This window comes from Lingula anatina, chromosome 10 (assembly GCF_051362555.1).
Source record: "Lingula anatina isolate TDL-2025a chromosome 10, LinAna3.0, whole genome shotgun sequence".
NCBI lineage: Eukaryota > Metazoa > Brachiopoda > Lingulata > Lingulida > Lingulidae > Lingula > Lingula anatina.
Genome location: NC_141776.1, coordinates 13,646,702 through 13,768,597, shown reverse-complemented (window position 1 = coordinate 13,768,597; position 121,896 = coordinate 13,646,702). Strand labels below are relative to the sequence as shown.

Below are 121,896 nucleotides of genomic sequence, written 5' to 3'. Positions count from 1 at the left end.
TCCCCCATCTGCCCTTGCTGAACCAATGTCCCAATTTTCACACACCTATCTGGCCCTAAGCTTTGCTTTTTGCAGCACACTTGAAACTCTGGAAACGGGCCACAACGGGCCTGGACCTTGCTTTCCAGAAGGGATTTGTACAGGTAAAAGTATCCCGATGTGGAGAGGTGAAGACCATCCTCCTCAAAAAACGAAATGTTGGGCCTCTTCAGTCGCGTGTGACTCCAAAAGCGTACACCCTCTTCATGCATTAAAGCGTCTCTGACAATTGTATTAGTTTTCTTGACGGCTTCCATAACCTTGTCATTCCTCCCGGGAGATAGTCCCGGAAGGATTTCTCCAACGATGACATGACTCTCTTGGCCAGGTGAAGGAGGACCTGAGTCAGGTCTTCAGGTGCCAGAGTTTTCCTCTTGGAGCTCTTTCGCCGTGTTGGCAGGAGATCATTCACCCCCAAGTGAATATAGACAATGTCAGCTTAAGTTCTTCATATGATGTCGAAGTGTTGACCCTCTGACACCATACAAGGTAACTTTTGCCGCGTGAAGACAGAATAGAGGATGCATATGTCGTCTAAATACACCTGTGGCTCGCAAATGGTCGTCCCGCCCGCAACTGCCTGATGTGAGAGTCTCCTAAGGTGAGAATGCTCGGTCCATCTTGCTTTCCATACATGGTTAGAGTGATGGATAATCTACGGAGGACACTTGCCTTTTATATATTCAGCACACTTGGCTCCAAACGGCATTGGCTCGTGACCGGGGAACCGAGGTTATGACTACTGTTCTTCCTGTGCCCCTCAAATATGTGGTGTCAAAAAAGTCCAAAAAGCTTGCTATTTCAATGTCTTTATCGCTTTCTAGTACCACAGTCCGTGTCCCTGTGTATTTATAAGTCTTTTTGTTTTATATCACTCTAAACCTTACAATAACAACTTCAAAAACATCAGAAAATAGACACAGACGAGACACAGATATCCTACTCGACCTCTGACCTTGACCTTGAACGGACTAAACACCGACACATCCTGTGATTTTCTTTCCTCCACCATCTTCCCTTTTCAGGTAATTTTTTTGTGACTTGAAATATGTCATACATGCACCTAGAATTGAGAATGGGTTTTGGTCAGTAGGGAAAAGTAGTGGATATGTTCTCTTTAACCCGGCCATTGGCATCCCACTCTGTGCTTTTCTATCTGGAAACAGTTCCTTTTGTCTATGCCCAACTTGTCCTGTTTTCCATTTTCCAGTCTTGATTGATCTTTTAACCATTCAAAGTGTTTCTGTATTTGTCATATGAAATGAGATTTTTTGGCATACCAAATGAAACGGTAAACATACCTTTATAGAAGTCTCGTCCTCAGACTTATTACGCTTGGGAGCAAAGTTGGCCAGCCCCCACTTGTTACTGTTGCGTTTTTCCTCAAGCATAGTTTAGTCCACCATTTTCACCGTCAACTTTTCTTTTACTTGTTGGTGCTGCCTCGTGTCTCTTGCGTTGGTTTTTGAAATAATCTCTAATTCTTTTTTTTTCCACAAAATCTATAAATAATAGGCAAAGTTGCTGGAATTCAAACCAGTATACGTGCAAGGAAACAAGACATTAAAGATATACTCGAGTCAAAAAAAGGGTGCCAAAACTTAGAAAATGAATTTTCCTCCAGTAAATTGCAATTGTAGATATTGTAGTATTACGGCTTTCATTCTGGGTTTTTGTATTAGATAACACTGTAATAGAAGTGTGTGTTTTATTTATACTGTAATAATACTACTTGGTGTCAAGGTATACAGTCTAGCACTTTCTGTCCAAGTATATTTTAAATCGTTTGACGGCAGTAGCGTCAACCCAAAGTTTGTGCAAGCACATTATGTTGCATGACATGGCAATGTAACGTACAAACTAATGTTTAATACTGTAATTTATCTTCTATTAGACGATTTTTACTACTTTTGTTTAACAAAATCTGATAACTTGTCTACTAAGGCGTCAGTTTTAATATTTTCAAGTGTTTTTAGCCTGTCATTCAATATTGTATTTTATAACATTTAGTGGTTTAAGTGTACTATTTTTTTATGAGAAATAAACGTGAATAAGAAAACTGAACGTTGTTTGAAGTCTGTGAATATACAGGTACTTAATGAAAACTTGGTTTAGTAATGCATACCCCGAGTTTCAGAGCATTGCAATTGCTCTCTCCCCAGGTTATTGATAACGGCAGTCGTGTGCTGAACATGGAAGGCCATCGGGTGTTCTGTGAAACCCCGGGTACCAGTCGTTGCACAAAAAGGTGGACATTTGAGTTTTGTCAGTGACGCACACACCGGGTTTAGTTTCCACAACTATTTTATGTAACTTTTTAATTACCTTTAACATTTTTTCGTATTGCTAGGTACTATGATATAGAGAAGAAAATGACAGAGAAAGCCAGAATTACGAAAAAAAATTGCAAAAAATTTATACGTAATTTGATGTGACTGAAATTTCACTTTTCCTAAGAAGGCCCGCACCACTGTGCAAACTTTATGCCAACCGCGTTTCCATGGCATGGGTTAAGTTATATGGAAAATTGTATGCACTGTGATTGTCACCCCCACCCCCCTTTTTTCTACGGCGAAACAGCGGGTCCCGTCCCAATTCTCTTGATAAAAAAAGATGCATTGAGAAAAATACGGGAAAATATAGGAGTATTTCAGTTAAGAATAAGTCTGCAGTAAACCATTAGAAGGGAAGTGCTATTGGCTGCATTTACGAAAAGTGTGGCAGTAGCGGATTCAGGGGGAGGGGGGTCCTGACCCCCCCCCCCCTTCGATTTCTGAAAAAATCACACCAATGGTCCTCTCTTGAAATTAGAATTTAGACTAGCTGAATCTTAGTTCTAAACCGTACCTAAGGCACTGTTCGCCCTCTAAAATACCATATTTTTAGGGGCCATTCAGCGGGCCCCGACCCCTACACCAAAAGGGGGAGGGAAGGGTCGGCTTCGCATCCGCGGACCCCCTCTTCAAATAATCCTGGACACGTCCCTGGTGCAGTATCTCATCTGAGTGAAGTACAACCGATTTACTGGGAAATTTAAGGGTGCATTCCCAGAGATTTAGATCGATCCAGAGATTAAGATTTAGATCGACCTAACTCCCTGGGGGTTCACGCTAAACTGCAGTCAGCCGAGCGCGCACCATAGTAAATTACCCCCTTACAGCTTTTAGTAGGCGGGACAGACGCTTAAGCCGGCTAAGCTGACAGTAATCTAGTGAGACTCCCCACAGGAATAGATCGATCTAAAATCTATGGGAATGGGGTCTAAGGCTGAGCGAATAAATTTCAGACCCAAATTCTGACGAAAGTTACCCTGTGAAATCAGTCCCCAGTCTATCATCTGTCATATCTGCCTTGTCTCCACCAGCGTGGGAATCGATCAGCCGGACGACTGATTACGAAGCCAAGATAGCAGCAGCGGGGCTATTTCAATATATTTAGGAGTGTTCACGTAAAACGCGACAAAACCAGTCCACGTCCATTCTAAATGACGAGAATGCAGACGGACGGTACCAGTACAGCGGTGGTCCATCTGTTTTGCTCAGCAGTACTAACAACAAATCTCTCATCATTTAAACAGACCACTGCTGCACTGGTGTATTTTAGATATATATGGAGTTGATGCAACTGGTAAATATTCGTATGTGAACACACCATATGTAAAATAAAACAGATATGTAGACGTGTGTTTGAACTGTTTTGGCAACGTCCAACAACACGCTCGTCTCGTCCGATAAGGGTGATATTCGTGACTGCATTAGACTACAAGGCCACCGCTTAAGGAAGTTCAATTTGAGGAAATGGACCCTGTCTTTAAAACAGATGGTCAGTGTTTTTTCAAAATAATGATTCATTTTGAGGAAATGGGGACCCGGTCTTTAAAACAGGTGATCAGTGTTATTTCATCATAATGATAACTCAACAAAGTATATTGATTAATAAATGAGTAAATAATGAATGGAGACATATTATACGTCTCTTCTAAAAACATATAACGTACCAATTGTTTTTATACACTAAAATAAAGAGAACTGCAGTCAAATCAGGCTGCTTTTTCCCTAACCACCCTTTCCATGCGAACAATGCATATCATCCGAGAAAACATGAAAAAGACTGACGGCAGCTTAACGCCGAACGAGACTTGAATAAAATAAGAGTGAGAATTAATCCGCGCGAAATGGAGATGGGCCTTCAGACGATTAGGGAGAAATATATGCGCTGGGGTCATTACTTTTCAAACAGTTAAAACTGACGAATGTTGAACTCGTTCCGTTTTAAAAAAGGCATTATACAGAAGTTAAAAAAAGAACATCTAGAAATTATCAGTGGATGAATTGTTTAGCTTTATTCGGCGCTGCACTGCAGTAGCTTGTCTGACATCACCTCTGACCCCATTCTCCTACAAATCCCGCTAAAACTCGCATCATTTTGCGTCAATCGCGAGACTTTGGCGTATCTCGGTTGATGCCCATGCTCAATATAAAAACCCTCTCCGCTACTGGGGACCTCCATTGTAAGCCCCAAGTCTGTTTGTCACGACGCTAAGGGCACACGTTACATCAATGTTACCAATACAGATAGTCAGGATGGCGTTGAACCGGTACACCGCCTTGGTTGTGGCGATATGTAAGTGTCATTTTTATTAATAATTTGATTAGACAAGAAAGTTTGCCAACCTAACGCGCTGTTAACGGGAAGATCTATTGTTCAACATATCTGATGTAATAGTATAGGGTGCCACAAAACGATAAAAAACGATCTTAAAAATGCCTTGCATGCGCACAGTTGTAGGAATTCTCTACTTGGTGAAAGTATAGTCTCGATTTGGGGGACAAATTTTGTCTATAATGGTAACCTTTGCTAAGTGCCACTAAAATATCGCAGAGACTGGCGTATTACTGGTAGCTGAAAATCAATGGAAATTTTACAATTTTACACAGTGCGAATTTCACGAACTTCCAATATTTAGTATAGAAAAAAAAACTGCAGTGACAAAGTTAGTAACTACAACCAATTAGAGACTACTTCATTGAGAGAAGTAATAGCTATTGAGCACAATAGCAAATAGATGCTTTTATTAGTTTAGCTATAACATTGGCCGGCTCTTTTAGAGCAAAGCCGATGGCGTCTGGAGGCAGAAAGATTCGTACCTGGCGCATATATTTTTTCAGCCTGGGTAGATAATGGGAATTATAATAAAAAATTAAAAATAATAATAAAATATTATAATAAAAAACACATTGAATTGTAATGTTTAAGCGTTGTTTACTTTCACTTGGATCATTGTGAATATATTTGATATGCACCCAGTGGGCAAAATATTATCAAATAAATTGATCTCCATAGGGTGCTCAGTCGAAGTTTACGCAGACCCGTGCAAAAGTTACATGACTCTGCAAGACCCTGAACGGAGTACCAATTACCATCCGGGGCCTTTGGACCCCTTACTCTGTGACCGGACATTGAAAACAGGATGGTACCGGATGATTGATGCAAACGGAACCCCACTGCGCATGCCTGAGAAGTGCCCGGATCATTTTAGTTGCGGCACCCATGTTCCAGTGTGGTTCAAAGGTCAGGTGTATTTTAAGAAAGTGATAATGCGATTTGAGCCAACATCTTAAAATAAAATCAACTGATTTTTTTTTCATTATTATGTTTTTGAACATATCGACAAAAAAAATCCTCGGGTTGTACGACATGCTGATAAGAAATATGATAGGGCATCGGTCTTGGACAGCAGAAAATAAGATAACATTGTTTTCTTCTATTATTTCATTTTTAAGAGCTTCGACAGTGTCCAAATTTTGATGGATATTTTACGTAGTAATTTTAGGCGAATAAATCATAATTATTATCATAAACGATTATAAGAAGATAAGGAAATTTAAATATGTAAAAAATTGTCTTTTTTTCATCAATTCAGGGCGGCACCCGACCGTTGCCGATGGAGTAGTATCAGCCGAGGCGTGCGGTAATGTTCCTGTGCCAGACCAAAACCAGAAATGCTGTCTCTTCAAGATACCAATAGCTGTGAAGAACTGTGGCTCGTTCTACGTTTACAATCTAACATCAACTGCTTCTTGTTCTGTAGCGTACTGCACAGGTGATTGTTTTAATATTGTTTTTTACATGCTACGTTTATTTAGGATATCTCCTCTCTCTCTCTCTCTCTCTCTCTCTCTCTCTCTCTCATCGTACCAACTGGATCGAGGCAACTCTCGCTAAAGTGCATTTAGTGTACTCAGCTTAATTGCCCGAAACGCCTTCTTGAGTAGCTAGTTAATTATTAATTATCCCCTAGCAACTCGAGGAGGCGTGTCAGGCATTTAAGCCGATTACAGTGATTGCACTTAGGCAGAATCTCCCGCTGAGTTGGATCGATCCAACTAGTACGATGGGTTTATCTGAACGCTCTCATAGACCACCACTGACTTTTCACTAGATATTCAGTGATGTGTGTGTCCCTTGCGGCCCTGAAGGGGGTAAAACACCACCTAATGAAGATATGCCACTTGATAATCGCTTCACAGGTCATTATCCTTAAAGTTTGCTGTATAGACAACCATGATACCCATGGTTTATCGGAGGATGAAACTGATATGCGAGCACGGCGAACTTATCTTTCATGACGTTCAGTGGTTGTATGTAGTTCATGTTGTACAGTACACTCGACCAAAAAAGTTCGGAAACATCGTTATTTTGAATAATTTGAAAACAACCACATGAACTAAAGTAAATAATTTAACCAAATATTGATGGATAATGCACCAACCGTTCGTTACTTTTTAATATACTCTGAAGATTTCCCACAACATTACACAGTTTTTTTAATTATCGAAAAACAATTTCACGTTTCTAAACTTTGTGGTCGAGTGTATATAACCCGGTTTCCAGTTGAGAGTAATCGGCTTTTTTTAGAAAGACAGAAAGGCCATTAAAGCTGCATTCAGAACAGTGGACTCACTAGTCCGCGGGTCAAATATGGCCGACCAACTTAAATACTTCCCCATGGAGAATCTATTCAGTGTCTATTAGCAGATAAGCGGCAAGAATTTTAGTGGGTCGCCATATTTGATCCGCGGACTAGTTAGTCCACTGTTCGAAATGCAGCCTAAGAAGGATGTCTCTTTATAATAAACTCAACACAATTCCGAATCTGTAGTGAATCCTGTTGAATATTTTAACCTTTCCCTTTTAGATGACAGTCAAGGTTGTCCAGTGGGTATGTACTCCCCTACAGGAAAGCCACCTTGTCAACGTACGTATATTGCTCTGTATTTGAACACATCATTTATGCCCTGTCGCTTTATTTATGCCCTGCTCTAGTTTTTACGCCCTGACCCCCAATTTTGCCCTGCTTAATTAATCGTTTAAGAACTATGAAATTTACTATGAAATTTTTACTTTAAAATTTAGTTTAAGCCAGTATTGAATCTTTTTACACAGTTTATGGACATCTAAGAATGATGTGTAATTGTATACACATGAATATATATATCGAGAATATGTCTTCGTTTTTTTTATTTATAAAAACAATTGTTCCACTATTATCCGTTTCTTATTTCGACAGCTGCCTATCCCTCTCTTAAAACTGCTCCCACGCTCAGCGGCCCGGAGATCGTGAAGAATGCCCAGGGAGTGGAGGAATTCCGCTTTGGATGCAACATACCTTACACAACCACTGACAAAAATGTAGGATTCGAGATTGAGTGGTGCGTATTACGTGCGCGTGTCACGTGAACATAGAATAGACTATTTGACGTCACAAGAGAATGTGACTTTTGAAGTTAGACTCAGTGCTGGCATTATTTTGTCTTTTGCCCTATGCTTAGTTTGTGCCTTAAAGTTATATAAACAAATGTCATTGCTTCATATGGTTTCGTTAACTATATCTGGTTTAAATATATAACTATATATATATATATATATATATATATATATATATATATATATAACTATACTGGTTTAAAATTTAACAAAAACGCCGTTGGGTCTAAATAAATCCTCAGGTTATTTGACCACAAGCCGTCTCCCGTGTCCCCTATGTCCAGACCCCAGCAGGTGACCGGAACCACTCGTGTCCACTACATGAAAGACATCCACATGTTACCCGCCTCACATCATTTGAACAAGGTGGTAAGTGTCCCCGATGTCGCGTTTTTTTGTTGAATACTTCATAGTGAAAACTTCTATGGATTATATATATATTGGTTCTCATTGTAGTTATTAACCACCCTTACAACACATATATGTATGAACAGGTTCATTGTCGAAACAAATAGATAAACCAAAAAAACTACTTACGTCCTACAAACACGCGCATAAAATAAAACAAACAATGAAATAATCATTTGTAAATACGTTAGACTGCCTTATGTTGCATTACAGGTGAGCTGCCGAGTGAAGGCGTACTTCCTGAATGCTCCAAACCGTAAGAGTCCTGCCATAGAGAGTAACCACTACTTTGCTGGCATAAAGGTAAGATATGGGTGTGATGTCACACACACACACACACACAGAGAGAGAGAGAGAGAGTGAGAGATGATCGTGGTCGAAACTCTTGGATGCGTCACTGTTCGACTCCATATTCTAACAGTTGCTACCTTTTTAAATGTGACCACTGCTGGAAATGCAGGTATAATAGTACACATTTGTTGTTTTTTAGGTAATACATGTATATTTACGGCAAGCAAACGAGCTAATCTTACATATGGAATGGTTTGGGTGTAAGTGCGAATTTGGAGGGAGCGGGGATCAACCTTCCCTCGTAAAACCTTCGTTTGCTTTAGAAATAATGAAGCCGTTTTTTTATACCCTTACCACTTTTACCTGATGACCATGGGTTAAAGATCCACACAGTTCGGGCTCCTCAGTTACATCTAAGACGTATCTTAAAGTGGTTAATCACACGCGTCAAGAGGATTTCTTTATTCCGAATAGCTGGACATGAGTGACATCTATTGTTGAGAATGAAAAGCTTATACAGAAGTATCAATGTATTTATTACTTGAAATGTTCTGTTGCAGACGGACCCGTCGAAGGTTCAGGTGAACGAAAGGAGTAAAGAAGTGGAAGTCAAACTGATCTCAACGATTCCCATTCTTTGTAAAACCCCGAATGCCCACCCCGACAAGTGCCTCGTTGACTTCAATCTGGATTTAGGGAAAGGTACTGATTCTGTTGCATCTTTGAAATACACACATTTAGGTGCACATACAAGCATGCACTCGCAAACATACACACACAGACATCTCCTTTGTCGTATGATATATTTCCTGTATTTAAAATATAATATATACCGATACCAAATGTTAATGGCCATTCATAACCCAAACCATAACGGCGCCCTCCTCGTTTTCAGCTAGCGAAATAGTCACTGAGAAATGCGCTCTTTTGTATTTTGAATATAACGTATACCGGTACCAAATGCTAATAACCGTCTATAACCCAAAACATAACGATCCCCTCCTTATACACAGCTAACGAAGTGGTCGCCGAGGAATGCTCTCTTCAATTGAAGCGATCCCACTGGGATCCCAAAGCCAAGCAGGCCGCGGTGTCAACCAAACTACTGGCAGTCAGGGACTTTGTCACCGACGGCACCAAGCAGGTGTCTGCCGTATTCCAGAAACTCTCCGCCTTCCAGACCCCCCTGTTTCACCAGTACCAGCCACCCAGTATCCAGGTGAGGGGCGTGGCTTCTGTTTCTTTTCTTGACGTCACCAATCAAACTGAACGGGAAATTACGTAAGTGATGTCACATTTTAAAAAGTAGGACAGGGAAGCGCCCAAAACCGTGCAACAAACATCACTAGACAGCTAGTTATATGAACCATAGGGACCCTCGCATTGCCTTAGAACTTTGAATCCAATTCTACGCTGTCAGGTCTTCTGTTTCAGGTCGACAGTTACAGTTGTTTTTCCTTGTAAACTGAGAATATATCCCACGTAACAAAACCTAGTTTGTTGACTTGTCGAGGTATGAACTGAAGTTTTTGCCTCTCTCTTACCGCTCAGATCACAAGCATCAACACGGACACTGACAGCTGCAAGTGCACTGGAGACCCTCACTGCACTGCCTTCGATAGAAAAAAGTAAGCTCGCTGAAAATAAGATTTTGCATAAAAGTAACGTTCGTGAAATGTTTTACCTGACATTTGTTAATTAAATTATTCAAAATGCTTAGTATGCATTTAATTAGACAATGCGAAGTTTATGATTCTGACTGTACAATTATAGATACTGAACATGCTATTATTAAATTACCGGTGTGACAGAAAGGTAGTCCATGGAATAGAAGTCCGGGGTCTCATATGATCAGTTCAGGTTACGGTAAGTCGGAGTATTGAGTTAGTGTGTTGAACGAATGTCACCTGTACACAGTAATCAAAGGCGGACTACGGTTCCTAGCGGACTATCTTTCCTGTCACACAGCGTTCTTGCTTTGGACTTCCGTTGGACGCGCTGGGCTCCGTAACTCGAAAGCATCGCGTATTGCGAATCACCTTTTAAATCGAGGCCCATATGGGGCGGGTAAATCTCGAGTTATGGAATCGAGACGCTTGCGCTCAGTCATCATATATTCGAACAGTTTTACAAGCATCTATCCATTTCAGATACTTCCATTTTTACGAGGCTGGCGAGTATGTTATGGCCAAAAGTAATGTGAGGCCCTTTGAGGTATGTTTATTGTTTTTTTTTATTCAGTTCTTACTGATAATGATAATATCTGTTATTAATATTTTATTATTTTCTACGTTGCTTTTAACCATAATGTCTTTCAATATCTTTATATGCCTTGCTGCTACTTGAGTTCATCGAGAAATATGAGTTACAATAATATAATATAATAGTAATGGTTACTTGAGTGCCGTATTGCATGAAGCACCGCATACCACTACGTTCAGAAAATTAAAAAAAAAATGCGTGCACATTGTTAGTTATTTACGGTAATTCCGCCAGGGTGTTCTGCTAGTATCTGTAAACCGGGTTTAAATCAAGTCGATGCGTGGTATTTTGGGTAATATGTTCTTTTGCCTCCCCCTCGTTCCCCGATTCTCTCTCTTCTTATTCGCACTTTGTCTCTCTTTTCAAATTATTAATACACATCAGTTTAAGCAGGCTTCAGCTATTGTGTAAGAGGCAAATGTCATTCCTGCTGTAATAATTTTGATTCAGACTAATTACTTCAAGACTCATCGTATCAATATCATTATATCAGTAACAGCGATATTCCTTTTATTAAGGTTCACATACGAACGTGGTACTGTAACGGCCGTGCAAGCTGTATCTGCGGCTTGTCAGCAAGGGAGGGCAATGACGTCATAGTGGTTGACGCCTGCCACAGTAACGTTAATCACATGCGTGTGAAGCATTATGTTAAGTCCCCGTACCAGCTGGCTAATGGGACTCTGATAAAGCGTGACAGCAGTGGAAAACTGATCGAGGTGCTAACTTAGCTATCTAATATTTTAATCGATGTCCTTTTTGCCAACCTTGGTGTATTACTTTTGCACAAGAACGGGTGTTTAAAGAGATAAAGACTTCCGCATATCTAATAAGCAGTGAATCAATGAAAAAGTACCAGTAAATAAATGACTTAATATAATTATCAAATAAAAACCACCTTTTATCATATGTATATTAGTGTTGCTAAAGTTGACAATCGATTTATTCGCCAAACCAGATATTCTTTCCGTCGGGGACTGCTATCAAGGTTGATGTGAAATCCAAATATCTGGACGCCACAATGACGGTACCCAGCGACGACTATGCTCACACCAGCGGTTTATGCGGCATTTTTAACAAATACTCCGGCGACGATTTCACCTCTCCTAACGGACTGACGTACTCACAGTACATCTCGGTGCCAAGACAGTTCACGGAAAGCTGGAGGTTCGATTATCTCCATTAAGAATATTTTAATCGACCAAAGCAATAAAACAACAGCATAAACGGTTTTATTTTCTTTTTATTTGTTATATAATTATTTGCTGCCATTAAGTCTCCGGTCCATCTTTCTCTTTCATTGAGCATATTCAGAACAGATAATCCGCGAACCAAATATGACCTACCGAACCTAAAAGCAACGCCGTTTCATGCCGTGATGGTCTTCTCGTCTCCACAGGTGCCATTAAACAGATTAAATCTCAGCTCCAAGAATTGGTTTAGTCAGTAAGGGAACTGGTTTAGTCAGTAAGAGAATTGGTTTAGTCAGCAAGAGAATTGGTTTAGTCAGTAAGAGAACTGGTTTAGTCAGTAAGAGGATTGGTTTAGTCAGTAAGAGAATTGATTTAGTCAGTAAGAGAACTGGTTTAGTCAGTAAGAGGATTGGTTTAGTCAGTAAGATAATTGGTTTAGTCAGTAAGAGAATTGATTTAGTCAGTAAGAGCATTGATTTAGTCAGTAAGAGAACTGGTTTAGTCAATAAGAGCATTGATTTAGTCAGTAAGTCCGCGGATCATCTGTTCTGAATGTGCATACATATACGTGTTTTATATTGACATGAATATGTTGCAAAACGTCAATATTTTGCTTGCTTCCAAGTTTCTTTTTCAATAATATGTGCACTGCAATGGAAATATGAAAATGATGAAGCCGGGTCTCCTCGTTTCTGAAACTCACTCAACTGGGCTCATTCATAAGTGTATCTCATTCTTCAGGGTTCCACGAGGGCAGAGCCTGTTCGACCGACTGCCTCCCAAAGACCCTGAACCTCCCAAGAAGCCTATGTACTGTCAGTGTAATAGACAGGAGAATAAAATTGACTGTCGCCCTGAGAACAGACAGAACAATCCCATCAGACGTGTAAGTTGCTATTATACTTTTCTTGTCAAATGCGATGCTAAATATCCATTTATGTTGTATTCATGCAAATGTTTCCACATCTTCACTTTGCTATCAGTATGCGCAATGGAATGTTCCTCTGACAATGGGACATTTTAAGAAAACTTCCTAACTTATTGCAGCTTTCCTCTACAGTCGACTACAAAAGCTTAATGTACAAAGTTTCGCATGTGATATCCCGTAAGTAGATGTTGAATGTGATATTCCGTAAGTAGATGTTGAATGTGATATTCCGTAAGTGAATGTTGAGTGTGATCTCCCGAAGTAGATGTTGAATGTGATATTCCGTAAAGATGTTGAATGTGATATCCCGTAAGCAGATGTTTAATGTAATCTCCCGAAGTAGAGGTTGGATGTGATATCCCGTAAGTAGATGTTGGATATGATATCCCGTAAGTATACATGTTGAATGTGAAATCCCATAAGGAGATGTTGGATGTGATATCCCGTAAGTAGATGTTGGATGTGATATCCCGTAAATAGATGTTGAATGTGATATCCCGTAAGTAGATGTTGCAACTCACGGCAGCAATGGCAGACTGCATACCAGCCACATGTAATGAAAGCAGATGTACGCCCATCATTGCAATGTTTGCTTACAGTGTTTGCAAGCAGTAATTTCAGTTCCCATGTTTTATCAACATAACCCACGATTACCTCATTACCATGATGATAAATCATTGGTTTACTTATACACATACAGGCTAGCAGGACTATCGACATCACCAGTTTTTTGAACCGAGGATCGCGCTTGCGCAGAACCACCACGTTTGTAGACACAGACACTGACGGCGACCTCCAGTACAACTTCGACTACGGAGACCCAAGTGAGTGTCGATATTCAGAAAACGATTGGCAGGAAATTTATGTTCTTTGACATTGTGAACGAATGAATGCTTTGTACAGACGCATTTGCATTCTATTTTGCATGTTTACTTTGAATGGATTTCGTCAAGTATGTGTGGTTTAATAATAATAATAATAATAATAATCGTAAAACTTGATAAAATGAACAGAAAACGATAAAAGACATGCATTTCTCATTTTCTCTTGATTTCCTTAAGGCCTCTTGTCCGACCGATCGGAGAAAATTTTTGACATAAGAGTATAAAAATAATGTGATCATTTTGCTTAGAATCATAAAAGGGTGAAATGCAATTTTATAAAAAACAAAACAAATGTTTAAATGTATTCTCTATTTGCTCTAGATTCCCCAACGCTCACCGCTACGTGGCCCACAAAGAGCGGTCTCACAGAAGCTGTCGCGCTGAAGATGTGTACAGACGCTGCTAAGTCGTCTAGCGCGTACACCCAATGCCTAGCCACAGGGAAAATAGACGTCAACGAAATCGTAGGAGGATGCGTGGACGACATGAAGGTAGTCATATTCATTAAAGTTTATCTTATTAACACGTATTATCATGCCGAACTTTAGTCAAGGTTTCGGTTTATTCACGAGGCCTGGATTATCACACTAGGTGTCACTGCGAACACTAGCTAGAAAACTGAAAGATTAATATGATAATATTACCAGTATATCAATAATTTGAAAATAACGTCAGATTCATATGCGTAAAAGTATTTTCTCGATATACTAAAATAAGATGAGATAAAGATTTATCTAGCAATAGATATATAAAATATACAATACCAGTAGTAGATTGCCATATAAAAGCTTCATTGTGTTTACCTTCTAAAAGGAGTAAGAATAAAATTGGTCTGAGACATTTAATTAAAAAGTGATGCAGCTGAAGGATTTAAAATATAGAAGCCTTGTGTTGCTAGAGTGCTGTACACTTGGGAGTCATATACATATGCAGGTTACCGGCACGTTCGAAACGGTCAAACTGATATATTTTTCAGATATCTGATGGAGACACGGAGTTTCTGTCCTCTGTTGTCACTGCCTTCGAAAACACGTGCCAGGAAAAGGTGCTCAAGGACCCAAATTCTTATACCAAAAACGCCACAGACGGTAGCGTTTCGTTTAGTTTGATTATATTTCTATCGCATTTTAATATTCTTGGTAATGTCTCTCGCTTTTATCAGCACTTTTCCTTTATTTATTGATCGTATATGCCTTTACAATATTTTACATTATCGAAACGAACATAGTGAAAACCAGTGTAAGCCGCATGGCAAAAAGGCATCACGTATGGATATGCCATCACAAGGTCTTCAGATAAAATACCTCATCTAAGCAGTTTTGAATATCGATTTCATTTTTTTAATACATGTATTTAGTACATGTATATTATTGTCACGAAAAAATAAGCGATGGGTATTTGCAAACCGAGAACAATAATAAAAGCAACATTGCACGTGTATTTCATGTCAGAACTTTCCTGTAACGCCATGTTGCAAAGCACTATGTACATTTGACTCATTCAACGTGCACACTGCTATGTATACTAGCAGATATAAACACGTAAAAACAGCTTATCTCACGTATACCCTGCTATTCCAGGAACACTGATAATGCCCGCCTTTGTGACTGCTGATTTGTGCACCACGCCTTGTCAGCACGGCAGGTGCTCTAACGGCGCATGCGTGTGCAACAATAACTGGGTCGGTGAGGACTGTTCTGTTGACGCGACCAAACCACCACAAGCATTAGGTTTAACCAGGTAAAATATTAACCTGCTGGATTTCTTTTTAAAGTCCTCAAATATAAATTAACAGGGCAATGTCATTAGCAATGGGTGATTGGAAGAGTGTCGATTTCAATTTGTGTACCATTGATATTCTGGAAGCGTTTGTAGTAAACTGTCGTTTGCAAAGCTAGATTTCGCTTGCTGCTCTCACACTTGTCCAGAAATTTCACGTGACTAAATGTAAAACAATGAGGCGGCGTTGTAACCCCATGGCCAGAATGCGTTGTGTTGCTACGGTATAATTATAGAAGACTTATTTCTCTGACTTTGGGAATTATTGCATCATTATCTCTATCCCCAGACCTGAAGCATGTGATATAAGGAAGCGCCCTTGTCGCCTGACGTTCCTGGATATAGAAAACATTGCTGATACGTCCAAGTTAAAATGTCGCCTTAAAGATCTCACGGTATTTTAAAGTTTCATTTTTTTCTTTGCTTACTTTATATTTGTTCATTGTACGTGTGTTAATACTTTTGATAACCGAAAACAAGTGTCTTAGAAACACACGCAGATGACATTGTACAGCAGAAATATTTTCAAATAACTAGAATTAACTGTTCAGAGACTTAATTCTGATAAGCATGTGATCTTACATTTTCAAATCAGATCAAAATAAGTCTGCGTCTAGATTGAATTTAATGAAACTTAAACCACTAGAGGTTTATTGGCAAAATTACGTATCGCAGATTGTGAACGGAAAAGTGAACACTATCGGAGGAAACGTAGCGTACTCCAAGGCAGACTTCCAGAACTATGCCGAGGTCTCCTGTGAGATCCCAGAGTCACCAGCACATAAAGGTATATTTTAAAAACAATCAGGACCAAAAGGTAGAGATTTTAAACATTTTAGAAAAACATCGGCTTTTGTCGTTGCGAACGATACAGTGGTTGCATGAATATTAACTCCAACGTGACTAATCAGTTGGCATATCTTAGATGGCAAAATTTTCAATCCATTTCTGCACTTATATTATCACCACCTTTTGCAATATAATACAATAATACAATTGGCGCATTACCATTCTGTAATTGTTATTTGCACCAGTACGTAAATGAACATATACCTGTATCTCTCTATATGACAATGAAGGTGAACTGTCTCTAGCTTACTCACTTCTCCATTTCCCTATTTCCAGGCACAGTGGCTAGCCACGCCTACCATGTGTCAGTCACGTTTGACAACAATCGCTGGAGCAATGACGTCATGTTTGTAATCTACGACTCCCTATGCCAGAATTGTACGGAGAAGGGAGTGTGCACGATCAATGTAATACACAGTTACATCCCATTCAATTACACAGTTATATTCAATGGAGGATATCCGTGCCTCTTTTATTTTAACTGACAATTGAATTCAATGTCATGCTTAAATTAATGTACCGGGAAAAGAGCTGTATGTATTTTCATCAATTACATTTCCTAGTTAAAGAACTCAAATTTAATGAAAGCTATCATACATGGACTAAATATGACCCCATTCAGAATGGATGATCCGAGTGTTTACTGACCCGCCGACTTAATATGACCGACCACAGTTCAAAAGCGATGCCGCTGATTCCTGATGGTCTCCCCGCCTCCACACGGATTATAATTACTCGGGTCATCCAGTCTGAATGGGGCCTATGTTGGGCCTATTATGCGTGATGTAAATGTGCCTTCGCGGGGGAGTAGTTTGTTCCCCGAATATCTTAGCAATGGTCATTGCAGGGACGCATTTCACTTATATCTCTTATTCATCGTAAATGAAGCATTAACCACTCAGATATAATTTAACATTTTAGGCAAACTCTTGTCACATCAACGGTAAATGTTACAGTGCTGGAGACCATGACCCGACTGACACAAACAATGTGTGCCTTCCGGCCATCAGCGCCACCAAGTGGACACAAGGTAAGGTAGTGGGCAGTTTGTGGGAGTCCCAAGGGTAAATGACATTCTCTCATTTATTTTGACCCTCGCATACCGTTTATTCTGTTTAACTGTAGGGGCCTATTCACCTACATACATTAACGTGGGGTTTGTGAATGATTTTTGTTACCTTGGTAACAGAAGATTGACATTTGTCACGCGGCTGCTGTCGTGAATTAAAGGACAATGTTCATGTAAAAATCCATTTCTCGAATTTTGAAGATACAGCACTCAATCTATACACTAGAGGTATGTTTTAATCGATCCCCGCCATTTAAAAATTATAAAAACAATCTATTAGTAGAAAAAAAAGCGTTTTAGTAAACCTCACCTCAATATGCAAAAATGAAGCAACAGATCTGGGTCACGTGGTACTGTGACGACAATCACGATAAAGGTCTATGAGACTCAACTGAGCTGCAGGTGCATACAGACGGAGAAGTTAAGGAAAGTTGTGTTGAACGGAGTTGAGGAATTTTCGTTATGCCTCGGTGTGTTGCCGTGGGATTCACCAAAATTGCAGCTCTCGTTGACAATCTTTCTTTGTCTGTGACGGTCTTCCGTGACTTATTACTAACTTCGGTGACAATAGTTGCGATGCTCTAGATCATGGTCACCTCAGGTGGTTTAGATCATATCAAGAGCTGGTAGTCTTTCAGATTAACTGTCATCAGTTGGCAAACTTACTGATTGCTGATGCATTTTAAATGCATTGTAGTTGACCAAAAGCTCGTTTACAACAAACCTGTTAATTATGCACCGCTGCAATTCCCAAGCCAGGTAATAACAGGTATGAAACTCGTCTTGGTGGGCTTTCATATTTTTCAGTATATCTCATTTATTTCATGGGGTTATTTTATTGGTATTTGTAAATGACGTTAAATATCAATACTTAAACAATGAAGTTCAAACACGGTCGCGAACATTAATAAAAGAAATTGCTCTCAGGGTATCTTGAAGCTTCCGTGGAAGAAAACGTGTTGAGGAAAACCGGGAAAAAGAGCGTTATATTAAAGAAAAAATGGGAACTGCTATAATAAAATGGTTCGTTATCCTAATTCGTTTATGCTTTGAGGATTTGTTTCTGAAGATTATTTCATCTGAAATATTAAATAATTTAAAAGATTGATTATTTTATAACTTGAAACGCAAATTCTGCGTCAGTACGCAATTTTTTTTTTTTTTTGCAAATTTGTAAGCTTATAACAACGTGCTATAAAGATCTACTCAAGAAAAAAATTTGCTTGGGTAAAATTGAGTACGGAATGAACTGGAGACACTTGGCTTGTCATTAAGTTTACACGAAAATATGTCAGGTAACTTTATACTGTCTTTGAAAGAGTAAAGATTGAAAGATAATTTTAGACAAACTTTGACGGGGGAAATACCTACAAAGAGTAATGGGCTATTTCGCCAACATCTTGTTGAAAATTTTACACTGCAATTCTATTCAAATAAGCTAAGGAACTAATTGCCAAATTAATACTCTCATCACATAACAGGGGGGTAACCAGACCTGCAAAAATTGTACGCACATATTTAAAAAGATTACAAGCACATACAGCAAAATGTAGACTTACGCAAAACATGAAGGACAGCGTTATCACAGCAAATGTACCTCATATAGTAGCTTAATTTCCATTAATAATAAAATCATCATTTAAGTCAAAAATATTCTTGCGATTTAATAACTATTTTAATTTACCCAGAACGGTATATTTATTTTAAAGGCGGTTAACTGAAATATAGTTTTATGATTTGTTTGTGAAAATTGCTCATGTCACCCTGTTAGTTTGGAGGTCTAAGCTGGATCAAGTCCGTGTTAAAATTCCTATGAAGTTGTGCAGGAAAAGTTCTTCCTTTCTTTCTATAGCTCCTCGATAAACCTGGTGTTCAGATTTTATCTAGTACCCCCAGGTCTACGGGAGCTGCGCTTTGTAACTAACGCACAGGTAGATTTTTACCTGAGATAACTGGAGTAAAGCTTAGATAGAGAGTGCGTTCGATACAAGCAAGACAAATTGAATGCCATTTAACCCTCTAATTAAGAGGTAAAGGAAGTTCCAGGTAGATGGATGATTAAGATAGGACTTGTAAAGGTAACGGGCATTGTTTACCTCAGTTTAATAAAAGTATGCAAGACGGAGTATCAGCGGTTTAATAAAATAAATTGAATTTCACAAATAACATGGACCTCATATGGAATAATCAACATTTCCCTTAACTCATTCAAATGCAGTGTTTTATACAACTTGGGATAACCATAATGAAATGCTTGTTAAAGAAATGACTAGACGGGAAATGGTTTTACAAAGCTTCACGAGGATTTAGACCCCTCGGGTAAGAGATTTGAATGAGTATAAACTTTTATCAGAAGCCAGAGAAGTCATCTTACAGGTAGACAATGCAGCTCAGTTTGACAGCTAAGCACGCTCTGTTCTCCAGTGGCTCGATTGTCGTCATTGGACCACGTGACCACGTAGCTCATTAACTCCCAGGCCGAGCAAATAGGACGTTTTTTAAAGCCAAAAATTTACAAAATGAGCTTTTAATTTGTGTATTTGGATAAAGATATCGTTAGTTGGGCATGTTTTCTGAAGAATATGTTCCGTTCAGGCCATTCTGACGGCATGAAGCAAACCCTTTAAAGATGGAATAGAACGCATAGGTCAAACTGAAAAATAATTAATGATAAACATGCATTTATTTTTCCTTTATCCACTGTATATTTTTAGCTAAACACAGACCACTCTCACATAGGTATTAACCATCGATGGTTGATCAGTTTCAGTACCCACCCAGCCACCCCCGAAAACTACGAATTTCACCACCACTCCCCGGCCTATCATCACCACCGCCCCCAAGGCCACGCCCTTCCCCCTCCACTGGGCCAAGTACGGGGGTGAAAATAAGATGAGATGGGACATCTGGACGAAGTGAGTACCGCGGGCACATAGGAGTATATAAAGTGTAATATGGTACTGCTGGTACCACACGGATTAAACACATACTGACAGAACCTGCTTCACTTCACTTTGGAGCAAGGACATTTGTTCGACTTACTCAAAAGTTGGAGTTAGCACTATGTTCATATAAGTTATAGTCAAGATCAAAGGAGGAAAATATGTTCCAAAAGATGTACAAGATATTTGTAATTTTGCTTATTAGTTAGTTATAAACACGTATGGTATGTACGGACTGAGGAAGGGTAGGCGATTGAAAAAAAAAAAGCTGCAGATAATTGGGATTTAAGTCTCTCTCAAGATGACTAATAGAATATTAACACTCCGTGATTTTTCTCTTCATTAAAAAAGGGCTGAGACGGGCTGCAGTTGCTACTTTGACCAAAGTAAGAGAGACTGCGCGTGCTGTGAGCTGGGAGGATGCCAGTGTCCCACGAGTTCCAAGTATCACTGTGTTAAATGTGGGGAAGAATTCACCTGTGGAACAGGTATGAGACCTTCACAGGAAGCGTTTATTTATTTATTCATTATTTATTTTCCTACATGTACTTACTTAGTTACTTATGCATCTATATTATTTAATTTCTTAAGTTATGTCTGTTGCACTTTGCAGGCACTTTAAATTTGTTATGTATTGCAGGACCGCTGAAGAAAATGATGATGGAGTATTAGAGTATTCGTAATCTCAATTTTGCCTAAATAGCAATAATAATTTTCAATATGGATAGGCCTACAAATCATATTATCATAACTGTATCACGTGCCATAATATTAAATCGGGGAAGGGGGTCAAATTAAATGACAAGTCAGAGCATTTGATTTCGTATTGGAAGGATAAGTTGTAAGTAATCATAAGACTTATTTTATACCCCATGCAGTTAAACCCTCTACCGACTACGGCATAGACGGTTGGACCGCCACATTCACCGGCTGCCCCTGCGTCTGGGACACCAAACGCGCTGACTGCGCCTGCTGCCAGAACCTAGGCTGCCCCTGCGGTAAGACACACCGCAACCAATGCACACAGTGTGGACATCCAGCTGCCTGCGGAACGAAGCCGGAGATATTCGGTCCTCCTCTCAACGACGCGATTATCGGTTGATAATGAACGATAGATGGCAGCAGAGGTCGGGTGCATGCAACCTCTGTGCTCCTGTGCGCATTCGTAACATTATTATTTTTTTTTTGCTCTGTTGTTTTATTTAGTAATGAGTTGTGAAAGTAATATTACTGATGAAATTGCACAAAGGAAACAACTTTACTTTGAGTATAAGTCAGCGTCTATAAATTCTAAATTTAGATTCTTCTCTGCCTTGAACTTGTTTCTCAATGATAGAGTTTTAAGGAGAAATGCTTTATTTTCTAAATGACAGAAAGTCCATAACTTTGGAAATAAAGGCAGTTTCATTAACAGTAGAGTTTTTGTGATATATAAGTGGTTAGATATTAAGTAATGATGAAGATGGAAGCTTTCTTTTCTAAATAAATATTTTTATTCCGTTGGTGCTCACGCAAAAGTACAGGTGATGCCAGATTTCGGTTGATTCAGAACAATAAAAGTTCCGATGTATCTTTCGAATCTTGCAGTTGTGAATCAGTAAACCAGTGTATATTGATTAAAATGTAAATTTACTGTAAAAAAGATTAATGAAGACATTCTGTTCACAATCAATATTTTAAGAAAAAAAAAAACATTTTCGCCTTGATCTCGATCAAATATGCATGTGACTGATAGGTGACAGCAACATAGTCACGTGCCAAGACAAACTATTTGAAATTGTCCTGAGAAACATGACTCTATTTCAAAACGACTAAGAACTTAAACAAATGAAACAAGTTTTGCTGTGAAACTTATTTAAGGAAAAAAAAAACTCTACCTTTTTCCGATATTTAATCTGAAAATTCAAACACGTATATATCTAGACTAAAACAAAATCCTACACAAAAGTTAAGAAATTCATACACATGTTGTCATGAATACACATATCATGGACCATAAAATGAGCACCACACTTTGAGCATCACATGGCAACTTTGTATCACAATTAGTCATTAGTCATGGACATGGCACATATATTGACGTATACACGTACGCCTGTACTACAAAGGCCTTGTAACAGCCGCACGGCATATATTTTCAACCCATCTGCAGCGGTATGTTTTGAGATACAAACCTTTTCCTCGGAAAGCGTTCTACAGTTACAAAATCGCTTCAATTATCGTCTTGTAAATGCTGGAACAGCTACAATGGCCCCTTATTTTAGTGAGGAGGACTTAGCTCGCTTTTAGCGGTTTGCTTCCTATTATTTGCAACATGAAGCATACTCTTAGAAATCAGGCCTAGTATGTACATGTATACCAACAAAAATTAATGCCGTGGCGAGCGTAGGGTTCAGCGTAGGTGGTATTGTAATATAGTAGGGCTGTTTTAACAATAATTTAAAAGCTGTCAGTTTCTTAAAACATAGCGCTACAGATAGAACGATACGATTTAACAATGTGAAAAGTTATTATAGACATTTCTAACGACGCACACAACCTAAGATAGACAAATATCTGTGTTAAACTGATATACTATACATGTGAAAACAACACACTTGTGACAAAATATAGTCTGATATCCGGACGGAGTCAGTGTATAAAACATTTCTTAGAAAATACACTTCTATATATTTTATGTATATTCAGTGCAAGTTTAGTCATTTGTATGATACAAATGTATAAATATAAAGCTTTATATATTTTAGCATACAGCAGCAAAAGCTTCTTACAGTTAAATATGTACATCTATAATTACGGCACCGTCTTCCCGGGTATTTTTGTGTATTTTTATACGCACGATTCATTTCCATGCGACCGGGTTCCATAGGTGTTGGCCTTAGCTTTGTGACCGATAATTCGGTCAGTTGCAATTGTGAATAAATCACGATACGGATTATAAAATTTGATGGTCAGAAGACTGGTAAATGATGAAAAATGTCCATCGACCATGTTCAGATCAAAATGAAATACGCGTCAGTCATAGCAAATAATAAACAAATAGCCACACCTTTTCTTAGAACCTCTTTTTCCTAGTGACTCCCCCCGTTAGAAGTTGGTGCTGAGGTATACTGAGGTTCACAACGTTTGCACTGTTGGGCGAGAGAGGTTTTCCTGACGGCCGCATGATGGCGCCCTTGGAAGTCGAAGACTTCATAGCCAGAGTCTCGACGCGGTTGTGCCTTGGGGATATCCCGTGGGGACTGCCCTGGGAACTGTCCCCGTGAGGCAGCGGCGTGAGGAATTTGGGTGGCTTGGTGAGGGGGTGGTCATCGTGCATGTCTATCAGGCCGTTGTTGGTGGGTGTCTTTCCCCAAGGGGTGAGGGAGGTCTGGTGGTGCGGGTCCTCGTAGCTGTCCGCGCGCTGGCGGTGCCCGCTGGGGACGTACCCCGGCTCAATGGTTCTTGGAGAGGTATTCTTTGCCGACTTCCCCGTGAGAGAGTGGGAGCGGAGGACCTGTATCTCCTTCTTCAGGTCCCGGATCTGCTTGTCTCTTTCTGCAAGTTGGGCGTTCAGGTCTTCGATCGTCTTCTCCAGGTCGGCTTTCTCTTCCTGCACCTTGGCCACCTCGTCTTGCACTTCTGAGATCCTCGTCTCGCGGTGCTCCAGCTCCTTGAAGAGTCGCGCCAGACGGTCGGAATTGCTGTCATGGAAGTTACGCATGTGTGCATAGAACGGTTTTGAGTCTGCCTCGATGGCGAAAAGCTTCAGCACGTCTTGTCTCTCCTGGAGAGCGTCCTCGTACTTCCGACTGATCAGGTAAAGGCGGTCAAAGTGGTCTAAGAACGATTTGACCCTCTTCTCCCTCACCTGTTTGTTGTCCAGGTGCTGGATGTCAAGAGGAGCCTCTTCAGTCGGTGGCTCCACCTTTCGGAGTTTTTCCTCCATGTAAGCGTCCATGTCGTTGAGAGCGGTCTCCATCTCCGTGATCCGCTCCTGCAGACGACGCAGCGTGCTGTCATTGGCGGAGTTAAAGTTCATTTGAGTGTCCAGTTGGAGTTTATGCTTCTCCTTTGCTTCTTCTGCGTTCCTTAGAAGCTTCATGTACTCCGCTGTTTTATCTTGGAGTGCTTCTTGCGCCTTCTGACACTCGTCTTCAAGGCGGTGGATCAGCACGTCTTTCTTCTGCATCACCTCCATGTGTTCCCAGGATTCCTCCATTTGCTTCTGTTTCGCATCTAACGCAATCTGTTTCTCGCGGCTTTGACCCTTCCATAGTGCTGTCAGGGCGGCTTCACGTTCCTGTAACAAGGATGAACAAGGTCAGTATTTCTTTGGAAAATTATTTATTAAAACTTGGCTTAAAAATAATTATATTGAAATTATATCACCTGATACCCAATTTCTAGCGGTATTAGTTCCGCATGGTTTTTATTTTATTTATTATATTTTTTTATTACATTATTATTATTATTTCGTTATGTACAATCCAATAGGCCTGGCATGCATGTACGATATCACCGGGCACTCGCCTACTAAGAACTGAAACTCCCGGCGCTGTCTAACAAACATATCATTTTAAGCTAGTTCTACTGTATATTGCCCACCCTTTTAACACATTCAGTACATATAATTTTGGTGCGCTTTTATGTTGCTGATATCACTGTTCAAGCACGACCTAATACAGACCTAATACAACCTGCGGCGGATATTGCTATCTAGAAGAAGCAGAAGAAAGAAAAGAAGAGTAAATGTACGCTTCTCAATGAGTCCTCAGACTTGCTTGGCTGTGAAAAATACTGAATTGATATTGTGTGTGAACCTTACCCTCTCTTTGATATAGCCGTCAAGAACCTGCTTCTCTACATCTGAAAGCGCCTTATTCAAGGAAGGAAATCTACGGAAGACGTCGGGTTCAGGTGTCTCACCTCCCGGGAAGTCCTTGCTTTCACTGGCACTTAAAGCCTCTGGAAAATCACGACAGTTTTAAAATTGATATATCTCGAGTCGATTGTAAAGCTGGTGTATCTAGACTCTCTCTGAGACTCCCTCTCTCAAGCAAATAAAATATTTTGAATAAAAAATAATGGTCTATAAATTACAACCAAATATTATATTATTTTTCGCCCAACAATATTTGGTCAATATGAAATGAAATCTGATAATTCTTTAAAAATTACAAATGAGAAGGTACTAATCTCTCTCTCTCTCTCTCTCTCTCTCTCTCCACAAACTCACCATTTCGCAGGTGGTCAGCCAACAGGTGGTGACCGGTCACTTGCAGGACATCACAGAATTTATGGAAGGCGGCGGTCACTCTGACCAGCAACATGTCTATCATGGAGTTAATCTGCGCATCCCTGTTGACCACATTCTGAAATATCATTGAATATAATGAAAATGGCATTATGTATACATCGATAAACTAACAAACAGATATACATGAATTAATTTTTGTCTGTACATTTCAATACTTCACAGCTTGTTACTCAGCCACGATCATCCCGAATGACATTGTCCTGAAAAAAATAAATAAATAAAAAAAATAAATAAAAAAAGGGGCACGTCATAGTTTCAAATACCCGGTACCGCAGGCGGAATCTTAGAGGAAAAGTGTAATTAATTTCTTTCATCCATCTTTAGCAATTAATACTTCATAGAACAGTTTACGTCATACTGTAAGCAAAGAATGCATCTTGGTAATTATGAGGTGTTTTTCCCTACCGTAGTATCGATTATGCAAGCAGACGGGAGGTAGTAATGAAACCTTAAGGCCAATGCAAGAAAAGCAACATTCCCTCGTATCGCTAATGAACTATCAAAGACCGTTGGCATTCTGAAGAGGCTATACACTGAAGAAAGCGGTAACTAATCGGTCGGCAAACATATCAATAGACTCGTTAATGGACGATCCTGATTTATGAGAATCGACGTGATAACACACTACATCGAGCTGAACTGGTGTGTTGCGAGACCGAAATCGACACCCTAGCAACCGTGACGCCATGGTAAAGAAATCGACGTTTTTTAACCTGCAGATTTCAACGTTTGTATCAAGCTCATAGTTTATTGTTGGACTTTGCCCTGAAAGATAAGAAAGGTTACGAAGATTGACATTTGGGTTATAAAGCCACCAGTTTCAAATTCATCATTCTAGGTTATGTATTGTTGCTTTCTTTAAGCGCAGGGCCTATAATAAGTAAATGTATACTTTTTCGGGAGAGAAAACAGCTGGCGAATAAACATAAATCTTGTCGCAGTTCTTGGAAGACGTTCTGTATGTATTTTTGTATTTCTGGAAAAGCTTTGAACAAATGTGATCGTGAAAAATTACTGCTTTGCAGCCTGACAGAAAATCACTTATTTTAGAATGATAAATGCCGTTACTTTCATCTGCGTATTGGCCTCTGGAAAGTGAACAATAACTTGAACTAATTTGATAAAAAATTAATACAGCCTGAGCAATTTATGCGACGTACGTACACCCCCACCCCTAGTCTCTCTCTCTCTCTCACACACACACACACACACACACAAACACACACACACACACACACAATGACACAAACACACATACACACACACACACACACACACTTTCTCTCTCTCTCACTCTCTCACTCACTCTCATCCCCCCTCTCTCTCAAAAGAAATAAAGCACTTGTAATATAAAATTTTCTGCGGCCACCAAATTCTCAAATGACTTTCCCAGAATCTAGAACCTAAATAATGTACACTAACAAAATATCTTAAACGATTTCACTGATGTGATCGGTGTTTATATGTCCTAACACAAAGCCCAAACACTATTCACACGTGCCTCAAAAGGTTGTTAAATGTATTAGCGAAACTTCAGAATGTTAACCAGTCATGTCAGATTTAGTGGGTCAAATGCACTGATGAAATTGAATCCGAAAAGTTACCCGCTAACGACCTAAATGGTATGCGTTTTACACATAAAAAGCACAAGGTTATTCTTTCAATTTTTTTTTCTTCCAGGCATCAAGGTCCTCATTTGCGTCACTGCATCGCCTGACGACATCAAACATTGCCCACGTGTTTTTTTCGAATCGTTCCCTCTTCAATATTTCCTTATTATTTGTTTAAAGTTAATTTTCAATTGTTAGTGGTTCGACCATGTTTTTTAGGTCTGTTAAATTCCATTTCGAAGTCATGACAGTATTTGAATACTTTTCAGTGACTCATACAGGAAAGCCGTTGCAATTCATTAAAGCATGGACGAAAGGAGGCATTTTTTAAAAATCGCTTTCTCTAACAGATTCTTACAAACTCTTCATTCTGATATCATTGCATAAGACAACATTTGCTTCACTGAAAGTGACCTTGTCGGCAAGAGAACTAAAACTCCAAAAATGGCTTTTAGTCTCTCAAACAGCGCGAAGCATTAGCGTCAATTACAAGCGGAAACAAGCCGTAAAAGTGGATTTTCCTCTTCAATTAAGACACGCCTAATAATAACGCAGCCTACAAGTTTTCCTAAACTATTAAACCTCGCGCTCTAGCTACTCTCACAACTTTTGTGATCGGCCACCGTATACACACACTGTGACCAATGGCTATGTGAATTCAGTTAATTTACGGGGATCACGTGTCAAATGGGTCCACCAGGGCCGAGGTCAGACGGTCACCAATTATAGAGCCACGCAGGGGACAAAAACGATACCGCGGACTTGGTTTTTCACTTCCGAGGAATGTTAACACGCGTCCAGTTATCCGAGTGATTTATGATGCATGCACATTGCTTTAATTATTATTGTTCGTTAACGACAGGATATCGTACATATTATGTCTTCCAAAGTAGTTTTTTTTTTTGCTTTTTGGTAGATACTTTGGCTATCTTTCACGATAACCTTACCAGTTAAGTTAATTTAAATCGCTAAAAAAGTTAAACGGGGGAAATGCACTCACGGCACCTAAAAACGCCTAGCATTTCTCTGTTTACTGTCTGCGTGGGCTGTTTAAATAATTTCTCGAAATAAGTGTTTTTCTTTTTATAAACACGCAAGTATACGTAATGCTTTTTGCACCATAATATAACATTCCAATGATGTGTGGTCCGTCAAAATTTATTGATTCGTTTATATTGTAAAACCACAATTCTGCACGGAATTTCACAAGATAAATACTTGTTTCACTACTTATTACAAACAAGTATGGTCAGTGTCAGGGGTGCAGATTAATTGATATTGTCAATAAGATAAAAGTGAACGTACAGATTAAGACTGAACTGCTACAGAAGATTATAAATAAAACAAAACACCACACATAAATGCATACACTCACAGGCTCATACACGTAAAAATCACACGCGAGCGTGCGCGTAAACCAAACTTGCAAGCGTACAGACATCACGCTACACTTAATGCGTAAGGAGCTGCATTCACTCACAAGACACCCTCAGGTCCATTTAAGTATACATAAGCTCTATCATAATATAAGACATTTATTTTCAATATTAAAGCACGATAGGCCAGTGCCCGAACTCAGCATGGGGCCGCATATAGCCGAATATCAACACAACTATTGCGTTACACTACGCGAGCTGCGAACAATAATTCCATCCACACAGTAGAACATAAAGAACTGAAACTCGGTATGCTTGGACACTGTATAAACCCCATTCATCTCAGGCACTTGACATTTGACTGAACCTGGAAGAAAGTAACTAAAGAGATCTTGTTACTGACTTGGGGTAAAATACAATAGTAACACCGGGCATCTATAAAGTTCACGTTAAGTCAAACTGCTATTTCTCTGTAAATGCACTGTATATTTTAATATACTGTATATTTTAAAAAGAGCAGCTTTACTTTGGTTGTGTAATTTTATATCGCTTGCGGTATTTGATGAAAGTTTTACAATCGTTAAAATAACAATACTAAGACAAAAAATACGTATGACATTGTCATGTCATGTCACTTCACGTCAAAGCATCAAAGCTTCAGTATTCATATGACATAACATCACTCTGTAATGTCATGTCAGGTCGTGACGCACCATGTCGCGGCAAACCATATGTGGCATCATATAGCATATCATGTATCAACAATGCTTCAACAAAATAACATAAAACAGTAACAACAACATGAATTTCACAAATAAAAAATCCATCTTAGCACTAGAATTGTAAACATGGAAGACAATAAGCTGCTAAAGAAGAAAATATGAGGCAGAATCGATCATTGTTTATGGCAAATGATCTATTAATTATCTAAGTTCAGATTTATTAAAAAGTTGAATTCTTGCAATTATGACAAAATTTAGACTAAGATCAAATGAAGCTACGAATCATATTGCAGGGAGAAACGCAATCAGCAGGAAGCCAGGAACATCATGTTTACACAGTTGCTGTAGTCATCAATATAATCAACTGATCGCGGATGATTGAGCGAAATGAAAATGAATAGATAGACGAAAAATGATTATAACAATTAAAAATAAAAAAACGAGGAATTAGGTTGAAACAACATCGAAAAATCACATACTTGATTAATATCGATAGCTGCTTAAAAGTAGACACAGGCTGTATTGTACCCTCTACCAGTTCACAGTTCACAGAACTGAGTTGAGCTTTAAATGACCATCTATCTAGCTAGAGACATATCTGTGAATATCTGTAAAAAATCTATCACTCGCCCTGGTAGAGGGTAGCTGTATTGTAGGATAGATGAATAAGTTAAGTTTTTAAAAATTGGAGAATAAGAACATTTGACAGTGTCTAATCTATGAATAAATTAGGCTTTTAACATCAAAAATGGTTGATCGAGATTTTGCTTATGCTATATAGTGAACCAAATGTTCGACCAAAAGCACAGTTTAATCAGTTTGTAAAACATAAGAGAGGAAATCTAGGGTTTACTCGGACTGTTCTAGCCCTAGCTGTTCTACTCGATTTATAACATTTGTAGATTGTATCGATCTTGATTGATTAGCATGAGATCGAGTAGGACATGTAGGTATACAGTGAAGGCAGTTGAAGAAAAAACAACAGAAAGGAATAGAAAAGCCGTCGTATCTAATCAGCGGTTTGATGATTACAGAAGACAATAAAGCCAGGGCCTACAGTGTACTAATTATCCATGTTTCAGTTCTCCCATTCGATTAACGTCGTATTGTAATCACGATGTATTGTATTTACACTTGTTGAATCGAGTAGGAGAACGTGAATAGGAAGCTCACCGTTGGCAGATGCGCCCGTCTTAACGGACTGGAGTCTTTATCAGTTTTACTCTGCAAATCAGAAAGAATAAAACAATGCATTCTATGGTAACGATTTTTTACACGGGAATCGATCCTGTGGGATTAACCTTTGTCGTCCGGAAACTTTTCCTAAAAGCTCGTTATTGACAGGTAAATATTGTTCCTTTTACGCAATATAATTCAACGCACAGAGTAATCAGTGCGATGAAACGAAGTAAACATAGGAGATTGATGATATTCGAGAAAGTTGAGGAACTCCATTATGTCCTGTGTGATTCTGCATTGTAGAAAACGTCCAAAGGTTGGGTCTATTACAAACATGGACGCACAAAAGCTTGGACTGTTGCGGGAATGGATAATATCAATGTCTGTGCCTGTTTAGGCATGATATTGTCCAAAGTGACTTTTATACCAAACACTTACTTATCTTTTATGCACGGTTAACTAAAGTAACCTGATTGAGGACAAACGTTATTTTAAATTATTCGAGTTGAACCGAAATCGTTTATGGGTTCCGACTACACGTGTCTTAAGAAATATCACCTTCATTGGTACCCGCATTGATAATAAAAAGATGTTGGTTTGTCACACATGGTATTGAGTTGCATCTTTAGCTAGAAAAACTTCCAGTAACAACGTTTTTTCTTTCCTTTTGTACAATTCACATAAAAGTATTTCGGAGCCATTGTATGTGAACGAATCCCATTACCTATCCAATCGGGAAAAAAAGGGATTCATAGTGATGAATTATGCGCTTTAGTATTTTCTCACTGTACAAGGAACGGAATATCGAAGTACTTCAAGGCCCTGTTAGAGCAAGCATGTTGGTACCCTCTACCACAGATTCTCTACCGACAGATTGATTTTCCACAGATATTCACAGATGTGTATATTTATGTAGAGACATATCTATGAATATCTGTCGCCCTGGTAGAGGGTAGCATGTTGGTACATTCCAGTCAATCTGAAGAAGTCAAACGTGTAGTTTCACCACCTCAATACTAATGCCCCTCTGAAATACCTCCTATATTAATGTACAACTTTGTACGTGTTACTGAATGAATTGTTTGCACTTAGAAATAAATGTGTACACAATTCAATACACTGATGTTGTAATTAGAGTCCAGAATATACTAGCGTGTGAGAAATGTAGCAAATCGAAAAGTCTATGACAACCATGATGGCAACACTGTGGATAGGGGAAGATAGAAAGGACTGGAGGCAACACCGCCCTCTGTTTAACCATAAATACTAGCAGGCCAAAGATGGTGGGGGGGAGGGAGTATAAAAATGCCGCTTAAAGTGAAGTTAATATCACAAAGTAGACAAGGTCAATCTTATTGCCATACGTAGGGCCATGGAAGTGAAATTAAAGCTGGCAGGGGGGGGGGGGCACTTTTCAACCCAGCCGATCCCAAGCCGAAGCCTTCCGATCCCAAACCGATGCAGGCCGATCCCCAACGCAAACTAGCCGATCCCTGGCCGATCCCTGGGTCGCCAAGGTTGATTTAGTCAGTACAATCGAGTGATCACACGCAACATTGGTTCCATTGTTTAGAGGTGTAATAAAACGCCAAGGTAAACTAATCTGTATTACATAATACTATGTCTGGAGAAGGTGAGATTTCATAATATATACAAACATTACACGTAAATGAAGGCTTTTATAAGATTGTAATAGAAATAACACATTTTAAAGGGGCTTAATTTCAATAATAAATTATGGAAGTGCATGAATTGCCATTCCCTCTTACTTCTACTTCAATGCTTTGGTGGAAGCCAATTTGAAGGAAGCCAATAGTAGTGCATGCAATATGAAGTACGTCAAATTAAACATTTCGTAAATCTTATTGCTACTTGTAAAGAGGTGTTCAAGTGTAGCGTACTTATTAAGTATAAACCATTTTAAGAAACTTTCAATTACACACAAGGAGAAACGGATGTTTTTAATGGCACAACTTGTTAAATAACGTGCCATAGTGTCGCTTATTCAAATACTATCAGTATGGCCATATTGTTGGACAGTTTAATAGGATGGATAAATGCCCTACATTTGTTAATAAGAAAGCGTTCACTGTACTCGAATTTGGTCTATTTAGTTAAAAGTTAGTAAAAAATCCAAAGATCGTGGGTGTTTCCCGGCAATTTGACAACAAAATCTGGTACGACTAGTTGGAAAAAAAATTTTGACAGATGTTAGTGATTAAATTTTTTAGAGTTTAAATGTCGGCATTACTGAGACGCCCACCTTGGTTTAACCTCATTACATGAGTAATCAAGTTCGACTTAAGTCCAAAATGCCACATCCTAACATTAAACGTTCCTATAAGGACTTCACAGAGGTATTTACATGTAGGTATTTGTAACTAAGACGTCAACAGATTGCACAGGGCACATTAAGCTACAGTAGAGGATAAGGTCTCTCTTTTGGCAAAAAATAAGTGTCTGTTTGTCCACAGAACAACAATAATATTTTTCCATTTTTATAAATTGTGTTGCGTCCTGTGTGTACAACATTCATGAACGTTGTGTCTATGTGCTTTTAAAATCACCAACTACAGTACGAGAATCGAATAATTGTGACGTCTGGTTATGAATATTGGTACTGCTTGTCAATGGGAAATACCGTTCTTATTCGCGTGCTAGCAAAACCGAAATAAACAGAAACCTCTAAGTGGTAAATGATGGAATCTATGAGATGAGTAGGCCTATTCAACACTGGTAACTTACCGCTATATTGGAGAGCATGGACTCAGTGAGGACATTCTGTTTTTGCAGTCTGTCGTAGAACTCCTTTGTCGGAATTATGTTTCTGGCCAACAACACTCGATTTTCGTCCAGAATCTTTTTGTATTTAGGATCCATGGTGCATTTGAAGTCTGTCGTCTGTTTTACTGGATTTGTTGACAATGTGGAAGCATTTGAAAATCTTTCGGTGACCAATGGATTACGAAGGTATCTTTTTATTTCGTAGTCCTTCTTTTCTAATTGAGCGCAGAAAACTATTGTTTTAATTATGTTCTTACATGCTTACACTATGACTACAAAAATCCAATCAAATTCTTGCAGCCTGACGATAACTGCCCCGCAGTAAATTCGACGTCCTCTCGTACTTCAACGTTCCGTTTTATCAAGAGAAGAAGGCGATCTTTAAAGTGTCCACTAGCGTCCAACCTTGACCACTTCTCTAACTCCTTGTCCAGTTTTGGCAGCGTTCGACTTGTTTATGCCTTGGAGGTCGCCTTCGCTGCGGCACCTGTTTAACATACAAGTACGGCGTTAAATGTGCATAATACGACAATTCACATGTTGAAACATTGGGTAAACATAAATCATTGAAATTGCTAGCAACAGAACAATAACGGGCCACGTTCTTTAAGTTCAGAGGCTCTCTGTTCACAGGTGACGAGGCAGCCAAAGAAGTTAGGCCGCCTGTTGTTATACTTAAAGAGCAAACTTAAAAGGAATATTTGTTCAGACAATTTGGGAAATCTATGCGTCATAACGGGATTTGACGGAACGGGCACTTTATTAAGAGGATAAATCATTTCAAATGATTAACCTGGAGAGGTGAATTCAACCGCGTTGACAGAAGGAGACCATGATTTTGAAAGTTTAATAGGTCCGGGGACACAGAATGTTTTTTTTTAGGTGGGGGGGGGGGGGGGGTGAAAGTCTGTCCATCACCCATTGCGCACGAACGACATTTTTTCACGATCGCTCAAACAGGCATTATCACACACGGGCACGCGCAAACTTAGATAAGCTCACACAAACAAACAAACAAACAAACAAAAATCTGGGGAAAGGGTTCCTAAACGTGACAAGTCCTGTAGTATGATAACCAAGTCCTTCTTCTTTTGTCTTATGTTATGCACACAGTCATGTTTTACACTTAACTTCGGGGTTATCATTATAAATCGTGTTGACGAAAACAAGCAACGTAACACGTACCATAAAGACCTTATTTGTAATTCGAGAGAGGGCACTGTCAGCGGTCACCTACTAAAAACATCGCGTCCCCGAGCGAAACTCACTGACCGGAAAAAAACAGCTCCCTGTTTACATATCAACTATACTTACTGCATTTACACTCAGTAAATGCATTTGATTTAATTAATCACGCCACGAATAACGCTCAAAATAAAATGAAAGGAAATTTCGTTTATTCTTAACATGAAGCATGTTATACCTATAAGACATTAGTATATATAAGAAGTAATTCATTTAGCTTGATTAAGGTGTTGGACTGTGGTAATAGAACGATAAAGCAGAGATTGCCTTGACTTATAGACTGTGTATAACTAGGAAGGCTCTGAAGAGAAGAGGGGTACTATCATCAAAGTTTGTACAATTACATCTTTATGTCTTTTTTAATATTTGGATTTTAAATTCATAATGGGGATCACCTTATAAAAATAACTTCAGTCCCACCTCAGATCGTGCATGCTATGTAATTTTCCTACTAGTATTTTAACTGAAAATGCATCTTACACTGTGCCAAAATATGTTACACTCCTACTGTTCCTGCACTTGAATATTATTATTATTATTATTATTATTATTATTATTATTATTATTACTATTAATTATTATTATTAATAATTATTATTCTTATTCTTCTTATTATTATATTTTATTTGTGGGGTGGGGAGGGGGATGTCAGGTACCCTTTGCCCATTTATCGCTCAACAATCACCATGTACCCGTACAACAGCAATGCAATGCGAGCCCATTAGCAGACGTACTGAACCACCTTGAGAATTTGAGAAATTTTGACACGGAGATTGAATTATTTAATTGAACCGAAATACACCGTGTGTTCGAGCGAATAGAGTTTGTATTTTATTCTGTGTTTACATACACTTAAATTCATAAAGGCCTCGCTTCTGTGGTTTGAGCTTTGTGTAAACGCCAGTGAGCGTTAAATGAGTTCAAAAAGAAGTCAAATTTACATCTGGGTCCCAACTGTCGAAGTAATTAAATCATGTCACATTGACATGGTATAAAAGTATGACATGGAAAACACCCCACAAAGCAAGTGATTTGGAGTGGAGAGTGGGCGAGGGCGAGGGCGGGCGGGGCTGTCAGGGATGTGGGGGCTGGAACTGAGGAATCATTGTAGCAGTCCACCTTGTCTAATGTCATTGTTGGAAGTGAACACGGTTGGACATTTCTCAGCGCAATTCCTCCCCGTCACCTGTGTAGTTACGCATCACATGTTATTTTATACCTCATATCCCTTGTGTAGAGAGGATCACAGACATCATAACAAGGGTCTTCCACTTGTCTCAGTTCGTAGCGGAGAACACGAGTTTAACACTGGTAGATGCTTATGCCAAGCCAATATAGGACTACATGTACAAAATCTGTCTAGCTGTCTATCTTAACCAGAGTCCTTATGCAAAATAAACCCCTCAGGATGGCAGCAAAAGGAAGAAAAGTAGCTCAACATGATAGAGAGCAGATCCAACAATCACGCCGCTAACTCAAACACGCAGAATAAGTAATATGTAAATATACATTCCGATCGTTGTTTTGTCCTCAATATAAGCGCGTTCCTAGCGTTATGATTTGAGACAAGCTTCTACCATAAAGAGGACGTATACAAATGAAGAAGCTTTTCAAAAGCTAATATCAATATTTAATAGAAGTCTCTGCACACTTCTTCATTGTTGTATACCTTATAATAAATACGCCCATAAATATTGAATCAGCTTATTAATACTGGATCATTCAATAATTATTATTGTATCTTATATATAATTTTGAGAGAAAGAGAGAGAGCAGCAACAATTCAACAGTTCTCCGCCGTAATCCCTACGAAACTCGTACACGTACAAGTGCTTAACGAAATATTTAGATACCCTTTATAAGATGCAATTTATCAAACCAAATAATGTTGACAAATCTACTCACCCGACGCTGTTCTAGTAGTAGACTCCTTTTTTCAACTGCATGAAGATCTCAATAAACAACCAGACCCATGGTTACATATACCCCATAGGACGAGCAATATACACTCACAATTGTCGTTATAAAGTATTTGATCCGTCTCCATATAAAAGCGACAACCCCCTCACAGAGTATTATTTATGTCAAGTCCACCGGTAGCTTACTTCAGCAAAGTTTACACAAGTTATTTCTATGGTTCGAATTCAGGTCATCCAGGCAGGTAAAGCACGTTGAATTTGACTTAACATGCTCACAGTATATTATTAAACGTTTATGCATTTGAAGTGAAAGATAACTGATTTACTTAATTGTCTTGTCTAGATCTATGTGATCTTGGCGCGGTTTAAGTCCGCCGGGTGTAAACGGGCCTCCGGTTTCATGCTCGGTTCTTCATTTCCGACTTCCGTGTAAATCGATAAAGTTGTCTTTAGTCAAGGAGCGCGGCTAATAGATTTGCTTTCAGGAACAAATGTGTCATGCATGTACACCCTGGTTATCGCAAAGTTAACGGTAACGCACTTTCCATTTTCCATCGCACATTCCTCGAATATGCGGTAGGTAGAAGAAGCTAGGGGAGGGGTTTCAGTCGGGGATAAGATAAAGGATACACAGAGAGATAGGATACAGTTAGTGTTTAAGCCCCCCTCAGGGGCGGATTTAGGCCGTCTTCTGGGTCTTCCCCAAGACGGTCAGATTTTTAAGTTTACATTGACGGGTATCTAATATTTTCTGTCAGAAGACGGTCAAAAATTGAGGACGAATTAACAAAGATAATTTGGAAGACTGTCAGAAAATATCTCTGGATCCGACCCTGGCCCCTCCCTTCATTTACCCTCCACAGTGGTGCTAACAGTACACAGAACCCATCACGCGGTTTCATGGGGCTTAAGTTTTGCAAACGTTTGACTGTGAATTCCTTTTCTTTTATGTGTATCCAGCTCGTTGATGGCATGTCAAACAATACAGCTACTGTATCCACTATTAAATCACTGGAATAATCCCTTTTAACTTTTTAACTTTTAAAGAGTGTCCGCACCCCCCCCCCCCCCCTTCCCGGAAAAAAATGGCGGATCTCATTTATTTCAAAATTTGGGTTATTTTTAATGATGGCGGTTTTATTGTGAAAAGAAAGAGCCATCAGCCTCGTCCGTGGTATCAGGGAAACAGAAAAGTTTGACAAAAACATTATAACGTTAACATCTTCCCGAGGACACGGCGGAAAACGTATTCCTCCTTGTCTTAAGTGTCAGTCACAGTGAGATCTGTCATAATTAATTACGTATATCACCATTTAATGTGCCTATTGACAATGGCTGTTGATATAAGACTCATTCCAATGGAGTGAGTTCTCATTGAGAAATGAGAAAAAATGCGAAAAATCGATGAGTGCATAGCGATAACGAAACACAATATCATAACATGTGTGTCTCTATAACTAATAGTGCATAGATCTTAATACATTCAATAGGCGTATAATTAGGTTTTAAGGACCTTAATTTATAGCTGTAAAGACAGTTTCATTTTTACTTCATTTATTAAGAGTTTCCTGCTTTCTATTAACTCTTGTTTGATTTTATATTCTGTCATGTGTTTCTTTTCACACTAGTATAAATATTACTCTTAAGTCATTTATCTCTTTACAAATATAAGAAGCATTTCTTTGCAAGATTCTCTTTACCTAAATGGAAAAGCGAGCAAGAAAAAAGTGAGATTCAAACTAAAAAATTATTTTCATTTTCCGTTGCTATCACCCGTCAGTTAAAACTTTGAAATTAGTTTATCAGAAAATTCCTTCTACGGAATTGCGCGGGGCACTACTCTGCTACTTTAAATTGTCATATTAAGTGCACCATTTAAAAACATCCTGAACTTCCTTTTTTAATAGATATGATACACGTGTTGAGATTACTTACGCCACAAAATCATGCAGAGTTATGGCACGTTTTGGCAGTCGCATAGATTCGGTTGAACTAAAGAATAAAGCCACTGCAATTTATTAATTTATTTCATTTTTATCTCTTTCTGTTTCTCCCTCCTCTCTCTCTCTCCTCGCACTATGTGACACTACGGTTAAGTAACGTAACTTTCTACTCAACAAAAATCCCCAGCAACGCTCTTTATCAGTTGCCTCAGTCAGTACGGTAACATTAGACATCATCTACTTATATGATTAATACACTTTGCCAGTTTCTATTAACTCCCAAACCCGGTTCCCGTTGTTATGGAACTTAGCGTCGTGTTTGATTCTCAGTCTGATTCTTTTCCCGTCGTCTTCTAGCTAGCTGTTTTAGTAGTTACAAAGTCAGCCTTATAGGTGCTTAAACCAATTTTGTAGCAGCTACATGTAAAAAGGCCTCTGGTGGAGCATAGCGAATTCGTACGTTATCAGGACTTTACGCAAACACGTACTGCAGTGACATCCTTAAAGAATACACATAATTCTTTAAACAAGCGTTTGTTTTTGTTATTACGCCACGTGGTTCTTGGGTCGCCTAGACTGCGTGATCTTGCTGCTGATTTACGACATTAAAAACTAAACAGTTTCTCGTAAAAAAAAAACAAAAAACGGAACATTTGGGTGGCATTTTGATATTTTATTTCCTCGGTGCGACTGCACCGTTTATAAACTCAACGGTTTATATTATTATAATTTATGAAATTAAATTAAGTCGTGGTGCGAAAATGTGACCAGGATAATATTTTCGGGCAGTTTTCCAATGAAAATGAGTTCCCTCTTTAAACGTGCCGTTTTCTGCAGGTTCTCAGATAAAAAAGGCTTGAGAAGACACGTCGTCTAGACTGCCCTAACTATTAAACTGCGGCTGGTGTTCGCTTTTTAAGGATACGTTTTTTACACTCATTGTTGACATTTAAATTGCGGTTAATTTTTTGGGTAACTTAAATCCAAACTGTGACAGCTGTCAATGAACCGTGTATAATAAGCGGCGCACATTTTATCACATAATGTTTGTTTTTTATTATGTCATTTTACGATCCTTGGACCCACTATTTTGGGGATCTCAGACATTAATATGACGTTAATCATCAGCAGAGCACAGGAATAAGTGATGACCCGGTTTAGACTTTCAAACTATGGCAGGGTTGTATGCAAAAGGGGGCGGGGGGGGGGGGGCTGGTGGAGTTTACAAAAGAACTACGTTTTTGGGCTGGAAAAGTTCCGCTATGACACAATTAAATTATGATCTAGGTTTAATGCCAGGTTGGGTCAACTGGGGTGGGTGGGTGGGGTAGAAAGGGTCACTTTTTCAGAAAAATAACCTCCTTTTGAACTCTCCTGCTAGGATCGAACCTGGTTCGCTCTGCTGAACGACATCTGATATCCTGTGTCTAATCTTTTAACATGGCCATATACATATATATAGGCCCTACCCTTGAAACTAGGGAATTGACTAGGTCTGATACTGTTTTAGTTCAGAGGCCAAAACATAGGAAAGTCCAGGGATACATGTACAAGGTCAGGGCCTATTCCCTCGCCTCACACTTTTGAACTACCGATTACAACGACGTGAAAATGCTACATGTATCGACCCCTTCCATAAACAAAAAGTTAACACTGTCAGTATTTGATAACAAAGGTTACGTCCGTTTTCCAAAAGAACATTAATATGCCACAAACTCTACGATCAATGACACAATTGACTACGAATTTCACGCTTACCTCTCTTTCTTTTTCTTGCGTATTTCTTTTCTTAAGAAGAACAACACAGAATCGATGTTTCTCCGAGCAGGGAGTTCGGCCGGGTGAATCCCTGAAATGAGGCTATCAGCGATATGAAGCGGTATCGGCAGCGCAAACACTGTCTACTGAGATACCGTGTCCTCTGATAGTTGCTACATGAACATTAAGACGACACAGACGCAAGCTGGATTATTAACTGAAGTCGACACTGGCATAAGAGGATTGGGTGATTCAGGAGATTTCGTGGCACCCTTTGTGATAGGTCAAGCCCAGACGTCATTGCCGTTGCTCAGATTTAGACCGGGGAGGAGTTTGTGATCGCGACGAGCCTCGTAGTGACAAAAACTCCCATGGTATTGATGTCAACAGTCTTGTGAGTTGAAGCGAAAACGAGGCTCTATGCGGCAAAGAGGGTGGAGCTTTCTTCACGTGAACCCGTGTTGTCATGTGCTAACTGATGCAGTGTCGCTTAATGGTTCCGAATTTTTAGGGACAGGGATATGAAAAAAGTGCAATTATTCACCAAATGATTAAACATATTGACTTATATTTCTGTTGCTTAGCTTATCGCTTGTTCAAATGAGGAGAAAGTCGATTCATCTGTGACGCGGGAGCACGAATAAATAACGCTATCAGGAATTGGTTTTAATCACATTCCGCTGTCTCCCCCTAGTAACACATCAGCGGTCCTCGCATAGCTTCAGCGAGTAGTGCTTATTTTTAAAACTTTTTCAGCGCATCTGGGTGACACAGCGTTACAGGCAATCTGCGTCATTGTTGAAACTATTTTTCAGTCTTGAATAACAACAACAATTGCCCTCAAATCCTTTCAGAAATTTCTTTTTATTTGCGATAAACTTCGAAACAAAGAGTTAACCCCGAGTAAACGCACGGGCCCTTAACTAAAACTGTTCAGTGTTCTACTACAAAGCCGCTTAATGTTTGTCGTGTTTACTAAAAAATGATTCTCGACTTTTTGCAATACGACAATGAATATTTACAACGGGTATAATGCTACTGCGGTTGTTTATTCAGAATCGAATGTTTATGTACGTGGGTTTATGAAAGTGGCCAAAGCACTGCCGTGACCCCGTGAACGCGGGCCCCAGGTTGAGTAAGAGCGCACGACGTTACATAGACAATAGTTTACAGTTTAAAGTCAAAACTTTTAATGAAAAAAATAAGATTTATCTTCAATTGCAACTTTGTCCCGAGAAATGAATACCTATACTGTGTAAAACAAGTACGTGTAACTTTGAAAGAAATGCCAACTTATCCGTCATGTTCATTTCAAAAACCGCTCTTTGTTTTTACGGACAGTCGTGACGTCATTACGTACATATCGTGATTACGTCGTGAGAGCCCAATATTTGTTTGTGCCTCTTGCTTAGTAAGCCTGAAGGTTATCCGTGTTTATTTATGCGATTATTTCGTCAATCCAAGGGTAAATGACTAGCGATTGTTTATCACTACAGTTTTTCCTCATTTGGTTCCAGTCGGCTTATTCGAATTCTACATTGGTGAACATTTAAGACTGGAAATTGTCAAAAGATCAGTTGAAAGATACGTTTTTCCCTTTAAAGTTACAATAATCATGCACGTATAAGCACGGTACGGTATCCGGCGTCAACGAACGACTTCTGACCTTCTCGCATTTTATTTATGTTAAATGGTAAACAACATGGTAACCGAATCTTGTCAGTAATTATGAAGCGCCTCCTCCCCAATATCTATTCTAGGACACCTCCATTTATAAGAAATTTCGGTAGCACAAGAATTAAAGGGCCATATTTTTGTTAGAATAAGCCAAATTTGTGGATGTTAGAATTAAATGAATTATTTCACCTATTTTATAACGACATAGGCATTGTTCATATTTGATCCCAATGGTGTCTTCATCTCAGTCGACTGCTGCTGATTTATTCTTCGTCGAAATAGACTAAAATTGTGGTCTTAAATTTTTGACTGATTTCAGTCTAATGTTCTTCTTTGAAAAGGCCCCAGGTCTCGGCAAAGTCATCGTCAGATGCCCCGGGACTATCCACGCTTCATTCGTCACCAATACCTTGGACGATTAGGGTCACGGGCGGGGTCGTCCTATTCAAGGCAAAACGTGAAAGAAGTGCCGCTATTGTGCCGTTAGCGATAGCTGCTTGTTATTCAGTCAAATAATGCGCATAATAGCGGACTGTTGTGATTTTTGCTATGGCATCTTTTTACCTCGGAGATTTAAAGGGCGTTAACAAACGCGGGACATAATGAGAAGCTATAAATCATTTGTCGCCGAGTCCAGGGTTTCGCGGTTTCAAATGGGGTAACTATTTCACGTTTTGTTCCGAGTCTCTGGGGCTGGGTTAAGTCGTTTTTGTTCCCTTCCCGTGATTAGTTCGGGCGACAAGAGCCACTGTGTGTCGTAAACACATCTGTGTTGTCGTATTACAGTGAAGTTGACCGGTGTCACTGATCTGTCAGTGTTTGTCAACAAGGTGACAAATGTGAAGTCAGGGGGACAATCGTAAGGGTCAGCAAAGGTCGCGAGGGAGGCTCGCGCAGCGACTTGTCCTTTCGCGAGCGATTTAACATTAGCACACACAGCTGTGAAAATCAAGTCCGACTTTTCTTCTCGTTCAGAATTTTTGAAAAAGTTAGGAATGTGATGAACACCTCATTAAAGCTTTTATGCAAGAATTTCAGTAAATTCGGTTCATGAAGTCCGCGAGTAGTAAATATATACCTATGGATGGGTAGCGTGGCATGTAATTTAAACCAACGCCTTGTGCTCATACGTTTTGGCTCATCAAAGTATAATTTTATTATTTCAAAGCAAATATTTATTCCTTTTTTCGAGATTTAGATTGATAATGGGCTTCAAGATTTATTGACTCAACAGAGAGTACTTGGCCTATTTCAAACACAAAACAATGAACATTGATTCCACAAAATAAAAGCCTTGTCTTGTCTGCTGCATCCCTGCCATGGGAAACCGGACATTATATGTTAAATATCGTGCTATCGCCTGGTGTTATCTCAGTTTTTCAACTACTAAATTAAAACATCGGAACACATTAGGCGCTTTTCTACATTCTCAACACAAGAGAGCTAACATCACAGATATATTATAACCCGGAAGATGGAATTTCATGTACAATTTTACTTGTTTTCCATCTGCTACATGCTTTATCCACAGGCCGAAACTGCGTTTCAAGCAAGATACTTTAAGATACAGCGTAGCTTCAGATTGGCAAATGGCGTTTCTAACGGGGAGATACCTGCGGCTTATCAGGTGCTTTGTGTGGCAGATTGCGCTCTTCTCTGCCTTCGTCTAACTCCTGCCACTTGTAGATCTGTCAGCTACCGCAGGGACAGTAGGACGTGTCACATAAATACCAAGGCAGCCGGCGACTCAGATGGTGTAGAAGTCGTTGCAGATGAAAATTGGGATTATCTGTTTGATAAAATAGGTGCGTCTAAATAAGCACATAACGTTTCTAGGTAGTTTTTTCAACTTTTTTCAAATTATTTTCTATTTATATTTTTTATCAGAACTGTCCCTGTGACATCACTTGAAGAACGGATTCTTGTTGAAGCTCATCTATTTTAAGTTGGCAATATTTGATAGAGTCAACATCAAATTAATACATCAGTGTTAAAATAACTTTAATTTTAGATATTAAAAAAAAAAAATTAAAAATAAAAAAAACATATTTTCAGTCTTTTCTTTTGTTACATCTGTGAGAAAGGACCAGAATTTCGTTTTTCAAGCGATCGAATATAACAGGAGCTTTGATATCTCAGTCACATTGTCTAGGTCGATCCGTGTTTTATTCTTTTTCTTTGGCCAATCAATGGTTTTCATAAATTATTCAACAGTCCGTACAAGAGAGGTCTTTAAATAATAAGAAAAGGTACTCTATATTTGTCTTCTTAGCTGCATCATGTTCGGATTGGAAGAAGTTAACCGACACTAGCGGCCTCTATTGGGTTGACCCGGATGGCGCCGGTGGCGTGAGCGCTTTTGAGGTGTACTGTGACATGTCAACCACTCCCCCCACTGTGTCCTTCCATCATGATCATGAAGAGAGAACCCGGGTGAAGGACTACGACCCACCACTGTCTTATTCAGTCACGCTGGCATATGGGGGTAATTACTACTACTGGGCGGAGCACGTTGTAGAGGCAACCCTTTTGTTGCCCTACGTTTTTTTCACGCATTACATGAAAGGGATAACGTATGAGATTCATATTTCACGATAAAACATTGCAAACAACCTATTTAAGTACAATATATTCCATTTTCCACTAAAACAGCCAAAGCCAAAACGAAGAGCTTTTGTCCCTTTAATATTCTCTTTTGTACACGTGTAAGGTCAGAACTCATTTTCTGGACAGTGAAAATCCCCAACTCTTGTATTTCCATGGTGCTATTTGAACGTGTAATGCTTGCAGAATCTCAAAAACTTATATTGCAAAGAACATTATCGTTTAGTGAGCGTGCAACAAATATGACCACCTATATTTTGAAAGAAGAAATTAAAGGTTAATATACCTAGTATTTAGAAAATTCTGCAATTGGAAATATTACCTATAATTCGTTGTGCCTGTACGTGAAAAAAAAAAACAAAAACACAGCATAATATCAAGAGTTACATTTTTTAAAACTATTTTAGATTTTATATATTCTGCTAGCTGTATTTTTTTTAAATAAAAGTGATTGTCGCTTTAATGTAAAGTGTAATGAACAATATTAATTGATGTTAGACTTTATGTTGTTTACTGCATGTTGCTATTCTTCTTCTTCTCCTTATTAGACATGAGACAAGTTGCGCGCAAAAAGAAAATTCCGAAAAATGACCAAACAAACACACAAACATTGTAAACAATTTATTTTGCAGTAAATTTGGAGCAAATAGCAGCATATGTGGACAGGGACGAGACCAGCTGCTCACAGTACATGAAATACGAATGCTTTAACTCAGTCCTCTACTCTGGTATGGGTATTCTATACGGTGCATGGTATGACCGCCACGGCCAAGTGGCGCCATTTTGGGCTGGTGGTGACCCCAACGGCACCATGGCGAACTGCGCATGCTCAAGAAATGATTCTTGCGCAGGCGTAGGTAAGTAGAGTGCTTCTTCAAGACGCATGTGTCACTTACTATCAAGTCAATATTTTCAGACATTTTGAGAATTATACAATGATTTTATGAAATGTTTAGAGGTAAGATGATATTTTGTAGTGGTGTTAACTGATCATGACGTCAAGTACATTGTACTGCATTGAGTTAAACTGGATTATCATAGGCTTTCGCTGCTAATTGAAAAATGATCGAGCATGGCACTCGGATTAAGATATATAGTAAAAGAAAGGGATATTTGTGAGAAAGTACCACATTCTTCACGCGGTCCGAAGCTTGAAGAACAAAATTTTGGTCCTTTCTCACAAATATACAAGGGTATTTAATTTCCTTTAACACTGATGTATTAATTTGATGTTGTTAACAATCAGGCTGCAACTGTAACAAAAACGACCTCATCTGGCGATCGGACGAGGGGGTCATCACTGAGTCCAATTACCTACCCATCTCTGTCGTCAAGTTCGGAGACACAGGGGGAACTGAAGAAGGCTATCATACAGTTGGTCCAGTGATCTGCCGTGGATAAGAGACGGGCCATTAGGAACACTAATGAGGATTGAGCGAGAAAATTAAATGTGGATTGGTTGATCTTAGCCAGCAATTTCAAATCGGGGGGGGGGGGGGGGGGGGGGGGGGGGGGGGGGGGGGTCGTTTTCTAAAAAAGTGGACCTTTTACCATAAAATCAACTTGTACCTTGATCAAATTTTATCCAGAGTGGACCTTTTCCCAGTAAAAAGGGCGGTTCTTTCGAACCCCCTGAACCCCCTGGCTTCGGGTCTGCACTCGCACATGTATATAAAAGTGGACGATGTTCTTTCATTGTTAGTTATTAAATGTACGTGCCCTGAATTGCATATGCAGGACACACCAAGCATCTTCTCTTTGCAATTAATACTAATTAAATTTCGACCAATTGTTGTCAAGTGCTGATATATCGGCTTGCTAAATGTAAGTTCCGGTATCTCTGCAGAGTTATTTATATTTCTCATTCGTAGTTCATTGTTAATGGACTTTAGAAATCGCACACCTCCATTTTGTTATATGCATATGTATTTGTGAGAGGGGGGCATCATTGTTAATGGACTTTAGAAATCGCACACCTCCATATGCATTTTGTTATATATATATGCATATGTATTTGTGAGAGGGGAGGGGCAAAATCCGTTAGCTAAGAGGTCGCAAAACGAAGCTGTTAAATAAATATGAACATCAATTTGACATTGCGTCCCCAGAAATGCACTGCATGACGTCACGCCTAGCCCACTGCGCATGCGTGCATTTTTAATGAGTTGCTTGATTGCCATAGGAAAATGAATGGGTTCGCGATTCATGGGTAATTCGTGATAATTGACAAACTAACGGCCTAATGCCGATAGACAGCAACGCTGTGCTATGATTCAAGCAACTCCTGACCAAATATCGCTAGGGTTTAAAAAAAATTATGTTGTACACACGTACTGAGAAGTTTGCCGTGTATGGCCTAGCCTACCCTCAGCAAAACGCAAATATTTTCAGTAATAGTGATTTTAGACGGTAGATTCACTCAGAAACAAAGGCAAATTAATTCGCACCAGCAGATAGCAGCACCATATAGAGTCTGATTAAAAACTTTCATGGCAATTGAAGAACTTTTACCACTGTACAATGGAGTCCAAAAAAAGCACTTGGCACAAATGTAAAACTGCCCAGTGCAAGGCCAAGAATTCAATCAGTATTTTCAATCATATTATCAGATTCTACATAAATTGACTGACAATATCACTACTCAGTTTTTAACTAATCTCTTAATCCGAAATTTCTATCATCATTTAATAATTATGCAAAATTCTTCTTTCAGAATGCTATTTATTTTAATTTTTAATGCTGCAACTGTTCCAAAATAATCTTGTAGTAAAGAAAAAATGCAAATAAGAAGTGGAAGACCAATTTCACCCACATTATTCAATTATTTGAATATAAAAAGAATAAGATCACGATTTAACAAATTAAAATAATCTTTCATGAACTCTTTCATGAATAACATATTAAACAAAAATAAAAGTTATAAATCAGTGGTAATGGCTTATTCTGGAATATATGACCTCTGCGCATCATCAGTACCTGACTTGGTACAGTATAGTTACTACTTGGATACAGAGTTAGATTTATTAATGTAACGATAAGAACAATATATATTATAATAAACTTCTCTGCACATATCAGACGCTTGTTACCATGAACTAACACTACTTAACAATGTGCTGAGCACTTATCACAGAGTCTGTTGTGCTGTGATTGGCTAGTTGAGTCACGTGTAGCCCTACTGTTGCGCCCTCGCGTATCGCGTGAATGCTGCGCATTTCTGGCCATGGTGAAAAGTAGTGTATTGTAAAAGAAGAAAATAATGCTTTAGATAGAACCAGCATGAGGTAGAACCGTGGGTAAAGTTCAAAAATCGATACACACGTAACATATCCTTAGGCCTATTATAAAAGAGAAAAACTATTTTGGAATAAAACATAACTGTTGCGGATCCCATGCCAAACGAACACAAACAACGGGGAAATGTTCACACCTTTATTCACGCACATACACTGACATGGACATGGTGAAACTAAAATAACAAAACAATGAAATATAAACACCAAACTGATAATATAAAAATACACAAATATAATATAAACTGAATACAAATATAAAAAGAAATAATGAATTAATTATAAGAAACGGGAAATGTTGTGCATATTATAAATTTGGCTAGACAAAACGACCTATGCTTTTACATATACATTGTGCAAATAGTTAACAATATACGTACAGAGAAATGTGGCTTTTCCCGTCCGATGGTAATCCACAGATTTTGCCGAAGTAACTACACAAAATCTTGATACTTGGCGACCTGAGCCTTCTGCTCGTCAAATACAAACGTGGCTGCGCCCAGAACTACTGCTGACCGTATATGTACTGACCAAATCATTTGCATAACAAAACAAAGATGACTAGTAATACGACCGTAATCGCAACTTGTTGTCGTAAGCGACAACAATAACATTTATAACAAAAGGGAACACTTGGCCTAGTTTTTTGTCTACAAACAGCAGCACTTCTTTTAATGCAAGCGATTTTGCTACCTTGTTATTATATAAGAGATATATACTCCAGTGATTCCAAAGCCCTGTCGCCCACAGGCGCAAATTTTCCTGTCTAGTTCACCTGTGCCATGGGCGGAGCATATGAGCGAATTTAGGTGGATGACATAGGTACTTTTACTGTCTTTTGGATTTTCTCAACTTTATTTTGGTAACCGGACAGGGATACTGCCCAACCAAGAACCATATGGCAATTTTCAGTCTTACTTAGTGGAAGCATATAAAGATTTTTCTGAGTATTTTTGACCGATTTCTGAAAACCGTGTGAACCTTCTTGGACCCATAACTAGGAACCTGGACATATTGGAGAGCAATGGTATTCTCTGGTCTGTACAGGGGTTGGGTCGTGCTTGGAATATCTATTCCATTATTCGTGCTCTCTGCGGGGATTGAAACATCTTTGGGGACAATGATCTTGTGCTTTCAGGATGAAGATTTCCCGGCGGCGTCTCTTGCAGAGATAGGTTAGAATCTTCTTGAAATCGTGTGTACCTAAAGACTGCCTTTCATACATATTCAAACATGATGTATGCTTTTCTAAAGATAATATCACAACCAGTTTCTTACATAGCTGAAATAAAATCAACATGCCAGAAAATAACGAATATTATTCTCTCGATCAGCCAAAAAAGTTTTAAAACTGCACTTTCTCCCAATTTCTTGTCGTAAATTTGACCTATTTATACATCCCTATATTTTGTAATGAAATGAAATAAAGAAACGAATGGAAATAAAGAACGAAACCCTGTAGTATTTCTTTTGAAAATGCTATTTGAAATTGTATGCAGGCATCTGTTCGGGTTAGATTGCAATAATTTGACATATCTACTCGCTTCATTCGTATTTTCAACCTAATACAAACTGGCACAGCAACATGTGGAAGTTAACATCTTACGAGGGTTGATTGATAAGTAGTGAGCCTCGTGTGGAAGGCGTTAAGCAGGGATATCCCTTTTCAGCCCTTCTATTCCCTGACTATTTAAAGGTGTGTAGCCGAAGTTTGGTGTCATTTGGTTAGTTTATGTCGACGAGGTAGCACTCTCAAATAAGCAAGGCAAGTGACTTTTGCAAAATGCCCCTGCTCACAAGTCTGTCATTGCCATGGCTGCAATCAACGAGTGTGGCTTTGAACTGATAGAACCTCCACCTTATTCGCCTGATCTTGCTCCCTCTGACTATTATCTATTTCCCAAATTGAAAAAGGCCATTTCAGGTACTCACTTTGTGGCAGATGATGACGTCATACGTGAAGTGGAGGGGTTTCTGAACGGCCAAGAGAAGGGCTTCTATAAAAGTGGCATAGAGGCTCTCAAAACTCGCTGGCAAAAGTGTATAGATACTCAAGGAGACTATGTTGAAAAATAAAGAAAAATACTTATAAAATGTGTACCCCTTCTATATGAGGCTCACTACTTATCAATCAACCCTCGTACAACATTTAACTTTGTCATTTTCTTTATCATTGTTGAAGTTGGTAAAGTTGATTTCGGTACGAAAAAAATAGTGAAGCCCTTTACTGTTTATAATTTTGAAACTTCGTCGTAAAGCTTTGCTCATCTTCAACATGACATCTCTACAGATTTTATTTTACAAATTCTAAGCCACGTGTTTGTAAAATTCACTGTCATATGTCATACTACAGAAACCGGTTCTACCTGAAAGTACATGAACTTTACTCATAAGAATCCGCTCATTTCAAGGTTTAATTGCTATATGTGTATATTCTGATAATTTGCGCTAGAGGAAGAAATCACAGAATTCTGTGAATATTGTAGCATTTGCGATACTATAGAGCTCGTCATTGTACTATTGTCTTAAGTCGAAACGTAGCTAACTTCAAACACTGGACGGTAGCTCAACAGTCATTAGTAATCAGTGTATACATCTAGTTGAGCCAAAATTCACATAGACATTATTATTATCATTATTATTATTGTTATTATTATCATTATAGAATAAAGTAATCAAATAGTTAAAGTGCAAAAGAAAATGAATAAATGAATGAATATTAAGAAATGTATAAACAAATATCAATACAAATAAAATGTGATATACCCCAGTATAAGTCAAATATACCGTGTATGTTCTTTCTTACTACTTTCTTTTCAGCCAAAACACATGACCGACCTTGGATATAAAGAATCAGAAGCAGAATACGTCATAACATGCATATCCCGCAAGAAAATGCAGTAGTATCGAAGTAGCAAAGAAGCAGTAACGCAGTAGTGGTGTGGAGCATATTTGCAGTAGAAATGCAGTATAGCCTACTGCAATTCTACTTCAAAAATTACATAGGGTTGTACAGAGGAGGAGCATAAATGCAGTAGATTAGCAGCATGATAGAAGCATGTTTCAAATATGCTAATTAGCTCCCACATCGAAGCAGATTTGAAGCATGTTTGCAGTATGATTGTAGTAGTCTATACTGCGCTGGAGTATCTACTTCGTTTTCGTGCAGTCCTAGGAATCATGGGCATGGTTGGACAATTGTTTTTCTCCTGGGTCGGAGACCATCTGAAAGGGAAGTTACTGATGGTGAACTTGGTGGCAGCAGCTTTGCTCGCAATTAATAATATCATGGCGGCATATTCGACATCATTAACTGGTGCGTTTATATACAGTGCCGGCAAGTATTCTTGTATTTTAAAACGAGCTTTATGAACGGGTTGGTCCACCACGTTCTTTTCTTTCTTATCTTTGTGGGTTGTGTCACTTTATCTGTAATAATTTAATACTTTATTTATCGAAATGTTAATTTGGAAACAAACAGTAATTCATATTAATGTATGTATGTATACACAGCAGGGTTTTGTTCAAATTATTACTACTGTTAATAAAATTTCAAAATTAAGAAGAAATTTTAATAGGGTTCTAGCTGGTAAAGTTTTTATCAATGTCTTTTGGATTTTACAGTATGATTTGAAAATCTGTTACCTTAATTTCATTATGATTCTAGGACAATTCCCCCCGGACAATCCCCCCGGTCGCTCTCTCTCCCCCCCCCCCCCCCCCCCCCCAAGAAAGATATATTTATATACAAATGTAAATTATTGTTAAGTTCAAAACATTTCATCAAATTTGTTAATGTTTTTAGTGTGATAGTACAACTTCATCATTAAACAAATTACTTTATAACAAATTCATTTTCGTTGAGTAAAAGTACAGAAATCTAACCACCTATCCTCCAGGTAAAGGTGGGGAAAACAAATGAGCAGGTAAACTGATATTCTAAGAATATTTTCACTGTGCAGTAATGGGTAGTGGGTATGTAGGTAGTAGTCAAGCAATAAAAAGTGACAGATAGTCAAAGGGATACCTAGATAAGCGGGAATCTGTTTACCCCACCTCTCCCGAGAGATGCACCTTGATTCAAGGCTTACTAAATCAAGGAGGGAGTAACGAAGCAATTAAAGGTAACAGATAATTCATCAAGGGGTTACCTGAGAGTGAGATCATCTATTTACCCCACCTTTACCTGGAGATTTGTTTTGATCAGATTTAAAATAATTTGTTAAATGAAATTAGCATTCTCTATCCTCGAGTTGCATCATCACACGAAGAAATATTAATAAAATGGATGAAAAGATTTTAACATTATACTCTTTCCTTTATATTTGTATATAAATATATATTTGGGGGGTGGGTGGGGGGTGGAAGGAATTATCCTATGGGGGATTTTCCTGTTACCTTATCTATCAAATATCGAAACAATGTTTAGTCTCAGGTTTGGCTTTTGGTCCATATAATGCCGGCTACTATGCTGTCGTCAACGAAATCATGGACGGAGAGAACGTAGATGCGTTATTCCTTACTATCCGGTTCAGTACAGGCGTTGGAGCCACTACAGGGCCGTATTTGGCAGGTAGTTTAAGGCCGTCCTGGGCCTGTATCTGAATACAACTTAATCCGTTTGCTCACTTCTACATGTACTTCCGTCCTTTGCAACATACCATGTATCCTTTACACTATTTGTACGTTGCAGAGTCTCATTAACGGTAAAACATCCTTTCATACCGAACTCGCGCAGGCTGTACATGATGTCTGTTGTAATTATAAGATATACTGTATATATATATACACGTGTTTATATATGCAGGCTGGTATTTCCAGCAATATTATTATTATTATTGTTATTATTATTATTATTAATTTTTCATATGTGCTACATGTTGTCAGGGTGCGTTATAAGAGCTGTCTCACTTTTAATCAAACGAATTTCCAGTTTTCCTATTCTATTCAATTTGATTTCCAAATGTTTATAATAAGGATGTTTTACGCTACTACATGTAGAGTGTGTCAATATTGAAAAAAAGTGTAATTAATATATTATTTACTGTGGTCCCTGACAATGTACATCGTTTGTTTTTGCAAGTGTGTTTTTATTGAACACCCTATTATACTTCAGGTTATATTCGTGACGTCACAGGAAGTTACTTCGCAGTGTTTCTGTCTATTGCGTCATGCTTCGGTGTGTTCGTCCTAGCATCGGGTGCTATTATATTCATCAACAAATGGAGGAACTTGCGAAGTTTAGAAGTTATGAGGAACAGTATCAATCCTGAGTAAATACTACACAATCAAACGCATTATTATTGTCTTGGTATTCGGACTGAGGCAATCAAAAAAAAAAAAAAAAAAGAACGATGACAGAAATGAACATGCAGACAACCGCTACAGTTTTACATAAATATGAACAGTAATTTGATAGAAATTTAAAAGAGAGTGTCTTGTAATAGAGGAACATATTTCATTAAAAAAAACCAACAAGTACGAATACAAACTTGAAATTAACATTGAGGGATGTGAACAACATAAAACCGTCACTTAAGTTTCAAAATATTCATGCGATTTAGTACAGTTCAAGTATATTATTTCACCCAGAACAGCATATTTATTTAGCTAGGGGCTTACAGAAACATAAACTTTGGGTAATGTATACGAAGTGCAGGTTATGCCTGTTGTATCGAGCTGAATTGGATTGCGCTATATATGCTTATCCATAGCAATTACGGTGGATCTTCCATTATGCTAAAGGGGGTTACTATAATTCTTAAGGCATATGGGTAACACTGACCGCCTTTGTCTCGTTCTTTTAGTCATACAGTTTAATGGGAGTGGGAGGGAGGGGGGGAGGGAGGAGTTAACCCATAAGGCGCACTTGGCCAACTTCCTTTCTCCTTCGATCCACCATCAGCAACGTTATTTCTACTGAGAGCAATGAACGGTGATTTTCACAGCGTCTTGGTGTTTGGCCTTCTTCGTCAATTGATGATCATAATCTATAGTCTTCCCATCATGTTTGGATTTCACATCGACCTCTAAGTGTTGCTGCTATTTTCATGACATCCACATTGTTTTTATTCAATTTCAGCAAACACCTTTAGTGCAGAAAAGAAAACCAAATATATGCCAACATTTGGATTACACAAAAAGAAGTAGTACAATGGAGGGACTTCCTTGTTAATTTTTTAAAAAAATAAGTTGTGTCTCAGCGTTCGATCGAAAAAATGCATTTTGTTCCCAGAGCAGGAAATGAAATGTGTGTGTTTTCTACGAGATACCTATAAATAGGCCGTTCCATATTTATAAATGTCTTGTCTTCGACTTTTTTTCCCGGTTTATTGTGTGATATTGCGTGGATACTATTTCATTCTATAGACGTTTCGCTTTTTCAATTAAAATGCATTCCTTTTCTTTTAGCACAAAATCGACAGTAGATCAAAATTCAACTGGATTGCAGACTTAAGTAAAAATATAAAGCAGTTTTGTGGCATTGCCGTCATAAGTAGCGTGACGCTGAGGCTTGCTACTCGTTTTTTTTTGCAACCAACTACACCAATGATACTAAAATGTCTGCGTTGCAAATGAGAAAGACAGACTAGAGAAATACTTTGTGAAATAATACGTGAACCAGAAAAAATGAAACTGCATATGAAATATTACGTTTTACTAATTTCACTCTGCCTTGCATTTTATCCGGATCACGGAGTCGCGGTGACAGATGCAACATACTGGCGAAAACCTGGTGTTAGACTGGTGAACGGCGTTGGTGGCGGTAAACAGCACATAGTACATACTGTAGGGGGTTGCACTCTCCTCTGCCTTGGCCTCACGCCTGCCTCCTGTAGATCTGTTAACTACCATAGCGGGAGCAAGACGTGTGAAGTGAACGACAAGGCTGACGGCGATTTTGATGGTGTAAGTTTCGTTGCGGACGATGCCTGGGACTATCTATATTCTGAAGTGGGTAAGTCAAATTGCTTAATACGTGGTTGTTTTATTTATAGTGGGCACCGCATAATTCGGGCACCTGGATATGCTTGGGGAAGGTGTACATTTGGGTCGAGTAATACTCATGAATTAGTTTTATTTTTTTAGCGTTTTGCAATTGCTTTGGGCAATTAACGAGAATTTCATTGATAAGGTGACGAATTATGCGGAGTTAACTGTACTGTACGTTTATAATTCAATTAAAAAAATCGCTACCGCTCGTTATGAATGTTTGGAAACATGTCAAAATTTGGAAGTCTTTATATCTCCACGCATTTTCAATGCATATTACGTTTCAGTAGGCTTACTTTTGCAAATAAGAGTGTGTACATTAAGCAGCTGCGTTCGTTTTTGTATTATTATCATTTTCGATTTTATCATTTTTAATTTGGGGGCAGAGGGTGGGACCTGGAAACAAAGCTTTCATTTTGACAGCTATTTCCAAAAAAAAAAAAAAAAAAAACACTTTTTGCAGCCCCACTAGCTTCATGTTCAGCATGGCAACAGATTAGCAGCACGAGCAGCATGTATCCAGTTGATCCAGATGGCACCGGGGCTGTGAGAACTTTCAGTGTGTATTGTAATATGTCCACGTCTCCAGCCACGGCGATTTTCCACCACGATCAGGAGTCAAGGACGCATGTTGACGGCTATAAAGACGCTCAGTCCTACTCCACTGCACTGTCATATGGACGTGAGTATAGTCTCTGTTATATCGGTGTGGCGGAAATGGTACCTTGCCAGAAGTTGAAAATTGGCTCAGATGTGGACAATTTTTTTTCTTTTGTTTGTTGTTGTTTGAAGTGTTGTAAGGTGCACTTGAACGCTTTAATCAAGACAAAGAAAAATGCGTACGAGAAGGTTTCTGTTCTAGCAAATCTGATATATTTATCTGATATATATATATATATATATATATATATATATATATATATATAGTCTGTATGGAGCAAATTACCAAGTATTTGGATAAACATGTAAATGAGACAAGGGTCCGATGCATATATATCGGTATAGGATACAATGAACATAACTTTTTTCAGTAAGCATGGAGCAAATGGCTGCGTATGTGGACAGAGAAGGAATCAGTTGTACCCAGTACATGAAATACGAATGTAAGGGCTCCGTCATCTTGAAAAGTGGTACTATCTACAGTGCATGGTATGACCGCCGTGGACAACAGGTGTCATTTTGGGCTGGAGGAGATCCCAGCGGCGCCATGGGCAACTGCGCATGCTCACGAGATGGAACTTGTGAAGATGCAGACATGAGTGAGTTCATTTATCATATTGTAATATTGGGACTGTACGTGTTAGAGGCTTTTTTTACAGTAAGAAATAAATTTAGTAAAACCGAGTTGAAGTTCATAAAGTACATTTCATTAATTGAAAAATTGCACGTTTCGGTTTTTGAGAAAACACCACTATACGTGTATGATACCTTGAAGCATGGACCTAAATAGAGAAGGACAAGTAACGCGGCATCTTCCTTTGAAGCTATGTGCGTTCGGGTAAACATTCGCCTATTGTCTCACATAATCTGTTTTGATAGCTCCACGGGCGTCTGAACAGCTTATTATCAAGGTAGCGCGCGCTGTGCTTCAGTGCATTTCTATTGTTTCTCTGCATTGATAACGCAAATTCTCGCAGCCCCTCGTGGTTGCTATGATACAGCATTGCCGCCATTTTGCAGTTGCGAGCACACAGGTTTCCGTCAACACGTGGAAATTTATTGAGGGGTTTTCGGCATTTTCCCCGTTACCTCATAAAAACGGGGTGTGAAGTTTGTCTTCAATACCTGCTGTCTTTTTCTGCCCGTGAGGTAGTCTCTGACAGGACAGAAATACGCACCCAACGACCGGAAATCTCATTCCTACATGTACCAGTAGCTGTGACACCCCGGAAGATCAATCAAATTTACACAAGAACTGACTGCTGGTGAATCAGACAAATTAAAAATGGACCTTTTTAGCATGTTTGTGAAATTATATATTACCATTAGGGGCCACTCATTTCGCAGACAGCTTAAAGAAAAGTACCAAGAATCTGTGTCTGCATCTACGAAAGAAAAAGGATTGAGAAAGTCTCTCAAAAGGAAGAGTAGAATTACAGCTTGAATTATTACCTAGATTTTCAACAAACAGACAGTATGATCTTGTGCATTTATAACATTTGGGTTTTTTCACTTAGCAATTAAGATCTTAATTAGAAATTTCATCTAGGTTTACATTAATTTTAATTAGTTATTTAAAAGTCAGATTTGTTGTATTAGTTTGGTAGAAAATAATACACCAGGTACCAAAATATGGCTTTCTGTTTTCAGTAACTGAAAAGCAGTCATAATTCAAGAACTTACTATAAGTATTCATAATATTTGGTTTTTCAGTCAGCAACTATCTTTCATTTATATTTCGTTTTATTTTTCATTAAAAGTTACCCGTTTACAATATAAGATTAATTTCACCAATACTGATCTTATGGTTATAAAAAATGCATATATTTGACATAAAAAATCTTCTTTTTATTTCTTTTCACTTCCTTTTTTTTTACACAACTTAATATATTATAATAATAAAAGATTTGACAAATAAGACGCATATCACTGCAAGACGGTCAAAGTCAAATGTGAGTATGAATTTTATCAGGATCAGATTTTTTAAACCTGTAGTTAGTGTATTCTGAGGTAATTGAATATGCAATTTCAATCAAGCAAGAAAAAAACTGTCTAAACATATAATCCATGTTTTTTACATTTCATTTTTTTTTTTTCATTATAAGATAGCAAATATAAAACAACTTGAGTACATTCCAATATTTATTATTAAAAAAGTAAACATTAAAAATGCTTGTTACAAAGCTAGTGATGCTGAATATACAATACATGTGCAGTTTTCTTGTCTTGTCTCTTTTTGTGAAAGTCATGTTGGAGTTCTTTCCTATTTGTAGCACGAGTAGTATTAACTTATTTATAAAAGGTATAAACTAATTTCTTATTGACCTATGTGAATTATTGTCTAAATGTTTAATTAGTGCGTCTCCTCTTGGGCAATGGTGCATTGTCCAATTTTAACTTTCCGGCATCTTGTGGAGAGAATCTGGAAGAGAATAAGAATGTTTTTATCACAAACTACTATAAATGACAATTGCCTTTTTTACTTCTACTTGGACATTTGAGCCACAGGTAAGCCTTATCAAATGCATCTCAAGATTCTACCTGTCAGGTAGATTTTCCCTCTAGTTAAATTTACTTCCCTTGTAAGGCATGGATTTTCTAGATCATTATCAGCCAGGTAACTACACCGTCAGGCCCTTTGATGATTTGATAAAGCCAGCTAGGTGTTATCCAAAGGCATGTCTCAGGATTATTTCAAAGATTTCAAGCACCTGATAACAAGATAATGCAATGTAGCAAGGCAATTTCAGAGGTGAGACTCTTATCAAAAATGTGATCAAGATCTACTTTTATGACCATTACCCAAGTAAATATAATCATGCACTTTGCATGTGTACATGTCCACATATACACTTTCACTATAAGACCAATGAGGGTGTTTGTCAGTCGTCTTTATTCTGTTTAGGGAATCCAATTTAAAAATGAAAAACTATTAATTATCATTCTCAAACTGGAGCAGACTTTAGCCGGTCATGTGAATATACATATATACTTCAGAGTAGTGTTAATGTCAACTTTGATAAAAGGATATTAAAAGGCCCACAGGTACGTTTTTGTATGTCGCAATTGCATGGGTGGTGCCATATTGCAATGGTAGCCCATATTAAGAGTTAAAAAAATAATAATTATCATTCTCAGACTGGAGCTGACTGGAGCCGGTAATGTGTAAATATATATATACTTTAAAGCAGTGTTAATGTCAACATTGATAAAAGGATATTAAAAGGATCACAGGTGCGTTTTTGTGTGTCACAATTGCATGTGTGGTGTCATGTTGCAACGAGAGCCCATATTTAGAGTTAGAAAAATAATAATTATCATTCTCAGACCGGAGCTGACTGTAGCCGGTAATGTGTAAATATATATATACTTCAGAGCAGTGTTAATGTCAACTTTGATAAAACGATATTAAAAGGATCACAGGTGCGTTTTTGTGTGTCACAATTGCATGTGTGGTGTCATGTTGCAACGAGAGCCCATATTAACAGTTAAAAATATTAATTATCATTCAATAATTCGGGCTCACTTAAGCAAGTAACATAAACCTATACATATAGTACACAGCGGTGTTGATGCCACCTTTATCTAAACCGTAGGTAAAAAAATACCAGACCTAAAACGATGTCGGCGAGTCGAATAAATCGGAGAGGAATTGCGTCATTTTAATTCAAAACACGATTTGAGGTTAAATTATTGCCGCATCTAAGGCTAATCCTTTACATAGAGGTAAAATTTCGAGACTAGAAATATTTTTCTATCGGATCATAGCTAAAGACAAGTATTCGACACTGCAGTTGTACAATTTTAAACACTCATTTTACGGCAACAAACACGATTGCCTTCACCATATTGGGCATTTTGAATTCCTCCATGAACAAACATACCTTATTCTCATCTAGCATCCAAAATAGCAAAAGAAATTGTACTTACATTTTATCTCTATAAGTGTCTTGACTCATCCACCCGAACGTTTTCCTCGCGTTATCACCAGCTACCTGTCCAAATGACACAAAAAGTCATCAACAGCCGCGATATGCTCGCTACCTGTACGGGAGGTCACGTGATCCGAACGCACATCGTTTCGCGAAGAGCTCGCGCTAAGCCGATTATCCTTTGATCTTTCTCCGCGTTACTTGTCCTTCTCTAGTTAGGTCCAAGCTTGAAGTAAAGTTACAGTGCTTAACAAAATCTATGATTATTTTTGTATTACTTCTGGATATATTATGTTGAGTTCAATGTTACACACACACCGTTGTTATTTTTATCATCATATGTCCATTTAATTACTGCAGACTTTTGGAATGCATACATGTATCAGAAGACCTGCCTTCATATTTTGGTTGAAAGTATTGTGGCGGGTCGCCGCCTCTGCCGTGGCCAAATGTGTGATTATGGGTCTGTTTATAACAGAGGTGTTTATATAAAACCCCATTAAAGAAATCTCTGCATTGGATACTGCCACTTACCTAGAAATAAACCAAAAAAAGTGCCACGTGTGACATCTCGAGAATTTAAGTACAGTCAAATAATTGTCTTTCAGACTGCAACTGCGACATAGATGACAACGAGTGGCGATCAGACGATGGCGTTATCACCGAGTCCAGTTACTTACCGATAACCAGGGTCACGTTTGGGGACACGGGTGGATCCGAAGAAGGCTACCACACCATCGGTCCTCTGGTCTGTGAAGGATAATTGGAATATAGCCTAACAGTAAAGACAGAGAGCCACTGAGTTGTATGATTTTGTGTTGAAGATTTTATATGTGTTATTTAAGTTGATATTTGGTTAAAGTTATTCTAAAACATCATGTTTAGACATACAGTTGTAAGCGTAATTTCCTTTATGTCATAAGCGGTGTTTTCATAAGACACGCCCCTCTAATATTGTATATATGTTTAGACTGATGCTTCGCGGTTCTGGATAAAAAAAGTCTAAGGAGGGTTTACTCATACTGGTCATCTCTCTTCTGTTGGCTCTTCATTGTCATGTTTATACAGCTCTTTTTGGAAACCAGTCGATCGATGACAAAAGTTCGCCAAATGGCACTTTTTTTCGGAGTCACAAATCATCTAGCTGGGCGCCTTAATTATGTATACATTTAACTATCCTAGCTAACCCAATTTGTGCGAATAAAATAAACGTTGTGTAAATAATGTATAGACTATATTTAAGTCAGCGATTTTTGTCACACTTTTACAGGGTATATAGGCACTTTGTCTATACAATTTATATATTCTGATAGCTGCATCTGTCAGTTGGCGCTCTGGCAGTCCAACACGTTGTTTTGCCTGAGATTGCAATACCATCTTTAAATATACTGATATGAGTGGTTTTAACTGATGCCTGTTTATTTGCCAGCTTTACTGTCTGGTTATTATTCCGCTTGTATTAAATACATATATAAAGAGCATATGTGTTTGCAAGTTATATCCAGGGCAACGTTGGTTAAAACTGTTTATTGACACCGACTCGTTTCTCAATCAACAAGGTTTTACTTGAAAAGAAGTTCGTCTCTACCACGTCATGTATACAAAACCATACCAATGCTGTTCCAGATATAAACCTGTGTGTTTCTACTTTTCGTTTTCATTTCATTATATAAAAGAAAAGCATGATAAGGAGGTTGATTTATAGAAAATATTCCCTGCCGCTTTGTGCACTCTAAGGGTGTATTCCCAGAGATTTAGATCGATCCAATGATTAAGATTTAGATCGACCTAACTCCCTGGGGGTTCACGCAAAATTGCAGTCCGCCGAGCGCGCACCATAGTTAATTACCCCCTTACAGCTTTCAGTAGGCGGGACAGACGCTTAAGCCCGCTAAGCTGACAGTAATCTAATGAGGCTCCCCACAGGGATAGATCGATCTAAAATCTATGGAAATGGGGTCTAAGTTGCCACTTAACCATTTAGATCTTTTTTTTTTTTCAATGTAGATTAGGTCAAACAAAAAAGGTTATTGTCTTCCAGTTCAACACATCTTATTATTTCACTTTAACGGATTTGCCAATGTATCGGGATATATAGTAGTCAAATTTTTTAAATAAAAAAAAAAAAAAAAAAAAAAAAACAAGGCTTGTCAAGTTCTAAATTAGATCGGAGTCAAATTCGTCAGCTTCAATTTCGCCATCCTTGTTTTCATCCATGGCATCAAACTTCACTTCAAAGATATGAATCCATCACTAAAAAAATATAATTAGATTTGACCACATTTAAGGAATTGCATAAATTGGCGAGATTATTTACTGAAGAAAAATTGCCATTACGGTTATATTCCATCGGTGTTAAATTCGTACAGGTTAATTTCAATTCGCAGTAAAAATCATTTATAAATATTTTAGGTTAAAATCAAATGTATTAAAACCTTCCTACATTTACATATATTACCCATATTTTATGAGAAATATGTCCCGTATCGGCCTTTATTAGTGACGGTCACTATATTTTTTCAAACTACACGCTATAAAGAAAAAATCTCACCCGCCTACGAATACATCGTTTGCGTCAGCACCCGTAAGAGGTCTTGAAAGTTCCCTTTTTCTGTCATTACAAACGCAACGCCCGGTTAGATACCTGACAATATATATATATATATATATATATATATATATATATATATATATATATATATATTAAAAATGAAAACGTTTTTCCTGTACGAGTAATATTATATATAATAAAAGAAAAAGAAGAACAGCAACTTTCTTGCCCCGACCGGTTTCTTTCTTTCTTCAGGCACCTGTCCACTAATTAAAGAGGGGAGCCATATAACATTTAAAAATGGACTTACATTCAGAATCAAACACCCATTCACCTGCACCAGCTCAAATTTAATCTATGTATTAACTTGCAGTGGATGCGGTGAGAACTATATAGGACAAACTGGAGACACTCTCCGACATAGAATGACCGTTCACAGACAACAAATAAGACAACCTAAATATCAGTGCACGTCTGTGAGTGGGCACATTAGGGAATGCTCTATGAACAAAAACAAGGATTTTACGGTATTCCCATTTTATAAATTCACCAGGGAAACAACCCAAACAGAAAGGGAAATAAAAGAAAATCTATTCATTAATAAGTATAAACCTACATTGAATAGATAAAAGCATTGGTAAAAGTAACAATTAAACACTCATTGTTAAAGACGTCACATTTAAGCCTTTATGACATCACCTAGTAACAAATAAACAAAACCCCCTGAAGAAAGAAAGAAACCGGTCGGGGCAAGAAAGTTGCTGTTCTTCTTTTTCTTTTATTATATATATATATATATATATATATATATATATATTTGATGACCCTGTGATGTAATCAAAATATGATGGTAGTTCCATATATATATCGACACTATATATATCGATAATCAATTTTAATTTAAAAATCGTTGGGTTACTGCGAATAGAAAGCGACTACAGACTGATTTTAAGTTTCTTCATGACAAGTTTAATATCAACGCTTAAGGGTACATACTTAGGAAAGCAAACTGCATAGAAATTCAATAAGATTTTCAAAAGCAATGGCAGGACTGCACACGTGGATCTACGGTAGCTCAGGAAAATAACGATATGTGCATCAACATTTCAATGAAATAGCCTTTCTTTTTTGGACTCTGAGCATAAATAAAAGTTATTAAGGCTGCACAGTTGACATCAAGATATCCACTGTCAGTCAAATCAGTAGATTTGCGTTCCATGCGAAAACGGAGTACGTTTACTTGATGCAACAGCACCATTGAATGGACACACTAATAATGGACAGGGCTATCAAATTAATAATGCCGCTTCACTTCAGCTTTTGTCACCATCTGCCTGCGCCATCGAAACGCGAGCAATTTTCCCATGCGTTAGTGAGATATGATAGAGTGTGATATGTATTCGCAAGAGATACGGATAACGTACCAAAGTCCTGGAATGGAGCACAACGGAAATGCAATAAAACATTTTTCATGTTCAGGTAAAAATAAATATATAAATAAATAAATAAATAAATAAAACAAAAACTTACACAGTCGTTGGGATACAGCTTTCTTTGCACCCTCCCTGGCATGCGCAGCCAAATATATTGCACTTCCCTTTGCCACAGTAATTGAATACAGGCACCTGGAGAGGGCAAATAAAACGTAAAGCCTAGTTTTGTGCGTTGGTAATTTTTTTTAAAACTAACATTCATAGGTGTAACATTATTCCAGAAAAATGGCCGTTTGATATAATGACTTCAAAAAGAGAGTGCATAAATCTATATTTCATGTTAAATAGTACAAATTTTTCATCAGCGTTTTCTCATAGCATTTTTGTCTATCGCACATTCCATACATGTGCCCACTGTTTGATGATTGGGTATTAATCTTTTACTTAACCGCCTTCATCATGTCACTACCTCCATTGCCATGGAAATACGTTATTAAGACAATTATTTTTCTCCGTTTAGTTAAATGAGGTCTACTTTTATGAATGATTAAACCTACATGTCATTGATAAAAATAATAATAATTATAATAATAATAATAATATGTATCTATTTGCAACTTAAAAAAGTTGGATTTTACAATTAAAAAAAACAACAAATAGTGGTGAGATGCACATTATTAAAATATACTTTTAAATGCTAAAAAATGAGTCAAAAAGTGCATGACAAAGAGTCAAGCAGTGCAACTGATGTAAAGTAACAATACATGTATCTACAATAAAACATTACCCAACTGCAGTCCGCACAATATCCTCTACCAGTCGCGTGACAACACTCGGCTTGGATGTCTGCTATCATCAGGTTTATCAAGAAGACGGTAGCAACAAAGTTTGCAAATACCGCAGCCATCTTTTTCAGCGCAAAAAAAAAAAAAAAAAAAAAAAGAAGATAAAACACAGCACGTTATCTTCTCGATATAACTCAAAAATCGAATTTTAATTCTACTAAAAAATTAAAACGCCTTGGATTGTTCTACCTGGAAAACATTGAAGGAAAACAACGTCGATCTATAACAATGAAACGATTTTGTTCACACAAAGGATTGGCAAACATTCTAAGTACATTGCATGTTTACAGTATTGCCTCTTTTGTTAAAATATGTGGATGGATTAGTCTTAATGTATTTGTCTCAACATTATTCCTTGGAGGTGTGAATGCTGCTGCGTCAACTATATGAAAGTCCAACGGCAAAATGTTACCGGTGCCAAAAAAAAAAAAAAAAAAAAAAAAAAAAAAAATATATATATATATATATATATATATATATATATATATATATATATATATATATATATATATATATATATAACCCTATAGGTCTGCACATAACTATCAGCATGATTTTATGACTTCCAGTAATACATCAAAAGAGATACCGTGAATAACATGCTGATGTCAAAAGCAATGCTATGTTCCAACCAGCATCGATAAAAAGCACAACGCGCTCGAAATACAATCTTCTCTAAAAAGTAAGATTTATGTTGTGAAGCTGAGTGGATGACCCGTTTTCACCCATTCACCTTGAAAATGGTTAACTGGGTAATTTAATTTAGACATGATTCCTGGTCATTTTGGTAATATACTGATTTTTTCGCCGGCAATTGCCATCCATTTGATATGCAGGTACTCATGTTTTTTGTTAAATTAAAACCTAGAATTTTATTGATTAATTTATTTATCTATTTTGTAAAAAAAATATTTCATAGTCTCTAGAGAGGCTTAAAAATAGATTTATTCTTTCCTAGGAAACTTGAGTCAAATACGACACCTCACGTTTAAACTACACGAAAGGTCAAGAATTCTGAAGTGCAATCTTGTTTCTTTAATATATAGCCTCGCTTGTCAACACACGGGTTAATATATGCGTCAGGTCAGGGTTAATATATGCGTCAGGTCAGGGTTAATATATGCGTCTTGCCACCATATCTTGTGAAATTTGAAATTTGTTGAATAAACTGACGCTTAATTATCACCCACATCGTCCTCCGGTGAAATATTATCGACAGCCTGTGATGAGATATTTTGATGCAGGACTATGGAGACTCGACTGCCAGATTATTATGATAATGTTCATTAATAGATCAAAGGAACCAAGGTGAAAGGAAGAAACAACAAAGGTAGAAACACAATTGTCAGTATTGCTCCAAAACTTTTGTTCTTGTGAATCCAGTTACGCCTGTCAGCTACGTCTTCAACAGCGAAGCGTTCATATTTGTAAATATATATTTTATTTGATACAAGCATATTGCGTTGATATCCAGAAATAAGCAAATAAATGAAAATAAAGATAAATGATGCAATGAATAGTATCTTACTTCGAAAATCATCTTGGCCCATTCATACAATAAAACAGCGCTATATTCCAAACGTAAGCAATAAAAAGCTACAAATTCATAAAAAACAACAAAAGTAATAATAAAAAGATGAGGGTAGGCTTAGATTTATTCTTACTGATTACGAAGAAATGCTGCGAAAATGATTGATAAATATTTCAAAGAAATTAAATAGCTAATCAATCAATAAACCAGTATATCAGGTGGTTTTCTAATATAAATCACATATGCAATATGGTATTAATAAGTCAATTAATTAATTAATTGGTTGATAAGTTACTTAATTTATTCTTTAATTAAATATTCTCTACCGAATTCCAGCCTCTTTGTAAGCTATCATACCTGAACTTTTCACAAATTTCCAAAACCCCTACTCAAATTTTTGCATAATGTTGCTTAATTATTAACAGGCTTAATTAAATAACTTATTAATTAATTCATGGATCACCACCAAATTCTTAAACTGTATTACATAGTTTCCGCCTGACAGTTGCATAAATTTTATTCAAAATCCACCAACAACTTTTTTATTATGTTGCTAACAACAGACCTATACCTGATAAATGAAACTCAAAATCTATTTTGTTGCTTTGGCGGAAGTACATACATCTAGAATTAAGAAACATAATAAGGACTGTTGGTTTAAGACCTAATCAAATAATAAATGTTGTATCGATTCATACATTTTGAATAAATTAGAACTAAACTTGTATGGACAGTTAACCGTGTCAGAGCCACATTATCAGAGCCACGCACTCATGCCTGCATGGCTATATAGAAAATGAAACATCCATGGGCGTAACTAGGCATACGCACGGATGCACTGTGCGTACAATTTATTGGCCAACCATGATATCACTTCATATAAATTTAGTGTATTTTTCACGGAATATAAAAGAAAATCCTCTGCTTATTAAAGTCACCTGTATGTACAAATCCTCTGTATCAATTGTATAGGCAAAGTTGTTCTGACCCCCCTCCCCCCCGTCTTGCAAACATAGGTAAACAATGTCTGTAACCTTAACAAGTCCTATCTTAATCGTCCATCTAGCTGGAACTTCCTTTACCTCTTTTACCTTTTTCATCTTTTGCGGAAATACGAAGTGCGCATGACAGGAACCGCGCGCCACAGGGGTCATGGTGGTCTTCTGCTGTTTCCAGCATGGCAATGCTAGGTGTAGATGATGTACATGGTGCGCATATAAAAAGGTCGTATGAAGCGTGCATTGCTTTCTGTCAAACTAAAAAAGGTGGCTGAAGCACAGAAATGCCTAAACTGTAGGCAAGAAACAGCTATTTGGACGGAGAATCAAGCAATTAAATGTTTTCTTTCTCAGTTTAAATACGATGCGCTGTACTAGTACAACTAGACTTCACCTAATGTAGTGTTCACAAATATAATTCCCAGACATGTAAATTAATTTGATTAGAGTCGATTGCTTGTGCACTCGACTCGTTTTATGGCCTTACCTGTAGTCACGTAACTTAAGTGGACGTGTGCAATTTGAATAATTAAAATTAGTATGTACCGCCAAATACTGCAGCACCGAATCCACCTATAGATAAGAAATATGTATAAAAGACGTCTAAAATTAAGATCGGGGGTCAGACTGAGGAAGACTCGAAGGAGACCGCTCGACGGAGCCATGGGAGACGGCCTAGAGCTTGGAGATTTCACGTAGATGATGTAGTTAGACATAGTCAACCAATAAACCATTAAACTGGTCATTATGTGGACTTGGGTTTTCTTTGCGCGACTTTACGTAAATCTGACACGAACTGTGGAATCTTTGGATCGCGTTATCCACTAAGTAAGTCTAAAACGTAATGTCCTGTTTCGAGCCCACGCTTGAATTAAGCGTACAAAATTATATAAGTTTAGGACATTCATCTCATATGTATATGTAAAGGTACATAACACTAAGCGTCCGAGCCTTGGCTGCACTGTCAATAGTGATGACGAACTAAAGCTTCAGAGTTCTTTTAAATGCTTCCGATAATAAAGATATGCGAAAGAGACTCGTTATTTTTTATATATAAAATCAAAATAGCCAGTAGACTCGTACACAGCTTTCAAGAGTGTGGACAGGTGCGTAGGCCTACGTCTTCACAATATTACATGTATATATATGCAAGCTGTGGCGATATCACCTCATTTACCGGCAGTGTCAATTCTTTGCGATTTTTATGTCTTGTTTGAAGGATGCATTAAGAGATTTTTGAAGTGATAAAATGAAAAGATTCCCTGCATTGTTTGACCGGTGTCACGTGTACGGTCCGTTCTGCGTGAACCATCCGTCCTGACCGATTGTACATTCAGCAGACGCGTGTATGAGCCGTTCCGTGAATGATCCGTTATTACTCACCTGTACTGTTATATTCGGCTAGTTCATTTCCTACCAAATTATACATTTACTATGATGGGGATAAAGTTCATGTGTTAATTGATAATTTTGATAGAGAATCAGCGTCAAATTACAGCTTGATGCATGGATGAACCTACCATGGACAGGCCGTCGTTATTCAGCTGCTTGCTACCATTTTAGTACTGATTTTACTAGGTTAGTGTGTTGATATGACCACCTGAGGGAAATCACAGTAGAGGTGAACATCTATAAGATATGAATACTTCTAAATATTATGTTTGAATTTGCAGTATGTTCTCAACAGCGCATGCTTATTAAAGACTAAGAATGTATTCATGACTCTATTGAGACGGACTGTACACGCCGGAAGTCTCTCAGATTTGCCTGCGCTTTGTGCGCATGAGCAGAACGGATTGTTCACGCTCCGAGCGGTACACGCCACACCGGTACCTACTGTGTATACAGGTAAAACTGACCCGCAGATCGGCATCAGGTATTACTTGTTCAATTGTTCGGTAAGGGGGGCGGCCACAACTACGACCTTTCCTCTGTAATTAAAACCTTCTAATTTTAAGTGTTAAATAGGTGAGACAGGAAATCTCGAGTCTTTCCCAGAAGATAATTAAAGTTTACCGTGTGTTACTCTAGTATATGTAAAAATTTAGGACAGGTAAAAATTGTCAGAATTTCGGTCTGACAAGTATGAAAATTTTGTCGAACTGAATCAAAACCGTCAGGCAAAAACAAAATTATAGCAAGAGGCCAAATTATTTGATTTTTAAATGTATTCACGCATATTTTCATCGTTTTCAATCAAAGGCAATAAAATCATTCAAATAAAGTGTGAATTTTCCACACATTTCATACTTTTCAACTATCTAAGACAGCTAAATTTACGTAGGCCTACTTTAATACTAAGCATATTTGTATTACTTTACAAATACGTTGTTAGATTATTTTTATTATCCATTTTGTCTTTACCATACATGTATTATGTACGTGTAGCTTACAGAAAGGCTTTTTTTTTTTTTTTTTTGTAAATACATGCCCACTGAATTTTCCAATTCTCTTGTCATTGAGTTCAGAAATAAATAACTTTTTATTTTGCCGATAACGCGTTCAACAAGAGCCGATGTACTTTCTTCTTCGTATGTCTCTGTTGATCTTGATATAATTGTACAAATTAGTAATACGTATATGGGACTGGATACATAATAATAAAAAATTTATTAACGTCTCACGTTAGAAAAAAATAGAACCCACCCTACTAAGGGTTATGAGAGACTAAAACTTGTGATAGGCCTACTACATTTAAAATGATCACTTATCAATAAAACACACACAAAAAGGGTATTACATATAAAACTTTTCAAACCTTCTCTTTGTTGTTACACAAAAAGTCGTGAAAGTTCTTGAATTTTTTGTAAGTAGAATCCCCGTGTAAAACTTCACAACTTTTACTTTCTTTTTCCATAATCTCATGCTTGAAGTATTTTCTTTATTTTTAGGTCCCGGCCTATTCTTCAATTTTTTCTTCAGATCTTTATAATTTTTTTTCTCGCATTGTTTACTCCCGAGTTCTATTTGCCGATAGTTCGTTATATCCGTTGATTTACTAAGCATTTCTGTTTTTTATTAAAGCGCCGATGATCTCCTAATATTATAGTTCCTTCCCGCCTTCGAAATGTTCAGCGAAAACGTGGTGCCCTGCTTTTGATCCAAACCTGCTATATTGTTCTTTCTTTCTACCATATTTTTCATTCCAACGGGTTTGTTGGGAACTTATTAAACCTCGTGTCGATTTCGCTTACTGTTATTGTAGCAGCGGGACAAAAAGCACGTAAACCCAGCCATGGTTTTTAGCACCGCTGGAAGTGTTTCGACGTAGCAAGGCTCCCCTACCCACAATGCAATTTCATTTCCGGAAAAGATGAAAAAGGTTAATTGGAGGGTTCAGTGGCCCTCAACTCTTCTGTACCTTCATTCGTGAGAATATCGAACGCAATCTCGCTGGGTTACAGTTTATCTCAGGTAAAAATCTGCCTGAGTGTTATTTTCAAAGAGCAGCTCCCGCAACCCTGGGGGCACTAGATAAAATCTGGACTCCAGGTTTAAAAAGGAGCAAGAGAATCAAAGGAAGAATTTTTCCTGTAAAACTTCAAAGAATTTTGACACGGGCTTGACCCAGCTTACCCCTCCAAACTAACACGGTGACATGGGCAATTTTTAAAACAAATAATTAAACTTACGTGTATCAGAGCTCTGTCATGTCGTACAATTGGTTGTTTTTGGGAGGCATGCATCCACATGTAAGGTGAATGAAACCGTATATGTTAGTTCAACTCAGAGGTGGATTCAGGGTTATTAGAAGGGGGTTCCACATATGCAAAGCTAGCCTCCTTTTAAATAAATATACCGTTCTGGGTAATAAGAATATTGAAACTTTTTAATTGCGAGAATATTTCTGACTAAATGATGATGTAATTATTAATGGAAATTAAGCTGCGATGTGTGGTACATATGCTGTAATTACGCTGTCCTTCATCTCTTGCGTTAGTCTATTTTTTGCTGGGAATTTTAAAAATCTGTGCGTACAATTTTTAAAGTTCTGGTTACGCCCCTGGACATCTATTCTTCCCCTGGTATTTCCCACTAAAGTATCAGCGTCATCATACATTAAAACTGAGAGTCGCACTGATAAGACCATTTTAACCGTTGATATAACACTTACCTCGTTTTACTAACTGGAGTCAGAATGGATAATGAGACTTCTCATAACAAGACTGCTTTATATAACACACATCCAGTACTTATCATACCATCCTTTGTGATACATACTGTATGGAAGTGGCACGCGACAAACCAACCAATCACAACCGTGCTCAATTGAATATTTCTGTTTATTAATAGCCCTATTACCATAGTCCCATCTCACTCCCATCATGTCTGTCTCATTGTCAAACACAAATAATTAATCAGGCTTCATGAAGTTAGGAGAAGATCCTTGGTTTAAACATCATCAAACATATGATCCCATTGCAGAGACACAAAATCTAGCCACCCTTCTGTATCATTATCTTCAAATATTCTGATAGAAATCCTTCGGCGATTTTGTTCAAACAATTCATTTTCTACACAATATTGATGGTATACTCTATTACCTCATATTCACAAACATGTGGCGGGAAGGGTTTTTTTTTTTTTGGGGGGGGGGGCAGAAAATGACTTTGAATACACAAACAATTTATCATCAGGGAAGTCATTTATCCCTTTTAACGTTTAACTCATCGGAGAATTGTTAGAGAAAGTTTAACTTTTTCCCATTCTTCGCAACATCAAAGCTTATTGATCCCCTAACCAGTCCATATCGATCCGCCATTTTGGATCTCCATGGTCCGCCATTTTATATCTCCATGGCCACTGTAGCAGCGTGATTTGTCATCAGTGCGTATTTCAAATACATGTAGTCTACATCTACTTTGGTCAAAAAAGAACAGTTAATGTTGAGACATTATTTTCATTGCTATCCCTTGGAAACTTCTGTTCCTGTTTTTGTGAATACAGTAACACTTGTCAGCCACGTATATGTTAAACAGCAAAACGATCATTCAGGTATTTGTAAATAGATTTATATTTTATAATAGATCTGTACACAGCTACCAGCATATTTTTTGATCTCCAGAAATAAATGAAAATAAAGATAAATGATGCAATGAATAGTATCTTACTTCGTAAAACATATTGGTTCATTCAAACAACAAAACAACTCTATACAGGCCTACTCCAAACGCAAGCAATAAAAAGCATAAAGGCACAAATTCATAAAATGCAACCAAAATTATAACAAAAAGCTGAATGTATGACTCATTTTTTCTGATTGCCATGAAATGTGGTGAAAACGGTTGGTAAATATTTTAAAGATAATTTAAATAGCTTATCAATTAATTAATGTCAGGTGGCTATCGAATATTAATAAATCATCCAACCGGCATTTATTAGTCAATTAATTAATCAATTAAGTACCAGTCTCTGTAACGTTCAGAATAGGGTGGCACATGAACCTCTCAGATTTTGATGAAAATTGGTGTATTTGTTCATTATAGCCCCAAACCAACATAATGGATATTGGTTTGTTTGAATCACCCTCGGTTGCCATGGTAACAGCACTTGATGGCGGAATTCAGACATTGTTAAATAGCATATCCTATTTAAACTAAAAACATATAAATAAATGTTTTTGGTGGCCTTTAAAAATTAGAAAAATAACTTTGAAAATGGGGAATTTTCAAAAATTCCAATTTTTGCTAAAATGCCCAAATTTGCAAATTTCAAATACACTTTTCATAGACTGGCCAAAGCCATCTATTATCACCATACATTACATAAGGAAGGACATGTACTGTCCTTTTATAATCAAAAATAAATTTTTTTTCAAACACATTTTTCAAAAAATTATTCTAATTTTAAAATTATTTATCCAAGATGGCGGCAATCAAATGGCAAAATGTCCCTATTTCTGCTTTAAACTAAACAAGCATGGATAAAAACACACATTTCATTTTTGTATCCTGGTAAATATTATATCTTTATTTAGTCAGTCAACAGTCCTAAAAATTAGAAAAAAAAACTCTTAAAATGACAGATTTCCAAAATTTCAAATTTTAGCTAAAATGCCCAAATTTTGCCATTTTCAAATACATTTTTCATAGACTGGCCAAAGCCACCTAATATTGTCATACATTATAAGTGAATGTTTTGAGTTATTTTTTTAAAATCTTTTTTCAAACATAAAAAAAATATATGCAAATTTTAAAATTCACAATCCAAGATGGCGTCAACCAAATAGCAAATTTTCCATATTTCCCTATTTCTGCTTTAAAAATGGATCAAAATACAAATCTTGTACTTGTGTCCTGCTAAATAACTTGATTTATAGTCAAAAGCACACAGGTAAATATTTTTGTTATTTAAAAAACTTTAAAATGATGAATTTTCACAATGGGACAAAGGGTGTTAATCTTTCAGGTTCCAATAGTTGAGAAATATCTCCTGTCAGTCTCAGCTTCAGTTTCAATCTCTTGTGGACTTTCTACCACTGTCCAGGAAAAAAAATCCCTTATTCATAAACTACTATCTATAATGTGCGTGGATTTAGCAGTGCCCACCCCAGATAAGTTAACATTTTTATTTGATTCTTTTAATTGTATATGAATATATTTTAAACAATCACAGTGAAATAAAACTTGTATTTAGTCTTTCCCATTCGAAAGAAAATGAGGCATCTTCTCTGCATAGTAGTAAATTATATGACTATTTATTATGGTGTTCAGCATTTCTGTCACAAACTTAAAATACCAATATATATTTTCCCTCAATATAGACGTTACACATTCCAGCTGCAAATACAACACTATTTTAAAATCATTGTTTTGCAAATGATGAGGGGGGGGGGAGAGCTTTTAAAAACGCATGTTAAGATACTTCATAGTATATTACCACTTCATAGGATAAGAATTACTACTTCATGATAGAAGGCGACTTCATTGGTTAAAAAATACGGACCCTTAGAAGACTTCATAGTACAGACTTGACATTTAATATGGAATATTTTTCCAAATGATAAATCATCAGTTTTTTTCTTGTTTTGGTGACTGATAAATGAAAATAAGGATTACAGTCGTGCTTTAATAACTTTTAATAATCTCTTTATTGTCATTTTGACATCAGTTCATCAATTGACTCCGCCAGTGAAGCAAACAAAAATACATTGCCTATTCTAAGTCATACGACAACCATTGAAAACGATATTTTAGATCTCCATATTTTCCAAACTATTGTCTTTAAAAGAGTTACACGCCCCACAAAGGACCCTCATATCAGTGTCTAGTCACAGCAACATTTGTTGTTATGCCTGACCTCATCTGGCCGCTACCAGAGCTTTCAAGCGGCAAGGAATTCCTTGGGATAGGTTTTTAGAGTTTAATCTGGAATTAAATTTCAGGCAACAGTCAAAACTTCTTCAATTTGGTTCAGTTTTTGTTGTAGGACATGTAGGCCGTTGATTTGACGAGTAATGACCCACCCATACATTGTCTATGTGGTTCAAAAATGGCGATTTTGATGACCAAGGTATCTGCTAATTCCCTTGGTTCTGTAAGTTATCTGCTATTAAAAGTGCTCTGTGTGAACCGGCAATCTCACCGTGCAACCTAAAACTGTTCCTAAGGTGCCCAGTATCAAATGATACCACATTGGTCCCCAGATTATTCCTTTATTTAATCTGGTTCAGGTTTTCGTCGATGACTACCATTGGTGCTTTGGCACCAATGTGGTATCTACTCCAAATACTGGTGCTGTCAATGACCCTAGTTACTTTAGAAGCAGCACACGCTTCGTCGAAGGCCTCTTCAGGATGTTTATATACTCTGTTTTGACCAATTGGGCAGTACGGGTGAAATCTGACCTCAATAAAGAAATCCACGCAGTTTCAGTGTTCTACCCAGAAACGGTCATGGCCACCAATTCATTAGAGAAACAGACAACGCTGTTTTGCTGTTTACAGTGGCTTACTCAGAGGTCGTCTTGTATCCTAACCTACTGAAACCAGTATGGTGTCCGTTAAATGCCTTGAAAAACGCGTTTTGCTGACAATTTGCCCCTCATTCTAAACTGTCTTTTTCGCTCCATTCTGGCACAGATCAACAATTTTGTATAACACTGCTTAACTCATTTTACCCACTGCAAAACCGACCGCTTGCATGCAAAATTGCAAATTCTTAGATGCAGCAGTTGCCGACATATGAATAATTTTTTAGTAGAACCATGCTTCGCCAAACCCAAGCTTTGACCAGCCCAAAGGAGCACTACCCAATTAAATTACTGCATGTCACACAATGTAGCAGTGCAACAGACATAGTAGTCAGTTAATTGGTAACGACACACCTGACTAGACACTTCTCCAGTCCGATATCTTATGGGAGATCTTAGTTTTTTGAAAAAAGAACGCATTTTTTACCAAGGTATACCTTTCAAAATGAAATATTCCATATTAAATGTCAAGTCTGTATATTACCACTTCATGGGACATTGTATCCAAACATGTTTCAGTTCTGTTTGGATGTGGAAATTAGGCGAAGAGTCTATATGATGTTTCATTCTAGACCATGATTTCGAGAGTGACGCGTGTATTTGCAATGGGGTGTGTGTGTGTGGGGGGGGGGGGGCGGAGTAACATTACTCTCTCACATGATAGTGCGTATTATATCCCGTTGGAGTTGAATGAAGCTGTTATTTTCAGATGTTCTCGTAGATACCCGTGAGATTTACTCAATAAATAATTTACTTTATTTCAAGAGCTCCGGTCCTGTGACGAAAAGCATAAAGCAAGTTTTTTGTTTTACCCATTTAGTTTTGAGATTTTTCAGATTTCAGGACGATTAAAAATGACAATATTTGGACGTTAAATCATGGTCTAAGGCACTGCATGTATAAGACAAACGAAGTCTATCAATAAACACATTGCCTGCCTTTAAACTAGGACATAAAGCTGACCATGTGTGATTTGATTGACGGCACAGGTTTATAGATGTGGCTAGTACACAGTAGCAAGGATGTACATGTATGTCTTTCCATTGTAGGTAGATAACTCTACTAGGCATAGAGGTTTTAATTTTGCTCCACACTAGGTGTACATTAATATGTTTAACAAACCGTCTATTCCTTTATTCGTGCTAAAGTAGTAAGTATTTCTTATGCAATTATGACATAAATGTTATGACTTGCAATAACAAGCTATCATAATAAGCTTTTCTATTGATATGAAGCATAATATTTCGAGAATGTCTCGGTCGTTTAAAAAGATAGACCCCCCTGGCCTATATACTTAATGAAAACGTTTAAGGTCGCAAAGTCTGAAATCTGAATTATTTGAAACGGTCAACTGTCCAGTTACATGTAGATGTCGGGGAGAAAGAAATGCTGGGGATTCATAAAGCTGGTGTAAAGCCGCATTTTGTAACCGGCTCCAAAATGCGTTCAGTTGCAAAATGCGGCTTACAAATAGAGCGGAGTTTTTGCAGATGGACGCATTTTGCAACTGCTTTGGTAAGAAAAGAACAGATTATGTTGAAGCATTGCTATCACTACTTTTCCGCTGAAAATTTGTTTCTTGTGAATCTTATAATGCTTGTCAGCTACGAGTTCAACAGCGAAACGTTGATAATTGTAAGTAGATATTTTATATGATGCCTGCATATTTTGTTGATATCCAGAAATAAATAAAAATAAATGATGCAAAGAAAAGTATCTTACCTCGAAATACATCTTGGTTCATTTAAACAACAAAACAACGTTATACTCCAAACGCAAGCAGTAAAAAGCACAAAGCTACAAATTCATAAAAAGCAACCAAAATTATATTAAAAAGCTGAGTTGAAGGCTTGTCGCACCGTCTACAGGAGATAATTGCACTACGCTGTAGACGCACACGCTGTTAGGCACGTGATATTTAACGAGGACACCCTAATGCTAATTGTGTGTGGATTTGGAGACATTTGATGGCGTCTTTTCAATTTAATAGACATTTCTTTACAAGTCACAGTTCACAGTGAAACAGTGGATTTGAGGGGGTACCTCTTATACATTTTACTAAATGGCATCAAATGTGTATATTTTCACCACTATTTTGTATTTTTTAACCATTAATCATTTTAGACACGGTATCCGTAATAAAAAGCACTATTTCTAACAATTTACAGCTGTGAGGTGATCATTTGCAAATAAAAGTACATGGAAATGGGCCCCGGGGGTGGGACAACCTTTTTGACTAATGTTGTATGTCAGATTGTCAGCTTTATTTTCAGCATAGTCTACAGTTTGGTTTTACCTACCAAGTTGCACTTTAAGGAACATAATAAGGATGTTGGTTTAAAACCAAATCAAACAATAAATACTGTATCGATTCATATCGATTCATATTGAATAAATGAAAATAAACATGTATGGACAGTGAACCCTGTCTCATTTTATATACGTACAGGGTTAAAATTAGCATAGGCAGGCATCCATGACTGGCTATATAGATAATAAAATGTTGACTCTTCTCCTGGTGTTTCACGATAAGGTATCACCATATACATGAAATTCTCAAACACAAGCCTCAATTTTTTTCATACCGTTAGCTTACGGCCAACCTGGTATATCCAACCTATGTATATCCAACAACCAAGCTAATGAACATTTTTGCTCAAGGTATCACCATCATTATTCATTAAAACTGAGAGTCACACTGATGACAGCATTTTAACCGTTAAAGTAAGATACACTTTGGCCTACCTCGTTTTAATAACTGGAGTCAGATCGGATAATGAGACTTCTCAGAGCAAGTCTGCTTCATCACACTTCCAGCACTTAGCGTACCATTCTTCGTACTATACGTGGCACGCGACAAACCAACCAATCACAATTGTGCTTATTCATATATCTCTTTATGCATAGCCTTATTACCCTTCTCAAACCCCCCCCCCCTCCATCATGTCTGTCTCATCGTAAAACACAAATAATTAGCCGGGCTTCATGAAGCTATGTGAAAGCTAGCCCCCCCCCCCCCCCCCCCCCCCCCCCCCTTCTGTATCACGCACTTCAAATATTCTGATGGGAATCCATTGGCGTTGTCTATTGGTAACGATTGAGTTTAAACCTTTCATTTCTCACACAATATTGAAACTATATTCTATTACCTCATAATAACAAACATACGGTAGGGGAAGGTGGGGGGCAGAGAATGAGATTGAATACTACAGCAACTTATCATCAGGGCGGAACGTTGCAATGTCAATTATCCCTTTTAACTCATCAGGGAATCGTTAGGAAAAGTTTAACATTTTCCAATTCTTCACAACACTGAAGCTTATTGACCCCTTAACCAGTCCATATCGATCCGCCATTTTGGATCATCATGGTCACAGCACTAGCTTGATAAATCCTCAGTGCGTATTTGCAATACAATTGCTTTGGTCAAAAAGAACGGTTTATGTTGAAACATTTTTTTCATTACTATTCCTTGGAAACTTATGTTCTTGTGAAATAGCGAAACGTTCGTAATTGTAAATAGATTTATATTTCATTATAGATCTGTACACAGCTACCAGCATATTTCTTTGATCTCCAGAAATAAATGAAAATAAAAAAATAAATGATGCAATGAATAGTATCTTACTTCGTAAAACATAATTCAAACAACAAAACAACGCTATATTCCAAACACAAGCATTAAAACCACAAAGGGACAATTTCATAAAATGCAACCAAAATTATAATAAAAAGCTGAATGTAATACTTATTTTTCTGATTGCCATAAAATGTGGTGAAAATGGTTAATAAATATTTTTCTAAAAAAAATTAATAACTTATCAATTAATTTATATCGCGTGACTATTGAGTATTAATCAATGATCCAATTGGCATTAATAAGTCAATTAATTGATTAATTGGTTTGTTAATTAATGTATTCATTTTAGTCCGGTGGCTTAAGGAAAAAATCGTGACACGGCGGATAAAAGCACCAAATTTTGCATGTGAGTACCTTTTGACATTCTAAATCAAATTAGAGCCGTAGCCCACGGAAAAAATTTACCGTTTGGCCAAAAAATCCAAAATGGCCGCCAATTTATTGAATTCTTTAGAAATATGTACATACCTATGTTGATTTTTATCAAATAAATTATTTTCTCAGAGTTTTCCACACCCTTATTACCTATTTTATTCATATATGTCAGATAGCAAACAAGTTCCCTTGGACTTTTTGAAAAAATCCAAGATGGCTGTCATTTGCCATAGAAACAGCCATAGGAATACTAGTGCACAACTATTACCAGCTAGAACGATACGTTGTCCACTATCAAATTAAGTCTGTTTCTCAGATCTTTGTTACCCACATAATATGTTTGTGGTGAGTAACTACGAAGTGTTCTTGGGCATTTTGGAAAATCCAAGATGGCTGCCATGTGCCACAGGAATTCTAGTATACGGGGAATTCAACTAATGGCAACTGGAAAGATTAGTTTTTCACTATCAAATTAAGCTGGTTTCTGAGTGTTTTCCACATCCTTTCTACCCAAACAATATGTATGTGGTTAGTAACTAACAGTATTCTTGGGCATTTTGAGAAAATCCAAGATGGCCGTCATATGTAATAGGAATACTTCTAGTATTACAAAGGGTTGGAACTAATGCCAGCTAATTCACTATCAAATTCAGTTTATTTTTTTAGTGTTTTACACATTATTATTACACTGTGATACATATCTAGCAGGTAATAAATGTGCATATTTGATCATTTTGAGAAAACCCAAGATGGCCGTCACTGGCCATAGGAATACTACTGGAATTACAACTGCACATCCATGGCTTTTCATCTACTACCAGGGTGAATTTGTTTTTGCTTATCAAGTTTTGCCCATCCTTATTAGTCCTATGATATATATCTGGTGGGTAAATACTGTGTATCCTTGGATCTGAGAAAAAGATACCTACAATTTAACATAGGAATACTAATGGGTGGGTTTCAATTGCTGCTAGAGAGGCATATGGTTCATTATACAATTACATTTCCATGGGTTTGTTTTAAAAATAATTTATGGTTTTCATTCCATTTATTATTACCCCTATGATGTATACCTGGTCTGTAGCATGTGTGTATCTTTGGGTATTCTGAAAAAATTCAAGATGTCTGCCTTTTGTCATTAGAATATTCGAACACATAATCAAATAATGCTAGAGATACACCGAGTACGATTTAAATGTAGTTAACTTTGGGTCGTTTTTAAATGTTTTTCATATCCTATGAAAGACTATGTGTGTTTTGAAAGTGTATATATCCTTGAGTATTATTCGGAGAAAACCCAAGATAGCTGCCAGTTGTCATAGGAATATATCATTCAAATGCACATAGGTGTCAATTAATAGAACAGTTCAAATAAAGCCGTTTGATTTTTCAACATGTTGACATCCTTATTAACCTTACTCTTTATAAATCTGGTGTGTAGCAAGTGTGCATCTTGCATATTTGAGAAAATTCAAGATTGCTGCAATTCACAATAGGAATAGTACAGTCAACTACTGCCAGAGAAACATTGGGTTCAATATAAAATGAATTTTGTTTCTCGGTATTTCCCACATTCTTTTTGGACTTTTAGATATCTATCTGGTGGGTAACAAGTGTATACCCTTAAGTATTTTGAAAAAATATCATGATTACCCTCATTTGCCTTAGAAGTGCCTATAAAATCTAATGCACCAGTTTTCCTATGAGGAAAAGAAGGCCATCTTGGATTTCCCCAAAATGATAAAATATGGACATTAATTACCTAACAGATATGTGTCATGGGATAATAATACTAAAAAAAAAAGAATAACAACTGAATTCAGCTTCATTTTATTTGTAAGCCTATCTCTCACAGGTATTAACTGAACCCCACCTTCTACGGCTAATGGCAGCCATTTTGTTTTGTTTTGTTTTTAAAAAGGATACACATAACATTCTCATCACATATGTATTACGTTAATTAAAAAGATGTGGAAAATACTCAGAAACAAACCTAATTTATCAATTAATATTATATCTCCATGGCAGAAGAAGCCCTATGTGTATACTAGTATTCCTTTGATATGGGGGCCATCTTGGATTTTTCTCGAATTGCCTGTGAATAAAGGTTAGTTACTCCCCACAAATATATTATTTGTGTAATAAGAAACAAAATTAATTAGATAGTGGGCAATGCATCTTCCTAGTTGGCATTAGTTAGTTGAAAACCCTTGTACATGTTCTAGTATTCCTATGCCATACGGCGGCCATCTTGGATTTTTCAATAAGTCCAAGGACACTAGTTTGTTATCTGACACATATGCATAATATGGGTAATAAGGATGTGGAAAACACTGAGAAAATACTTAATTTGATAAAAATCAACATAGATATGTATATATTTCTACAAAATTTCACAAATTGGCGGCCATTTTGGATTTTTTGGCCAAACGGTAAATTTTTTCCGTGGGCTACGGCTCTAATTTGATTTAGTATGTCAAAAGGTACCCACATGCAAAATTTGGTGCTTTTATCCGCTGTGTCACGATTTGGCCATTTTTTTGCCCTAAGCAACCGGACTATTTATGAAAGTTTCGGTACCAAATTCCAGCCCATTTATGAGCTAACATACCACATATATCTTTAAAAAATTCAAAGTCCCTGCACAGTTTTGCATCATGTTGCTAAAATACAAGATGGCTATATTAAATAACATATTAAATGATATAGACCTCGAATATCCCTTGAAAACGAACGCCAGAATGACGATTTGGAGCCAGTGAAAGCAAGCTGTTTGTTATGCCGTACTATATACCCAGTGGTTTATACATTAAACCATTGTCATACTGCGCTTGACACATTTTGGTTACCTTTAGCAGCGTCAGTCACAGGCACATGCAGTTGGTTGCTGTTGTGGACATGCACAGTAAAGTCGCATCTAACACAATACTGCACGTGGGACATGACACTAATGAGTTGATCTGGGCCCCGTATCTCGAAAGCCTCGCGCATTGCGACCGAGCTCAAGCATCTCGATTCCATAACTCGCCCATACTCGCCCCACTGCAGCCTCTGTGTGATATCGCTATTCGCAATACGCGTTGCTATCGAGTAACGGGGCCTTGGTCTACCCACGGCTTTATTGCTCGATTCCTTTCATAAGAAACTCCAGATCCGACTGCTATCATGCAGCACTATCAAATATTTCACTCTTAACCTCTGAGCTAGTTCTGAGTGTCAAGAGGGAAGACTTCCGCTTCGGAGGCAGAGGCTCTGATCACAAGGCCATCCGGTAGGGTCGGATGACCATCTATGATATGCGCATATCGTATGAATAATCAAGTGAAGGTGATTCCAGCTTATATAAATTGGATTTTTATGTATTTTACATTGCTTTGTTTGTTTGTTTTTTTTTTCATGTTGTTCTTGTTTACAAAAATGAAATAGCGGCAGCATTATTCTCGTGTATTCGTTTACGCAGAAGAGCAAATACGCACAATGGAGGTAGTGGCAACTTAACTGTTTGGCATGCTGTTTTAAGCTTCAAAAGTGTGTTCATCGTGATCGTTCATGATAATAATAGATCCAGTGTTTCTTAACCATTAAGTGTTAAAGGTCAAAATCGCATTAAGAAGTAGTTTGATTTTGACTGCGATTTATTTATGTATTGATTCATTCATTTAATGGGGACAGATAGAGTTTTATCTCCACAATGATAATCTACATCTATGCCAAGCAGGCGCTCTTCTCAACGGAACAATAAAATGTATATTTTAGCAATAAAAGTATTAAAATACATATAACAACCCAGTGAGCGGACGCTTTCAAAACACAAGATAACCGTTGGGAAATGTAAGCTGGGACTACAACTGCTGGGAACAACCTGCTAACACGTGCCCGGTTGATATCCTTGACCTCGATCACGAGCAAGTTGCCTGCTATTTAGGTTACCTATGTGCATGTGTCAACTGGCTGATTCACAATAGTCCCATGGCTCTGGGATATAGGGAGAGGCAGCGTTGATGCAGTGTCTGGATTTCTGTCTTCAGGATAAAGTAAAAAGGTATTCAAATGGATTTATAATAGTAGTGTTATTAGTATAGGCCTATAGGATTTATAATAGTAGTGTTATTTTTTTTTATCCGTGTGATACATCTGTGGATAGTCTGCAGTACTCAAATGCATGTCGCCAAACAAATCGGTATAGTATATTATCTTGGGTGGAATCAACAGCGACTGAATGAATGATATTCCTTGTATGTTTCCTCGTGTGAAATTAAATTTTTGAACAGGACATTGTGATTCTTTTAATATAGATTATGCAGTGCTGTTGGAAATAAGTATAAAGCCTGTCGTAAAGCTTGTTTGCTGTCTAGACACATTCAGACGCTCCTGTTTTTCAGGTCAGGTAACGCGTGATATATGGTTTGAATTACATGTTTACAAGGACAAATCAAAAGAAAAAATAGCATCAAATGTTACATTAACCCATTTAATCCCATGAGCCGAAATAATTTTACTCAAAACACAATATTTTGATAAACAATATTAATTGAAAGAGAAAGTTTACTGACAACTTTAGTTATATTTCATACATATCTTAGTATACATGTAGTTTACTGTACAGATGTAAATAAACACAAGCAACCCCTTTAAGTTTACACTGTCAGTGGTTTTAAAATCAGGTCATTATGCATGCGGATAAAGGCATTTTTGTATTTTAGCAAACATGGACGTTATAAAGGTATGTGTTTGGCCTAATGTGCAGACGGCATTGATCGGTACATATGTATTCCTGTTGGTGATGGCATATCTACGACGGAAAAGATACAGACTGCCGCCAGGTCCTCCACAGCTACCAATATTGGGGAATTATTTTGGTGAGATCCAAATGGATTTTAAAACACTTTTTTCTTTATTGTTATTAATGCTTCACGCTTACACCCACACAGTGATCCAGTGGTTCCACTGATGTCTTTGTGATGTTGCATTTCAATTGTACAATAGTGTGTGTGTGTGTGTGTGTGTGTGTGTGTGTGTGTGTGCGCATATTCTTTTGCATATAATGGTCACAAATCAACGTAAATGATAAACACATTAGCAAAATGATATGTATTGGACAAGTTATTTCATTTCAGCCTTTTCGAATGATGCAAGACTGTTCACGGTTTTTGCAGAAATGGAAAAGAAATATGGAGAAATATTCACAGTAAATATAGTTAAGTCTTACTTTAAACCAAGTTGCATAACAACAATTGTTGCGAAACTACACTGTCAAAGAAACACAACACTTGTCTGTGAACACACGACGTAAGGTAATAGTTGCTACTCTTGTGACCCGGTATGACAGGAATGGTAGTCCGTTACCTGTAGGAACCGTACTCCATTTTCCATTACCTCGTACAGGTGACATTCGTCCCATATACCAACCCCAATTCTCCGACTATGACCCTAACCGATAATGACCATATTGGACCCTGGCCTTCGATTCCTAGGACTACAATTCCTGTCACACTAGTTTACTAAAATCTGGGCTTTCCGCAGCAGTTATCTGGGAATGAATAAGACATAAAGGGTGTCAATTAAGGACATAATTAATATAGTAAACGATTTCAGCATTGAATATTTGATGGATTATCCGCAGGTTTTGGACATAACTCCATTGTGGTGAGCTCAGCTGAACTGGTGAATGAGTTATTGGTGGAAAAGTCAAAGAACTTTGCCGGCAGGGATACATCTCTTTGGTCGCGTGTGTATGCTATATATTATGGTCTCTGTTACTTAAAAAAACTACACACCTTTGTGATCCCATATTGCTGGGCCAGATATATTTATATCTATTCATTTATTTCTTGGGCACAAGAATTTGGCGACTTGTTTCTCAGGAAACAGAGTCATACATGTATAAACGAATGAATATATCACCCAAAGACCAGGCATAAGCTCCCTATGATGTAGAATATATTTCAAGACTTAAAATTACAAATATAAAATGCTTCTTTAATCTCAACCATTATGCAGGTAGTTGATTTTTAAAAATGAATTTCCTCGTTGCAGTTTATCTAGTATCGGCCGGTGGATTTAAAGATCTTTTATTTGCTGATTATGGCCCTGTATGGACAGTACAGAAAAAGATGGCAGTGAAAGCCCTCAGTTAAATTGTTTGACACTGTTTATAAATACTTTTTACCGCTTTTTATACATTCTAAAGCGTCCATTATTCCAACAAAGCTCTACGTCGAATTTTTCCTTTAACTAAGTATCACAAATTTTGTTCATTACATGCCGTTTAGACTTGTATCACGAAAAAAGAATGAAATTGTTACCAATGCACAGACAAAAGTGTTGAATTCCGCCCAACCCTACAAACAAATAATCTTCAATTCAAAAGACACACATTTACTCCAAAGGTAAAAATCATTTTTATTGTAGGTCATACGTCTTTAGCGGCAAATTAGATTGTTTGGCGAAGTCGGCATTCGAAGAGGTTGCCCCTTTGTTGGCGAAACAGTCTGAACCCGTAGACGTCGATTTTTACATCAGTTTACTCATTTACAATATCATTTGTAGGATTACATTTGGTAAAAGGTAAGATACGTCTACTAATTTTAAAGTTTACTTTGTCATTTGCTTCCGTGACCGTCATTCAGACCATTCTACTGAAATTACCTATAGAAACATGTATGTATGCATGTGTCTTTTTATTCGCCCTTGTATCAATCGTACTTTATCTGTCTTTAGAACTATCTTGAATTATTCTAAACTGTTGGGGCAGTTTAAATGAGTGGTTTCATACTGCAGAAATCGCCGGTGTGCGTCGAACATATTCTAAACCAGTACACGAGCTAAATATCTGTAAATGATAGGTGTTATTACTTCGTATGCGTATTATATTTCTATATAGGGGCATTCCTGTAAGATGTTATGTTGCATAAAAATTACTGTCCAGCATAATTATCAATTAAAAATCATGGCAATGTTATAATAGCATGCGTCGTTAATCTTATTTTTAGTTACAAAATCGACGATCCAGAATTCGTGTGGTTAAGAGAAAAGTTCGCGGAAAATATGACCGTGTTATTTGGAAGTCGTCTGCCTGCTGACCTCATCCCATTTCTTAAGCACGTCCCTATTCCGTCAACCCTCAGAGCAAAAAGAATTGTCAATGAGTTGGAAGATTTTCATAGGCGAAAGTTAAAGGAACATGAAGCCACTCTAAATCCAGGTAAGCGTGGATTTCATTTGCTATCATTCATCCAGAATGTGTTCTACAGTCTATTCACAAATGTATGCTATAAAATCACGTGTATAGGAAATCGGTCTTTTGTTGTTTTCATATGATAAAAAAATAACATGCATTACCATAACCATTTACACCTATGTTGTCTTAAGCAATTTGATTTGACATTTTACCCAGCAAACACTGGACTTTATCACAACGTTACCATAACGTTTATATAACCAAACATCCGTAATGGTCACGAGATCAGTTTAACACAAAACAGCAAACAAACAACGTAGTATATATAACAAATTTCCTTTTTTACAATTAACACACGCCCAGAAAATGTTAGGGACCTCACCGACCAACTGTTGTTAGCGCGACAGGAGTATGGCAAAAGCATCGATGGAGACGTTAAGGAAGTTTTGACAGATGATCACATCATCCAGATAATATCAAACACTTTTATTGGTAAGTAACCATAATCATTTTTGAAAAAAAAAATAAAGAGAATTACAGATCTAACGACTCTAGTGTGTGGTTGCCATAACCGTTTTTGAACATTTAAATCAAGTTAAATCCATCATTATATACGACTAACGAAACCTCCCCCTCCCTGGTTGCCAGAATAGTGTTTGGGAAAAGATATTAAGGTTAATTTATCCCACCGCACAGCGAGTTGTAATGACATAGGGTCTTAACGCTTTCTTCCCCGACTAAGAATATTTAACAACCAAACCCCCACCCTCCAAACTATTTCCTCCCCCTGCATAAACTATTTTAATGTCTGGATGCCAGCATCATTTGAAATATTATACTGTTTTCTGGTTGCCAGAAAGAAACAACAAAAGGGTGTGCAATGTAAGAAAAGTACAATAATGAAAAACCTTATAAATGTAAGTTAAACTATTACCAAATTCATACATATACGATAATCCCTGTGTCATCAAACATGTCATTTAATCTGTTTCTTATACCGTACTACCGTATGGAAGGCTTTGCCTGAACTAAAGACTGAAACACCAATCTGTTTAATGTATGTCTTTTGCATTTCAAACAAAATGACATATAGAAATACAATAATAAAATAGCGACTTTAATTCTCTTTCATATTTCACCCGGTTGCAAAAGACCGTGGGAATATCTGCATTTTTGTTTTGTCAATTTTTTAGATTAATTATGTTCTGCGTTTGTATCTAGGTGGGACACTTTCATCAACAGAAACATTCAAATGGATTCTGCTGTACGTAGCAGACAAACCAGACGTGCAAGAAAAGATGTATCAGGAAATTGTGGACGTCTTTGGTAAGATTACACCTCTCTCAAACAAGTACAAACAAATTATCATGGTCTTAAAAACCAACCTGAGCGCGTACATGTACTCCCGCCCTGCGTCTCTCTCTCTCTCTCTCTCTCTCTCTCTCTCACACACACACACACACACAAACACAGACACGCAAGCACACACATAATAATAATAATAATAATAATAATAATAATAATAATAATAATAATAATAATAATTTATTGAACATTAAAATGTGTACAATTACATTTTGCAAGCTCTCTAAACTACAGTTTTACATAATACTCCCTCATCCAAACACTGGACACATAAAACTGGTCATTAAACATTTAACTGCTATATGAATAATTGTTTTATAGACATTTTCTAACTAAATTGATCAATATACTGGCATGCTACTTTCATACTATTTTCAGTAAAAACGACTGATCTGGAGAAAATGTCACATTATTATTTTTTTTCAGAACGTATTTCATTGATTATACTTATCTGGTAATAATTTAAAAAGCCATTATTTCACGCACTTTGTCGTCCAAAATCATAAATCAGACAAACTTTCATGTTATTATTCTTCAGATGTGAACGACCTTCATCAAAGCAAGGCGAGGCTGAAATACTGCGAAGCGGTTTTTAAAGAGACCTTGAGACTTCGTCCGGCTGGACCATGTGCCGTTGCACATAAGGCACTGCGTGACACGACACTTGGTAACTGAGACCCTTAATTTTCATTATTTTAAACGAAGAAATGAAAAAAAGTTACTATTTTACTGTTTTTTTTAAATCTGTACAGGTATCTCGACAACACCTCAATGAGTGAGATCACTAATTCTTGTGAAAAGATTATTACAATTCTGATAAAGTCTCAAAATGCCGTTTCAAAATACTTTCAAACAAATTGATGTTTATTTTAACGGCGCATTTAAACCAGGTGGGTATGATATTCCAAAGAACACAGTCGTTTATCCAAACTTTTGGGTGATCCACTTTGACCCAAGAAACTGGGAGTCACCAGAAGAATTTAAACCAGAGAGATTTCTGACGAAAGATGGCGCATTGAAGCAAATTGACCCTAAAATATGGCTTCCTTTCTCTGCTGGAAAAAGGAAGTGTCTTGGCGAAGCTGTTGCTAGGTCGAACTTGTTGATCTCCACAGTAAGTTTTACTTATGGTCTTGTTTGCTTTCTTTAAATAGAACAGATATATTTAGCACATAATAAAAGTGAAATTAAATGGTGCTTAGTAAAAAAATCATTGTTTTCATTAATTATAATTTTTTCGAATAATTTTTTTGCTCGACCAAGTTACAGGAGGAAGGTTTATCTTGCAGTGTCTATATGCCTGTTTTGATTATCAAAATTTTCATTAACTGAGAGCTACAGATGAGCTTTACCAAGGCAAGCATGTCCGACTATTTTTATACTTTTTTACGTACTGGTATAGATAGGTGTGATTGACAACCATATGAATACTTTAATTATTGAATTATATTTTTTCTAAAATGTTTTTTATCTTTTTTACAGGCCATGTTTTTCCGTCAGTTTAAAGTGGCCGTTCCTCCAGGACAGAAACTGGACCTTGAACCGGACATGTACCAATTTGATTGCATATCGAAACCTCAGAAAATTGTCATCGAGTCTAGAAAATAGGAAGACACGCGGCTAACTTTAAATTTGATTCTCACGTGGTTACCAGTTTCCGCACATCAAGTTTTGTTGTATTCATTTTCCTACTGTACAGGACCAGATTTTCCACAGAACTGCATATAAATGTCACATACTTACGTACATGTCTTTATTAGACTTGCAACTGTAACCGGCCGTGGTTGGGGCATGCATGAACATTTGACCTTTCGTTTTGCTCCGCTATATTTTAAGATATTTAACCGTGGCTGTTGTGCACCAGCAACATATCTATATATTTTACTCTTCACCAAATGAATATAGCAAACACTAAACACAACTTATTGTGTGTTGATATCAAACAGCGATTAAGGCTGTTGGCAGGGTTTATGTTTGTCAAAATTTTTTTTCGTGCTTCTAATCCTTCAATAAGGCATGTATCATTTTGTTGATTGAAATCAATAAAAATCCTATGTAAAATAAATAAATATAAAATTCGGCGTTTATATTTTTTGTTTCTAAGCATTAAGCATAAACACCTCCGAGCGTTTATCGTCAATTATACACTTTTCTATTTTGAATTGAAATAGCAATCGACATTACAAGATTTAATCACGGAAATTGGCATAGTTGACTACAAGTGTATGGGCTTCAATCTGGGGCCCTCACTTTGTTTTAAATTTTTTTGCCATGGAGTCATGAGCCCCTAATTGCAGTGGTTTGTTAATAGAAGTCATTGTTTTCCCTTTTAACGATAAACTCTGAGCTAAGGCTTTAAAGAAAAAAAATGTTGTATATGTATGCTGTCATTAAATTTGGGTTCAGACGGTGGGTTCTTAGGAAAGGGAGAACTAGCTTTGAGAACCATGAACCATGGACCATCGCTATTATGACTTCACAGGTAAACTGTCATCTGTATAAATGCAAAGAAATTTAGTCAGTTAACACTGAAGGTTCACCTATTGTCAAAAACATGTACGTTAAGTCAGTAGCTAAGGCATTTCTCCAACCCTGTCTAGAATTTTATGATAAATACAAATAAACTTTACCGACTCGTTGTATGGACAATAACCATAATTCCTGAAGCAACATACTGCTTGGGAGTCTTCTATTAACAAAGTAGTCAAGCACACTGTAACAAGAAAGTCTATTGCTTAAGGATTCCGTGTTATTGTGAATTTTGAGCAAGAAAATGGTTGTCTAAGTGGAAAGGGAGTGATATTGTTTCACCTAATTTCCTCTTTACTATTACCCATCATAAGCATTTCGCGATCGAAACAACGCAGCGTTTCATTTGATACAACTTGAACACATTTATGCATATAGCCGTTACCTGTGTCTGTCGTCGCCGTTGTTGTCGTCGTCGCCGTCGTTGCCTTTCACTTTCAGCGATAGCACGCTAAGTGGCAAACCGTTTTACCTTTTGTCTTCAAATTTATGGAACTGGTGAGCATTCATAAAATACAGGTTGAGTTCGATAATGAGCTTGTTCGGACCAAATTTACAAAAGTTATGCTGTTTTTTCTCTAAATCTCTAAAGATATAAACACAATACACGTGTATGTCGTGTGCCAAGTTTGACAGCTTCACTGTAAGTCCAATACCACTAAAAGGACTGCGCAATGGCTACACCAAAAATCAGTTTTTAAAGCGGAAAGGTGCTTGTGTTGTGGCACTGACTTTTGATTGCAAGGTATTCTTAAATCAAACTTCAAACTCCACGTCAGCCACTTTGCTTCTTTGTCTCGTCTGCACGAGATGACGTCAGCGCAAGGCGGGAAAGACAGCTCCAGGCGGTGCAGAGCTGTAACGTACGAGACATGTGACTTCCAAATACGGAAGCGCCCCAGGCAAAATTTTGCCGAACTACCAGTCTGACACTGGTTTCTAGAGTCAGTATTGCTGATATGTGTTATATATGAAATCAAGATCCAGCTGGCAATAATGAAATCTACAACCTGGTATCCTTGACCTCGAGATCAAGTTGCCTCCTATCTAGGTTAAGTGTGCATGCGCCAACCGCACGATTCATAGTCAAGTCCTGTGGTGGCACTGGGAAGGGAGCAGAAGTGTTAGAGCATGCAGTGACTGGATTTCTGTCTTTAGGATACAAAAAAGGTATTTTAGCAAAGAAACCTTCAATAGTAGTTCAATTGTTCTCAATCTACCTTATTCTTATATGGACAGTCTGCAGTTCCCAAATGCAAGGCTTCAAGCTAGGGCATCTGCACGTGAGATATCTTGGGCGGGATTCATAAGTGCGGCTGATTGAAATATAGCACTTCTTGATTTTTAACTGGCGTCAAACAGAATTTTTGAATAGGGTGCAGTGATTTCAATAGTTATAGATTATACAGTGCCGTTGGATATAAGTAGAAGACTATTGCAGAAATTGTTAACGGTCTACAGGCACGTTCGTTTGCTCCCCGTTGTTCAAGTCAGGTCAGACCACGCGTGATGCAACGTTGACATAAGGTTTGAATTACAAGTTTTCAAGGATAACTCGAAAAATAATTGGCGTAAAATGTTACAGGAGCCCATTTAATCCCAGGAACCCAAAAACTTGTCATCTTGAATTACTCACTCAAAAATCAAGATTAAAGGGATAACAACTGTTTGTATGAAATCCATAATTCACAATAAAAACTGTACATTGTAAACAGCTCATAGAAATATTAAAAAAAATTATTTTACCACCAAAACGGCAGTTACCACAATTATTCTGGAATTTGTGCTTACCATCACATCACGTGGCCTCCATAGATGGCTACACTCTGAAATAAACTACAAAAAAAAAAAAAAAAAAAAAAAACTTAAAAAAAACAGAGACTTACTTTGGATGTCGGAATGGATTCATAAACCATTGGTGAGTTTTGGAAAATTGTTCTTTACCCCCGGAAAATCCATGTTTTACCACAATGAAAGGTTATTATCTCTTTAATAAAAAATAATTCAAAGGAATGGTTTAGAGCAACTTTATATATATACTGTTGTAGCACACTGAATATTTTGGTATTTTTACAAACTAATAATATCTGCTGAAGTCTACCTGGACACCTGAAGTAAGTAACTCTAACACAAGTGAACAATAACTAACTACTGCACTACCTGTGCAGCTCTTTATTATAGTACCAGTTATGCAAATGACCCAATGCTACAAGTCCAATAAATATGATTGGCTAGTTTACCACTGCATAACCACTGCAATGCAACACTCTACCATAATTGTTTGAGATGTTATCACATAGCCATTATGTAAGTTCTGCATACCTCCCCCCAGAACATTGAAAACATTTACTAAAATTAAATTAATAAAATCAATTGTTTAAAATCTTTCCGGCTTTTTAATTATTCTACCGGAACGTGTTTTAATTAAAGAAGGTGAAAGACATGTCTCTGGTTTTGTTTGTGGATTCACTGTCTGATTGTGCACTGAAACCGGATTGCTATAAGCTGGTTTAAGTCTGTCAACCGAGACACGAATTGTTTGTCCATTCCTTAAAATATCAAAATATTTGTCGGAACGTGAAATGACAAGGTAAGGACCATCATATGGTCTAATCAATGTACCTCGATGAGCATCATGTCTTACATATCTGTCATTCTTTGCTAGTGGTTACAAAATGTTGAATTTGACCGAAAATTTCAAACTTTCTCTGGGAAGCTGTAATTTTGCGATGTGATAGCTACACCATCACAGTTTATCATTTCATAAAAAGGGAAACAGCAGCTGCCCTTTTTAGGGCAAACAGGAGAGTTGAACAGCTATACCCACCAAATCCAAGACGCGTTACCCTGGGTAATATATTTTGCACAAACTAATGAAAGTCTAATGGAATGTTTTCAGTTTCAGTTTAAATCATAAGGGGGTGTTGTCTCAATGCTTCAAAACTGGTTTTGAAGAATTTAATCCACATTTCATAATTAATAAAAATGGTGAATATGTGGGTCACGGTAACGTTACTGACGCGGGTACAAAAACTTTTTATAATCATGTAAATAATAACAATATTTTTGCTATTATCCATACACACTTCATTCATGAGGGGCACACCACTTTCACATGCTTTTAAAATGGAATTGACAAACACAGAGGAATAATGCACATTTTATTTACTGTAACTCTGTCATATGGGACACACACTGAACAAAGCTGATCTAAAGAATGTTCCAGATTGTAGTTTTTTATCAGAAATATTATTTTTTTATTATTATTTTAACACAATTAAGTTCAGTTAAATACAAAATTTAACAAAATGAAGTTCAGTGTAACACAAAGTTCATAATTATAACATTCTTCCTGACATATGTAGACCAATGGTGATATCTGTTCTGTGCTCACTAAGGCATCCACTCTTGGGATTATGAAAAAAAATCACACAAAGAATCTGTTAACTCTGATAACGAACAATGGATAACCTAAGATCACAAATAGTTTATTGCTTATTCAAACAAAGTACAGTGCATTATGAGTGGCAAACACGCATTACTGAGACACATTTTCTTCACCCATTTTCGATGCTTCATTGCGTAACGTAAGTGTTGCTAGTAATCCATTATTGCTGTTTTTACAGACGGTTAAATTTTAAACGCACGGAATACAGTGTAGCAGCTTAATTTAAGACAAAACTAAAAAAAAGTAATTCAATTTCGATGATTGAGTTTTCGAGAACAAGAGAACATGAATACGGTATCAGCGCGTCACCATGTTCAATATGACCTTTAGTCCCCCATGTGAAACAGACGCAAAACGAAAGTTCAGACGAAGTCACCCTACTTATAGAATGGTAAAAATCAATCGGTACACAAATATGTTGAAACAATTGAAGAAAAATGAAACGAAACTCATTATTTCTCACCTTCATACAAAGAAGATCCCAATAAACAATCCTGTGACGGTTAAATCGAGGGAATTACACCTGTGCCCTGCATCCTATCTCGACAGCGTCATTGCGTAACATGTTATCAGAATGGGCCACCCGCCAGTTTGAGCTGTTTTTTTTAGTGTGTAAAAAGAAGCCATTCGTGTGTAGACGTCATCAGTTAGTGAGTATGGAAGAAGATCGCTATCGATGTATAATTTTCACGCGGCATTTTAAAGTCGTCTGATAAGAATCGATCTCTGAAGTTTCAGCGTTGCGAACGTAATATTGGGACGCGGTGAAGAAATATCGACCTTGCTGAGCAATAAATGTGAAATTCTTAAGAAAACTGATATTATCATGGATTTCGTGACACAAACTAACCGAAATACTACTTTGGACGATTGAACAGTTTTAATACGGAAAGATAGGATTAGATGAAATTTTCATCGGGGTGGGACACCGCATGTATCGTAAGTTAAGCTAATTTTGTGATCATTTTTCAGTGACTTCAAATAAATTTTTATTTAAATAACCATTTGCACATTCTGTTTATTATATCTTCTTGCAGTAGGTGTATTCCCTGCTTCAATAATTCATTCAAACCCTAAACAAACTGTTCCTAAATAGAGGTAGGGTCGAAATTCCACAAAAAAAGACGCCATTTTGAGGGTAATTTCGATATATTTTCTGCTTTTTCTCTTCTTTTGCTTTTATAACAATATCCTCCTTGCTCATGCAGGTTCTTTGATTTGTTATTGAAACATACACAACGATGTCATGAGAATTTGGTCGGCTATCTAAATTTAAATAACATTCTTGTTATGGTCCCCCCGCAGTGCACCACTAGCAAAGAATGACTGATATACATGTTCAGCTTGTTGTAAGTCAAACGGTACATATGTACCAATCTGCCCATGTCTAGATGGAGGAGCAGGAGCCAATTTCTGCATTGTTTGTTGAAGTTCTTGCACAAATTCATTGTTAGGAAAAAATTTGTCATCAGTTGTGTTCGGAATAAAGTCACCAGGTACTCTTAAATTTGTACCATAGGTAAGAAGTGCTGGTGATGCATCAATGTCCTCTTTCCATGTTGATCGGATACCAAGTAATACAATTGGTAACTGGTCCATCCATCTTGCATTGTCTAAACGTGTTTTGAGGGCTTCTTTCAATCTGCGATGAAATCTTTCAACCATGCCATTGGATTGTGGATGATAGGCTGTTGTTGTGTTAGGTTGAATGCCAAGCACCTTGTTAAGCTCACGCCAAAGTTCACTTGTAAATTGTCTACCTTGATCTGATGTGATGGAGTCTGGAACACCAAACCTTGATATCCATGAGCATAAAAGAGCTTTGGCACAAGTAACTGCTTCTGCATTCGGTAAAGGTACAGCTTCTGGCCACCTTGTAAACCTGTCAACAATTGTCAGAAGATATTTGTTATTTTCTGAAGGAGGAAGAGGTCCAACCAAATCAACATGAATATCACTAAATCGTCTATCTGGTGGATCAAAGGTGGTTAACGGTGCTCTAGTGTGATGTCCAATTTTACTTGTTTGACAGGCATGACAAGATTTTACCCAATTACGAATGTCTTTTTTGAGTCCAGGCCAGACATAACGACTTGAAATGGCACGGATTGTTGGTTTTGTTCCAGGATGACAAAGATTGTGTATTGCCTCAAAAATGATCCTCGTCATTGAAGGTGGAACTACTGGCCGAGGTCGACTGGTAGTTGTATCACAGAGAAGTTTAACCTCACCAAAGATGACTTCCTTTAACTTCAAAGATCCTGGATTGGCGCACAGTTCAACCATCTTTGTGTCAGTCTTTTGTGATGCTGCTAACTGTGTAAGGTCAATTGTCGGCATTGTAGCTGTGGAGGCAATAAGTGGCTCATCAGTTTCCACTGGGGCTCTGGACAGAGTGTCTGGGACAATGTTATCAGTTCCACTGATATGTCGTATATCAGTTGTAAATTCAGCAATAAATGATAATTGTCTCTCTTGACGTGGTGATCTGTCAGATGTACTCTTGAACGCAAAAGTGAGAGGTTTATGATCAGTGAAAATGGTGAATGGTCCTCCCTCCAAAAAATATCTGAAATGGCGGATGGTACTGTAAATTGCCAAAAGCTCACGGTCAAAAGTGGAGTATCGTTTCTGGGTAGGTGTGAGTTTTCTAGAAAAGAAAGCAATAGGTTTCCACATCCCTGATTGAAACTGAGAAAGTTCTGCTCCTATTGCGGCGTCAGAAGCGTCCACTGATATCTTGGTTGCTGCCTGTGGTTCAGGGTGATGAAGCATAGTTGCAGAAGCAAGAGCCATTTTAGCATCCTGAAATGCTAATTGGCATTCAGGGGTCCACTGCAAAGTCTTGGCTCTGCCCTTGGTAGCTTCAGTAAGAGGTATTATTCGATGTGCGATTCCAGGTAGAAAACGATGGTAGAAATTCAGCATTCCCAGAAATCTTTGAAGGCCTTTTTTATCCTTGGGTGGTGGAAAATCTGCTACTGCTTTCACTTTTTCTGCAAGTGGTTGAACTCCAGCTGCAGACACTGAATGACCTAGAAATTCAACGTCAGATTGTCCAAATACACACTTTTTCTTGTTAATAACAAGTCCATTTGTCCTTAACAGGTTGAAAACTGCTTTAAGATCCTCCTCATGTTGTTCAGGTGTGGAACTTGCTATTAAAATGTCATCAAGATACACAAAACTACAGTCAAGTTCCTGTAGAATGCCATCCATTAATCTTTGGAACGCCTGTGCTGCATTTTTAAGCCCAAAAGGCATTTTAAGGAACTCATAAAGTCCAAAAGGTGTGATGACTGCAGTCTTAGGAATATCATGTTTGGCAACTGGTATCTGGTGATATCCCCGAATCAAATCGATCTTAGAGAATATTGTCTTTCCATTGAGTGATGAATTGAGATCTTGTATATGAGGTAGAGGATAACGATCATCTATGGTGATGTCATTAAGTCGACGATAATCTCCACAAGGTCTCCAGCCACCATTGTTTTTCTTCACTATATGTAGAGGAGATGACCATGGTGAAGAGGAACGACGCACTATCCCCAGATTCTCCATTTCCTTGAATTCCATTTTTGCTGCAGTGAGCTTTTCTTGGTCAAGACGACGTACTCTGGCTTTAACTGGAGATCCAACGGTTGGGATGTGATGTTCTACTCCGTGTTTATTTTCCTTAAAGGATGACACTAAGAGCTCCGGGTAGTTTTCTAATACTGCTTCGTATCTTGTGTGAACTTTGTGAATCCCTTGTTGCTGAGATCTAGTGAGGTGAGCATGAATGACCGTTTTTCCATCCAATGAGATTAACTTTCTGTTGGAAAGGTCAATGGCCAAACGATGAGTAGTGAAAAAGTCAGCACCTAGAATGGGTTGTGTGACGTCAGCTACCCAGAATTCTTGAGTGAATTTTGTTCCTTTCCCTAGTTTTAAAATCATCTTCCTTTTTCCGTAAGTAGGTATTTTTGTTCCATTTGCTGCAATAAGACTTGGGCCACTGGTTCGTTGTCGGTCAAATCGGTTAGCAGGAAAAACGGATTCTTCTGCTCCTGTATCTACAAGGAAAGTGCGCCCAGTGACAATATCAGAAACGGTGATTGTCCCCATATTGATCGTAGAAATTTGTGGAGCATCAGATAGACCAGCAGTGCTCACTAATTTCTGCTGGCTTTGTCGTTTCCCTGTTGTCTTCGTGTAGACATTGGACAAGGACAGCCATCAATGATTTGTCCCCTTTTCTTGGCTTTATGTCCGAACCATGAATGATATTTACATAATTTGAACTTGATAGTGCCAGTGCGTTGGTTCTGAGATTTCATGGCGTTTATTTCTGTATCAGTTATTGTTGTAAGATTTTCTTCAGGCACTGTGGTAGTCACAGAAATTGAAGAAGGGGTAAGAGGGTCTACTTCTAAAATCCGATCAGCCATTTTAGCTAAGGTGTCAAGATCAACTTCTGGTGATTGTGCAAGAATCCGTCTCACTTCTGTTGGCATCTGATTGATGAATAATGTGCGAAAAAGTGTGCTTGGATCTGCATTTAAAGAGCGCATATGCATCAATAGTTCCGTAGGTCGTTTGTCTCCTAGACCATTTATATTAAGTAATGCTGTATCCTTTTGGTATTGTGTGGCTTCATAGGCTTCTAACAGTGCATGCTTTAGTGCTTCATACTTTCCTGTCTGAGGTGGTCTCTCAATTACTGACTGAACACGTCTGGAGGTTGACGAGTCCAGGAGTTGCATTACATGATGAAATTTAGTCAAGTCATTTGTAATGGCTGGCTGGTGTGTTGCAAAGGATGATTCCAGACGTAAAAACCAAGCAGATGCGTTTGTGTTCCAAAATGGTGGTGCTTTAAATGAAACAGCTGATATTGTTTGCACTGTAGAACCTTGATATATGTCCAGGGTTTGTTGTCTGATAGCATCTGCCAGCTGTTTAATTCCATCTGAATCCATTGCTCTCGTCGGGGTCACCAATGTAGCACACTGAATATTTTGGTATTTTTACAAACTAATAATATCTGCTGAAGTCTACCTGGACACCTGAAGTAAGTAACTCTAACACAAGTGAACAATAACTAACTACTGCACTACCTGTGCAGCTCTTTATTATAGTACCAGTTATGCAAATGACCCAATGCTACAAGTCCAATAAATATGATTGGCTAGTTTACCACTGCATAACCACTGCAATGCAACACTCTACCATAATTGTTTGAGATGTTATCACATAGCCATTATGTAAGTTCTACACTGTATTTCCCTACATTTCTTACTTTTAGTCTTAACATGTAAATGAACACACGGAAACCCTTAAAGGTAGACACAATTTTTAAAATGTTAAAATGTTTTTTAATCAGGTCATTGGGCGGATAAAAATATTTTTGTATTTTTAGGAAACATGGACACCTTAAGCGTGTTTGTCTGGCCTAGCTTGCAGACGGCATTGGTCGGTACATTTGTGTTCCTGTTGGTGATGACATATCTACGACGGAAAAGATACAGGCTGCCGCCAGGTCCTCCACAGCTACCGATATTGGGGAATTATTTTGGTGAGATCCAAATTGATTTTTAATCATCATTTTTTTCTTTATTATCATTTTAATACTTTAAATACGCTTATACCCAGACAGTGTTTCATACGGTGTTTCCTCTGATGTCTTTGTGACAATTTATTTCAAGCGCTTTCATTGTTTCAATATATATTGTGTGTGCGTGTTAAAGCTTAATGGGAGCCGACTTCTGTTGTTTAATTGTTTTGCCTATAATAATCACAAATCAGCGTAAATGATAAATACTTTAGCAGAATGATATTTATGTATTGGTAATTTTATTTCAGCATTTTCGAAAGATTCACGACTGTTTACGGTTTTTGCAGATATGGAAAAGAAATATGGAGACATATTTACAGTAAATTTTGGTAAGTCTCATTTTAACCAAGTGCATAACAACCATTGTTGCATAAATACACGGTCCAAGAAACACGGCAAGACTTGGCTGTGAACATGCGTGGAAGGTACAGTGCTAGGTACTTGTTGACACTTATGTGACCCGGTGTGACAGGAATGGTATACCACTAGGAATCGTTATCCGTTCCCCATTACTTTGTAAGGGTGACATTCGTCTCATATACTCATCCCAATTCTCCAACCAACCCTAACCTAATATTATCATATTGGACCCTGGACTTCGATTCCTAGGACTACTATTCCTGTTTCAGTGTTCTAGCATAGAAAAGCTGAAGTTTCCGCAGCAGTTATCTGTAAATGTATGAGGCAAGAAGGATGTTAATTTACTACATAATTAATACAGTAATTTTTGATAGATTATCCGCAGGTTTTGGACATAACTCCATTGTGGTGAGCTCAGTTGATTTGGTGAATGAGTTATTGGTGGAAAAGTCAGAGGAATTCGCCGGCAGGGATACATCTCTTTGGTCGCGTATGTAGGCTACATATGGACGCTCTTACTTAAAAAAACTTCAATGCGTTCGAATCCATTTAGCTGGGTCAGATATGTTTATATCTATCCATTTATTTCTTGGCCACATTGAGATATCTGTTTGCTTGTAGGCAAATTGTTTCCCATGACAAGGGAACCGATACATACACGTATTTAAACGAATGAAATGGTTATCCAAAGACAGGTCATAAGATCCGTATCCCGTAGAATGCATTTCAAGATTTTAAACTACAAATATTAACTGTTTCCTTAATCTGAAGCATTACGCAAGTAATTGGTAGTTTAAAGATGTATTTCCCCGTTGCAGTTTACCTGATATCCGGTGGATACAAGGATATTGCATTTTCTGACCATGGACCTGTATGGATATTACAGAAAAAGCTGGCAGTGAAAGTCCTCAGGTAAACTGGCTCAGTGCACTGTACGTAAATCCCCTTTACCGGCTATTATTGATTGTAAAGATCCAATTATTGCAACAAAGGTCGACGTTTCTCCTTTAACTCAATGCCTCAAATTCCGTTTATTGAAAATCACGTAAACATGTATCACAAAAAGAAGAAACACATGCATGGTTACCATAAGACCAACACAAGGGTTGAAATCCGCCTCCCCCTCCACACACACACACACACACACACACACACACACACAAACAGATCATCTCCAATCCAAAAAACATACGTTACTCAAAAAGCAAAAATAATTTCCATTTTAGGTCATACGTCTTTAGCGGCAAATTAGATTGTTTGGCAAAGTCGGCATTCGAGGAGGTTGCCCCTTTGTTGGCAAAACAGTCTAAACCCGTAGATGTCGATTTCTACATCAGTTTACTCATTTACAATATCATCAGTAGGATTGCTTTTGGCAAGAGGTAAGCTACGTAAACAATTGTCAACGTTTACTCGGCCGTTGAGTAACATGTCCGTTATTTTGAATAGTTTTTTAAACAACCTGTAGACCTCTAGTATATACGGTATGTACGTGTCTTTCTATTCACCCTTTTTAAATTGCACCTCGCATTCTTTTCTATCTCAAATAACTCTACGATGACGATTCAGTTAAGTGAGTCGCTTTTTACTGTAGAGCAGAAATCGCATCTAAACCAGTACGGGAACTAAATGTCTGTAGAATAAAAAGGGTTATAACCGTTAGTACTTCGTATGTTTATTTTGTTTTCACATTTAATGGGCATTTATGTACCTCTAGGATGTTATGCTGCTTTAAAGTTCCTTCCCAGTGTGTTAAATCCCTTATTGTAAAACCAAGATAATGCAATAATAGGGTGCATCGTTTATCTTACCTTTAGTTATGAAATCGACGATCCAGAATTTTTGTGGCTAAGAAAAAAGTATGCGGAAAATATGACCGTTTTATTTGGAAGTCGTCTACCTGCTGACCTCATTCCATTTCTCAAGCATGTTCCTATTCCGTCAACCCTCAGAGCAAAAGGAATTGCCAATGAGTTGGACGATTTTCATAGGCGAAAGTTAAAGGAACACGAAGCCACTCTAAATTCAGGTTATCTAGAAATTATGTTAATATAATCTATTTCCAAATGTTTACTATAAAGCATGCTTAATTGAAATTGGCTTTTTGTAATTTAGATATAACAAAATAGAAAAAAAAATGCATAATTATCATAAACGTTAACACCGCTTGTTTTTTTAAAATCAATTTAATTTGACAATTATACTAAACAAACGCAGAACGACAACGATAACCATTATATAACAAATCAACCTTATGGTAATTTTATGAAACGTCCTGTGATTCCTTGGCATTAAACTCTGGCATAATATAGGCCCTACAGGATAGTCACTTGGTTAGTTTAACAAATAGCAACAGAACGTATAGTAAATGCATTTTAAAACAAATTTCCTTTTCATAATTAACACATGCCCAGAAAAAGTTAGAGACCTCACCGACCAGCTGTTGTTGGCACGACAAGAGTATGGCAAAAGCATCGATGGAGACGTTAAGGAAGTTTTAACAGATGATCACATCATACAGATAGTAACAAACACCTTTATTGGTAAGTAATCGGTATCATTTTTGAAAAAAATTAATCAAGTTAAATCTATCATTACAATCTATCATGACAACCGAAACCTCCTCCTCCCTGGTTGCCAAAATCGGTTTTGGAAAACGGCATTAGGGTAAATTTATTTCAGAGAAAACTTAATCACCAAGGGCCTCCATTGATTCGTCCCCCACTTGGTGTATTTAACCGCCGAGTCCCTCCCCAAACGTTTTCCCTCTCCCTGTAAAAACGGTTTTTAGTTTCTGGTTGCCAGAAGTTTTTTTATTTCTTTTATTTTTGTAAAAAAAAAAACGACTTTGGGGTTTTCAAATCGTTTTGTGTGTAATTAATAGAAATAGACAATTATGCATAATATGTTTTTGTCACTTAAATCATTAACAATTATATGCATGCATGACAGTACAAGGTGTCATCAAACATGTCATTTATAAGGATTTGTTTCATATATTGTCTGAACTCAAGACTAACATACCATTCTGTTAAAGTGTGTCTTTTGAATTTCAAACAAAATGGTAGCAAAAGACAATTATGAAAGTGTAAATTTAATTATTCTAATCCCCTTTGTGCATGATTTAAAGGTACTTGTCGTGGCAATGATGATATGCGCAATCATCTTTTGTCAGCTTCTTAAAAACAAGTTGTCCGGTTTTATCTAGGTGGGACACTTTCATCAACAGAAACACTCAAATGGATTCTGCTGTGCGTGGCAGACAAACCAGACGTGCAAGAAAAGATGTATCAGGAAATTATGGACGTTTTTGGTAAGATTATACCTCTTGCAAACAAGATTATACCTCTATCAAACAAATACAAACAAATTAGCACGGACTTAAACTTGAGCCCATACCTCGTGGTTCTCTCGCGCTCTCACTCTTACGCAGCCGCAAACAGACACACACATTCACCTTTATTCACCCAATAACAAGTTGAAAAAAGCAGTACGATGATGTTGTAGATCTCTTTTTAGTATTTCCGTTAAATAACTGGATACAAGACATGTATTAAGAAACACAACTCTTCTATGAGCGATTATTCTATAAATCATTCTACTAATTTAATGGAAATCGCTTACTGTTATGTTATTCTCATACTGTTTTAATACAATTTTATTTTGGGGCATTATTATTATTATTATTATTATTATTATTATTATTATTATTTCAGAACAAGCTCCACTGCTTATACATACAGGGTTACTACTAATATGGAATATTATTTTTTGGCGAGTACATTTTCTACAAAATATTTATTTTCTCTCTAACTACTTTAAATCCAAAACTGAGGTGTCACTCCATGTGTAGCCAGGTGTGTTACCTAATTACCATACAACTGTCGAAACAGTTGATGCATGCAGTTGCATGTTCTGTGGTCAGAAATGCGAGGGGTGGTCTTTTAGGCAATTTCTGCCCTTGTATAAAAACGCATGGGTTTGGCCAATCTTTGGAGTGTATTAAGAGAAGCAACAAAGATATAGCTCTGAAACTTGACAGGTACCTTGAAGAAGTTATGGTTCGACAGCTATGCAGCTTACTATGGGATTCTTGCTCTCAGAGAAAATGGCCAGAAACGGACAGCCATTGCCAGGCAATGCAACGTTTATCAGGAACCGTTAGTAAAGTCCTCCAAAGAAATGCTAAAACAGGGACACCTACTCCAATACCTTGACCAGGGTGTCCGCGTATCACACCAAGAAGACAGGATCGCCTTCTCCTTAGAGTGCGCCGTGCTTGTCGTACAAAGACAACCAGTGTCTTCAAAAAAGAGTGGCAGAATGTCATTCAAACGCCCATTTCAAGTTCCCTCGTGAACAAGAGATCACTGCAAGCCGGTTATTTTGCACGAAGGCCAGTAGGGAAACCACTGTTAACAGCAGGTCATATACAGCGACGCCTGCAATAGGCTGGGGACCACGTGCCTTTGCAGCCAAAACACTGGAGTCACGTCGTTTTCAGTGATGAGGCCAGATATAGAGTTTTTAGGGTTGGTGGTCGAATCCGTGTCCGCCGACGTGTATGAGAGGCACAAAACGATGATTGTGTACTGGCTAGGGTGCAAGCAGGGGTGTAAACGTCTCTGTTTGGGGAGCATCTTATGCCAGTGCCCAGAACCAGTTGGCTTTTCTAGGAGGCAACCTCAACCAGAGTTCCTACAGAGACATTCTACAGCAAACAATGCTTTGATTTGTAAGAGTCATCTTCAGGAACAACTTTGTGTACCAAAACGACTGCGCAACCCCACATCGAGCTCGCAGAACTGTTTTTCTTCGAAACCAATGGGTTCAGCAACTGCCCTGGCCTGCAAACTCCTCAGATATGAACCCAATTGAAAGTCTGTGGGCGGAAGTAACTCACAGAATTAATAGCTATGGTCATCGGCCGGTAAATAGTGATGAACTGCGACAGGCAAATATCACTGCGTGGAATAATATCCCCATCCAAACTCTTAAAAACTTTTCACAGGGTATGCCATGTAGGATGAGGGCGCTGCAAGCGGCTGCTGGAGGTCATACCTGCTATTGATGACTTTTCATGATTTACTGTAATGAGTTCTTTGACTGTGTAACATATCACTGTCGGGAGGCTATCATTTTCTTTAATATCTTAATACTGACATCAAACTGTTGATATGGTTTTCTGGGGTGTTCTTTTCTTTTGAATGACATCTTATGTCAGATTTGATATTATTGACCAAAATACCTAACAATAGAAGACTGGATATTTTTATCACTCAATGACATACTTTTTTTGATGAATCAAGCCAAATTTTGTTAAATCAGCCCTCAATAATAACAATGATAAAAAATATTCCATATTAAGTGGTAACCCTGTATCTTGTAATAATTAAGACAGCCATTTTATTTCACTCATAAATTATACAAACTTACATATCAATCTTCAGATGTGAACGACCTCCATCAAAGCAAGGCGAGGATGAAATACTGCGAAGCGGTTTTTAAAGAGACCTTGAGACTTCGCCCGGCTGGACCATGTGCTATTGCACATAAGGCACTACGTGACACGACACTTGGTAATTGAGAGCATTTATTTTCATTAATTAAAAGGAAAAAGTAACAAACATTTCAAGTTATTTTTTATGTTTTTTTAAAGTAGCACAGGTATCTCGAGACGACCTTTTTTATTCTTGTAAAAAAAGACTTCCAAAATTCTAAAAGAAATTCAAAATAACATTTCAATTTTAACAAAATTAATGTTTATCTTAACAATTTATTCCAACCAGGTGGGTATGATATTCCAAAGGGCACAGTCGTTTATCCAAACTTTTGGGTGATCCATTTTGACCCAAGAAACTGGGAGTCGCCAGAAGAATTCAAACCAGAGAGATTCCTTACAACAGATGGCGCCTTAAAGAAAATTGACCATAAAATATGGCTTCCTTTCTCTGCTGGGAAACGGAAGTGTCCTGGCGAAGCCGTAGCTAGATCGAACTTGTTGATCTCCATGGTAGGTTTTAAATATGGTCTTGTTTACTTACTTTTAGCAGAGGCAGTTTGCCAGTTATAAAAGTGATTCCAAATGGTGCTAAGTAAAAACCATTGGTCTATTTTCATAACAATCGCTTTTTTTCTTTCTTTTTTTTTTGCTTGAAATGGTTACATGAGGAAGGTTTACCTTGATTCATTAACAACATGCATATGCCAGCTTCCTTATCAAATAATGCCACGGTGTGAGCCACAGTGTGAGTTAAGCAAGCATGCCCATATCTTCCGATAGGGGTGATTGTAATTCACATGGTAACTTGAATTATTAAAAGTGTCGACACACAGTGGCATCCCTTTTTTCTAAAATGATATTACCTGTTTTACAGGCCATGTTTTTCCGTCAGTTTAAAGTAGCCGTTCCGCCAGGACAGAAACTGGACCTGGAGCCGGACATGTACCAACTTGATTGCATATCAAAGCCTCAGAAAATTGTCATCGAGTCTAGAGAATAGGAAGACACTTGACTTACTTTTAATTTCTCGTGTTTAGCAGTTTCCGCACGTCAGATATTTTTTGCCGTGGACATGCTGTTCATAACTACGCTTACGACTGGAGATCTGTCATTAACGGGAAACCTACTTTGTTTGCCTTTGTTGGTTATTCACTTAAACTGATTGCATTCTGCGAGAGACTCTGTGGAGTTAGTGTGCAGTATCTAGCACGGTATATTCACTATAAACGCACCCTTATATGCAAATATTGTTGCACTAGACAGAAGTGAGTACTTAAATTGCATTTTAGCATGTTACAGTTCTTTAATTGTTGACGTATATTGGTGTGTGCATCACGTGGTTCTGAATTTTCCGCCTTCGCACAATTAGATAAACGCAACAAGCAAAATGGTACGATTATACTCACATAAATTTAAACTGTGCTGAGTATCAAAGTGCGGGTGTATATACCAATTCAAAAAGACTGCAGTCTGTACAACTACCACCAAAATTACTCTTGTGGCAATAAACGCACACTGCAACGTTAAAGCCCCCTTTACACTGGGCAGCGTTCTTTCTGCGTCCAGCAGTACAACCCCATTTAAGAGTTGAAAAATTATAATATTTTACGTGCCGACAACTGGCCTATCATTGAGCATTCATTCTAATACAAAATCAGTGCTCGTGCCTCCTTATTAAGACCACAGCGATGCCAAATTTCATGGTCGCAGAAAGGACGCCGTCCAGTGTAAAGGGGGCATAACCAATAGAATGTAAAAATATAGACTGGCAAAGACAACAGATATGAGCCTAAATGTCACAAGATGAAAAAGATGTCGGTATAACCTGTCTGGCATACTTCTACTTGATTCTCTTAAACATGTATATTAATATTGAAAAGTATACGTAAATATAATGAAACAAACACCACTTTGGGTGCCATCAACTGTTATTTACGAGCTTGTCCACGATTGTATTTTAAAGATTAGTAAAGAATAGTTTGCTTATTCATTTTACGTATTCAACTCACATATATACGTACATTACAAACTGTACCCAGGTTAATCTTAGTAGTTGTGAATGGTTAGTTCATTCCCAACACAACTGCCACCATAGTGTACATATATTTTCAAGACAATTAGTGCATAGCTTAATGACGATGACAGTGTCAGGACTAAATCATTTATTTTTTATTTCATTTTATATATATATATGGCATGCTTTTTTTACCAGATTTAAAACTGTTTGTTATTGCTAAAATGAGGTCACATGTGACCGGAAGGCCTTGTGGTTAGAGTGTCCGCCTCTGGAGCGGGAGGACGTGGGTTCGAACCCGTCCGGGGACAACCAGTGTATAACAAATGGTACCTGCTGTCTTCCAGCTTGGCACTGTTGTAATTTTTTTCCTTAATGCGAAGGAATAAAAAATTCCTTAATATGGTGCCATGGCGACTGTTTTGTAAAGATAAATCAAGGGATGAAGGGATGTGTGAATGGAGTCAACAGTGATTATTATTATTATTATTAGTAGTAGTAGTAGTAGTAGTAGTTATTGTAGTAATAGTAGTAGCAGTAGCAGCACATGACATTCTATTTAATGCGAATTATAATATTCAAACCATACGCAACAATGCGCTATTTGAAAACCAAATCAAATTATATAGGAAGTTAAATATTACACAAAATCAGAGGTCTTTAACGATATGATCTTATGTCATGGAGAACATGTTACTATAGGAGCAGTGCATATGTCATAATAAAATGAAATGCCCTTCTAGATGAAAAATGTTCAGTTCGTATGAAGGCATGTAAAATATACACATTCATTTGACAGTTTATATATCACATTTATTTTTTGTTTCGGGCACCCATGGGACCCTTAAGCTAATTTTGCTTAGTTGCCACTTAGACAATCTTGGGCAACTACAGACTTGACATTTAATATGGAATATTTTTTTCCAAATCACTTTTCATCAGTTTTTTCCTATTTTGCTGACTGATAAATGAAAATAAGGATTAAAATCGTGTTTTAATAACTTTTAATTATCTCTTTGATGTCATTGTGACATGAGATCATTAATGGAATTCGCCAGAGAAGCAAACAAAAACACGTTGCCTATTCTATGTCATACGACAACAATTAAAAGCGATATTTTGGATCTCAATATTTTCCAAATTATTTTCTGTAAAAGAGTAACACGCCTCACAAAGAACCCCCATGTCAGTGTCGAGTCACAGTAACGGTAGCTGTTACGCTTGACCTTTTCTGTTTGCTACCAGCGCTCTCAAGTGGCAAGCCATTCATTGGGTTAGGTTTTTAGAGTTCAATCTGGAATAAAATTCCAGGCAGCGGTCAAAATCTGTCCAATTTGGTCCAGTTTTGTTGTAGGACATGTAGGCCATTGATTCGGCCAGTTATGGACCACCCACATATTGTCTATGTGGTTCAAATATGGCGATTTTGATTACCAAGGTAGCTACTCATTCCCTTGGTTCTGTAAGTAATCTGCTGTTAAAAGTGCTATGTGTGTACCGGGAATTTCACCGTGCAACCTAAAATTGTTCCTAAGGTGCCCCCTGTCAAATGATAGTCAAGTGGTTCTCAGATTATTCCTTTATTTGATCTGGTTCAGGTTTTCGTGGATGACCATCATTGGTGTTTTGGCACCAATGTGATATCCACTCCAATTACTGACGCTGTTAATGACCTTAGTCACTTTAGACGCGGCACACGCTTAGTCGTTGGCCTCTTCTGGATGTCTGTAAACTCTGTTTTGACTGGTTGAGCGGTACAGGTGAAAGCTGACCTCAATAAAGAAAGTCACGAGGTTTCAGTGTTCAACTCAGAAACGATTAGGGTCCCCAATTCATTAGAGAAACATACAACGACGTTTTGCTGTTTACGGTGGGTTCCCCTGAGGTCGTCCGGTATTCTAACCAGCTAAAACCAGTTTGGTGTTCGCTAATGGACCTTGAAAAATGCGTTTTGGTGGCAATTTGCCCCTCATTCTGAACGGACTGGGTGGTTTTTGTTTAGTTGCAACAGCATATCCCGACAGAGAATGGGTCCTGTACCCTGGTGGTAAGATTTCAATACATTGGTTGTGGCTTCTGTGTAGATACATCAAACTGGGCATTACTCTATAAAACTATGCGGACCGTTTCGTTTGGCGCAATTATATGTCTGGCAATGTCTGTCTTTTTCGCGCCATTCTGCCACAGATTAACAAATATGCAGAGCACTGCATAGCTCATTTTACACCTTGCAAAACCGACCACTTGCATGCAAAATTTCAAATTCTTCTATGCAGTAGTTGCCGACATATGGATACTTTTTTGACAGAACCATGCTTTGCCAAAGCCAATGCTATGACCTGCCCAAAGGAGCACTACCCAATTAAATCACTGCATATTACATAATGCAGCAGCGCAACAAACCTGGTATTCAGTTTATTGGAAGCGACACACCTGGCTACACGCTTCTCCATTCACATATCTAATATGAGATTGGAGTTTTTTTAAAAAAGAATGCATTTTTACCTAAGCATACCTTCGAAACTGAAATATTCCATATTAAATGTCAAGTCTGTATAAATACCTAAAGTAATCAACAATTCCAATTGAAATGAACGCCCTTGCATATGCAAGCTCTTGATATAAGTTGATTCCACTATTTCATCCCAGCCATGCACTGCCCCATTATCTCATCTTTTAGAATTCTCAGCTTTGATGCTGTACAAAGGCTATTGGGAGTTATAACGTGCTCCTTGTACGTACCAGAAACCAAAATTTTTGCCATGCTTTAATGTCTTACTCATGCCGAGATATGACCGCCTTAAAAATGTTATGATTTCAGCCAATGTACGCATTACACTTCCCTGGCACATATGCTTGTTTCATTCTTCCTATTTCTGCAGTTTTAAAATTATACTTCATTGCAGATTATGGTATTAGTAAATCATATAACGATTCCTGATACTGAAGTGTCCCTATTTTTCTTGTAGTTTTTTAATCTTTTTCCTGACAAGAAAACAAGCCAAGGCAGCAGTTGTGTGTATTTTCAAAATTTGAGTGTGTTCACCAGTATATGAAAGTCTTTCCTATAATCTGTCCAATATTACATGGCGGCAACATTCTGCTTCAGTTGTATCTATTGCCTCGCTTATCAAGCAAGCGGCGATATTCAAAGAGACAGCAAATATCTTTCTTAATGATCGAAAGTTATATTAAAATGTAAATATGCAAAACGATGTTTAAGCCAATTTATTTTATCTCATACGGTGAATGGTGGGGATACATATGTGGACGATAGAAATGATATCGCCATTTTAAGGTTATATCAAAAATCATCATTAATTATGTATTACATAATTCTCTGCAAAGTTTAAACATAAAAAAGTAGCTGGAGTTCTTTACTGTTTGGAGCATATATATATATACATGTGTGTGGAAATAAAAATAGTAAAGCTGTCTCACCGTTAAATCGTGAAATGCACTGCTTTAAACGAAACAAATAAGCTAACCTCAGCGGCGGAATGCTGCAAAAAGTGAATTCGGCAATCTATAACTAGATCAGCAAGTTACTACCAGCATTTATGGATGAAAGGGATTGATACATCAAAAGAGATATAGAATATGCAATGGAAACAGTAGTTAATATAACACGTTGTGCTTTATCTTTATTTAACATTGATGAAGATGGCTGCCGTATTTGCAAAAGTTGTTACCTCCATCTGCTTGTTAGCCGTGTTAATGGAAGACGTGCAAGCAGTATGTTGCTGGCCGATTCAAGGCTATTGCCTGGACTGCAGCTGGGTAAGGATAATTTTAATTATTTCATTACCCAATTGGACAACGTTTCATGTTTAGCAAAAACAATGGCCTGCATGCGCAATTGGGTATGGATCAGCACGTTTTAGTTAAAACAAACGCTGTTGTGACAGGAATGGAAATCCGCTAGTAACTGTCGTCCGTTTCCCATCACTTTGGACAGGTACGATTCATCCCATTTTCTAACCCCAATACCCTAACTAACCCTAACCTCTACTAATCATATGGGAGCCCGGACCCCATTCCTAGGACTATCATTCCTGTCACACCGGAAACACATGCATACTGCAGAGTTTGACATAAACAAAGTTCCGTGAGTGAACTCGTATGAGATATAAATATAACACATACCTTTCAATTACATGCAACACAACCATTGCATTCAATCCTCTAAGGAACCATCCTTTTGGTAGTTATTGTTCTCAAGGGCCAAATGGTTTTGAAAATTGTTACATTCATGACTCTTAATTTTAAATATGAACAACAAACACACGGCTAACATTTTACTTATGCTCGTCCACTCCAGACTCACGTATTCGGTTACTGTGGTAAAGGGAGCTGCAATATATTTGGCTGTGCATGCCAGGGAGGATGTAAAGAAAGCTGTAACCCGACGCTTTCGTACGTATTATAGCCGTTTTCTATAAGAGGTGTATTTTTAAGTAATGTTCCTGCAATTAATGGGTGTTATCTACATGCAAACGCATATGTACCAAACTTCAATGCGGTTACTAAATGCGCCTGTCCTCCTAACAATTATGTGTTGGTTCAGTGTTAACAGACGAAGCTAATGCTAATTGCAATTGCATATGTGACTGCACATACATGTTACATGGACTGAAACCTCAAACACAAAATAAGTAAGACTACAGTGTTCTGCAGTGAAATTTTACCCTCCACGCCCATTGTTATATATTGCGTCATCACTGTTTGTGTAATTACTGGCTTGGCAAAAGACTATAATCAACGATGGTAATTATGACCGACCGGATGGCCTTGTGGTTAGAGTGTCCGCCTCCGGAGCGGAAGGACGTGGGTTCAAAACCAGTCCGGGACTTACCAGTCCTTTATAAACGGTACCTGCTGTCTCCCCGCTTGGCACTCAGCACTAAGGGGTTGAAGCAACCTGGTCAGGCAGTGCAGAAATTATATGTTAGCTCTGACCGCCTAATATGGCAGCCGAGCTGTATCCTCCCCAGGGAGGTGAGAGCGTCTACAGAGTGCACCAGTGAAAAAAAAAATGACCAGGCTTCTCTGACTTGACTAAAAAAAAAATTCATTTAAATAAATAAATAAATTACATATTTGTATAACTTCAACCTTCGGGTTGCGATTTTCCAATAAAGATTATTATTATTATTATTATTATGTTGATATTACTTTCTTCATCAGTTGTTAAACTCACATATTAGACCCACATGTCATAAGTACTGAGACATAAACGGTATTTGGACCTCAATCGATATACGGTATTTACAGTATTTAAAATATTTACAGTATTTTCAACGTGTGCACTTGTAATGACAGAAGAAGGGGCCTTCCAAATCTTGCTACTAACACTGACACAAAGCTTGTTTTTGAAGGGATTAGCTCAGGCAGGTACAAATTTTATCATTATACTATGACTGGCGCTTCGAACAATATGACAATTGCAATTGCATTTTGCATACAGACTTGCCTGTATTTTCATACGCTTAGGTGCGTTCATCCTATTGTTCGAAGTGCCAGCTGTGGTTTAAGTCAGTTACAACTACTCGTCGTCCACTGTATGGAACATACAAGAGCGTGATTATATAGAGGGGCAGCAGACTAGTTATTCGTATTGTAACCACCACTAATTTTGTGGTGACATCTAATATACAAAGCATATAATTCAGGTATAGACAGGTACGTAAATATATTAAAAAAAAAAAAAAAAAAAAAAAAAAAAAAAAAAAAAACTTGCATTCGATTGGAACCTTGGAGTTCTACTTGGCATTGTAAACTATTAGTTAAAGTTATGGTTGGCTCCTGAAATTATCAGTGGTCATTTATTCCGTATGTTTTAAGATCACCTTTATAAATTTAACTTCCACATTGTACTGAATACTGTTTTCATCATTTCATGTTCCGTCATTTTACATATCGCTTTAAGTTATCAATTTCAATTCTATTAAGCAGGAATGGATTCATAAATAACATTGGATTTACTGATACCGCGTAAGGGACCAGTGAAGACATCAAGTATCAGTTGCTGGTCATGCATGAGAACGAGGACTTATGCTAAGTGTCCCTATTTCAAGCAATTATTATAAATAACCAAATGTTATCATATACTTTGTGAGTGTTTCAGAAGGTTTCAGAATACATAACTCAAATGTGACTAAATCTTCATTGTCATTTTCTTCAAACTTCCCTCTGAGGTCATTGTTGGAAAGTGAGTTGGAAAATATCTTAGTTATGCATGCGAATGAGTGATTTTATAAAGTGTAAGCTATCATATGGACATAACTCCTTGTTTGACCAAACTAACTCTGTAAATACGTGAACATTGTCCCCTTATCTACATGACCACAATTAGCCTGTATCATATTAAAACCAATGGTTACAACATGTTTATCAAAAAGATTTGATGAAGTATTATAATTTACATCCACTTCTAATTAATCAGACCACTGTGTTAATTCTTTTGAGAATTCTTTTTTAAGAAAGAACAAGTCACTCCGTCAGCGACACCCTGCGGAATGCTGACTGATGACGTGACGGGAGAGATTTCGTTATCTGTGCGGGAAAGTATTGAATTGTTTTAACAAATTTCCATTAGTAAATACAATGTGAAGGAGGGCGTCGTGGGCGTGAAGTATAGTTTTAAGTTTCATATAGCCTCAACTTGACACTTCTGTGTCTCATGTCTGTAAGCTACCTCGTAGAGCTGTCACGCATAAATCGATATTAATTGCCTTATTATAATTGGCATAAACTTTTCAAAAGTCCATCTAAGATTCCACAAAATATTGTATAAAGCTATAGAGACGTTTATAATGATAAAGATAAAAAAGCGCTGTCCTTGAACAGCACAACTGCTTTTTGTGCATCTGGGTTTGGATCTACATTCATTATGATGGTGTTGTAAAAAGGTGTTAGCTTTTGATGTATGTTTGCAATAGACAGAATGTCGACTGCATTAAATGTGCCTCCGTTGTTTGTACAATTTGCCGTTATCTAAAAATGCAGGTAGTTACGTGCTGCTTGATTAGAAAACAGTGATTATAAAGTGTAAGCTATCATATGGACATAACTCCTTGTTTGACCAAACTATACGTATACGTAAAATTATCTTGCCGTACATCTCATCCACAATCGATTTAAACGATACGGTTTCTGCATTGGACAAAAAGACTACTGTATGACTAATTTTACCAGTATCTTGGGCAAGAAGGATGGCCAAGAAGCCAAGGTTAACACGAAACCAGTGGATAAACAGGTAGCGCTGGACTGCAAAGAACAGAAACCTAATCATCGTGCATTGGTACCATGTGGTCTTCTCAGTTAAATCCATCTTCTCAGTTAAATCCAGATTCGTACTCTACCCAAGTGATGACCGTCTACGAATTGTTTTAATAAAGAACAGATGGTACAAGTAAATGTAAAACAAATCGATGCTGCAGGCGGTTCTGTTTTTTTTTTTTTTTTTTTTTTTTTTTTTTTTTTTTTTTTTTTTGCATTGGTGTCAGTCAATTATGTCTTCCGGAACTAAGTTTCAACGCCGTGGCGTACAGGGGTGTCTTATGACATTTGATCACGTTGGCACGTACACTACTCCAGGAAAACAGCAAGACAACTATCCCCATACCGCCTGCTTGATAAGAGGTTGTATATACTTAATCAACATTCTGCTTTGGGACCAACCCACCAAAAACCCTGATATGAACCCCACTGAACATCTTCCAAACAAATATACATGAAAAAATACATGAAACACGCGCACCAAATAATTCACAGAAGTTGGGAGAAGCTTCGACTCAAGGGTGGGAAATAATCCCCTAGCAAAGGTCGGAAACCCTAGTGGGCAGCATGCCCCTCCCCATAGTGTTCCTTTATCGTGAACATAGAGGGTTTCACATGTAATAGATGTGAAAATGGACTCCATTCTCAATAAAGAAATGACAGTGGAATTTTGAAATTGATTATAATTTTCCATGGAGAATTATAATGATTTTGATTATGTAGAATGTGCTGCGTACCTAGTGATAAAAAAGTAATATCTGCAATGATACAAATATGCAATGAAAAAAGTTCGAAGGAGAAAGAATAAGAATAACAAAACAAAAGGGAAAATAAATAAATCAACGTTGTATACTCCCAACTATATGTTTTATATTTTATTTCAAATCAGGATAGAACTCAATTGATCTTGCCATCATAATTCTCATCAGTGACATCAGTGGAAAATTCCTAAACGGCTTTTGAGAACATCTTCAACCCCATCACTGAAGGGAAAATAATAAATCGATAATTGCGCCAGCTTTCAATGTTACACAACAATGAAAAGAATCTAATATGATAACATATATACATTATTCTACCGCCATTGATGCATCGGTATTTAAACTATTATTTAAAAAGCCTTAAACATGTCAAATACAAATCGCAAGGAATGGAGAGAATATGGGTTTACAAACAGTACTTGAAATTTAAACAATTCAACTATTTAAAATTGGGAACGTATTACTACATAAAAAAGTGGTCACATCAAAACCATGTTCTACACTGCTAACGTTTCTATGATCTACCCATCCAAAATTGGACGTAGGTAAAAAAAAATGTAGTAGTATATACCTCACCTGTCCGTAGTCCTCTAATGTCTTAAGCGACAGTTCCCGAATCAGGGCCTTTGAGATCCCTCTTCTATTATTACAGGTGCAGGTGCCAACTGAAAACCTGTAAATGAATTTATCTCATCATATACAGTATTTTGCAAAGGTGGCGGAAACACAAACAAAGTGAACCTAAATCAGAATGGCCCCATAGAACCATACGATCACTAAATAATAATAAATTGAGATGTTATTAAAAAAAGTTAATTTAAAGATTTGAGAACATTTTTTTTTATTTTCGTATCATAACTTATTTAACATAGCGTGGTGTTAAAATCATCCCCTTTTTCTTGTGAAAGTACCTGATGGAACTTACGAAATAGACGGGTTACAGCTCTCCTTGCACCCGCCCTTACATGCACAGCCAAAGATATTGCAACTCCCTTTGCCACAATAAAACCAAGTCTGAAGTAAAAGGAAACTTTTGGTATTTTCATCCTTTTTTTCGTTTATTTTTACAATTTATATTCACGGCAACATTTAATCGCTTTAAAAAACTAAAGAAAAAAATCTGAATGGTATGGACAGGGTCGGATAAAAACTCTTAAATTATTCTACTTACGAGAATAATAAATGAACCTTCCGTGTTCACTGACTAAATTCCTTTGCATTTACACAAATGTCATTTTATCGATGATGCCATAATTGCAATTTTGGAGTAATATTCGCAAAATGGGTTTCTCAAATTTCTTTTCTGCCTGACCTCCTACGCAAACATTCAGTGGCACATTTCAGTACGTCAGAACCTTTCCTGCTATTTTCCTTAAAGTCTCATTTCAGATTCTATCGTTAATAAGGGAAAATAATGCCTTTGTTCAATGAATAATGTAATAAGGTGCTCATTACTTCATTACAAAAAGAAAATGTTTAAACCAAAATGACGACACGGGATTGAAGCCCATACGCCCTTCAGCACTGATAAATCATTTCTCAGATATACATATAGTGGTACGACCAACAACGATCGCCATCTAATCTCAAAATGGAAAGTTGTTTAATTGACGATAATTGCTCCTAGGTGACTATGCCTTTGGTAAGTAACGTGGAATACAAACGCAATGGGATTTTTTTATTGTTTAATCAACCAATTGGTAGATGCATTATTAAAGAGGCAAAGAAAAAATATACCTTTTTGTTTTATAAAGATGATAAACCTCCTCAGTTACCATTATATAGCAGGTAAATTACTACTCAAAGGAACAATACTTAGAACTTATCTATGTAGATTGCAAATGTGTTGAACAGGATATATTGACGGCGCATATGCTAATGTAATGTTTGATGGTGCACATTGCTCAATTATCAACCTGTATTTCTTCTCATTTCGCAATGAATCAAACATAAATGAGACGAAGGAAATGCGTGGAAAATAACTTCTCAGACATAGTCTTTAATAGTGGTGATTAAGAAAGGACGTGTTCTTTTTTTACCTAAAGTTGTACCGGAACATTAACGTCTTACCTGGCTGCAGTCTGCACAATAACCACCAGAATATTTTTCTCGACAACAAACGGCTTGAGTGACGTCTATTAGCAAGCCCATCAAACAAACGACAACAACTAGACCAGTTAAGCCACTAGACATATTCCTGAATATCACAAATGATCATCTATTTACAACAGTAAGCAAATCATATAAAACGCCCATAGAGCAACAACCTTCACCAAGCAAGCTATTTTATCTTTATTATACCAATAGTTAATCAATGGATCATCACCAAGATCTATTTCTTACTTGGTCCACTCCCGCCACTCTCCAAAAATGGAGTCGTTTTTTAGTTTTTATTTTATTATTATTATTTTGCATAATGCTTTGTATAATGCTTACAGCCAGACAGACACACACACAGGCAAACGAAAACCAAAAAATAATTCCTTATGAAAGTAAATGTAATATCTTAATTGTACCAGACAATCAATTACTTAAATATTGCTCTAAAATGATTATATAAAAACAATCGTAGAAACTGACAGAGAGTGGATAGATGTGTTTTATTATAGTTATATCGACATATAATGTATAACATCTTTATACTTATAAAAGCATACTATTAAATCTCACTCACCGATATGCTTTTGGAAACCTCTGGAATAAATGATGCAAATCGGACTACAGAAAGATAATAAACGCCGACTATTATATAGCTCAGTATGCGAATACCTGCATATTTGGATAGTGAATGTATGATTAATGCACTGGATAATTTGCTTATCAAAAAAAATTTAAATTAATCAATATATCAAAAACCAAGCAAACCCAATGGGTGTACACGTGGCATTCGTGACCATCAAAGTGATCACTCTTAGATGTCATTTTAAGTCCCCTTTACACTGGACGGCGTCCTTTCTGCGTCCCGTGACACTTCCCCGTTTGAGAGTTTAAGAAATAATACTTTACGTGCCGACAACTGGTCGATCATTGAGCATTCATTCTGCAACCAAAATGATGCTTGTTCCTCCTTTCTCAGCTGTTTTGGATAGGGTATACTTTGGCCAATTCATGAAGTTTCCAATAAAAGTATTTTACTTATGTTAGATATAAGTCTTACCCGTTTTTTCTGCCATTTAAATGGTTCAGTCAAAAATAAGTCTTAACCTAGATGGGACCTTTTAAACATATCTGAATGGTCCTAGGAGCTCAATTACTGGTTTGAGAGACTCATCCGTCCTACCCTCTACAAGAAACAACTGGGATATGACACTGGCTGTTTACATAATGGTTTCAATACAGAAATGTGCACATAACTGGCCAGATAAACATTTATATACATGCATAGTGACACATGCAACACACCCCCATGCAGATCTGCATTTTCACTTTATACGCCACGCACATGTATTTGTGAGCTATTACAGTAAAGCTATTTTAAGCAAACTGCTTGTATATGTTTTGATGTTGGCCGTCAACGTTGACGCTTGTTGCAATACTGGGTTCCATAACTCGAAATGTTACGCCTTCGTGGCAGAGTGCTTTTATGAAGGTATAAAGAACACTATACTCACTGTTGTAAGTGCTAAATTGCTAGAGAGGAACCGTAAGAGGACCAAAGAAGAATGTCTGAGAGCCAAAAGTGGAGACCCCAAAAAGACCAATTTAAGTCATACCTTATATACATGTTCAGATAGTACACGTTTACCAATCAGAACCAATTATACAATGAACAGTTTTACCTTTAATTTACCAATCACAGGAGAGATTCAAACTTGCACACCGGACTATACTTTACTTATAAAGACACCTATCGGTAGCAATATAAAACAAATCTCAACTAACACAATTTACATCGTCACAGAAGGCATCGCGTATGGCGAATAGCGATATCACCTAGAGGCTATAATGTATTATATGGGGTATGAATGGGCGAGTTATGGAATCGAGACGCTCGAGTTACGGGGCCCTGTGCTCCGTATCTCCAAAGGTTCGCTATGTTGCGCACGTGAGCAAGTGTCTCGATTCCATGTCCCCGTATCTCGAAATACATGTAGAATCGGTTATGGAATCGAGACACTAACGCACGTGCGCAACATAGCGAACCTTTCGAGATACGAAGCCCTGGTCAACAGAATTTTTTAGTGGAATGAACGGTGGGTGTATACCTAACAAGATTCCGTGGTCATAGTAAAATTACGAGTTGTGGTTCAAATGTGGAATTTAAATTATATGCATGTATTTCATTCCCAAATGAAATTCTTGTCTATTGTAGGATGTCAAGACCTTTCTCCAAATCTGCGTTATGATTTCTTGGCAAACAATCATTTTCAAGTGCAAAATGCGACTGGCCAGTAAAATCCTCGACCTATTCAGTATACTACTTATATTTGATTTTAGTGGTTGTTGTTAAAATCATTTATGTAGCGCCGAGCGAAATCAAGAGGCATTAGGGGTTTTTTAACCTGACTCTACAGTATGTCTACCATTTCGCGAAAGAGCAACAGCTTGTCAACAGTTTTACCCCTATTTTTTCGTCGATGAGTGAAAATACGCCATTCAGGTTGCCAGCATACATTTTGCCGATTTTTAAAGAAAATTGCATCATGCGTAGTGCTTAGTGGAGATGGTGGTCTAAGGAATGTCATATACGATTGGTTACGTCTTGGCCTAAAGCGCCATCTGTATGTAGTTAGGAGAAGTAGAATAAAAGTCACATGTATGAACAGCTCGAACAGCGCGTTCGTCTTTATTTTATTCTGTGACAAGGGACACTTTAATTAAGAGCGTATACATCTTCAATCTCTTCTTTTAGTCGACAAAAAGGTATGGTGAATTCACAAACCAACTGTTTCGTTTAATTTCATTTCACTTCACTTCATTTCTTTTTTTTTCTTTTTTACGAACAATCTAAATATTCATTAATTGTTTTGGGTAACATTCCACCTTCATGAATTCAGATATGAGTATAACTTGTTATGCGTTATCTTAATTTAACATCGTAGAAGATGGTTGCCTGCTGTATTTGCAAATTTACTTGTTTCAATCTGCTTGGTAAACGTTTTCTGGAAGACGTGCAAAGAGTATGTTGCTACCCTACTCATGGATTTTGCTGGGTGAGGTTGATTGTAATTATTTCATCACCTAATTGACCATCGTTTCATGATCAGCAATAACAAAGACCTATATGAGCAATTGGCCATGGATCAAGGAAACACATGCATACTGCAGAGTTTGACAGAAACAAAATTCCTCGGGTGATCGCGTGAGACATAAATATAACGCGTACCTTTAAATAACATGCAATTCAACCGCCGCATTTAATCTTGTAAGAAGCCACCCTTTTTGCAGTGTTTACATTAAATTTTAAAATGGGATTGAAAACTGTTGAAACAAGGTTTTGAGCAACGGCATTTTGCTTTCCGTGCCAAAATAGTGTTCATTAAATGTTTAGCATAAATCTGTTAATAAGTGTGCTAAAGTGTGAAGACTATACATACCGATACCTTTTGGCCTATCTTTATTTGTTGAACGATATTCAGCCCATAGAATAATTTTAAGTAGAAAGAATAAGAAATAACAAAACCAAAAGGAAAGGAAATAAATCAACATTGTATACTCTCCAATTATATGTTTTCTATTTCATATCAGGATAGAACTCAAAGGCATTGATATCGCCATCTAAATTCTAATCAGTGACATCAGTGGAAGGTTCCTAAATAGCTTTTGAAAACATCTTCATACCCATCACTGAAATGAAAACAATAAGTGTGGTGCATGGCGGTCAATTGCACCAGCTTTCAATGTTACACAATATTAAAAACTAACCTACTGTAATATGATTACATGTATACCTAATTATACGACCACTAATACGAGCCCAATGGACATGGCGTTGGTATACATGTAGTTTTCGGTATGTAAATACAAATTGCATGGAACGGAGGGGCTAAGGGTGTATATATATGACTTAAATTTTAAACAATTCATCTGCTTATCATCGGGGCCGTATTACTACATAACGTTTCTATGAGACACTCATGCAAAACTGGACGTAGGTAGATGATGATAAATTCTGCATCGTAGCAAATACCTCACCTGTCCGTAGCCATCCGTCTAATGTCTTAAGCGACAGTTCCAGAATCATGGTCTTTCAGATCCCTTCTATTATTACAGATGCAGCCGCCATGACGAAATCTGTAAATAAATGCATCTCAGCATCTAAAGTATTTGGCGGAAATACAGGTAGATATACACAAACACAGTAAACATAATGAGAATGGCGCTTTAGAACCAAACAAAATCACAGATAAATAATAAAGTGTGTTGTTATGAAAAATTCAGTTTAGATTTGATAACGTTATCTTTGTTCGTATAATATCTTATTCAACATAGCTTAATTACTGTAATAATCATCACCATTGTGAAAGGAGCTGATGAAACTCACGGAAAAGTCGGGTTATAGCTCTCCTTGCACCCACCCTCGCATGCACAGCCAAAGATGATGCAACCCCCTTTTCCACAGTAAAGTCAACTCTGAAGTAAAAGGAAACTTTGGGTATTTCCGTCCTTTTTTTCATTTATTTTAACAATTTATATTCACTGCAAAATTAAACAGCCTTTAATAAAAAATATTAAAGAATTGCTTAAGGTTACGGACAGGTTGCAAATAAATATTACCTTGCTGCAGTCCTGACAAAAACCATATTTCCTCCGGGATCATACTGCCTCGGCGTCTTCTATTAACAACGTAACTAAGTAGACTATAGCAACAAAGATTGCAAACACGACATTTATTTTATTCGCCTTTGAAAAAATAAAATAAAACGTAGAATGAAATCAGCTCAACCAACTCCACACCGTGTGCTATTCATCAAGATTGTTAGTAACATAAATATATACGTTGTGAAATCCATTGTACCTTTACATTAGGACTTCTTTGGTTTAAGTTTTCTGTTAGTTTTGATAGAGTTGTCTCACCATGATATCTTGAAACTTGTATTTTGCTGAGTTAAAAAGGCTAATCCAGCTGAATGCAACGGTGAACTGTTCTGGATGCCCAATGAATGGATA

General features: G+C 37.5%; 7 protein-coding genes and 3 long non-coding RNA genes across 17 annotated transcripts; 6 read left to right on the top strand and 4 right to left on the bottom strand.

The window, feature by feature from the left end:
* Positions 1 to 4,498: 4,498 nt before the first annotated feature.
* LOC106157919 (von Willebrand factor D and EGF domain-containing protein) lies at positions 4,499 to 21,822 on the top strand. 2 transcript variants are annotated; one of them, XM_086997073.1, is made up of 25 exons: positions 4,505 to 4,662; positions 5,383 to 5,610; positions 5,963 to 6,142; positions 7,238 to 7,297; positions 7,610 to 7,751; positions 8,049 to 8,175; positions 8,428 to 8,517; positions 9,066 to 9,207; positions 9,519 to 9,724; positions 10,057 to 10,133; positions 10,656 to 10,719; positions 11,286 to 11,486; positions 11,726 to 11,934; positions 12,702 to 12,846; positions 13,589 to 13,712; positions 14,094 to 14,263; positions 14,749 to 14,860; positions 15,353 to 15,512; positions 15,841 to 15,946; positions 16,227 to 16,338; positions 16,677 to 16,807; positions 17,322 to 17,430; positions 20,234 to 20,384; positions 20,763 to 20,899; positions 21,290 to 21,822. In XM_086997073.1, exons 1-25 carry the CDS (start codon positions 4,599 to 4,601, stop codon positions 21,511 to 21,513), a joined length of 3,471 nt encoding a protein of 1,156 aa, XP_086853199.1. In that variant the 5' UTR covers positions 4,505 to 4,598; the 3' UTR covers positions 21,514 to 21,822. The 2 variants fall into 2 exon arrangements, with proteins under 2 accessions (XP_086853200.1, XP_086853199.1); XM_086997074.1 differs by lacking the exons at positions 20,763 to 20,899; positions 21,290 to 21,822 and having other exon boundaries at positions 4,499 to 4,662; positions 20,184 to 20,349.
* A 59-nt stretch (positions 21,823 to 21,881) lies between these two features.
* On the bottom strand, positions 21,882 to 40,591 carry LOC106157925 (uncharacterized). Of its 4 annotated transcripts, none has more exons than XM_013533722.2 (6): positions 40,247 to 40,591; positions 33,343 to 33,868; positions 30,592 to 30,642; positions 25,630 to 25,765; positions 25,219 to 25,358; positions 21,882 to 24,693 (listed from the first exon to the last, which is right to left on the bottom strand). In XM_013533722.2, exons 2-6 carry the CDS (start codon positions 33,475 to 33,477, stop codon positions 23,467 to 23,469), a joined length of 1,689 nt encoding a protein of 562 aa, XP_013389176.2. In that variant the 5' UTR covers positions 33,478 to 33,868; positions 40,247 to 40,591; the 3' UTR covers positions 21,882 to 23,466. The 4 variants fall into 4 exon arrangements, with proteins under 4 accessions (XP_013389176.2, XP_086853201.1, XP_013389178.2 ...); XM_086997075.1 differs by lacking the exon at positions 40,247 to 40,591 and adding an exon at positions 36,532 to 36,702; XM_013533724.3 differs by lacking the exon at positions 30,592 to 30,642 and having other exon boundaries at positions 40,247 to 40,589.
* Positions 40,592 to 42,775: 2,184 nt separating this feature from the next.
* Positions 42,776 to 46,022, top strand: LOC147759635 (contactin-associated protein-like 2). The gene is made up of 4 exons (XM_086997077.1): positions 42,776 to 43,728; positions 44,196 to 44,408; positions 45,160 to 45,384; positions 45,774 to 46,022. The coding sequence occupies exons 1-4, from the start codon at positions 43,398 to 43,400 to the stop codon at positions 45,926 to 45,928; spliced, it is 924 nt and encodes a 307-aa protein (XP_086853203.1). The 5' UTR covers positions 42,776 to 43,397; the 3' UTR covers positions 45,929 to 46,022.
* A 6,192-nt stretch (positions 46,023 to 52,214) lies between these two features.
* LOC147759634 (uncharacterized) lies at positions 52,215 to 53,172 on the top strand. Its single transcript, XR_015331533.1, has 2 exons — positions 52,215 to 52,393; positions 52,937 to 53,172. It is a non-coding gene; the product is annotated as an uncharacterized LOC147759634 (long non-coding RNA).
* Positions 53,173 to 53,333: 161 nt separating this feature from the next.
* On the top strand, positions 53,334 to 60,884 carry LOC106157115 (contactin-associated protein-like 2). The gene is made up of 4 exons (XM_013532618.2): positions 53,334 to 54,778; positions 55,277 to 55,495; positions 55,845 to 56,072; positions 60,014 to 60,884. The coding sequence occupies exons 1-4, from the start codon at positions 54,451 to 54,453 to the stop codon at positions 60,166 to 60,168; spliced, it is 930 nt and encodes a 309-aa protein (XP_013388072.2). The 5' UTR covers positions 53,334 to 54,450; the 3' UTR covers positions 60,169 to 60,884.
* On the bottom strand, positions 57,598 to 59,639 carry LOC147759633 (uncharacterized). The gene is made up of 2 exons (XR_015331495.1): positions 59,404 to 59,639; positions 57,598 to 57,895 (listed from the first exon to the last, which is right to left on the bottom strand). It is a non-coding gene; the product is annotated as an uncharacterized LOC147759633 (long non-coding RNA).
* A 151-nt stretch (positions 60,885 to 61,035) lies between the features above and the next one.
* LOC106157098 (uncharacterized) lies at positions 61,036 to 64,321 on the bottom strand. Its single transcript, XM_013532606.2, has 4 exons — positions 64,177 to 64,321; positions 63,487 to 63,581; positions 61,957 to 62,049; positions 61,036 to 61,658 (listed from the first exon to the last, which is right to left on the bottom strand). The coding sequence occupies exons 1-4, from the start codon at positions 64,294 to 64,296 to the stop codon at positions 61,634 to 61,636; spliced, it is 333 nt and encodes a 110-aa protein (XP_013388060.2). The 5' UTR covers positions 64,297 to 64,321; the 3' UTR covers positions 61,036 to 61,633.
* An 18,380-nt stretch (positions 64,322 to 82,701) lies between these two features.
* Positions 82,702 to 89,373, top strand: LOC106157922 (cytochrome P450 1A1-like). Of its 4 annotated transcripts, none has more exons than XM_086996516.1 (11): positions 82,702 to 82,791; positions 83,045 to 83,608; positions 83,867 to 83,937; positions 84,373 to 84,477; positions 85,161 to 85,316; positions 85,742 to 85,953; positions 86,293 to 86,421; positions 87,151 to 87,255; positions 87,833 to 87,961; positions 88,185 to 88,408; positions 88,777 to 89,373. In XM_086996516.1, the coding sequence occupies exons 6-11, from the start codon at positions 85,797 to 85,799 to the stop codon at positions 88,900 to 88,902; spliced, it is 870 nt and encodes a 289-aa protein (XP_086852642.1). In that variant the 5' UTR covers positions 82,702 to 82,791; positions 83,045 to 83,608; positions 83,867 to 83,937; positions 84,373 to 84,477; positions 85,161 to 85,316; positions 85,742 to 85,796; the 3' UTR covers positions 88,903 to 89,373. The 4 variants fall into 4 exon arrangements, with proteins under 4 accessions (XP_086852642.1, XP_086852645.1, XP_086852643.1 ...); XM_086996519.1 differs by having other exon boundaries at positions 83,867 to 83,946; XM_086996518.1 differs by having other exon boundaries at positions 82,723 to 82,791; positions 83,453 to 83,608; positions 83,867 to 83,946.
* Positions 89,374 to 90,799: 1,426 nt separating this feature from the next.
* Positions 90,800 to 107,610, top strand: LOC106151743 (cytochrome P450 1A1-like). Its single transcript, XM_086997948.1, has 12 exons — positions 90,800 to 90,993; positions 98,673 to 98,828; positions 99,116 to 99,196; positions 99,613 to 99,717; positions 100,046 to 100,139; positions 100,454 to 100,609; positions 101,045 to 101,256; positions 101,642 to 101,770; positions 102,436 to 102,540; positions 104,678 to 104,806; positions 105,017 to 105,240; positions 105,605 to 107,610. Exons 2-12 carry the CDS (start codon positions 98,678 to 98,680, stop codon positions 105,728 to 105,730), a joined length of 1,512 nt encoding a protein of 503 aa, XP_086854074.1. The 5' UTR covers positions 90,800 to 90,993; positions 98,673 to 98,677; the 3' UTR covers positions 105,731 to 107,610.
* Positions 107,611 to 114,879: 7,269 nt separating this feature from the next.
* LOC147759632 (uncharacterized) lies at positions 114,880 to 116,978 on the bottom strand. The gene is made up of 4 exons (XR_015331295.1): positions 116,857 to 116,978; positions 115,712 to 115,800; positions 115,363 to 115,459; positions 114,880 to 115,008 (listed from the first exon to the last, which is right to left on the bottom strand). It is a non-coding gene; the product is annotated as an uncharacterized LOC147759632 (long non-coding RNA).
* Between the last annotated feature and the right edge of the window lie 4,918 nt (positions 116,979 to 121,896).

Bases quoted from the DNA above. Each gene is read 5' to 3' on its own strand.
- LOC106157098 (XM_013532606.2), bottom strand. From the start codon at position 64,296: ATGGCTGCGGTATTTGCAAACTTTGTTGCTACCGTCTTCTTGATAAAC. The intron at 62,050-63,486 runs GTAAGTTTTTGT...ATATATTGTCAG, and splicing joins AGCTGTATCCCAACGACTGT to GTATCTAACCGGGCGTTGCG. The intron at 61,659-61,956 runs GTGAGATTTTTT...ATATTTTTTTAG, and splicing joins AACGATGTATTCGTAGGCGG to TGATGGATTCATATCTTTGA.
- LOC106157115 (XM_013532618.2), top strand. From the start codon at position 54,451: ATGAAACTGCATATGAAATATTACGTTTTACTAATTTCACTCTGCCTT. The intron at 54,779-55,276 runs GTAAGTCAAATT...CACTTTTTGCAG, and splicing joins CTATCTATATTCTGAAGTGG to CCCCACTAGCTTCATGTTCA. The intron at 55,496-55,844 runs GTGAGTATAGTC...AACTTTTTTCAG, and splicing joins CACTGCACTGTCATATGGAC to TAAGCATGGAGCAAATGGCT.
- LOC106151743 (XM_086997948.1), top strand. From the start codon at position 98,678: ATGGACACCTTAAGCGTGTTTGTCTGGCCTAGCTTGCAGACGGCATTG. The intron at 99,197-99,612 runs GTAAGTCTCATT...GATTATCCGCAG, and splicing joins CATATTTACAGTAAATTTTG to GTTTTGGACATAACTCCATT. The intron at 101,771-102,435 runs GTAAGTAATCGG...GGTTTTATCTAG, and splicing joins AGTAACAAACACCTTTATTG to GTGGGACACTTTCATCAACA.
- LOC106157922 (XM_086996516.1), top strand. From the start codon at position 85,797: ATGACCGTGTTATTTGGAAGTCGTCTGCCTGCTGACCTCATCCCATTT. The intron at 85,954-86,292 runs GTAAGCGTGGAT...ACACACGCCCAG, and splicing joins TGAAGCCACTCTAAATCCAG to AAAATGTTAGGGACCTCACC. The intron at 86,422-87,150 runs GTAAGTAACCAT...GTTTGTATCTAG, and splicing joins AATATCAAACACTTTTATTG to GTGGGACACTTTCATCAACA.
- LOC106157925 (XM_013533722.2), bottom strand. From the start codon at position 33,477: ATGGATCCTAAATACAAAAAGATTCTGGACGAAAATCGAGTGTTGTTG. The intron at 30,643-33,342 runs GTAAGTTACCAG...TCTGATTTGCAG, and splicing joins CCATGCTCTCCAATATAGCG to AGTAAAACTGATAAAGACTC. The intron at 25,359-25,629 runs GTGAGTTTGTGG...GTGATTTTCCAG, and splicing joins GGCTGACCACCTGCGAAATG to AGGCTTTAAGTGCCAGTGAA.
- LOC106157919 (XM_086997073.1), top strand. From the start codon at position 4,599: ATGTTACCAATACAGATAGTCAGGATGGCGTTGAACCGGTACACCGCC. The intron at 8,176-8,427 runs GTAAGTGTCCCC...GTTGCATTACAG, and splicing joins CACATCATTTGAACAAGGTG to GTGAGCTGCCGAGTGAAGGC. The intron at 12,847-13,588 runs GTAAGTTGCTAT...ATACACATACAG, and splicing joins AGAACAATCCCATCAGACGT to GCTAGCAGGACTATCGACAT.
- LOC147759635 (XM_086997077.1), top strand. From the start codon at position 43,398: ATGGAATTTCATGTACAATTTTACTTGTTTTCCATCTGCTACATGCTT. The intron at 43,729-44,195 runs GTGCGTCTAAAT...TTGTCTTCTTAG, and splicing joins TTATCTGTTTGATAAAATAG to CTGCATCATGTTCGGATTGG. The intron at 44,409-45,159 runs GTAATTACTACT...TTTATTTTGCAG, and splicing joins AGTCACGCTGGCATATGGGG to TAAATTTGGAGCAAATAGCA.